Source organism: Cololabis saira, chromosome 17 (genome assembly GCF_033807715.1).
Source record: "Cololabis saira isolate AMF1-May2022 chromosome 17, fColSai1.1, whole genome shotgun sequence".
Taxonomy (NCBI): domain Eukaryota; kingdom Metazoa; phylum Chordata; class Actinopteri; order Beloniformes; family Belonidae; genus Cololabis; species Cololabis saira.
In genome coordinates this window covers 5,706,845-5,827,705 of record NC_084603.1, presented here as the reverse complement: position 1 = coordinate 5,827,705, position 120,861 = coordinate 5,706,845, and the positions used below count along the sequence as shown (strand labels likewise).

The window sequence follows — 120,861 nt, the reverse complement described above, 5'->3', positions numbered from 1 at the left end:
ACACTTTTTGGATAATCCATTCTGTACTAATATAAAGTGAGCGTAAGGCCAGATCTTCAGTACAGTAATAGAATATTCAGAACACTGTAAAAGTGCAATTCTCATCGTTTCCTTTTCATATACTCCACATGACCCTTATTCAAGGAAGGCAAGTGATGCAATTCACAACCCACACACAGCATAAACTTGACACAACCTCTGAGGCAGTACGAACATATTTCCTCTTTTATTTACATTCCTTTTCAAATGTTAACATTTTTCGCTATAACTTTTGATCAGGTTGGCATTTTTTCCTCATTAAAATAAATTGGCACAAGTAAAACATATGTAGACAAAAGTTTATTTACACCATACAACATTTTGTTTTTAAATATTTTATACAGAGCTGCAGATGAGAGAGCTTGCTGGGATCCTTCAAGCAGATTCTGCAGTATTAAAGTTGTGAAATATATTATTTATATAAAAGTGAGTATTATCTTTATTGCATTTAAAGCAATGAAGAATGTAGCTTGACAAACATTCATTTTAATATGACAGAAAAATCCTCTTTGCCTCCCATGTTTTTATATTATAAAGTAAAAAGTGTAGTAATGGCCAAACAGACTGTTATAAACTTTTTAAAAACCTGCATAAATATATACATTGTGCTCCCGGGTCCAGTTTTAGGAAATCAAAACTAGACCCGATGAAGCTGGGACGACATGGCATGTCATTTGCTTTGTGAGATTTCACCTAGAGGGTTTACCTTTTTTTTTTAGCCAATTCCTCAACAGATAATTTGAAACACATGATGGTAGATATTTTACACCAGGCTGCCCCACACTAAGTACACTAGTGAGAATACAAAAAGTAACACTGATGTTTTTATCCCTTTTTTTTCTTCTCTTACCTCTCTCACCAGTCTTAATATTGTATTGGCACATAATGTCCCTGCCACACTCGTAAGATCCAGATATGTATGCCAAGGCTGTTAGAAAAGTCTGTTGCTTTTTTCAGTGCAAAATACATCCCCTTCTCCTCCTTTTTCTCCTCCTAGTTTGCATTTTCTCCTCCGTCACCTTCTAGACCTCTGTTTGGAAGTCGCCTTCCTGGACATCTAGGGGTAAGTTGATACACTTCTCCCACTCTGCAGGCGTCATCTCCAGTGAGTCCTTGGTGTCAGATTCTAGTACATTCATAGTGGCGTAGTTCTGGTACTCACAGGCTGGATTGTAGCTCTCCCATGGGTTCTGTTTTGGCATCGCTTTATCCTGTGAAGGGTTAGCGGGGTTTCACATTAGTGGCATGACATCCTATGTGGCTACAATGATACATTTTTCTTCTTGTTTTTTTTTTGTTCAATACTGATTTTTCCAGTGAGGTCAGTTCATTCACAAGATCATTATACAAAGTCCTTACACTGCTAATTGAAAATAATGGATTAATGCAGAGGGAAGTATCCAATAACAAAAGATAATGGTGATGTATTAAATGCGAACATGGTTATTACTATTAAAAAGAAGCAGAAGTGTGTTTTCGCCGCACTCAGCAGCTGGAGCGACACATGTACTGCATTAATTTGAATGTGTTCTTATTGAAAGTCTCAAAGATACTATTGCAAATCAAGAAGAGAAGCAGCTCCTCATCAGCGAAGATAAAATGGATACTAATGTCTGCTGCCAGCTCTGCAGTAGGCTCGTTTAGAAATAAAGAAAAAAAAATAGAAAAGGGGGAGTGAGAAGTTATCATTTTCTACACAAAAGAATTTGCACTGTAACTAAGCAACGGTTCTTGAACTGCACTGTACTGCAGGACTGATTGAAATCTAAGTGAAAAAGGAGCCTATTTAACCAAAAGACGACTGTGTGACACGCACAGTTTTATTGCTTAAATGTGTTTGGTCACCAGCTCAAGTCCTATTTGGAAAATGCCGCTTGTCTGAGACAGATGAATGAAGCCTGATGTTGGCATATTCTGCAGCTCCAGCCAGGTGCGGAGACAGATGGTGAGACTCTGGGTTTGCAGCAAGGTCAGGAGGAATTTGAATAACTAGCCTAACATAAAGAGTGAATACATTTCTCCCCCCACACAGTTAAGAGAACAGCCACATTAAGATATTTTTTGTATAGATGTTGATAGATTAAATAATCTGCCATGCATTAATGGTGAAAAAAAATGATGAGATTGCTAAGTAGATAAATGCGCATGTAAATAAAAGTGCATTTATGGCCTTGCATTGGAATGGATGCACTCTACTGCAACAAAATTGCCAAAGGTCCTTTTTTTTCCTTGAGACTGGCCTTGTGGAGAAAATGCTTCATTGCTTTTAAGGGCCAGCTTGTCAGCTGCTGGCAGGCTCACTATGGAAAGGTACACTTTAGCTACATAAGCACTCATTTGCACAATCACACATAATGTGTCCTGCACCTAATATTTAACTAGGGTGTTTGGATGTTACTTTCTCTATTTGGCCAACGGTCACCCCCCTGGTTTCCTGTTACTCACCATGCTGCCCATATTTGGTATGTCTCGAAATCGGTCCAGGGTTTGAAATTTCTGATTCAGTTCCTGGAACAGCTCCATGTGTCTTTTCCTGGTGTGCATGACTTTCTGCAATGGCAAGGGTTTTTTGCTTTGGTATTGACAGCCAATAATGGAAATGCATCTCTCCACCCCCCCCAACTCTGATCAATTTGTCAGTGTCATGGTAGTTTGCTTATAGGCCAGGTTTGAAACAAATCTATTGCCTCTGCATATATACCAGTGACTGCCAAAATAAAGGAAACACCAAGATGATTAAGTTAAGGTATAGGACACTCAATGTCTAAAAAATAATTCCCCGGTAATAAATACCCTCAGTTTAAGTATTTATTGTTTTGTTTTGTTTTTCATTTTGGTCTTAGGGGAACTCCTTAAGATCAAACCATGGCACAAGTCTTCCAAATTTAAGTGGTGATGTCTATTTAAACTAAAGCAAAATGCACCCTGAGCCAACATAGCTGCCAGAAGCCACATGTTTCCTGTATTTTGACAGAGTTTACAATATAAATATGCAGTAAAGCCTGATCTAACAATGCAAAGGAAATGAAAAAAAGAAGGAAGTTGCCAAAGGAGATTTGAACATGTGTTTGCAAGCCAATATATTGCTGAAACCAGTGACAAAATCAGACGTGAAATGTGCAAATGACTTTAAAAGCATACTGTCAACATATAGCTAATGGATGTAGGAGATGGAGGAGAATAAAATGTTGATGGGAACGATTGCCCTGTTTGTCAGTTGAAAGCCTTGCTTTTACCCTAGCTACACAGCATGTCAATAAATTGTGTCCAGTCAAGGCTTTGTAACTCCAATAAGCTTAAGAGGCACAACAAAGTACTCATAAATCAAATGACAAACACAATAGCAAAAAATGGCCTGTTACTGGATAAAAAAAAGCTAGAAGCATGAACTACAGAATAAAAAAAGCCAATTTTCTTTTTTTTCCACATACCTCAAAGTCCAGATCAGAATATCGTGATTTTCTTCTCTGTAAAAATAAAACAAGAAAACATTTAAAAAAAATAAGGATATAATCACATATTGAATGTATATAAGGGATTTGAAAATGTTTGTTAAAGTGTGTACTGCAGCTGTGTGTTCTGTCTTTCAGGTACTTAACAGTATGTACCTCCAGGGAGCTCATAGATATTGTCGACCCTGTCTCACTCCTAGAAAGCCCCCCAGATTCCTCCATTTCGGCGAGGAAGTTCTTAACAGCCGTGCGAGGCTCAAAGGGCAGGCTTTGCTTGGGCTCAGGAGCGCTGGGATACTGTGGCTCCAGGTTCACATTCATGTGGTCCATGCCTGATGGGTTGATATTGAAGTCGGGACTCATCTTGTAATGCATTAGCCTCTCGTGCGGCAGCGTATCCATTGTGATGTTCATCTTGTTGTCCTCTTTCAGCAGGGTGGGCACACTGCCCGACCCTGACACCACTGCAGACGCACGGGGCATGACTATGTAGTCTGTCTCCATCATCTGACCCTGCACGGGATGGCCCTCCATGTCATGGATTCCCATGCTTTGGTCACTCTGGCGCATGGCGTCGTCGGTGCACAGGTAAACAGTGCGCCGCATGTCGGCGTTGCTGTCGACCATGCACTGCTCCTTCAACTCACCCACTCCCATCTGCATGTGCAGAGCAGAAGGCTGCTGGATTATCACTTTGGAAATGATGTTGCCTGGCAGAGTGGAGTAGTTGAGGCCCTCGGGGGCCTTCTCATCCTCCTCATCATTGAGGGAAATACGGGAGAGGGTGCCCGTTATGGTGGCAGCGCGACAAGAGCCCATGTCTTTGTGGAGTGCTGTAGGGCAGGGTAGTACAAGGATTAGTTCTTCAGTAATAAAAGCAGCTTCAATATTTGCTTTAGACTTTCCAGTATGTGACCAGGAGAGTAGGAGAATTCAAATCAATATTAAAGAATTCTTAAAGGAATTTATGCTGCGGTGGGAATCCTGCAATGACAGGATGAATAATTGTAAAAATACTCTGAGTGTGACATCGTGACATTATACTAAACACAAAAAGACACTGAAGTCTCTGGAGAATGTTAGTGTAAATAAGTGAGTATGAAATCCCCCTTGTTATGGAGCGTTTGCCATCCTAACTCTAACTTAGAGATTGGTGTTGACCTTGCAAGGCACCGGATCTTCAAAAAGAAACAACAGCTGTTTGAGAAGCAGGAGAAGGAGACATTTCGTATAATATAGTCCAGTCTTTTTCTCATTGCACTATAGAAATTTAGCAGGGACATTACACTCTCTGTGAGGCTAACTAAATACTCACTATGGACATGGACGATGGGTATTTCTACACTACAATGTCTTTGTAACATATCTCTCTCTACTGATAACAACAAACCCATAACTGGAAACAACCAACTTAAACTCCATAATCACACAAAATAATCTACTGTTTTCTTTGACTGGCCCTGTACTTCAGCCCGAATCTCCTCATGATTTATGAATGACAGCTCTGCCTCTTTTTCTGTCCGTGTCAGTATGTCCACATTACCTTTACGAGACTGCACTGCCTGAAGTAAAGTGAGTTAGAAGCGCCGGACGGCCCATTTTGTCTCTTAGTAAGCGGCGTTTCTGAGAGCTCTGAATAATGGTCAGGTTGGTAATTCCCCGCAGATCTATTTAGGATGTGGTCTTCATTGGTTTAGAAAGGACTGGAGTCAGACGAGGCCCCAGGGCTTGTGCTAGTAACCACTGCTATTTACATGCAGAAAATCTCGCAAAACCCTCCTCTAATCATAAACCCTTTAAGATTTTAAAACATTCTTTTTACCTCATGTACGTTTCCCACCAACTATGACTCAAAACTACAAAAGACAAAGCATTTCCCCATCCACTGTCATATGCTAAGGAAGGATATCTTAACATAATTAAACACAGATCATCTTCGCATTTACACCACAACTGGGAAAAGATAATGTTTTGTTGGATGTATTTATCGCAATAAACCCAAAAAATATAGTAAAGATCCGATAGCTCTCTTTATAATGCATTGTTTTCAGATTAACACCACTGTTTTGGTAACTGTGAAGAAGAAAAAAACTCCTGTGGGGTTTTCTTAGCTGTTATACGAGCTGACCTTTTTTCTTTTTCTTTTTACTGCTAAACCTCTTCTGTATCTGTTTTCTTCCTTCCTTCTTCTGCTTTTTTCTTTTAAATCAATGCAAGAAAAAAAAAAATCTTTAACATGATGTCATTTGTTCTGTACCTGATCGGCAGGCGATGTCCACATCTTTTTCAAAGTCCGTCTGCAGGAGTAGAGGAAAGTCAGGTTTGGCGCAAATATCATGCTTTTCATACTGTATACATTATTTAAAAAAAGAATCTCATCTATAAGTGAGAGCTGCAAAATCAATACAGGTTTCTACTATTTTCTAGATTAAGAAAATTGATAAGAAGTTATTTTGTTCCCCGCTTCATCCAGAAAATGTATCAACAAAAGCTTTTGTGGAAAGAATAGATGCTGGTGCAGCAGCTGGGAAGCTTTTTTGTGCTCACTGCTAATGACTGTATTGAACCAGGGGCCTTGACACAGTTTTGCTATTGTGAAAACTGTTTCACTCAAAGGGTTATTAGAATACTAATGGAAGATCACTGCTATGATGTGCCAGTGGCGGCGGCGTGCAAGATAAAGAGACTGGTGTCCCATTTCAAAGGTCAGGCTGGGAAGAGCCCTCTATTACCCCACGAGAGGATAGGAGAGAGATGCAAAGCAAACATGAGGAGTAGGTTCAATCAAACAGAAATAAAAGATTCAGGCTTGGGGCCTCAGAAAACCTCAGAAAATGAAACTAATAAAGTTCATCAGCAGCCTGATTCTCAACTGCATACTTTTAAAAAAAGGGACTGTGTGGAAAATGAGAAACATAAGGCACACAATGCTTCACATCTGAGAAGCAATATAAAACTGAAAAGATAAAGAATGACAAAGAGCACAAGTTAAATCAAGGTCAATTCAAAACAAGGGTGTTCATGAGTAATATAAATTACCGGGGAACATTGGGACTGGTTAGATTACAGCTTCTAATGTGCCTACCATTATCTGAGCATGCCCGTTAGGGAAGGTTCCCGTTGCATCACCACTGATGGGATCTTGGCAGTTTCTGAGCCGACATCTAAAAGCATCTTGGACCTGAACACAAGAGGAAACATTTTTAGTATATCCACAGTATAGTAGTATATCCATATTCTGTTAAATAGAACATAGAGATGAATGACAGACGCCTTGTACTTCCAGGTAACTACAAAGCATCCCCTACCTCTCTCCTTAGGATACAGTGCACCATCACTATGACAAATCCCTGCAGTGAGTCAAACACAGCAAATAGGATCTGAAAGAGGATGGAGCGCTTGTCCGTCATAGCAAGAACTGCTGACATCCAGGTCAAAGCCAGCAGAGGTAGGACGACGCAGGAGCTCCACAAGGATGCCCTGAGAAAAAAGAGAACTGCTCGTCTGAAGGAAGTAAACAACATGAGGCCTGATTCCTCCTGGGAGATAGCTGGGCATTAATCTGCAGACTACTACTAGTGGAACCCATTTAAATACCTCTATACTTTTTTTTCTGATGTGTTGTGGATGTAACTGGAACTGACTTTACTGGGATTTGCAGTGGATTGTGATGTGCAACTATAAGGGTGGGCACACTGCGTCGGGGGTGGGCACGCAGGCATCGTTTCATTGATTCACAGACTCTTGATAGGCACTTACATTGCATTGCTCGCTGTAGTTGCTGATAAAGCAGTTGTTGATACAACACCACATTTGGCACACTTGAGAGTTAATCCTGTATGCGGCTCACTCATCTGTCTGTGGGACACACACGGATAGACGACTTCATGACAAACACTGCGGACAGACAGCTCACTTTAAATCTCTTCATCATAGTGGCAACAGCAGAAGACGCCTATGTGTGGGCATTTTAATGATTTTCATCGTGGACCAATTCTGCCAAAGAAATACAGTTACATCCTTCCCAAGAGAGACCTAACCTCTTTATGTATATGCGCCTAATATGTTTTCAACAGAAAGAAAAGGAGGTCTAAATCTCTTCATGTACATAAAGGAAATTCAAGCATATAATATGTATATTTTGTATGATATTATGATTGAAAAAATGTAGAAGAATAAAACGGGTACTAACAAGGATGTGCTGTCATACCCTGCACGATGCTTCAGCTTCTTGTCCAGTATTCCATCTCTGGACACTAATTTATTAAACACCAAGATACCAATCACCATGTTGACCTGTCAACAGAGGAAGAACACGAATATTAAGTTACATTTCCCAGCCTGGCATTTAACATATTGCACAGGACCGCTGACTGATGTCATCATTCTACAGCATTTTCTTCCATCTGCAGTGAGTTTTGACCTCTAGCTTCTGTTGTTTTTATCTTCCACGTGGCATTTCAGCCAATGGATGAGACATGGCCTGCACACTCAGTTCAACACAACACCCTTAAGAAAAGATCTGCCTGTCAAGAAGCGCTCGTCTTTTCAAAGGCACCTTCTCCTATTATTAGCCAAATAACTGGGCGAGCTTCACGATAGCTGCGGAGAAATCATTTGTCATCACATTTGAATACAATCGGCCAGTAGCTATAGTTAAAATAATAATAATACAATCTTAGTAAGACTTTATGTAACATGTTTTTGTTATTGTGATATATTTGATTGTTATTTAAGCATCAATACTACAATAACAGCAGAATGGTGCAGGAGAAAGCCACAATACCGCAAGAAGTCAAGTCTTTTTCTATGTGATGCTCGGACTGAATTACATTTAGATGCTATCACATTTCTCTGCAGAACAAAACCAGAGAGAATAACGTTACATATCCAGATCAATTTATTTAGATGATGACAGTATTTGTGTAATGGTCTCGGTACAAGTGTGCATAGACAGATGATCAAAATACCCTACTATGTTTGCTATATTAGATGTCGGACAAACGTGAAGCATAAATACTAAATGAGCTCGTAGCTACGTGGAGCCCCATTATGGTAAATGAAAGGAACTGAGCCCAGTGACTGATGGGACACTCATTACTTTGACTTTGAAAACAGACTGTGTTCCTCCTGTTCGATCATTACACATTATATCATTACCAAAACAGTTGCTTAAAAATGTCATTTTATTATATTGCACTATAAATATCTACAGTTGTTATTATTCTTCAATTTCTGGCTAATTTTTCATGTGTATTTTTGTCCATTCTGCAAAGTTGAATTATCACTTATAGTATTAGAATATTAAAGCCTGCAAAAGGCAGTAGCTACTGGTAACCGAGACGTACCAGAACAACAGCTGCCGCGGGTCCAACGAAGGCGTACAGGAGCCCACCCTCCAAAGAGAGCCAACAGCTGCAGGAGAAACAAGAAAAAGAAGAACAACAAAAAAAAACGATTAACTCCAGCTAGGCCATTAACATCCACGTTAATGGTGCACACCAGCATACCATTGTATTTTCCTCAATTGTCAAGGGAGAGTCGCCATATGCTGTAACTCCATACCCAAAGTTTCAGTGGGTAATAAAATGCTAAAGAGGCTTTAAGCAGTGTTTATGCATTTGGTATCCAGCAGGGATACAGCTCACATGAAATTGGGTTCTTGCTGTGCAACTCTGAAATTTGATTGGGTTCATGGGATTTTGTTTATGGCTCTATTTAGGATAAGTAATCCACAGCAGAAGAGTTTGATCATTACTGCTACGTGTTACCATGAATCAATTGTATGTGTATAGTATGCGTGTGTATGGCGAGTATTTAATGGGGGTAAAAATAAAAAAAACAAAGGAGAAAACTTACTATAAGGGTGTCCCGTAGCCTTTTGTTTTGGTGAATCCCATTGAAACAGCAACAACTAAAGCTGGTAATCCTTTAAAAGAAAAACACATTAAATTATTAGAGCAAGCAGTTGTAGTTGAAATAAATAAATAAAACTAACACTTGAATGCAGGGGAAGCTGACAACTTTGCCTTTCAGTTATTAAACAAAATGGAAACTGAATGTTTCCATTCAGGACGACAGTATGAGACTATACAGACATCTGAGATATACAGGGTATGTCAGCATTTTAATCTGCGGATTTTGTAGAATTACATTAAGAGAAGAACAGACTGTATGATGCTTTGACAAAATGACAGCAGTGCATCGAATACAGAAGGCCGCGTAATGAGATTTTACCCCTTTTCTGTGAGATATTTCACCCTCCAGTCTTTTACACCAACTGTTTTTTGCTGTGTGGCTCCTCATTATAGATTGGTGTAATTGATTTGGTCCTGTGTATTGTGTGCATGGAATATTAAAGCTTTTCCTCCCCAAGCAGTGCAGGCAGGTGCAATTGATGTAATCAGTTGCCTGGAGGCACGAGCCAAAGACCCCACGGCCATCCAGTACCCCTCTGCAGTGCTGAAGAGGTAAAGTGCGCTGAGTGCATGCAAGCATGCCATAAATCACAGCGCAGGCAACAGTCTGGTGGACACAGGGCGCTTCGAACAGGCTGACGTAAGACACGAGGTACCGTGTACTGAATATTGCTTTATGGATTTGAAAATGTTTCTGTCATCTATTCTCAAACAGTTCATGATCTCCAGATGATTGAAATATTTGATATTAAAATATATCATATACTGTAGCACTCATGTTTCCCCTAAGTGCATCTTCACTGTCATACCACACAGCACTGACATGTTCATTTATTTTTTTATAAAAAATAGAAAAGGATAAATCTATTTGATAGCAGAAGAGTCTTTGTCCATTTTTTGCAGCAAGTAGTGGCACTGCAATGACTAAGAGAGCCTTGTTTGTTGCTAGGTAACAAGAAGAACGAGTGTGGGCTCTTTCATAATCAAATTGATTTTTTTTTTTTCACAGAGAGATCTCCAGTAGTCTGAAGAATGAGCTGTTTGGACAAGCATTCAGACTGACATTTATCAAATAATAAGAAATCTTTACATTTTGAAAAAGATGTTTCACTCTCAGGTGTTTGTTGACATACGTATATCCTGACAATAGTATTTATGATTTCATGATCAAATGACTGAATCTGTCATAACTCAGATAATATTATGTGCTCTTTGATTTGTGACAAATGAGACTTTTTCAAGTTAATACTGCACTATGCTGATCACCAGCCTTTCAGGTGTTTCAAAATAAGTATAATCATACTAAACGGTGCTGTAAATGCCAGTTCCTACCCTCCACATCACATATAAGGTCACTTTAACCTAGTACTGGAGGGCTGCACCACTCTTTCTCCTTTGAAAGTGCTCAAGGCTGGTCTATTACCCGACCCTCAGAAAGACTGACTGAAGAACAAAAGCATCACAACAAAACAGCATGGCAGAACAAAGATCTAGCCACCCCACAGAGAAGATAAAACTCCTTCAAAACTCACACGGTGGGTTGGAAAAACACTGTTCCCGTAAAGAGTGTGAGAAAATGGCAGTTGCAAGGTATGATGGGAAATAATAGAGACGTCTTGGTTATAACAATGGTTACTTACCCCAGCCTAGACACAGAAAGCGCTTGCGGATTAGCCTCGTCCGAACCTTTCCTGTCACTGCCATGTAGGACTGCCAGGCCTCTGTGAGGACCCAGCAGAACGATGCCAGAAAGAAGAAGTGCAGAAAGGCTGTTGTCATGATGCAGACACCCTAATTATAAGAGAAAAAGGTTGAAACAAATGACTCAGGGCTCAAACATCGCTCTAACTAATACACAGGTTAAAGAGAAGAAGTTCTGAAAAATACGTATATAGCCTACAAATAAAAGGGCAACTCCGACAGTAATGCTGCCAAAAAAAAAAAGAAGCAGACTCCTTCAGATTCCTAAAGATTCCTTTAAAGTGAGAGACTCCCTGCAGATATGCATCAATTATATTGATATTTCTTCATTTCCTGAAACTGTTCTCGCCAGAGCCACTGCACTTGCCCCTCTACGCCAGCCCCTGAAGAACCACCGTGTGCAGTGGGTGAAACAAAGCAGCAGCTTGGACTGCAGCACCAGAGGTGGTGGTGGTGGCTCAGATCAGATCACAGCCAGACTGGCTGACACAGAAAGCCATGGCATTGCATTCCTCTGCACTAACCCTCATTAGTATTCTGGGGATCCCACCTGGAGGCAAGTGAGCCAAGGTCAAGTGTTTTACACAGACAGAAGGATGAAAAAAGAAAAAAAAAAAAACAACACTGCTTAATTGAGCCAGAGTGTATGCGTTGGAAGCGACAGATTGCACTCAGGCTTGACAACATAGCAGAACTTCATTAGCTTGTCCATCTTTGCTCCACAGAGAGGCATCACCAAATGGGATTGTTTAAATAGGGATTAGAAATATAGAAGTATCCCTAAGAATCTTGTCTCTCATTGACATTTGTGAGTATGAAGAGATTAAGCTTTTCATTTTCTGTTCAGTTTGCAATGCAAAGCTGTGGTAATCTGAGTAATACTGTACAAAAAGGGAACGATTGAGATGTAGCTGTTCATTCCAGGGCACCCACACCATACTGTGAGATCCCCCATACACTTAACATTCCTACTGAGAGAGGCACACTAAATCCATCCCTTCCCTGCAGTGATCATGAAGTTTTACACGAGACAATAATCCTGCATTAGTTCATTCCTGGGAAGCAGGAAATTCTGCTTAACGACACCCACGAGAGATATTAATTAGATACATGTGGATTCAGTTAGGGAAGCATTTGTCAATACTAACTCAGGTTGAATGTCGATTTCATATATCCAGTTTTATTTGATACTTAAATGTAACATGAAGTAATTTTGCTATTTCAAACTTAAAGGAAAATCTGTTTGAAAATAATAATCTTGAGAACTGCCTTGCTTGAACTGAATCAAGGAATGTCAATATTTACACATTTTAAATCATGTGGATTTGCAGCTATCATTTCAACTGCACCTTCATCATTTGTCAAAAACCTTGTCATCAAACGACCTATCTATCTACACTGCCAAAGCACGAAATTAGAAGGTTTTAGCATGTCCAAACTGTTCAATAATTGTCATTGCTAATTTATACACTCTCTGATGGCCTCATCAATGCACCTTGATCTTACATGGTTTTTCACTTTGACATTTAGCTTTGATGTGTTATATTTTATCATAGATTCTACAATAATATGGATGCAAAATCAGCACGTCAAATGAGTTAACCAATTACACACATACTGTACTGGAAACCCTTTTTAATAAGCTGCAAATAACGAATACCTTTCATATGCTACATTAAGACCACATGTGCTTTCAGTGACCTGTACAAGGGCATGCATGTTCTACTGTCTACAGTAAACATGTGAATGAGGAAAAACCCAAATCAGTGTTAAAAACTTAAACTTAGGTGCAATTTTTTTTTTAGGTAAATAAAGGAGACAAAAAAGGGAAAGGGAAACTATGTTATCTTGTGTGCAGGCTTACACATGAGCTATTCCTAATGTTGCCGTTGCTCATGTGCTGTCCAAGGTGCTGAAAATAGAGCCTGCCTTGTTTCCTAGAAACGGGTCATATGCAAATGTAACGCTTCATGGTTCACTTGGATGCCTATACCATCTACCCTCATTAGTCCTCCAAAACAAAAACTGTAGAGATGCACCATGGCGATGTCATGATGGTACTGATTGGGCTCAGACTGTCATTCAAAAAAGAGGTTGGAACCCAGAGTTCACATTGCCCTTTAGAAAAGCAAATGCTGGGAGATGTTGAGCGCACTATGTCAGTATCCATGGAAACAGAGGAACTGAGGAAGGGACCACATTAAAACATAGCCGAGCTGATAGACATGGAGGTGGGGGTAGGTGGAGATAGGGTGCAACTCAGGCCAGTTCAGTGATGTCAATTTCAGATGAGCACAGAAAATGTGAGGAATTTCCATCTGTGGCCCGACTAAACTTAAAAAGCTTCAGCCCAGACCCGTCAGTCCTTGTGATCCCTTAAATGCTGACAACTAAAAGCCAATAGCCACGGACCAAAAGATTGAGCAGTGACATGTTGGAACGTAATATGTAACAGACATTTTAATTTGCTGATAGTGCAGTAGAAATAATAAGAATAATACACCTTATTAAGTCATGGATTCAAATAATGGTGATTCTTTTTTCGCAGAGCTCCAGGTGTTCCTTTTAATTTATTGATTATTATTAATTATTTCCAGTACTTACAAATACACTCATCTTTTGTAAACAAAGACAGCAAACAGTGATTTAAAAAAAACATATTTGCACTCTCATTACTTTAAGCACTTAAGGAGATTAGCTATTGAGGGAGAAGCACATAAATTGTATCAACTCTACAAAACAGTACTGCAGAGAACTACAACTTTATTTAAAATGTTGGGGAGGGCTAACTTTTATCTTCTTATATACTGTATTTCTGAATCAATGTGAGAGGAGGCTGGGTGTTATTTTTGACTGAAGCACCCTTCCTCTAAATCAACCAACAAGTGACCCAGTGCTTTATAAAGTAGCTGTTTTGGTGGATGACATTAAAAAACAAAAAGCAAAGTGGTGGTGGTGGCAAAGTGTTGTTGAAACGCACAAAAAACCCTGAATAAAATGGATTGACTTTCCCACTATAGTACAGGAAATGGCTACTTCTACTCATTATAACCACTCAACTTATTGCTGGCTTTAACTGAACGTATAACACTCGCGAAGTTCTAAGACCACACATATATAAACATAACTAGTAAATCCTGTTGGTATAAAAGTAATACCAAAAAAGATATGAGCTGCATGGATTTAATAAAATGTAGTTTAAAAAACAAAAAAAACAACCTTCATCTGCAAGGAAGTGATACATTAAACACCCTTTCTTGCACCTCATTGCAATAGAGTATGCCAATAAATATAGGCACGCAAAAAAGTTTGATTATGTTTGGTATTTGATGTTTACAGAAGGTATGCGCATAAATGTTTCATTGGTATTTTGTAGGGGAAAAAAAGATAAAATTGCTTTTTGAACCATCAAAAGCTTTTGTCTGTGATTTGCAATTTTGACAAGGCTCATGAAGTACTACTTCATTATTAATTCAAAAGTGAAATGTTCAAGGTCCTCATAACTCCAACTCCATTTTCACTTGCTAATATCAGCTTTGATAGCTGGTTTGTCCTGATACATCATATGCACCGTTCAAAAGGGTTCTTAATGTATCCTGTCTAGATTTTGAACACTTTGATGCCCCCAACACCAACCACCTAGTATAATTTGGCTCATTACAGTATACACATTTTGCAGGAACATTGTGAATCTGCAATCCCAGAAGCCTTAGCCTCTGTTTGTCCTCCATCTATAAACCCACAAGAACAAGGACAGAGGACAAAGACAAGACACAGAGATGTGACTCCTGCTCCCAGAGGACATCTCCACAGCAAAGAGATGATTTCTATTCTATGATGAGCAACTCTAAATCCACAAACAGTGGAGCCAATTATATGTACTTCTTAAGGGAGATGGAGGAAAACAAGTGAGCCAGTGTCGGGCGGCATGGCAATTAAACCCACACAGGGACTGTCTTTTCTCCACTTGCCAGCCGGCCGCTCAAACACTGGCCTCTACTGTACGTCTGATCAAACATATGAAGTATTTCTCAAGTATTATTACAACTCAACATTTGAAACAGAGCACAGAGATAATATTGATACTACTATTTTCCTGGAGGTGTCGTCCACAGTACCATTAAGATTACTGTTTTATTTCACTAGTGGGTGGTCAAAATGTATATTTTGTCTCTTCCAGACAATCACTCGTTTACCAGGCCATTTGAATTGATAACAAGCTTGCCAACAAGTATATTGTTGGCATATTAAATAACCAAAACACTGTGAAACATTGTTTGGTGTTGTGTTTCATGAGCTTCTGTTCAAACTACACTTTCCCAGTTATGTGCTAACTCATTTTCTCTTTTAAAACAGAAAACAGTCTCAAATTTACAAAAAAAAAACAAGAGTAACTGAATTGCAAAAGGTTAACTTTTCACTGTCATTTCGATCAAAATGTGTAGAAAATGTTTCAAAAATGGCTAATAATGTTTAACTACTTTGGCCTTTTACAAAGAAATGTGCCTGTATCCTGTGAATTTGCTATGCTCTGAGTCTGTCAAAGTACCTTGTTGAGTCATTCCTAGCAGAAACTGAAATGACATCTTCAGTATGTCAGAGGTTTTTCTGAAAACGCATGCCGTCTCTCAGATTTCAGACAGATATTCTATCAGAGGCAAGCCAAGTGAGTATTCCATGTAAAGTGTTGGTTCTTATAATCAAGACAGGACATGACTGGGCCCCTGATTAAATCTGACAAGACTTCAAATCAGCTCAGCTTTACAAAAATGCCCTACGGCTTTGTGCATTCATAGTTGTGGCTACTACTGCGTGCCAGATATGTAAGGGCCATCAAGTAAACAGATGAAGTCATGTGTGGCTGCAGTTTTTGATATTTTATGACATTAAAAGGATCTGAATGAACAAACTCAATTTAGTTTCAAGTGAATGACTACAGTCTGCACATGATGTCAACATTTAATGCGTAGGGTTACAGGTACCAGACACCGAGTGCTGCAGGATTCATCAGGTGATTTCTAGTTGTTCATTTCTTATTTCTGAATCGATTTTCTATGAACACATCAGGAGGAAGTGCTTTGATTGATATGAACCTCAAATGCTGGTCAATCCATTTGATATGAGAACACTGTAAATAACATCTGTGACCATGAGTTATGTCACTGTGTGATGCAGCTTACGCTCAGGCATTCACAGAAAAACTTTGGCCTGTTAAAGATTTTTGGCTCTTACTTGTATAAAATACAACTGCTGCAATGTAATAACCTCAAACAGTAAAAGAAAAGATGTAAAAACCTAAAGCGAAAGGTAAGTGGTATGAACCTGGAAGCTAAATTCGTAAATGAAAAAAAAAAAAGTAAATAAAGATGCCTCTGGCAAAAGCTAAAAGACATGCCGGGAAAATGGTTACACAATACAATGACTGTAATCGGACAATGTGTCGTTCTGCAGTGCTGCCAAATGACTGAGAATGGCATCCGTGTGGGCATCTTGTAAATCCAAACTACTCTTTGCCAAACAATATTTTACAATAGCAACTTGTTAACAGGCAGGTTACACAGCTAGAGAGAGGAAGTGTTACGGTTTACCAGAAGCAGTCTTCCTGCACTTACAACACAGCAGTAGTTCTCTTGAACCCTGCAATTGCTTAGTCTGAAATTCATTACTGTCTGAGGATAAAGTGCAGTACCTCCCCAGGAGAGCTCTGGGACATTGCAGTACAGCACACTGCCCCATAAAACCTGGCTGGACAGCTGATGACTGCTCATTTCAATAGTCTAAAATTGACTGGTCCCCAGGTATACTTGTGCACTTCCTGTCTGACTATTTGCTCCAACATATCTTCTTACACGAACTGCCAAGTTACTCTTACTTGACCGCACTGCCTCACAGCAATTACACTACCTTCTGTATTTCACCTTAGAGTGATCGAAGTCTTTATCTACTTCAGCTGAAGTTTTCTTTATGGGCCCTAATTTTTAATTCCACTTAGATATCGTCCACTTTTTCAGTGCCAACAGATTAGAGTTGTCAAATTTACAGCAATGTCAATGGACATTATAAAACCTGAGTTAGAAGCAACATCTCTGAGTCAATGTCCATCTTATATGGGACTTAGCAACACTTTATTTTCAATTCAAATTAAACACAAAAGGCTTCTTTATGCAAGCACCCAATGAAAATAAACAATTTTAATGAAATTTGCAATAATTTAGCAGTCATATTAAAAAAAGGGAGGGGAAAAACTTACGTTTCATAAAATGCCTGAAAACAGGTAATTAAAACTGAACTACATTACAATTTACTAACTCTCTAAAAGAGAAATCGACAGTACAAAATGCCTAGAATGTTCCTACTTTGCAATAAAAACCCAAAGATCCCAAAGTCCTGAGCTGCAGTAAATCTGAGTGACATTGCTGTGAGGTGGCCCTTAAATCTTCCCAATGCACCATTATCCTCAGCTGAACTCTCAAACTTTCGAAACTGTGCCGATTTAATACCTGAGTGACACTTACCACGTTGTGGGTCTGTGTTTGTCCAACGAGGATCAATATGTTCGAGCAGATTATAGAAAAGCAGAAGTTGAGCAGGATAATCGATCGCTCTGAACGAATGTATCTACAGAAAGTGTAGAGAGTGGCAAAATCCGCCGTATCAGTGTTTTGCTGTGACTTGGCCTCTGATATTCTTACAGAAAGCTGTTATTAACACATAAATGCATCAGTCTTGTGGTTGAAAATATGCTCCTTGAGTGTTACAATTACCTCCATAACACAGCATAGATCACTGCCAGTGTGATCAAGGCAAGGCAGGACAAACCACAGCCAACTATCAGTGTCACAGATGGGACCCCTGAGTACTCCATGGTCTGTAGAGAAGACAGAGCGAAACAAGCCAGTCAGAGCGAGGCTGGAGGTGGTTCATGCAGGACAGTAAATCTTTACTATTGCCCAGAGAGAGAGGCAATCAAAACAACCACCACCAATCTGAATAGTCCACAGTGGGCTCCTTAATTTACTGTGAGCTTTGGGGTGGATGCGTGGGCAAGGTGGCTGTTAGGCTGGATGCACAAAACTTTCCATCTGTTGTAGCTGGTGATTACACTACAAAACAATAAAACCCAAGAGGGACATTGGTGTGCGTTTGTGTGCATTTATTCCCATATATTAGATACACAAAGCAGTTTCACAGGCCAAAAATATTTGCCATTCTGCTGATGAAACCTTCAGGCCTAAAGGATGGGAATGCAATACGTTTGTTTTGCTCTTTTGTTCCTGCTGAGCCTCAACAGCACCTGCTCCATGTTCTCACTGTTAATGATTTTTTTCTTCACAAAATGACACCGTTGTGCTTCGTGTACAGCACTCTAATGTCAGGAGTCACTGGTGTCATCGACATCTTACCAACACAGTTGATTAAGTTTGTTTCAATTGTATCTTCATCAAATGTGCACATGATTGATGGGGATAAACGGACACACAGGAGTGCACACACCCTCCTGCCTGTATGCCCCCACAATAAGCTATTAAAATCCATGTACCAACTAGAAAGATACTCCCAGTAGCCCCATTTGCCTCTGAGTTACTATTTGAAGGGATTAGCACGCCAAAGATTTAATTTGCATTATCACCCCCCACCCCCCCTCCCTCCCCAACACACTCACGCATACACTTAAGCACACACACACAAACACACACACAGACACACACGCACAGCGTTTCTCCTTTACATTAGCCTATCAAAGCCACACTGAAAAGCAAATCAATATATCCTACTTACTATTTCTCTTGGTTGCTGAGCCAAAATGGCGAAGGTAGATACACGATCACACAAGCATTTTGTATGGGATGCATCTGTGAGCACCGTTTTGCATCCTTTTGTGGACCAGGCTCCCCAAGAATCGTTCCTGCAAAAGGAGGAGGCAGAGGAGGCGGTTAGAGGTATAAATCCAGCGGCGACGGACGGGCACGTACGACCACTTCACAGCACTTCTTGCACGTCGCCTCGATGCGCTTATTTATTCAGTTACTCGGAAAAAAAGATGTCGAGTCGCGGACGTTGCTGTGATGAAGAAAAAAAAAAAAAAAAAAAAAAGGGAGAAAAAAAAAAAAAAAGAAGCCAGCAAATCGACACGGCTCCTGAGAGGCTACAAGCGGCATTTCAGCCGGAGCAGATAGAGGCAGAGACGCGGAGGATGGAGAGGAGGAGGAGGAGGAGGAGGATGGAGAGGAGGAGGAGGAGGACGCGGAGCTGTCCGGGCACACCGGTGCTGATTGAAGGTTGATTTATGGTACCGCGTTACACCAACGCAGAGCCCTACGGCGTAGGGAACTCGGCGACGCGCGCCGTACGGTGCGCGTCGCCGCGTTCGCTACGCCGTAGTCTACGGCGTAGGCTCTGCGTCGATTTAACGCGGAACCATAATTCAGGCTTGATTCGCAACACGCAGAGAAATACCAAGCAGCCTCCCGGTATCAAAACACCGCCATCCCGCTATCCAGCTGTACCTGCCATCAAAGCGGTTTTTAATTACCTGCACGTCTATTCCTGTAGATTTTTTTCTTTTTTTTTTTTAATTAAGCGTCTGTTTTCCTGCTCTTCCTTCCAAAGCCCCTGTTATCCACCCTTTTCCAGTCGCTTGATTTTCCCTCATTCCCTTCCTGTTTAAATTAGCAGCTTGTGGATGCTTCCTTAGGGGGATTTTCACCCTGGAAACGGCGGACAGCATCAGATTGATACTCTGTTCCTCTCCGCCGGTGTGTGTGCGTGCTTGTGTGTGTGTGCGTGCTTGTGTGTGTGTGTGTGTGTGTGTGCGTGTGTGTGGGGAGGCTGATCCAATAGAAAACATAAGCGCGCTGTCGCAGGATCTGCTCATTCGGCTTCGGCTCAAACCTCGTGCCAGGAATAAGGGATGCTTTTTTTTGAACATTCTTGAAAACCATTCTGCACGAAAGTTGCTGCTCCTCGGAGCCAAGCGTTCCACAAAGAGAACACTGCAGAAGTCATCTCACCCCGTGGAGACGCTGCGAATGGTTGCAACCAGTCCCCACTTCACACCAGTAGTGGGGATAAATGAAAAGAAAAGGAGCGTTTTTCTTTCTCTTTTTTTAATTGTAAAAAAAAACTAGTTACCTACATTCAAAGTAAAAATAAATAAATATAATGTATATATATCCTGAGTGACTAAGTATCTGTGTGAAAGGTTTGCTGACTAAGGTGGCATCTAGATTGGAGTCACAAACAAAAACACCTGTTGTGGGTTTTAGAGTGTGACTCTCATTTCTCTCCCTGGCATCCCAATCCTTTCATGACAAAGGCAAAACAAGATGCATGTCACTGATTTAGGACAATATAGAGTATACTGCCTGTTGATTTGTGAGAGCAGTGCTGTGCAAGGCAATCCTGCTGTGTCATTTGATCAATATGGCAGCAATATTTATTCTTCCTGGAAGGGACCTTGAAGTCAGTTGCACATTTTCAAGCAGGGTCAACTTTGAGCCGTCCGTGCACAGTGAAACCATAAATTAACACACACACACTTACACGCACACACACACACACACACACACGCACGCACACACGCACACACGCACACACACACACACACACACACACACACACACACACACACACACACACACACACACACACGCACACACACACACACACGCACACACGCACACACACGCACACACGCACACACACACGCACGCACGTACGCACGCACGCACGCACGCACGCACGCACGCACGCACGCACACACTATATTTCCCATATCATGTGTTTTCGAACTAAGTTGTGAGTGCATCACTAACTTAAGAGTCAACATACAGTATGTGCCTTTAAACCAGATGTAAAAAAAAAAAATCAGTGGCTCACTTTCACTCATAAAACTACTTCAAGGAGAAGTTTGTTTAATTACACATTAGTCAGAAGCAATGCATAATACACTAAGCAAACTAAATGTTGTAAAAGCTGTTCTGTTTAAAATGCACTTTAATGTACTTTCTATAATTAATATATAATATTTCGTGTTCTAATAAAGTGGAAAAAGCATTCACAAAAGAAATAATGCAGGAGCCATGAAAAGTCTTACTAAATATTCCCTGGCAGTATGAATACAAGAACAACACAGACAGAACAGAGATGTCTTGACAAATGGGAAATATGTTAAACATAATGCTCTGCATACTTAATGAGAATTTCCTTTGCTCCCTTTACTCCTTACCATGTTGCTGGAATGTATAAAGGACTTTAAATGGTTACACACAAGGAAACAGTTTTGAACTGTTTTGGGAGTACGCTGTTGTCTTACTGTTTTACAGTTAAGCTTAATGGGGGTTTAATCCATCACAGACAAGTTCAGCTGCATGAACCAGCAATAACTTAGAGAGTAGTACAATTTTCACAGTATAAGCCCTTGGTGATGTTTGGTCATACAATATTTAATAAGCTTGAGATCAAAAGCCAAAAGGAAAGAAAAAAATGCCTTTTAACTTCAAATTATGTCAAATGAGTCACTTGACATAATATTTTATGTAGGATGCTATTCGATACTCAAAATTGTCAAGTTAGATGCAAACCCACTCTCCAGGGAAATATGGCAAGATAGGCACGTGTGATGCATCTATTCTGATCACTTGAATCTACTACGTACACCTCTGGTAAGGCTCCAATCCTCAACATGATGTGCCCCTAACTTTTGACCTGTTAGATGATTGCCTCCCCTTTGTGCCTTGGGGAGAAGCCGACGGGAGAGCAGTAGCTGACTATGGATTTTTTTACGCCGCACTATGCGACCTTATCAGAGCTTAGTGGCCCTAAAATACAAAACACCCCCAGGAAGTGTCAGTTTTGATGTTCACCACAGTGAGACTGATGTGACATTCATCATAAAGCTCTTGCTGGCTACTTCCCGTGTGGTGATGTATAGACAGCTTCTTTTCTTTTTCTAATCAAACTTGTAAGAAATTTTAATTCATGACCAATCTCAATCATGCTCTAATTTTTACATTTAGATATCAAGGTGGAAGTCAAGCCACAGTCCAGTGATTAACAGCAGGAAAAAAACATTGAGTATTCAAATGGAATGGAGTCATTTTGGCATGGTGTCCACTTGCAGAAGTATAACCACACGACTAATCTCTCTCCCCTTACAGACAGTTTGTCTAACTGGACTGATGGATGTCCAAACACTGAAAATACTGTGTGTCCCTTTCCAGCCTTATGCAGCTCACTTATTCTTGATTGTATCTCTTAGTAAATCTTCTTTTGTGAGGCACGGTTCACATCACCAGACACTTCATATGAAGAGCAAACTTAAATTTTTTTTTTTAAATCAATCAATAGAGCTCTTAACCACACTTTAAAATATTTGTATCTAAATTACTTTAGATGTGCAAAGTTTGCACTGCAAACTATTGATTCCACTTAGCTTTCATTGAAGTAGTGTGTGGGTTCACTTACTTTTTCCCCAGCAAATGCAACTATGAGAAATTATGATAAATGATTACACTAAGTTGCAGTTCTTCAGTCTGCACTGTGCTCACGTGTCAGACAGAACTGACAAGCATTACTCACCTCATAAGGCATATCTTTAAGCTTCTAAAAACCTCTTTAAATTCCCTGGATGCCCACAACAGATTATCATTACTCTGTGATGGGGGCTTGAGGAGTACTGTACCTCTGGCTATGAGGCACTGAAGGCATAATTTAAGAAAAAAGAAAATCTTGAAAGACTGACACACAACAACAGACAAAGAGGGAGAGGGAGGTGCTGGGAAATGATTCCCTCTGTCCTGGATTTCTTGATGATGGGTAATTCACATCAGCCTATGGGCTGCAATTATGTTGGTAACTAATTTAAGAAAATTGCAAGTAAACTCCACAATAGAAGGAATTGTCTTGTAATTTTGATTCAGACAGTCTGCCAAACAATTACGAAAATTAAGAAAACCTAGAAGTCTGGTTTGTTTATTGTTACTTTGGTTAACTGTCTGAGTGCTTTAAACAATATTTGCATGGAGCTGCATCTTGATTTCACATCCAAATGGGTGGTGTGTGGTGTGAATTGTACAACACTGAAAAATGGCAATGCTTGAAAAATCCTCATCCTTTTTTGTCAGGTATGTCACTGGCACCGGTACAGGGGGGGCCAGGGGGCCCCACACCTTACAGCCCCTGCCACCACTAAGTCCCACAGTGTGGGACCCACACCACCATATGGCATTAGGCCAGGACTTGACTGTACCAACAGGCTGGGACTGGGGCATGTTCTGACTACAGGCAAAAGTGGCCCAAATCAGATTTTTGGGAGGGTCAAATTACCAGGTCAGACAGGAGTAGTGTGAACACGCAAATCTATATCTGGTCCTGAATCAGACCCAGGCCTGATTTTTTTCAATGGAGCTGCCGTGTGAACAGCCAAGGTGAATTTGATGCAACTTTTACGTCAATCTAAGTTGACATTTGTCACTGTTTATCCCTGCCGTAGTTCCAATCCGTTGCCTTTGACCTCTTTGTTATTGTTCTTCTGTGCATGCGAGTCAGAAATAAACTGCAAACAGTTCACACTGGAATGTGATATAGGCCACCTTTTAAAAGGTAATGTGAACAGCCAAACAAAAAAATCGGATCTGAGGAAAATATCCAAATTGAGCATTAAGACTTGCAGTGTGAACAGGGCCTGAGGGCTCTCGCTCGCCGATTGCTCCCCAATCCTGCCATAAACTCGATCCTGTTTCAATTATTCCTGCCCTTTGGCAATAAATGACACATAAACCAATCAAAAATGACAACTCTCATATTTTGAATCACACCAATCAAATGTATGAATCGCTTTCTTGTCACACTATCCACGGAATACAGAGAGGAGTCATTTATTTCTCTAATAACCAGTGGTGTTTTCTTGCGGTGGTCAAGGGAAGCCAGGTTTCCCCACTTTTCTCAGTTTTTCAGAATGTAACAATTATTTAATAAAATACACTTTTATAATGGTTTATGTGTAATCCTTCTGTTTTGTGGCTGTGTCGTCTCCTCTTCGTCTTTCTTCATTAATTATTGAGGGTTTTGTGATGTATAAAACAGCGCCCCCATAAATGCTACTTGGTGAAAACATGGTACAGCACCTTTTAATTTGTAAAGAGGCCAAATTGAGTTGGAAAAAAAAGAATGATTAACCAACCAGTTGAGCCTATTGTCACAACCCTGCTCCCCTGTGATTGGTCAGGACAGCGTCAAGAGAAACCACGAACTATCTCAGTATCCACGTTAGTATCTATGTCATGAATTACTAAAAAACAAAATTTGTTTTGATACCAGTGGCGGCTGGTGCTAAACATTTTCAGGCGCAATTTACCTTGGCAGAGGCCTACATAGGGGTGTAACGGTACACAGAAGTCATGGTTAGGTACAAGCTTGGTACAATTTTTAAAATTTAAACAAGGCAGCTGGTGCTAAAAATAAATTCTTTTTTTTTTGGGGGGGGGGGCGCAATTTACTTTGGCAAACATAGGGATGTAACGGTACACAGAAGTCACTGTTAGGTACAAGCTTGGTACAATGGGTAAAAAAGACAGGTAGAAAAGAATATTTTGCTCCTTTCATTTTGAAAAATGTAAACATCCAACAATGTTAGTTGTATTGTGTTCATTATGTCTTCAGATTGATATCCTATCGTTTTTTTTCAGACATCCTCAGAGTGACACTATGAGGAAGGCGGGAGAACCACCAAAACTGTCAGACGGAAGGTAAGAAGTCGGAACTTTGTCTGAAAAAAAGAAACCATAGGATATCCAACAATGTTTAAATTGGTCATAAGTTTTAGTGAAGCAGTTCAGTTATGCTGCAGTGGAAAAAGAAAACTAAACATAAAGTAGGGGTTTATCATTTCAACAAGTCCACTGTTATTTTGCATTGTTCTTTTCTTCCTGTGTTGGGTTTAGTTTATTTTACACATTAGGAAGAAGAAAAACATTAACATTTCCATTGTTCTGTCTGGAATTTATATTATTTGAAAAGATAATGTTCGTTTCATTTAGATATTTGATCAACAAATATTATTTCAAAAGCAAGTGTTATTTAACCTATTTAAAACAAACATAAAAATCTGGTTTGTGTAGCTCAGTTTGATTTTCTAAAAAAGACAAAAAAAACATACGAGTACGTCACGATACTGATCGCTGATTCGTTGCTGATAACTGACGGTGCGTCCGAAATGCCACACTAAACAGTATATACTAAAAAGTATACTTAAGTTCGGCGCACTTTTTTAGTAAATATCAGTAGTATGCATTAGTTTGGACGTACTACTCAGAGCGCACACGTCACTTCCTGCCGTTGCGAGGAAGTGACATGTCACAGCAGCAGTAGCAGCACCGCTCCGCTATTTCCCGTTTATCCTGGCCGAAACAAGATGACATTATATAATATTATTATATACAAATATTATAATATTAATATAATATAATAGTATATGTCATAAGTATATTATTATACTTAATAATATACTTAGGACATATACGTATCACTTATCAACCAAACACTGCTGCATTGCATTGTGGGAATTTTCTGCTTAGCTAGTGTCCATCAATCCACACTAATACATTTCTCCGGAATGAGTATGGATAGCGCACACTATTGAGTACGTACTAATGTTTCGGACGCACTAAAAAATCTCACCTACTGTTTTAGCATACTCATTAGGGTGGAAGTATGCAATTTCGGACGCAGCCTTAGTTTCAGGGAGGCACGCAACTGCGTCTCTTTACGAATCTAATTCAAACCAATTAAAAGAGATCCTCAGGTCACGTGCTTATCAAATGTTCAAGAGCTTACACTGGATTCTGTTTGACCGGCGCCCCTTACTTCTGGAAGTAAATAAAATAAAATAAAAAACATTTTGTAACCAAATAAATATTTAAACAACATTGAATTACTATTGACAGTCACCCACAGACTGAAATAAAACCTTCTTTTGGATCTTACAGAATATTTTCTATTTTCTTTTTCTTTTATTCTTCTTTTCTTGATTTGATGGGGGCGGCGCCCTAACGCCCTCTACTGACCAGCCGCCACTGTTTGATACCTTGGTACCTTGGCATTGCTCTGGTATACCATTTATTTATAATGCTCAGGTATAATATTTATAATGCTCAGGTATATTTATATTTATAATGCTCAGGTATAACATTTAGAATGCTCTGGTATAATATTGCAATGAAGTGCTTTAATAGTTTTATAATGTAATAACAGGTATATTTTTTTGAGAAAATAAAGCTTGCTGTTATATTTATTTTGCATTCAAGCTAAATTGAAAAAGAAACAAAGAAACAACATACGTTTTTTACTTCCTCCTACTCCTTTTCGGGTTTATTTCCCTTTAATTTGTTTAATTACTGTTTATTTGTATTCTTTTCTGATGTCTTGTGTAATTGTTTTTCTTTTTTATTTAATATGCTCGAAATAAAGATTTCAATCAATCAAACATTTTGTGAAAATTATACGATAAAGAGAAAAACAACAACAATTCTATCGCTTTATTTTATATTAATTCAGTCATTCGCCTTTATTTAATCAGGCAGAACCGGGATATGTTAATGAGACTCGGTTGCAGCCTTGTACCTTGAGCGCCAGGAGCAGCATATATCAGGCTGATTTATGGTTCCGCGTTACATCAACGCAGAGCATACGGCGTAGGGTACGCGGCGACACGCACCGTAGCGAGAGCGTCGCCGCAGAACCTACGCCGTAGACTACGCCGTACCCTACGGCGTGTTGTTCTGCGTCGATTTAACGCGGAACCATAATTCAGGCTTTAAGGGCCACAATGAGGCCGCTTCGTGGAGTTGGTGCATGATTTGCGGAAACTGACAACACTTGCAGAGACTTGGGCTGTTCAAGAGTCTTCAGCTGTAAACACCCTTCAAAACCCACCCACTGTGTTGTCGAGGCCAGTGGGGGGTCTCTCTACAACATGGTCATGGACCACTTACTTCGCCACCATAAAAGACAGGAGGATGGACTTCCTCTTCAAATAGGGTGAGCAAAACGCTTTTCTTCCTGTGCGAAGCTTAATAGTCACTGAACTAGGGTTGCCACCCGCCCCGTAAAATACGGAATTATCCTTTATTTGAGAAAAAAATGTTGCGTCCCTTATTGAACTAATACGGGACGCGATTTGTCCCGTATTTTCATTAACACCCCATACACACGTCTGTCACACACACATCAACACGAAATTTATCAGAAATTAACAAAATAAAACACAGATTAGAGAATATTTTATGAAATCAATAAACATTTCCATCATCAAAATTATAACAAATAAAGGTTTAACATATCTTGCTTTGCATGTAATAAGACTAGGTAATATATTAGTTTCACCTTTTAAGTTGAATTATTGAAATAAATTAACTTTTACACCATATTCTAGTTGAATTATTGAAATAAATTAACTTTTACACCATATTCTAGTTGAATTATTGAAATAAATTAACTTTTACACCATATTCTAGTTGAATTATTGAAATAAATTAACTTTTACACCATATTCTAGTTGACTTATTGAAATAAATTAACTTTTAAACCATATTCTACTTGAATTATTGAAATAAATTAACTTTTACACCATATTCTACTTGAATTATTGAAATAAATTAACTTTTACACCATATTCTTCACCTGTAGGCTATATTATACATATGGGTTGATGTGGACATACGTAGCATAGGAGGATATTTCAGTTGCTAGTATGGTTGGCTGTCTCTACAGTCATGATGAAAGTTCAATGCTATTAAAGCACTTTAAACTTTAAATCAAAGCATTTTGTTTTTTCATATAAAATAAACACATTTTTATTCAGTTTAGAAGTTTTGGGGCTTTTTTTGGCTCCTGCGCTGCTGAAATCAGGGTGTCCCTTATTTCTATTTCTGAAAGGTGGCAACCCTACACTGAACTGCCCATTTAGCAACACGTGTTATTGTTGATGTGTTTATAGTCCTCACTGCGTCTTGCGGGCTTATTAAGCAGTAAGTCCACTGAAGCTGTTGCTTACTGTTGTTGATGTGGAAACAATGAACACGACGGGCTGCTGTGTTGCTGTATAATGATCATTTACATGTATTATTATTATCATAAGTTAATAAGATGTTTTAAGATGTGTGTGTGTGTGTGCATGCGTGCGTCGGTTGGTAAAAGGCCTGTTGTAAGTCCCAGTAAAATGATGCTGGGCGCTAATAGTTCATCCGACTACATGAAATAACACATGAATTGTTAGGTATGATTTTCTGCCTCCACTCCCGTAAACACACAGCGTAGAAGTCGTGTCCACACGCCGCTGTTAATAACACACTTTGCTGCAGTTCATTACATAAATTATTTCCAAAAGACCAACTCATGTTGAAAATCATAGCCAATTTCCCACTTGGTCTGACGATTGACATTAAAAAATACACACCTACATAAGTGTGTGACAAAAATAAGGTGCGCCTGACAGTCATTCAAGTTTAGGGCCTCAAGACAACACGGGGAAGAGCTCTCTCTCTGTCTGGCTAATGTACTTCTACTCCAGAAATATCAGATGAGGGTAAACCAAAATAAATCAGATCAATCTGTTAATACTGAGACACTAAATCAGAATGCACAAATGGTCCTCAAAAGCTCCATAACCATTGTCACAACACCTGTACCTTTTATTGACGATTGGTGCATTGTTGCACCTTCTTGTTTAAATCTTTGCGTCTATAATGACATAAATTCACCTTTATTTTCTGTAACAGAATTTACCTTTTTATGAAGCATTAAACACATAATTTAATTCACATACAAAGAAATATGCTTTTATTCCATCCGCATTGTATACATGCTCTATCCTGCGGGGTGGTGGAACCTAACCCAGCTCGGCTGGCATCAGGTGAGAGACGGGGTACACCCTGCAGAGCTGTGATGCTCTGCAGGGACGTGGAGCCACAGACGATGACATGGAGCCACAGAGAGACCATGCAGGATCACAATGCTACAATCAGTTTAGAATCACCAATCAATCCAGTGTTTTTGGAGAGTGGGAGGAAGCCGGAGACAACCCACACACCAAACCACCATGCTGCCCATGGAAATAAATGAAAATGCCAAAACAGACCAAAAAGGAAACTGTCCAAAAGGCTAATTAAAAATAAATACACAAATACACATTTAAAAAAGAGAACTAAGAAAGTAAAATTATGAGTGGATGCATTTAAAATCTGTGACATTGATTGAATTAAATCAAAGGCAATCTCTGATCAAATGTATCAGGCCATGTGTTGTAATAAGAATTTGCCTGTATTTTAAAAGTTACCAATGGTACTGCTAGGGATGATTTTATATCTTTTTAAAATTAAACCAAAATAAAAGCTTACTATACTTTCACCAGAAATGTTTGTGCTGCATTTCTATTACAAGCCGACTCCAATGTGTACACATATTTCACCCCAGTTCACATGATGTGCTCTGACACTCGTAAACACAATGATATAAACACAGTAATGCCTCCCAGTAAAAACCATTGCACTGTTCATCTGATGGGTCAATCATAGGTCCCTGCTATAGTGAAGCTTAGAATTATTGCAAACATCACCTAAATTATAACCTGTCCTGGATATGTCCTTTTTTCGCTGTATACAGAGATCATTGCAAGGTGTGAAACCAGACTTACCAAGTTAAAAACATGAGTGGTTTAATCAGATATAAAGAGGCGATCAGGATTTTTGTGCACACTGGAGCAGATTCACCGTGAGTACACATCTGCACTTTGGATAATTAGGGGCTACCAACAGTACTACCACCACTACCACAAAAAAGGGGTATATGTGTTCCAAAAGCCTGAAACTGCTGATTTCAGGAAGGAAAATGTCAAAAAAAAAAAAAATGACATGAAAGTACACCTTCAAAGTGTACTGCACAAGTGGATGCACAAGTTCTACATCTTATCCTTGACATATAAAGTAAAATTATTTCTACCAGAGAGCTAAGAAATACATTTGTTGATGACAGATTTCTCTTTGTAACTAAATAGCTGCAAAGAATATTCATGTTTATCAAGTCTGAGGGACTCGTTTCTTCTTGTGCCGCAGCAGAGGCTTCCTGTGGTTCCTCTGCTTTGCAGCAGTTGGCAGTGTTCGTTGTGGCCTGTTTGGCTCAGATCCTGAATCTCCAGATGTTTATGGAACCTGAAGCTGTGACAGCTGCTCTCACACCTTCACATATAAATGATTAATAGGCTCTAGTTCTTCGGGAAGTACAGTTATCATGGTAAAAAATGAAGTCATACCTGTTTTGCACACACTAATCTGAGAGGAATTTTTTTAGTAAAAGCTAAAATGCAGGTTTATAAGGGCTTTTAGTATTTGTAGGTAAGATATCTTGTAATATACAATTTCAGTGGCAGGTAACACATTGTGTGACCTGTTGTTATTATTTGCATTATTCTGTTAGATATGGCTTTGCATGATTAGTGGAGTATATGAGACCATGAGTAGAAAATTAACTCTTGTGACCCTTCAGTTTCCCACTGGAGTTGCAGCAATTATGTTTGGTCAGAGAGGCTGAAATCTGCTCCACCATTAGATACAACTACAAACTATTATAACATAAGCACTGCAAAATAGAATGCAATTCATACTTTCAGAGACAGGAAAGAATAATATTTAACTGGAACTTTTTTCGCTGTGTTTTTTTAATCAAGTCTATCTTCTTCTATTTGATATTTTCAAATATCAAATGCGTCCCTCTCACATTGAGGGAAGATGAGAGCTAACATTTGGTGGAAAGGATTTCCAGTGGCTTTCTTTTCCAAAGGTTGAGTAAAATGAAAATAACTGAGCCGTATGTTGTACTAAAAATGGGATTTAAATATCTTCATCACCAACATTAAAGTTATCCACATTGCTAGAAATCCGATTTTAAACTGTCTGACATGTAACACAGAAAATTTCCAAAAGGGTGTCATTTTACTGAAAATGATTATTGTTTTTCTTATTTGAAGAAAATCGTCAGAATTAGTAAAATAGTAGTTAAATTAAGACAATAGTGATGACAATCGGTTGGTTTGACAGCAATAAATATGTATGTCTTGTGCTAAATGTTTCAAACAATCATTGGTGGAGGACTAAGATACTACAGTTCTGTTTTCATTTATCAAAAAGAAAAAATCAAACAAACAAAAACAAAAAGTTAACAAGTACTTAGACACTGTTTTGAGAGAACTTATTCCTGCAGTACTTAGTAATTTCCCACTTGTGCAAATGATCAGTCTGAGTTTAAAAAAAACTATTTACAATGATGTGAGTCTTCTATTCTCAACAAATGATACAAATGGAAAAGCTCAGCAGTCACATATTCAGTATCTGCACCCCGGCACTCCACTTGTGAGCACTCTGCTAATTGTTAAAGTGAGCACTCTCATTTGGTTGGGGACCACCGTGTCTGACAGATGGTGCAATGCCCCCTGAATGAGTCCTGAGAGCAGCTGCTATCGGGGTATAGGAAGAGCCAAATGTTTGAAATGAAGGCTATTATAATCCCGAGTCATTCAGTAGCTCTCTGATTAAAATGACTTAGCGTAGATTAAAAAAGACCCAAAAACTGATATTAGACACATGGCTTGTGAAAGTCAGAGACAGAGAATGGAGCTGTTGTCCTAGTTGTATCGTTGCTGTTCAAAAATAGACCAGTTGCCCTCCAACACAGCGGCACATGAACAACACATGCTGTCGCAAAGTTAGCAGCCTCACAAGCTGCTGATTGAGCGTGTTCACCCATGATTTCTGTTCATTTTTGTGATAAAGTGAAACTAAAATCAATATGATTTTCTTGTAATTGTTGATATATCCCAGTAAAACTGAAATACCAATCTTTTTTCTTTCAGTAACTTTGGTCCTTCACAGCTCTGTGCCTTGTTTCCTGTACTGTATTGTACGCATGTATAAGTAAGCAAGTATCCTCTGGATGAGGTATGAGATTCTTCCCACATTAAGAGTCTAGAGTCATCATGAGCTGCCTCTAATCATTCATCTGAGCAGCTCCACCCAACTGTCCTGCCTTCTGCCCTCCACCCAATCTGTAGCTGTAGCTTCGTTCAACAGCAACACTCCCAGCCCAGCTCATCGGCCGTGTTGCAGATAACCACCTTAACTCCTCAGCCTTGCGCATTTCTGATGCACACACCGCCCACCTGACTACTTCTGCCCTGACACACCGCGAGAAACGTCCCGCCTCTCTGCTGAGCAAGTCCCCACTCCATCTCCCAGAGATGTGCTGCTCTGCCATTTTGGATGAAACGTGTCACAATCAGGTTATAATCCCTTGCGGAGTAACGAACAGGGTGTTGTGAACAGGTACTGCGGTAAAAGTGTGAGCAAAAACGCTTCAAATACTTTAATGTTAAGAGAATTAACAGCAAGCAAGGTGACATCAAAACATCACCACAATGCTTAACAGACAAAATCACATACAGTACATCAGAAAATTAAAGAGCATGCTTATTAAACACAACACATCTAAGGTACAGTGCCCTTTTATATGAAAAAAAAACCTTGCAAAACTCAGCAACACATGATTGATTCTCCAACAAAACAGGATATGACTTTCATTGAATGTGTTTGCATTTTATTTAAGCCCGCTTGTAAAACTTCCATTTTGCCAATTGGCTTTTAATATAATAGTCCATATAGTAAATGTTCTCGGCGTTGGTGAAGTGTATAAACCTAACGAATGTCTCTAGGACTGTGATTTTACGAGGGCACCTGTGACTCATATTCAGGTCTTGATGGAGTCGTGACGGCATTTGCTACACAGAAACACAGCAGGTGTAAAATCACACCAACATCTCATCCAACCAGTAGGAAAAATTCGACAATCCTGTGTACAGCCTTAAATCAGGATGTGTGAGAGTTTTATTCACAGCTGTTCTCATGTCATGCTGGGTAGATCGTATTATAAAGCTAAACTATGAGTCCGTCTGCTCCGGTGGATGGTTTAATGCAGAGTAATTAAAAACATAGAGCAAAAGGAAGAATCAAAAGGAGAAAAACTTCAGGAGCAACCCTGAAGGTCCATGCCCACTTACATTATAGTGGTGTCCCACAGTGCACAGTAGGGGTTCATCGTTCCCTGTAGTCCAGGAAAAAAACAAACAAAAGGCTTTGTAAATGACAGCAAAAAAAAAGAACATTGTCATCATTACACCAATATCATTTTGAATTAATTAGATATTTGTTCTTTCTATGAACATCTTTTGGAAATATCCTTTGAATAGTACCATCATTGAGAGTATGGACTACATTAACACTGAAGCACAAAGTCAGGCTCACTTGCTGACAGGCTCAGATTTATATGCGCTTTATCTCTAACATGAATAAAAGGTCTGGATCATAAAATGGGATTGTCCTTGTAATTATCTGAATGCAGCTCCTGACATGGGGTGCTTACAAATTAATTATCGAGCCAATTAACCACCATTGTGTCTCTCCTACAGGGAGGTGATGCTGAAGTCTGTGCAGAACATTCAAATCAACGCACATAATAATCTGATGCGAGCAATGTGAAACTTATGCATTCAAACAATGTAAGACATTTATTGTTGCTCTACTGCGTATTAAAACGTTAGTTACTGGAATTCTAAGGGAAGTGGGTGCTTACATTTGCCAGGTGAGCCAGTTCGATCTCCAAGTGGGAGTCAGTTGCTTTCGGCTCTGGCCTCACAGTCACAGCAATAACCTTGGAGTTTACAACCGTGTGGTTCCTGCAACCAATGACCATGCACAAAAGTTAGAAAATAATCGAGCTTTGTAACATTTTTGAGGAAATCAATGCCTACAGTCATGGGGGAAAAGTAAGGCGGAAAAAAATAGGCCCACACCCTATTTCAATTCAAAGGTTTTTGTTTGTTGGAACATAATAAGAATTAATAGAGAAACAAATCATGTTTCTGACAATGTCCTAAAATTAAGAACACGAACATGTTTTGTATTACAGTGTATCATCAATTTAACAAAAACTAACCCAGAATGCATCGTTGAAGAGTGTAGTGAGTTTCCATTAGCACTATTTTGCTCAATTTCAATATACCAAAGAAAAACCTGTAACCTTTTTTTTTTGGTTTGTCTTCGGCATCACTGGATGTCACGTGATCATATTTGACCACCAGACCATATAACCATCTGAATGGTCTTCTGTTGCCTTCACAACAACGGGAGCAGCAGTTTTTTGTTGTTGTTGTCCAAAACTAAAGATGTTTCCAGTCCATCTTTTACGAATTCAAAATCTTCCTCTTTGTGTTAAAGACAAGTCGACGAGATACGGAGAGTAATGCTCGTAAAAAAAATTCTTGTGGGATAAAGTTTTACAAAAATTACAGTAACAGCAAAACACAGCAACACACCATTCAGTGGAAACGCCATCTTGACAAGCATCTTGACTTTGACGTGTCTGGTCAAAGGACAGACAGCAGTGCTCCCAGGTTTGTTTTACAGAGACAAGGTATTCTCCTGGAAGCCCTCCGAACAAGAAATAAGTTCTAATCGTACCGACATTAACTTTAATCAGTCAGTGAGTCTAAAATGCACCTTTTATTTTCATTGTCAATTCTCCCTTTTTTTCCGGGCATCAGATGGTCTGACCTTGGAGTTAATGAGCTTGGAGCTTCACTCCTGGGAAAATTGTCAAAAGTCTTGAATATTTCTTCCTCTTGTTTGGAATTACCTTGTAACCCTAAAGCTGGGCATACACTGTGTGATATTTTAAATCGTTTGATTCAGCCCCATCTCAAACTGCACAACTAGATTGCTAAGTTCAAAAGTTCGCAGCCCACGATTTATGGTCTCACACTGTACGTCCCGATGCTCGGATGCGATCTGTCTGCTCACACTATACGTTCATAATACTCACGTCGGACTTCTGTGTACTGGAACTGCAACGTCAAAAAGAAGTGGAAGAGGAGGAACCCCGAAGTGGGAGACACCAAAGATGCTCAGCAAAAACAAACGCACTGCCTTAGAAATTTGTGCCATTCTGTGTGGCGATAAATGAAAAAAGATTACACAACGTCGTGATTGGACAAGGAATTGGCTGGGCAGACGTGGGAAATGCAGTCTTTTTTTCTGCTATTAAAACATGATTTGTAATGTGAATTTGCAACACCTAAACTAAACTAAACTACAAATAATAGTTTTTGACGTGACATCAGAGATTGCGCATGCTTTCTGCGAAAGGATGAGGCCAATCGGGTCGTAACTGCTTCAACTGTGCGATTCCTTCACGAGGAGCGACCAGGATTTCAAACACGTTTGATTTTCTTGCGAGCACACGATTTGTGATCGGAAGCTCGTCGTGAGGTGTTACTCTCTCGTCGTTACCCCACGTAAACTGCACGAGCACGACCAACGATTGGGTCGAAATCTGGCCCGATCCACAAAATAGTCGCACGAGTGGAAAATCGGTTCAAAACGAGCCGACAATCGCACAGTGTATGCCCGGCTTTAGGTAAAGATCAGGTGGACGTCTAGAGTCAGTGTGCTTCCACGGACAGAAATACACTGAATACATTAAAAAAATAGTGATCTCAAGGTCATATTAGAATTGTGGAGTGTTCAGATAACTTTAATTGCAGTAGTTTCTATTGGCCACATATGGCACAAAAAATAAAGACCTGTACTTGAAGCTTTTGCCAAATCATAATCAAAAGACTGATGGTATATTGTGTCATAATGCAGACTAATCTGCATTTGCAGCATTAAAGTGTGTAGGAAATACTGGATATGAATCATAAATATGAAATGTATTTTCTAAAACAACACATGCAAATATCTAAAAACTGTATTTCAGATCAGGGATTAGTTTATTGGTGTCATGTAAACTTAGAGGATGAGTCTTAAGTTTTAAAAAACAACGCCTGATTTGGTGGTTAGAGAAGAAAGTGTATAATTTTATTTTTAATTTCAAAGATGATCTCTGCCTGCTACTAAAAATGTAAAATGTGAAACATTTTTAATTCACAAATTCAATGCTAAGTTAATTTCTCTGGTTTCTCTGGCATTGAATGAACCCTATCACACACATATTTATGTGTTATTTTTTGCCAGTTATGCCATTTAAAAAGGCCAGAAAGAAGAGTACAAATATAGGAAATAAACTAAGTATTTATTTTGATCTTTATCTTTTAGTCCTTTTTATTTTTTGGGTCAGTCATATCTTTGAAAAAGAGCCAAAATGCCATGAGCTTTGTCAATCCAGACAAAACGTGTCTCCTGTAAAAAGAAGAACACAGTAGCTTCTCCCCTTTACTTTACTTCAGGACTCTTTATCTGACCCTTTGCTGTGGTGAAAATCAGTTTTTTATTGTTTAGTTTTTTTTTACATATTTCAAAATGGGAATCAATAGGCCGAATTGTTCTACTTTGAACACACTTAAAGACTTCTGACATTTCCAGGAAAGCAAGTATTTTTTTCTTTTGAAGTTTCACAAGCTTGAAGTGTAGCGTATTGAAAATCTTCCACAGCGTCTGAATCAGTGTGGAGGAGGCAGCTCGTGTCCACACGCAGGCGAAGGAGGCTGCTGCTCCAGCTGTGACAGCTGGCCTGGCCTGTCCCGTAATAACCGCTCTGTCCTTGTAAGTCGGTGCCAGGGACTTGTTGACTCGGAGCTGACACCAGGTGTTTCCTTGGGCCATCCCACATCTTTTTCAGACACTGATGTCATTCTTAATTAACTACACGCTCCATGCTTCAGTGAGCATGTTTCATTTTCAAGCTCTGGCTCAACAAAAACCACAACGTTGAAGTTGCCTTCCGATTCGCATCTTCCGAATCGCCAGAAGATTAAAGGAACATTCCACTGCATTTAAGACCAGGTCCCGGTCAAAACCCACACTACCTAGACTGCTCAAACCCGGATTAAATGGTTCCTTTTCCTATCTAATACACAATTTGAAACAATTCTGTGCTGTCTAAATATTTGTTTGTGTTTTTGATTAGGACCTGGTCTAAAGTGGACTGTTAGAAAGCTTGGAACAGACTCTTTTTTTTTTGTTTCACAAATTAAATAAAGGTTTCACAAATCCTAAACTGTGTTTGACATATTCTTTACTTTGTAATACCCAATTTAATGCAGATTTGATAAGTCTAGCTTCAGTGGTTTTTGACTGGGACTTGGTCTAACGTGAGCTGACTGTCCAAAAAGAAGAGAAATGGCCTCATTTTACTTTTTTACTAATTGGAAAAAGGTTGTACAAATCAGAAACTCAGTAAGATATGTTATTTAATATCTAAAACATAATTTAATCCAGGTTTGAGCAGTCTAGGTATCCTGGTTTTTGATTGGGACCTAGTCTAAGGTGGCCTAAGGTTGCTCTAAAATGTGGTGGAATGTTCCTTTATCCTTCTGGCGAATCAGAAGTCAATTTCAGCATCTTAAAGGACCCAACAAGTTGAATAAGAATAATTTAAAACTCGATTTCATGTCGCTGCAGTGGAACATTTCAGGGTCACCTAAGAAGAAGAACAGCCTGTGTGTTTAAACTTGATCAACTACCGGGAATAAAAATGGACGTCTTTGCAGCTTGGAAAGCATTAAATCAGTTTCTTATGTTGTCTTGCCAGCTGATTGGAAAACTGAGACTAGGAGAAATGTCGCCCTTACTTTGGTGAAGGTAACATGAGTCCAAGAGTCTTGTAGAGAACGGTTCCCAAAATGAAGACAGGTGATCCCTCTATATCTAAAGAAGGAAAACAAGCAATCAATACCAGTTTAAACATGTGTACATGGTTAAGCTTCCTTTTGAGAAGAATCTCAAAACATCAAACAAGTGAACCTTACTGCCCTGATAAAAAGTAAATATGCAAACTATCCAAACGGCATTCATAGTTTAATGCAGGAAGTTTTTATATTTCAGCACAAATAGATTTGTATAATGTAAACAAAAGGTCTAAATGAGAGTAAATCCTGGCTTGACTGAACCTACTTTTTTTGCAGTAATTTATGCCAAAATCACTCCAGAAATTTACTTTTTTAAAGGGAAAGTTTCGTTTTTTACAACCTGGACCTTATTTCTGGCATTTTTTATGGTCGTATACTCACCCAGAAAAGTTTGGTGTCATTTGGAGTCCTTCGGAAGATATTAGGAGTTTTGTGCGAGCCGCTTATCCATATAATAGTAGAGAATGGGGGCACAGCGGGACACAGACGATGCAGCGTCTAAATAACACATTATTGCTGCGAAACTCGTTCATTTCTTTTATGAATCACTAGATCTGCTTCTGGGCATCTTCCAGGACCTGTTGTCTACATCCGGGGCTGTGTGCGTAACAAGGAAATCAGTTTGTAAACAAGACCTCTGACCTGCATGACGTCATCCCTGTGCGTGCATCCTAGACACAGCTCCGTGTACAGCTGGAGTTCGTTACTGTTAGTTTACTGTTAGTTATTTGAAACATGTCTGAATATTTGTCAAATTCTGAGGTTGTGGACGACGACTTTGAATATGATGGACGTCCTTACCGTTTTGAGCCAGAGTATACGGCTGAAGAGCTCACTGAACCTGTCCGGGATGCGCGCACAGAGATGACGTCATGCAGGTCAGAGGTCTTGTTTACAAACTGATTTCCTTGTTACACACACAGCCCCGGATGTAGACAACAGGTCCTGGAAGATGCCCAGAAGCAGATCTAGTGATTCATAAAAGAAATGAACGAGTTTCGCGGCAATAATGTGTTATTTAGACGCTGCATCGTCTGTGTCCCGCTGTGCCCCCATTTGCTACCATTATATGGATAAGCGGCTCGCACAAAACTCCTAATATCTTCCGAAGGACTCCAAATGACACCAAACTTTTCTGGGTGAGTATACGACCATAAAGAATGCCAGAAATAAGGTCCAGGTTGTAAAAAACGAAACTTTCCCTTTAACTCTTTTTTTAATCGACTTAAACAAAGTAGAAAAGAAAAAAGTATACGTGTTGCAGCTGTGATTAAAGGAGCATGAGGCAGGATTTATGAAAAAAATGCGTATACGTTTTAAGTTTTCTAATAATTATGTCAGATGAAGCGTTCCAAACCAAAAAGAATGAGCCCTCTAGCGTATCTCTCCATTGCCTTGAACAGGCTGTGTGCTTCAAAATGTGCTGCAATTCTGGGCCCGAATTTCCCGCGCTGTCCTGCGGATGTGATGTCAAATGACGCTGCATGCGCGTTCTCGACTGCGCTCGGCTTGGATACAGGAAGAAGACGAGCGCGGTGGATCCAAACTTCTGTTTGGGTAGACATGGATTCTTCCACAGCCGGCAAATGACCCGGTAAACAACTCAGTCATATCACCTGCAGTGCTGTGAGGAGTCCGTGCGCGCTCCCGTGCCGGCTTCGCTGTTGGCTGCAGTAACCCCGACGGGCGTCGTGGCGCTAATGAGTCTCATTTCTTATTCTTGCCTCATGCTCCTTTAAGCACATGGCAAAAATTCTTACAAAATCCCTTGTTTTGTTCTCATTGATATAGTATATTCCAGATAAGACTGATCACACACATTAAGAAGTTGTCTGGCTCTCGATTGAGATATCAAATGGAGACTGCAGTGTTTGAAAGGATTACACAAATGCTGAATTGATAGGAAACCTGGGGACAGAACAAATGGAGGCAAACATTTATTATTTTCTTTTATCTTTCTTTTAATGCCGTTTCACTTTCTCAAAACAAAGGGGGAGATGTGGAATTACGGAACATTCCTCCTCAGAAAACTGATGCATCGGCGAAAAAAGTCTCAAGTAAGCGCGCACAAATCAGTTCAAGTGGATTCATTTAACTTCAGCTGAAATGTTAAGATATTCATGTGCTCTGTTCTCGCAGAGCACATGAATATCTGTTTTCAGCAATAGTGCAGAATAATTACTGCTTTGATATAGAGGTTTGTCACGCATACTCTTAATCAGGTAGGTTCACACATCGAAGCTGTTCAAACAGCTCTGGTTCCTCCAGAACTATAATCTGGACTGGAGGTTGCATGGCTGAGTGATAAATTGTGTATGTCCAGCTGCATACCTGCTGACTGGGAAACAAAGAGTCCCTTTGGGATGACCACTTTATCTTCAGAGTTCCTGGCCCAGTCCACCATGCCTTTACGACCTTTCATAGGGAAGTTGATGTCAGTCATCACGGACACAGCTGGAAGCCGCTGGATGCTGGCCACTGCAGCACAAACACACATCCACAGAAAAATACTGATTACTGATCTCCGCTCTTCAAGGCCGTCTCATAGACGAGTGCAAAATCTGGTTGCATAAAGGACTATTTTGACAGCTATGGAAGAAAACATTTTTTTTTTATGTCAGGATGGGAGAGGATTGAAAAGACTTGTGCACACTTTTCTTTCACAAAAACTTGAGTATGTAAGACTGGAAACAGGGAGAGACAGTGAGTCTGACTTTTTGTTAGGCTGCAAAAACAAAAACAAAGAAAGGAAAAGCCTGCCAGCACCACAGTAACGGAGATGCTGCTTGTTTGTTTTATCGAAACCGAAAAAAAAAGAAAAAAAAGTCAAAATGAATATTCAGCAGCAGTGATGGTGGGAGAAGTGGTGGGGGTGGAGGAGCCTGTTCTAAATGTTTTCTTTTTTTATTGTTGTTGCTGTTACCAGTTTTAAATGGCTTCCTATACTTTGACAGTATAGGGTAGATAAAAAATAAAGCTGAAAAGTGTAAATAGAAAATAAACACTTCAGCTTTACATTTTAACAAGCAATAATAATAATGGTGATAAGTATTGTACAAACAAAAGAAACAAAGGAGCCATCTCTCAAATGAGGTAGAAACACAGAGTTTAAGCCTACTGTCTCTACAACACTAAGAAGCAGATCATACAGTTAATTCTCTACCTAACACTGCAAGCAAGTAAAACGTAATCGTCAAGTTATTGGCTATAAAGCAATGATTAACAGTAGGGGTGGGCAAAAATATCGATATGGCAATATATCGCGATACTTTTCCAGCCGATTCAATATCGATATTCAAAATTTGAATATCGATTTTTTTTTTTTTTTTTATATTTTTTATCCCCGATTTTTTTCCCATTATATCACCCAGTGCTCCTACCTAAGTGACAGTGAAAAATGAAAAATAATGGACAGAGGTTTATTTATTTATGGATTTATATCTATACTGACTGATCACTTTGCCTGTCCTTGGTTTTAGTACCCATCTTTCTTGTGTTTATTATCATTTGCCACATAATTAAAGCAACCTCATACTAAATTTAATGTTCATTTCATATGATGTAAATAATATGAAAAACATATACAAATATATAATATATAATAACTTTAGCTTGTATAGTTATAATAAAACATTGTTTTGACTCAGTTTGTCCCATGAATTGTCACTATAATCTGATGAACGTGCAACTCGGATTTTAAGATCCATCACTATCATCTGATGTGCATATATACAACTTGGATTTTAAGATGTGTAATGCATTTTAAAATTTTTCGGTGAACTATGTAGAATATAATAATCGGGATATCGCATAATCGGGATATCGCAATGTGTATCGTATCGTGGCTCAAGTATCGTGATGCGTATCGTATCGTGAGGTCCTTCCCAATACCCACCCCTAATTAACAGTGACAGACACAGAAACGTGATTTAATTTCTTGCAGGAACTGTCACAATCATTGTGTTCAGCCTCATCCGTCAAATAAATAAATGGATAGATCTTTTATCCCATCGATGTTGGTGTTATTACTCACATAAGCTCCACCGCTGCTCTGTTAACAGTTTCGATGTATTAGGACGCTGTATTTCACCACAAGGAAATGTGCATGTACCATAAGTAACCGTACCTTTATGACTGCAAGGAAGTCTCTGTGCTTGTGTTTTCTACTGCGAAGGACTACTGTGTTTAGACAGAAATTTATGAGCCTTTGGTTTGGAGATATTATAATGAACTTCTCCGTGTCAGCATAGTGTGTTGATAGAAGCCAGAGCTCACTTTGGCTCACTGTAATGGACAACCACGGCACGGACTTAGACAATTCAGAGGTGATTTAGAACAACTTAGAGGCCGTTAATCAAGGGACAGTGTGCAGTGTGCTGCTTAAGATGCAACAATGCTGGCAGACTGGTTTTCTTGTTGAAATTGTTACTGTGATTGGTTTTGAAGGTGGGTTTTTGAAGAGGCAACTGCTCTCTTTTCTTACAGGAAAATAAACTTTTACTGGAATATCATTTCTGGGCCGTTCAGGCTGACTTTCTACTCTGGATATGTAGGCAATTTACATGTCAAAGAAACGAAGCCATTTATGTTTTTGTTCATCAATCTACACGTTTACTGCAAAGCCCGACATCAAAGGTGCAACTAACACCTGACAACTGGTAGACGTGTAATCTGGCTAATCACTCTTTCCACTTCCCTTCTCCCAGCTGACATGCCATAAAAGGCCGGTTCTTGCACTAAGACAATGACAAGGAAAATGCCCAGGATCAATGAAAAAGGGCCTTAGCTATACAGGGAGAGGATAAAGCTACTCTGTTCTCTACCTGGTATCTCATCCAGTCCAAGTCAGGTGGTGCTTCAACAAGGGGAAACCGAGGCTAATCCTACCATTGATGCAAAAGCGCCATTGTTCCTTCCACTGTGCCAAGAGTACAATTTAAATCCTGTCACAACTCCATGATTGTGTGAAATCTGCGATGGCAGAGGTGTGCTTCTGTATTCAGGATGATCCTGGAGAGACCATGAAATCACGAGGCACCACAAGACCCGCCATTTGCAAAGAGGCTTGTTCATGGCACCAGATGTTGGGTGCAGCAGTGGTAAGTGCGTGTTTATTTGTGTTTGAGGTTTTAGTCACAGGGCACACCATGAAAAACAACAGGGTGCTGGAAGGCTGTCTTTCAGAGTTCTGGGTAATTCTGCAGGTAAATGGGGCTTTGCATCTGCCTGATGGGGCTTGACAGCACAAATAAAGCACTCATCTAGGACGGCAATGCCTCTGAACACTGATTCAGTGTTCTCAGAGCGTTCCACAAAGCTCATTTTCATAAAGGGGAATTACAGCACCACTCATTACATCTAAATATGCTCATAAGAGGTTCAGCTTTAAGTAAACTGTGGAGTAGGAAAATATAAACATTTGCATGGGAAAAGTTAATGAGCATTTGAATCCATTCTACGCCGACAATTAAAGTTAATCACTATTAATGTCACAATATTATTTCAACTATGAAGCACATTCTCACAAGAAACGAGCAAACATGAGAAGTGTGCACAACACGCTCTGCTCTCAAAGGACCGTCTCATTATTCTAACATGTCCCAAGCTTTGTCCTCCAAGTGTTAGCTTGTAAAGAGAAAGAACAAGCTGCCAAAGTGGAGAACCTTTCGCAATTAAGGTTATTTGACTAAAAGTAGGAAGACAGAGGACAAAACAGTGGTGACAGCCACTATTTATCTAGGTGTCAAGAGGCTGCCATAAATTAGTGACAAAATGATGCAGCAATATCTTACTCAGCCAGATGCTCTCCACTTGGCTCCCTCCGATGAATCTGCAAAAACCTCCTTCCTTTAATCGACAGACCCATGTGATCAACAGGCACCAGGGTGTGAGATGGAGCTACCAGAGCCTGTGCAGTGATCAGTGATGGAACCATTATCCCTAAAATGCTGCGTTCTGTTTTTGTTTTGTCATCAACTATGTGATTTTTAAAAAAAAATTTTCCCCCCACCGACATATAAAACAAATATGATAAAAATATGGAGCAATTCCTGCTCAAAAATATACATTAAAAATACTTTTATATTTTGTGGGGGATTCTATCCAGAGTGAGTTTACTGCCACATCTGCAACATTTTGATTTTATTCATTATTATTTTTATTTTTTTATTATCTATATTGCATTCAGCACATACATGTATCCTGTATTGCTCTTGAAAAGCATCCTCATTCACGTGTTGGTTGGTGTGTGAGCACTGCATGGGCTCAGTAGAAATAATCTGTGTAGATCTTGCAATAATAATATAGATCATTTACCACGAAGAACTTACAAAGCTGATGGGAAAACATGTATCAGTATGAATGCTGCAGCTTGCGAAACAAATAGTGGTAAAATATAAGTGACATAAGTTTAAAAAAAACAACAAAGAACCTCCAGCACGTTCCTTCAAGAGCGGGAGAGCGGGCTCTGATTTCACTGGTCAGTGTGTTCAGAGTCACGAGTTCCATCATTCCCACATGTTTGACAACATGTTTTCTGTGATGTCACATCTGATGCATTGGCATGGTTCATATTCCCACCGAAACAAGCCACTTACTAATATAACTGACTAAAACAGACTTAAAAAGAATTATTACAAGTTTAACCAAGCATTCTCATTAAGAGTCAGGGAGCCTGTATGGATAAATCACTGTCAAGTTAGAGCCACTTCCACAAAATAGTTTTCGTTTAGTGGGTAAAACAGAGGTGGTGTGTTAATGGTTTTCGGGCATAAAGGTAGCGACAAATGAATTCAGATGACTATAATTAAAATGAATTGACAGACCGATGAAATAGGAGCAGGGCATAGATCTGGAAAAAGACATCATTATTACTTTGAATTTATTTCAAAGATCATCTCTAAGTCAAAATTCAGTTAACTTGAGCTTGATGGGTGTTGTCATGGAGGCATGTTTGTTATTCTAGTCTTTGGGGCTACCTATTCATCATTATGGAAATCACACACCATAAGGAGCTACTGAAAGTCAGCATTTGCTGGAAGTGGGTCAAATGTTAGCTACTGTAATGAATACAGTGAAACCACCCTTAAAAAGGCAAATTTGGTAAATGCATGTTTTGACTTGCATGAATTAAAAAAAAACAAAAAAACAACAAAGCAAGGTCTGAGGAAGAGGGGTGCTCAGAGGAGCTATAATCTAGACTAAAGTCCTTATTGCAGAAAAGTTCATTAGAGCTGTGAATATTAGTGTCATTGATTTCACTCCAAATTGTATAGCCTTTTATCAGATGTTGCTTTCATCAGTTTTCCACGAATTTTGCTGGGAATCGACAAAATATTTTTTTCTATGTTGAGGCACTACTGCAAAACAAGTCTTTCTCAGAGAGCTGCTACGCAGTGTCAGACACAACTATTTTGCCTTCAAATACACCATTAATATTTCATTTAATTGTTTAAAAAGTATGAATAAACAGAATTTTTATGATTAATATAAGACATGTCTGTCTGAAAACAATAGTGAACGATAACAGACAGAAAAAAGTTAGAATTTCCCACTTCTCTACTTGCACATGTAAAATAATATCTTGTAAATTCCCTTGATGTTATTAAGTTATTTTATTTCATTATTTATTTCTGTGAGAGTGGGAGGTGGGGCATAGCAGTAATATTGAACTGGTTGTTAAATGTTTTCATAGGAGTTCATCAGTGCGTGCCTTCATAGGAGCACATCAAGACCACAAAATCAGTTTTAATTAACATTATTGATTTGGAGCAATTTATCTCTCTTCAACCTAACCATGCACCATTTATCCTAAATTAATGATGGTAGGGAAATTGACACAGAGAGTCAGCGGAGCAAAGGGACTGTGTGTCTATGTCAGCTGAAATGAATGGCTGACTTGAGCTCCGTGGCTTGCGGGTGAGTGGGCCGATTCTTACCCAAGTTGCCAGTCATCAGATAGGCGTTATGGAAATCCTTCATCCCCAGTCCAACAATGTGGATGAATTCCTCTATGACCTGCATGAGCTCCACTGCTCCGGGGTAGATCTGGACAAGATAAAAAGGAGAAGAGGACAGGAACAATGCTCCCATTATTTCACAAATGTGGCAGTGGAAGGTGTTACCCTGGAGATTAAAGAGTGGAAAATAAGAAAAGAAAGAAGCCTGAATGTAAAAGAAGCATAACCATATATTAAAGATAAATTTGAAACCTTAAGCTAAATATAGATACAGCAACAAAAACATATTAATAACTCAAGCAAATGGGTGAAGAAGGGGGGAATATATAAAAATGTCAATGCTATGCAGATGCACACACTTTAGACAATGTTCATGCAACACACTCCTCAAACAATTTATCGATGAATATATTTGTTAAAAAATATGAAACTAATCATCTGTTTATAATTGTGAGTGGCCGTGTTGTTTATGTTCTGATATTTAATAGTTCGACCAGTTTGTGGTGTACAGATCATCTGACGGGAAAGAAAACCAACAAAACAATGATTTGCTGCTCAGACGGAAGCGTCTATGTGACCTCAGAATCAGCGCTGTAATCACCAGCTTTGCCAGCACAGTTGCTGGTTGGCTTCTCCTCTAAAATGCCCTGCCATGTTCAGGGTGATTGCTTCGGTTCACGAGCTGCCTCGTGGGCATCGGCAGTGAGAGACTGCAGAGGCAGGAATTCAGTCGCACGGACAGCTTGACCAGTGGCTCTGCGGGGCCAGTCAGCTCTTTCCCACAAGTGAATGCATTACAGACATGTTAATCCAATTAACAGACCCGGAAATACCGGACCACCATCCTGATTGATGGTCTGGTGGGTTAGGAATCTGTGAACATTGACAGTGTAGTTGTGTATGGCCACAATTTAGAAAGACATTACACTTTTACACAATACCAGCAGTACAAAATGTGTGATATCATTTCAATCTGTCTCATGGTACAAGAGTCATTGCAAGACGTCAGAGGTGTAAGTGCTCAGATATGATGCTGTGCAATTAGAAAAGCCTTTGAGTGGCGTTTAGCAATTAACACCCCAGTCAGAGTTGATGTTCAACAAACACCGGGGGCAGGTATTTCCCCCCGCTGCAGCAGCATGTGCACTGTTGTGTTTGCACATGCCCCCACATGTGCTCCTGCCCAGCCAGCAAGTGGGCCTGAGATGTTGAAGTTGAGAGCCTGTGACACAGCAGAGTGAAACCCATAGTGGGGGAGAAGAGCACATCCCGTCGCCCCTTCCGGCATGTCTGACGCAGAGTGCAGTCATGCTCATTCTGCTGGTCTCCATGGCAACATAAGATGTGAAGGCAGCGCAGGGAAATGGCTGCAGTGGAGGCTGTGTAGACAGAGCTCTTCCTTTCCTTGCCATGGTAACAGTGACAGGGGGTGAATTTATAGTGATCTCTGCACAAAACTGACTCTACAGCCAGAAAAACCTCATAGTGAGGTGTTTCATGTGAGTGTTTGAATGTCCGCAGCATGCAGCGTGTGGGTGCTGTGGAAACTGGGCTCATTAATGCAAGCAAACCCAGCAAGTGAGAACAAAATTTCAACTGTGAAAACCAAGCATCGTCTGTTAAATTCAGACGACATTGCCTAACTAATGTCCAAATGGTGAGGTGAAGAGACTAGACATCCATATTAATGACTACAGATCTCTATTCTGGGTGTTCAATCAGAGGTAACGTTTTTTACTGACTACATTTCCTCTGATCTGTCTGCTCCCACCTCTGACGCGTTCATACTGACGGAAGCTGCTTGTTTGTGAGCTCTTCTCGCAGACAACATACCATTGGGGGCTGCCAAACTGAAGCTCCAGAAAGTAAACAGCTAATTACGGCCTTTAAAGTCAGCCAAGACTGGCACTCCAAGCTAAGCTTGAACCATCTATGCTTGCCTACCCAGGTGTAGTCAGGTGTGGAGATACTGAGCCAAAAAAGAAAATGAAAGAAAAGAAAAGGAAAAGAAGGGGTTGTGGAAGGATACGAGTCTGACTCATTTTAAGGCACCACTTCAGTCATGTGTCAGTGCAGGTGACATCCAATTTAAGTCAATTTGCCAGCGAAGGTGACAAGCAAGCAGATGCCCTTTGCAGACTTGCGGTCATCACAGATGGTATTTCTGTCAGAGGCTGGATGTATGTGATTTCAAGGTTCAGGTTGCCTCAGACACCAGTGGCAGTTTTGAAAAGGAGCCTCGTCACTTCTCAAGCTGACACATGTGATCAACAGAGGACACAGCCATAAGCGTATCTAACCACCGAGTCCAGATCAAAATGTTTTACACACAACATCACTGTAATATTGTCTTATGTTATCTTATATTTGTTGTGCATATCGTTTGTCCGTTTGATGGAGCTGGCTCATAATGAATATAAAACAGGAATTGTTACCTACTTTTGATCAAATTTAAAAAGATTTGTCAACAAATACTAAAACATAACTTACTACCGGTCTGATCTCACCGGTTGCCAGCGTCTGTATGTGCTGGAGGAAACGGTGTGCATGCAGGAGGAGCGAGTCCTGCAGCGTTAATGGCTGGACCACTTCTATGACAGTGCTGCTGCCACCAAGTGGATGTCTGGGGAACTAGTTTTCTGAATGAGGCCAGACGTCACACCTGCTCCAAAACCTCACAATCACATGGGCGAAGTGTAACATTACCCTAAAACCGAGCTGACGTCCTTATATCTGCTATTCAGATGGAGTTAGTGCAAACAAGCTTTTTGAGGCAAACAACATCCATGCAGAAATCTGAATTATTGAATGTACTGCCACATGCTCACCCTCTGCGCATCTTCCCACTTCTCTTTATTTTCCTCCTCCAAGAGGTTGCTGATGATTTGAAAAAAGTTCTGTGGAAATGATGAAAGGGGAAAAGACATAAAACACCCACACACACGTATTACAGTCGGAGCAGCAAGATGCTTTTAAGAGTCATGACATTAGCACCATGTGCTCAAAAAGGAACTATTATGGATGATAAACTGATGTTTGTGAATGCAGGAAAACACTTGTTTCTGCAAGGCGATAATGACGTGACGTCCCTGCATGACTCAGTAGCCACTGAAGTAGGAACTGTGATGGCAAATGAATTGTTTTCTAGCTTTGATAAAAGTACACCTGAAAATCTCCTGGAACCTGCAGCGAACACTACATTATAGTTTTGCTGCGGGAGACAGGCACAAGCTGGAGCCCAGACCAAAAATAAAAAACAGATGCAAGTGAATGTTTGAGCAGCTGCGTGGATTGTCCTCCTCAGTTGTGCAAAGCAGGGCCTGCTTTGAGGGGGTGCCTACAGTAGTAACAGGACCCTTGTCTGATCTTTCGCCTTGTTATTTTGTCTGGTCCCCAATGTGCCTGAGGGAGTGGCTCTCTCTCTTGACATGGGCTATCTTGTTTTCTACTTGAATGCTTATGCTCCCTCTGGTGGTAATGTGCCCACTTTAACACTGCATTAGCGCACAGGCACACAGAGGGGTTGGGCTGTCTGACTGCTCTCCCGCCTGCCCACACACACTAGAGAGCTCGCCTAATAACCAAGACAGGATGCTCTCCTCATCTCATAGATTTTCTATGGCAGGGAAAATGGCTGAATGGGGCCAGATTCCCCATCCATGGCCAGCACACTTCAGTTTCATTTCCACGGATTATTAGAAGGACGATACGCCTTACAGCCAGAGAAAAACTGTTGATGAATGTGCATAAAAAAGCCAACAGAAAACTAAGTAAAAAGTATCCCTGACAGTCTGCATTCTCAGTACCACTGTGCTTTGGAAGTGTGTAATTAGGAGGACTCCAAACTTTCATGAGTTAATAGCTGTATCACAGTTAAATCCCAGATTTAAAAGCTCAAATAGTGTTATCTTGTATCACTGGTGGTAAAATGTACTGCATTTTTTATGTTGATGCTTTCATCCATTAAAACTTGAAAAACATTCTCAACAATACGGGTATATTTTCATATATAATACACTGAAAGAGCTCATTACTCAGCAGATACTGCACTGTGTGATATGCAACTAACTAAGTCAACTTTTCAATTATTAAAGCAGGAATTATTCCCACTTTTAAGCAGATAATAGCTTTTGGACTTGATTTTCTGGTACGATTCCTCACATCTCTGTGGGTAAGAATGACAAGAAAACATGCCTGATACTGTAACAGAGCAAGATAAGAACCTCACCAAGAAATGATAAAGGAGAATTAAATTAATTATGAATACACACAGTCACACACGAGTCGGCAGTGTTCAAAGTTGCTTTACTGTAGAGATGAACAATTACCAATGTCCCGTTTATCTCTATCTGTATCGAAAAATTAAAAAGTGCCGTTGCATAAAACATTTGCAAACTGAAACGTGTGCAGCCGGACAGCAGAAAGGCTACAAAAAGGGGGGATTGAAAATGGCTCAGCTTTGAGGTCATATATTGTCTTATTGGAGATGGAGGCGGAGCTTTAATTATAATCTCTCTCCATCATCCTATTGACATAAAGAGGATCAGACTGCAGTTAACCCCAACATGATGAGAGGAAACAGCTTAGGATGTATCAAGATCTCCTGATGTGATAAAGCCATTGGCCGTGTTCATCAGCCTTTGTGTTATTTCAGATAGTTTAAAAAAAAACGGATTTATTGCCATTTTAGCGGTCAAATGTATTACTGTTTGTTATCCAATTACTTATTTGATTAAAGCTACAACAACAGTGTTGGATATGTACAGTACGTACTACATTTGGGACAAATCAGACAAATAAAACGTCCACCTACTTGAACGTCATCTGACGACGGCTCATAGCTCGCTCTCTTGAAGGTCTCCGTCACGTTTCGAAGGATCTCAACTGAAGACAGCAGGTCGCCGGCGTAGAAGTTCCTCCTCTGGGTGAGGTCCAGCAGGTTTTTAGTGACCTGCGACATCCCATCTCCTGCCAGCATCCGCTGGCCTTTGGCAAGGTGCCCCTGAACCTCCAAGAACAGGAGAAGACAGAACTTGGGGCATCGGTGTCCTCTGTCATTTTGTAAGGTACATGCAAAGGCGTACATTTAACGTAAATGGAGTGAGAAAATCGGGAGGGAAGACTGCTCTCTAAGGCCCTTTAAGTGACGCACATCTAGGCAAGGCTGAAATCTATTCTGGCATGTGGACGTTTTGAAATGAACTGATGTAAATAAGAGTTAAGTGGAGCAGAAGATGCACATTCAGACAGGAATCGCACTGTTAAAGGACATTTCACATCATTGCACAAGGTCTGTGTCCATAACAGCGCATCCACGGCTGCAGCACTGTATGTGCCACTTTACCCTCTTTAAATGTTATTTTTTAAAAGAGATGTAATGAAAGTTGTGCTGAAAATTTTAGCTCTGGCTCTACTGTGCTTCTAGATTATGTAAAGATAGTCACGATTAAGCAGCAATGCATATTAAATAGTACAATATAATGTGCTGAGACTTCAGCAAAAATTGTTTTTTGCTGTGATAAAAGTGCCTCATAATTCACAAAATGATTTAAGGAGTGAAACAGAGTTCACACGAGGTCCTGCCGGTTAAAAATGTTTTTTCCATTTTCCTTGAACTTTTATGATCTAGTTTCATAATTTATCAAAACTTGTTTCAGCTTTTTGTGTATTTTTCTATTTATTAAAGCATTTATTCAACAATAAAGGGGCTCTTGCACAAGAGCATAGACGAAGATGAGAACATGCCCAAAACCATAACTCAAAGACTTTAAGGATTTGATGATTTTCATTCATTTAAAAGAGGAAAATTGGTCAAATCTGTGTTTTAATTTGCTCCTCTATTGAAAGTGGTTAATCTGTGACTACAGTATGATGAGAACTGGGGGTGTGGGGGCGGGGTGAAAACACTTGGGAGGTAATTTATGATACATTGGAAACAGAGGCCGTGAGAGGAAGCTGACTTTGCACCTACTGATTGCTGCAAGTATCTGAATTCATTTGTTATGCATCGAGCATAGCTGGGCTGCTCCCAGAAGGCCATGCCGCGATGATCCAAGGAGCAGCGTCGACTAGTGGTGCCTGTGAGAGGGGAGGGAGACAGCCACAGATTTGGATAGAGAAGCAGTGAGCGAGGCATGAGAGAGAGGAGATGAGCAGGCGCAGGGAACATAAAAAGAGGCGGGGGTGGGGTGAGGGGGTGTTAAGACCAAAGGATAAGCAAAAGAAAGGCAGATGGAAGCAGTACAGTGGAGAAAGGGGAGAAATAAAGAAGAGAGAGACAGTTATTTTCATGAGTAAATTTCCTTTTCTCCTGCCGCATCATTCAACATCAAAACTGGCCTGAACTCAATAATAATTGTTCATATTAGAAGCATGTTTCCACACAAAGGGGGAGAGAAAAAGGAATCTGGAAATGAACATCCTCTAACATGTCTGTCTTAATATTATGACATGCCACGCAGTCCCAAGGTTGTAAATATGTGCACTGTGTGTTGGTACAACTTTCAGCTGCTTATTCAAACATGCAACAGCTCAGCTGTGATAGCTGTCAGACATTCAAACGGTGATCTTGAAATAGAAAAACCGCCCCATATCCTCCCGCATCGCCGTGTAAAGCCAACACCAGGGTCCGACATCACACCTTCTCAGCTGTCGACCGGGTAAAGTGCACTTCACACGTCACCCAACCGCTCCGGCACAGGTGCTTAATATCCCGAGGAAAAACTCCCACAGCACAAAGCATTTCCCCCGGCATCCGTGCTTCACATAAAGTCTTTGCTATCTCTTGTTCTCTCTCTGTCTCTTACACACTAACACATAGAGACAGAAGGAGATCAAAGACACTCCTCCTACGCCCACCTTCTCCACGGCTACGACTTGGAGATATGCACTGAAGCCGTGAGCGCACACAGAGCATGGCTGTGCGGTGGGAGCAGCCATGCAGCACCGCGAGACAGCCCACAAGGCAGCAGCAGAAGCCCACTGCTTTCCACGGCGCTGAGCATCTGTCTCCCTCAGAACTGAATCCACTCGGACGGCTAATGTTAAGGTGCCGACTATCAAAATAATAATTTCAGGTCCCCTGGCTCGAAAAAAAAAAATCGACAAAACCTGTACGAACATCTTGATGCCAAGAAATTCAGTATTCAGTCAGTGTTTTGGCACTGACACTCCTAAATGTCATCTTTGACGAAGAGAAAAAGCGTGCTTTATTTCAAGTGAAAATTGACAGACACAAAGCCTGAAGACCAGCATCATGAAACGATTTTTAAAATGATCAGAAACGCAATCAAATAAATCACATAAAATCAGTTCATATATTTATCAGTTAATATACATCAATTCCTATTTTTCAGGCTTAGAAAACATGTGCCTGAAACATTAACACTGAAGTACTTTCTAGCGTAGATTATGAGTTAAATGTAAAGTTCACTGCATTTATTTTCATTTTTCCTCTCATCCCAGATTTTTTTTCCTGGCTTGAGGGTGGATTTGACACTCAGATGAGCAACATTGTGCTATTATAAGTACTCGTATGATTTTGCAAGTTTAATGTGAGATCAGCAGTGCTCGAAGGCACTCGTGACATTAGGCCAAAGCCATTTTAATGAAAAAGCCTGGACTGGAGCAAATGTTTGTTTACAATTCTGCAGAAGAAAAGTTCTTTCAATCATACAGGAGGTATACGAACTACACAATAAAAACTTGTCACTTATCATCTTTTACTGCAGTGAACCTCTGAGGTTGTGACCCTAAGATGTATGAAAGAGGAAGGAAAATAAGGAATGTATGTATTTCCCCAAATTTTCACCCTGCATCTTCCTTGGCTTTGAACTGTGTTGATGGTGGGATCAAATGGGGTCAGATATGAAAACTCATGGCCTTCACTGGGATCTCTTACCAATCTATCATCTGTACTTGCGTCATGCTGAAGTATGTAGAGTAGTGTGAAATATAGGTCAGTGCAGAAGTGTTTGATCAAATCCAAGGTTTCACTCCGCCAAGACTTCACTGCTCTGCATCTACCCAAACAAAGTTCAACTGGAGGAGAATTTGTGTTTCAAACATCCCTTCACAAGCCATATTATTATATTATATTATATTATATTATATTATATTATATTATATTATATTATATTATATTATATTATATTATATTATATTTCACTACTGGTATTTAGTGAGACATTCATTTCCTTTCTTTAGTATTTGTACACCAAAATAATCTTATTAAAGAGATTAACCATATTTTATTAAGTGTTCTGCTTTACGTCGCAGAACTTCAGGAATCCTGTTTCATATCTTTTACATTTTAACACCTTAATGCCTCGGATATGAAATAATACACAGAAAATTCTAGATATTTTTAAGTTTTTATTATATATTGAAAATAAGGTTTTCTGATTCTGGTAATTATTTTTTGTATCTCTATGAATACATTGGGTGATTATATTAATGTATTAATTCTATTTTGTTTATTTTCTTAGATTTCTTGTATTTTATAAAACTACTTTTGTCTATTGTTTTGATTATCAGAGTGATAGAAAGGTTGGAGGTATGTATCAAGTATTATACATCAGGCATATTCCATGTATTTTACCTATTTATTTACTTTTATTTCACACACCAATGTTGTCCCAATCAGTAAATGTGATATATTCTCTTATTTGTGGTCTATTATTTGACTAGTACTGTGTAAACATATTCATCTGGGATGTGTATGTACTCTCATCTCTTCCTCCTCTCTTGCGTCTAATGCCAGTTGTTGGCTGTGATGATCAATACGGTGCTGAAAGCCCTGCATTGTTCCTTTGATGACCTTGATGATGACAGAGAGAATGGCCGGGTAGCTGCTTAAGCTCCTTAACACAAGCGGAGGCTTTGTCCAGACTATATTCATGTTTTCCATTTTGCTGCTGCCTTTGTCTGACACATGAAACCGTTTCCTTATTCAAGGTTTGAGTTTGATATCTTTGCAGGACAACAGCTGGAGATTTTGTTTTCATTTTTAGCTTCAAAATGTAGTCTTTGCAAAATCTGCTGACAGTGGAGGTGTGATTAATGGCTTTATAAAATAAACCCAGCCTGACCTAAACTACTGCTTATCATGACCCTTTTCCTTGTGTCCAGTGCCAGTGTGGACAAAGAGAAAGCCTGTGTTTAAGCATAAAATATGGCCCCTTGCTATTATTTAACAGTTTCCTCGGGATACTGCACGGAGACTGCATGGTTTCCTGGCAGAGTGAAATAGCACCCCGATATTATTGTGTGGGGGAAACTGCATACTGTATGCAGTTTCAGATATAAACGCATAGAGGAGCATAGAAGAGACTTTGACTGTTCAGATTCTATATATATATATATATATATATATATATATATATATATATATATATATATATATATATATATATTAGGGCTGAGTTAAAGAAATCGATTTGAATCGATTTTCCTTTGAATGATCCAATATCAATTCATAAAATCCCCAAATCGATCATTTAATGTCTTTTCTACCCTGTGTAATGCAGCCTGCAGTTTAATGCGTGGTAGTCTCTAGTGACCAGCGATCTCATGAGAGTTTTGTTCGACATCATGACGGGATCACTGAAGCAGATCATTGGATGCATTTTGGATTCAAAAAACACGAAGCCAGCAATGAACTGGACAACCCTAACCCTAACTTCTTTGGGGTCAATTCTTAATCTAAACATTAATATTTATGATAAAGTACCAAGTTAGTTAGTTTCTACAATTTACAGCATTAGTTCTGTGAGAATCTCACCCTTACCCCAATCGAAAATCGAATCAAATCGAATAAAGTTGCGAATCCAATTGAATTGAATTGGGCCTTGTGAATCGAATCGAATTGATTTTGGAAATCTGATTCGATACCCATATATATATTTATATAGACTGTTGTGCTCATAAATGAACAACAAAGAATCAGGTTCCTCACTTTCTTTCTTGGCCCATAAAGACATTTCAAATCATTAAAAGTCTTATAGTTGTTTCCAGCAACATCGCACAAGACATAAAAAGAAGCACACGTACACACAAATGCAGTCCCTCAACGCAAGCTGGAAATAGCTTTGTAGTTTCAGTTATTAGCCATAAAACTAATGTCAGGCCAGAAAGCAAATGTCATGCTAGTAAATCTTCCTCAGCCTAACGTTGCCGCAGGTAAGCCTTCTGTGAACAAGAGTGGCTTAGCTATGAGTTTGCAAGTTTGCCATTTTATGCTTGTTGAAGAAATATTATAATGTTATGCAAGAACAACAGACTGTTTCACAAGAGTTAACTGTGCCGAACCAAGACATGACCCCGGTGTCAACACGGCCCTTCTTTGTCCCTTTGTGCTGTTGTGTGTTCATTAGCAAACTGACCTTCAACAAGAACAAAAGTAACCTGTATCACAGCAGATTTATCAGAAACTGCTTTATTTCTTATCTGCTTCTTACCCCCTCCCCTCCTTCCTGTTCTTTTTAAAAGCCGAGCATTAGTCTCGCCCTGTTGGAGAGCGTGCGTCTTCTGTTCTTATGCTCTTCTCTCAGTCCACATACTAAAGCCTCTGCTTCATGTCTTAAAACAGACCTCAGAGCAGCTTTCCTCCTTCAGTTTCAGGATTACCCACTTTTCCTATCCACCACGCCAGCCGTGGTTTGACAGGTGTGGCCTCACTGCATGTGGAAGCGGACGAAAGATATTCCAGACGCCTTTTATAGTCAGATAATCATGAAAATTTCCTGATTTTAATCACTTTGCAAGAGCCACATTAGTCTGGCATCATTCTAGCGTTACTGTTCATGCAGTAGCTAAATCACACGTCTATTCAAACAGGCAGAATAACAAGAAGAGTAAAATTGCCGGGCAACTCTACTAATGTGCAGTAGTTTTATAGCAAATCAGACTGAAAGGACCATTTCTTGAAAACGATGCTCCATAAATGAATGTAACACATGAATGCATCACAGAGAGCCATAATGTATCGAATGCATTTCTCTGTTGGCCTTGTCTTTTTCTTCTGCTTCTATTTGTCCTCAGATTGATGCAATTCCTTCTTCTTAATTTTCTTTTTTTTTTACAAAAAGAGATAATAAATCTGTGTATTATTAGCTCGTCATAGTAGAAAAACAATCAATAAAAGAAATGCCCTTTGTCCTCACCTGTGGCATTTGATGGGCACCTGTTAAAGGCCATTTCCCCCGAAGGGGTCCGTCTCCACACCATCGACACCGCGTAGTCCTCTGGACATATCTCATACGGTGCTGCAGAGTAAAGAGATACAAGTGATTTTACCACAACGTAAACAGATTTTTGCTATTTCAGATATGATGCAACAATTTCCTTACATTTCATACAAGGAATTATGGAAACATAAAAGATCCCTGCTGGATTGTATAAAATGTGATCTCTTCTTAAATCACAGTTTCTGTGAGTTTAGGTGCTAGAAAAAAGTTTTCATCCTTTCTTGTCTTCATTTCTTTTTTTTTATTATAAAGATATTATTTTTAAATTTGTACATACGGTTTGATGGTTATAACATTTCTTGGTATGCTATTAATAAAAGTCATTAGTCCTTTTTTTACAGCGTTTCCTCCTCAGACAGTATATTAGCTGATCTTATGTAAAAAGACACGTCATTCACTTTGCGCAGATAATTATCTCCCCATTTTCCCTCAGCTTTGCTGGGGTCACTCACACTTAAGTCTTATTATCCTCTGACTCACCTGGACAGCGCTGTTCGCTGCACTTTCGGACTTCCTCTCCGTTTCCGTCACACTGCTGCCCGGTCACGGCGACCCCCTGACACACCCGAGCTCGCCTCTGCCAGCCGCCGTCGCAGGATTTAGAGCAGCCGCTCCACGGACCCCACGGGTTCCACTGGCCATTCGCTGAAACAGAATCATTGCCGGTGAGATGCTGACACTGTCTGAACCACAGCATGTGCCAAAAAAAAAAGGCAGAATGTCAAAAAAATCATTCATAAAATTTTATCTTATCCCATTAAAGCTTTTATTATGTGTCAGGATGGAAATATATTATTGATTGCTTTCACTTAATTTAGTTTTTAGATGCAGTTTATTGGACATTTTCCAAAAATGATCAAGATTACATTGACTGATGAGTAGTATGTGTATTTTATGGCTAAAGGAAATGCTCTGAGAATGGGGATTAGTCTCATCAATTTGCCAACATTAAAATGCATTTATGCCGAAGTTTCCAAATCCAGCAGCGTGCTTTATGCCCTTGTAATGAACACTGTTAACCTGTGCATTAGACCAAAAAAAAAAAAAAAAGCTCCCCTTCAGCAATGTAGTAAATCACATGCCCTTGTCTGAACGGAAAGGTACAACACACCGTGAGCAGGAAACACGCTCCGCTCTCATTTTAACCTCCACTTATCCCCCTCCATCACATATATAGCCATATTTCATGTCCAGCAACTAACTTCTGACAGGACTGCTTCTGGTAGAAAAGAAGAAGCAGAAGCCATCGTGACCTGTTGGCTAAAACTGTCCGCGAGACATTGATCAAATCCCAGTAGATACTGATGCATCTGCCCACACCAGAGCAGCTGATTCCTCAAACAGATGCATGCTCATGTGCTTCAAAGAGCTCATTGTACCAGCAGTCCGAGAGAAATTCTCTCAGATTTTAAACACATAACTATGAACCGAAATCCTGCTCAGGACTTTATCGTACGGATATGGCATTTCTTTGATTTCAATCTATTTTGTGTTGTTGTTTCTTTTCTTCTTCAAATAATGGTAGTTGCCTTGAATTAAATTATTCAAAATATTATTTATGTATTTCCAAAAATGGAAAATTGTACTGACTTTGCATTGAACTCTTCATCAGTGCAACATTTCTAGCTGTCATGGCCGTTGTGCCGAACTGTTTAATGATGTCTGAGGCTGTGTTGTCTAACTACTATTTGATCTCCCCTTTGGAAGCACATAAGAATTGCTAAATAGGTAGGCCTCATTAAATGAATAAATTGTATAATGTATTGTTTCACTCCAAGGCAAACAGAAGCATCTGCTTCTTCATTACATTAGGCACAAATTAAAATTATGCATTCACGAGCACTTACTGCGGTTTTAGGGGTCAAAGGAGCACATGGCCTACTGACAACCATTGGACTGACTTTTTAAAATAGAAAAGAAAATGATATGTTCACGGACTATCTCTCTCTCTTTTTCACTCTCACACACACACACACACACACACACACACACACACACACACACACACACACACATACACACACACCAGAATAACAGCATAAATCCTTGCTGTTTTATGCTACTGGAGTGAAAATTGCATCAGGAGATTATAAGAGTGCTCAGACCCTTCACTTGATCACACAATTCCAAGCCTGATCGAGACCATTAAGCTGAAATCTTCGACTGTCTAATACATCTATGATGTTGACAGACAGTTTGGGTTAGCGAACACTGGATAATAATGCGAAAGGCATACAGTATATCTAACCGGATTTTTGAAATCCAATTGATAGGACATGGTTTTAAACATAACTCCTGATACTCACAACGCAGCTCGGATTCTTGAAACAGGGCTTTTCACTAAGCAATAGAGAGTGTGCAATCTCGATAAAATCAGGCTCAGTGTTCAATCCGAACTTGGTGGCGACGTTCATGGTTAATGATTGCAGCGATGATTACGAAAATGTGAGATGGCCTGTGTTTTCTTTCTCTGTCCCTGCTTCAAATCATGATTTCCAATTTGGAAGTGAAAGCGGATACATGAATTAAGAGGCTCAGGATTTTTACCTGTACAGTCAGGATTATGGCACTCTCTGCTTTCTGCCCAGTGACCACGACACTCAGATCCCCCATGGGCGGCCGCTGAGCACTGCCTGGTCCTCTGCTGAGTGCCATTGGCACAGGTCACCGAGCAATCGCTCCAAGAGCTCCACTCCTGCCACTGTCCGTCCACTGAGGCACCAACCACAACCCAACAAGCATGTCCCAAGTGAAGGGAAAAAGAGGGCAGACAGAAATGGGTGGACATATTCAGATTGCTATTCTCTCAGATTGAAAGCTGACTGAAACAGATATGAAGTGGAGAGCAAAATATTACAAGGGTACTTGCCGATGTTGGTTATTTGTGCAGCGGCTGGCTTTTTGCAGGGTTTTTAGTAAAGTATTCTAATATTATAAATTGTTTTATGAAAAGATTCAACAGTTTCACTGCAGATACTACTTATTTAGTTGCCTCCTTGACTGATTAAGGGTGAGCGTATCTGCAAATGACTGGTTTCCCCAGAGTCTGCTACCAAAGTACAGTTAACATTTATTGTGAGGAAAAACTCATCATCCCTAATCTTCTTACCATTCACAGACAATTCGGGTAAGAGAGTTTGATGTCAGTATTACAGTATTCACTTTTAACGGGATTCCCTAAACCTCATTATTGCACAAGCACAATCGATTTAAATGCACTACATAGCCTACATCCAATCAAATTTGACTTACCTTTGCAGTATTACACTAATTATTATTGAAGGTATAGCTCTATGTAAGGTAAACTGCAAGCACCCTGAAGTACTGGTCTCTCGAAATGTGAACCTTTTAGGATTTTTGCATTTACAGTCTTATGGCCTTCATGCATCCACAGATAAATGCTGATATTGTCATTTGAAATAGGTTTAGACAGCAGACAGATGATACCTGGGCATAGGGCTATGTTGCAAAGCTTAGTCTGGGTCTCGGGTCCATCACAGGCCCTGCCTCCATGCTGGGGAGGCGCACACATCCTAGTCCTAGTGCGGTGACCTCGGCCACACGTGAATGAGCACAGGCTCCACGGTGACCACTCCTCCCATACACCGTGTACTGCGGGCACAGAAAAGGCGTCAGGCCTAATCAAAGTCTCCGTCTCTGTTATAGCATAAGCAGACACCTCACAGACTGCACTGAGCCATAAATGAAATGAAATCAAATAATAACAATAAACAAGTCAGCAGCATGTTAGTAAAAAACACTGAAGACAAAGACAGTGTGGGGCTTAGTCACCGGTAAAGGCCTCAGTCTCCTCTGTATGCTCATCATGTGCACAATCATAACAAGTGCTACTCCACAAGCGGTGCAGCACAGCAGCAACGAGATATGACTGAAAAATATATCATTCCCTCATAGACGTTTCAAACACATACAGTAGTTTCAGTGAGGAGCAGCAGGTCTGCACAATGTTACAGCTTGTTGAGTCTTCTTGGTTGACTGGGAATCTCGTAGCAGCGGACCTTCAGATTAACGTTGGCTAACGGTGGCTGTGGAAACCCGTCTGTATCTTTCAGTGTTTGTCATTTTTATAGAGACTGAAGACAGTCCATAACGTGTCCCTACACCTCTGAATACGTTGCATCAATTTAAACTTCACAAAAAGGCCATGAAGACTACTTATCAAACTAGACAGATAACAAAGGAACCAATTGTTTCACTTCCTGTTTCCTCTAAGTAATTACAGAAATAATTTAAATACAGCTAGTTGAAACTGCCAGTACATTTGTCTAACCAAGATGTCAAAATCTAAATTTGGAAATTACACAAGAAAACATATATTTAACTAAGAGCATTAAGAAGCCTTATTTTCAGTCTTTTGATCTTGAACCAGAACTTGACAGACTTTAATTTTAAGAACATCACTGGTGCACTCTGTTCTTCAACAATTTTGCTCTCTTCTTTGCATCATAATTCTCCAGCACATTTATTATTCATATACAGTTTAAAGCTAGTGAAATTAGCCTCTGCTTCTCCAAGAAAATATTTCAGAACAGATTTTGAAATAGTGCAAAATGCCTCCCAAATATATCAAGGCTTTGCCTGGCAGAAGGAAATTTTGAAACTAGCATATTTTATTTTCCTCTCGATTTTGAACAGCAGCAGTCGGGTGGCATCAGTCCTGTTTGATCTGGGTTTGTGTCTAAGCTGAGTCGGGTTCTGGGTGACAGATGGTGAGTTCTCATAAAACACAAATAAAGTTTTCGGCGGATTCTAAGTTGCTGTTTAGGGAAAGTATTATGGACGTGAGAGCCAGGCATAGATTCTAATGAAATATTCCTGATATTCCTGATTGCCAGTTGAAGAAACTTCTTTCAAATTGTAAACTTTGAAACACTAATTACATCTCAGAAGCAACAGCTGATTTCTGGTGAAAGCAGTAAAGTGTGTCTTCTGACGATTAAAACAAAGTCGAAGAACAATAATGATGTTTTCGTTGAACATATGTACCTTGCATAAAGCACATTGCTGCATGAGGGAGATTAAATATCACTTTGCAGCCAGTGCAACTTCTGTTGTGGTGTCAAAACACGACTGTCAGTGCTTTCAAAGACGAGCAGTTCAAAGTTAGCAACTAAAATGTGTGTGCACACGGCTGCCATTGCACCTGCCTCCGAGAGAAACATTTGGAGAGGAAGGTTTCTAAATAAACTCCTGCAGAGTTATCTGCTAAGCTTTGGGCTCAAAATGGACAGACGATTGCAAGTGCCAATTTTTGCTCTTTTTTGGGGGGGGGGGGGGTGCAAACCTGGTCATATTTTTTGATAGCTACCTTAACTCATGAGTCACAGAAAATGGGGCTGCTGTGGAAACACATCTCCAACTGTTTAAACACTGGGGAGCAAAGAAGGAAAATAGGAAATTCTTATGGGCTTTAATCAAATTTTAATTGGAAATAGGACTTAAGACTTTGTAATTCTGTGTGAATACTTTGCCCACAAGAAACTGGTGAATTCCTCTAAGATTTGTCATCACACACAGTTTGTGTGAAGCTTTAAGGTTCATGAAACGCAATGTTTGGCTGTAGTAGGGTCTTGGGATGGGGCCTATGTTCACCATGGGGCAAACTATGGTCTGCTGCGTCCCCTGCCTCTAGGCGCTGCTTTGATGCTGTTATCGAAGTATCCCCCTAGTGGATGAAGCGTTTACTTTGAAAATGTAAGGTTCAAAGCAGGCTGTCACCGCAGCTAGCTGATGGAAGGGGATTGTGCTTCTTTGTGTGTTATCTCTCTGAAGTGCAGCCATGATTGTAGCCACGAGTAACCATATTGTGCTACTAGAGGAGGAGGAGAAGATCATGGACAAAGAAATAGTATTTGCCAAAAACGCTGGCATGGATTTGTGGTAAACTGGGATAGTGCGGCCTTCTTTCTAAATCTTGCCGTGAGGGTCAACCTCTTTAACTTGTCAGCTTTGCCTAGCTGTGTGCAGTCTACAGTAGCATTATAATTACATTGCAGCGAGCCCGCTCCTTTAAAATAGAAGTGGGTTCCTCCAACAACGCTGCAGCTCAGTCGATTGGCTTCGCTTCAGTCGCAGAATTATCATACTGTAGATTTATAGCACTTTATTTAAAGTAAGAGGTGTTTTCGATTAATGTACTGTAATTGCCCTTTGTTGAAGTTATGAGATTGGATAACATCCCAAAATGGTCAACAGTATAGTCTTTTTGTATTGAAAGTGTTATTTTCCTCCATTTTTGATTTGCTTTTTTCTAATTCTAGTATAGATTTTCCACGTCTGCTGGTAACGTTTATCACATTATGCATGAAAACCAAACATCAAGTTTAGTTTAGTACCAGCAGCAGTTTAGTTTGGTTCCGAAACTTCCTTAGAACCAATATCTCTCTGAATACAACTATTCTCCACATCTGCATTAGCTAGTTAAATTCTCATCACATTATTCAGCAGACAATACGCAAAGATGGCAACACACATTCTGGACGGTGGTCGCCATATTGTCTCGGTCAGCAAACCAAAACGAAGACAAATCAACAGCAAATTTGGCCACAAACAGCGAGAGAGAAAGAGAGCGATACGTAATCAGTTAAACTGACTTTTATTAAAAAAGCGGGAAATCAACGGAACCCTGAAAAAACACAGGAAATTCATGCTGTTGATCCCTATGAGAACGAGGAGTGGTCGAGCGATACTGACATGCTACTGATTTAACCTTTTCAGATGTGTTTTCTTATTTTCTGTGAGGAGTGAGGGCTTCAACAGCCAACAGTTCAATAACAAGCTGCCTGAAGACCACATTCAGCAGATTTTCCATCCGGAACGAGAGAAAACCATTGTGCACAAGTATCGGAGATTTAAATATTTAAACAAATCAAAATGTATATTTATATAATTCACTTTTTTATCTATTATGCTGTAAATATAAAATGTTAAAATGTACAAAACGAGCAATATCCGACTCTTCAACTACATGTTCTTTGTTCTTGTATAGGCTCACAATAGCTAAGCTTTATTGTAACCAAGCAGCTATTATAAACCTTTATTCCTGACAACATCCAGTGGGGACAGACTCAGGTGAATATAATCATCTTGTGTATGAGCTAGTATTAAATGGAGCCTGGTTCTGGCCTATTTGAACTGGTACAAGCGACGTATTCAGGGCCATCTCTGCGCCGTCTCCAGAGCTGACATACAACGCTCAGGGAGATGATCAGCTCAGCGGAGTGTCTACGGCACTGTATGACCCCACACAACACTTTTAGCACAATTTCTCAGCTTTGTCATCTTCACATTATTAATATTATCAAGGGAAAGATTGAATTTCCAGCCATTTTCTTCCCCCGAATGGCTTCTTGCTTTATCTGAGAATTCTGGTCACATTTTGTGCAGTTTCAGGATACACAAGCACAGCAAACACATGTTTATCTCCCATTTTCCTGTTAACTGGGTGTCTGCCTATATAAATGGCTGTCTGAACAATAGGACCACGTTGACACCAAGACATTTCTGAAAAGACATTTTCAACCGCTAGCATTCAGAGTGGCCGCACAAAAAGGCAGAGTGCTCTGATAAAAGACGCTGATTGAAGCGCATTACCTCTGTGCATGCTCTCCTTTTTGCTTTGGGGGTGGAAAAGTGCTTCCGCTCAGTTTTTCATAAAAGAGAAAAAGTGGTACCGAACCTTCTCAAGTGCATTAGTCAGGTAGGTTTCATTTGGGGAGACATACCTATGCATGCAGTTAAGTGATTTGGCATTTTGTTTTTCAAACTAAAGCTGAAATGTACAAACCTAGCTGCTCTCCACCTTGATTTTCCAATTCGATGTTGAGTCTCATGCACATTTACAGAGTAGCATTCACACCCCGTCCTCCCCAAACATCAAGCTAGTAAATCCCTATCATGCTATATAAGGCAAGATCCGACTTTTGCAAGTTTAGCGCCGTTTGACAAACTCTTAGACATGATGGCCATGATGATGGCGCAGCACGTGAATCCTACAAATGTCAGATATGATCAGAATTTTGCTGTTGCTCAGCAGGATAAAGCGAATACAATTCAAAGCAAGAAAAGCAAGGACTCTTGTGAAAGGGATTCAAAGGGGATATTTCATGAAACAGAAATGTATTATGGCAGCTGCATTGTTTGAAGGTGGTGTCACAACTTGTGTCGAGGACTAGCAATTCTGAGAGTTTCACCTGAGCCTGCAGTTCACGGATGGGGTTGCTGTTTTGAGTGATTGCACCTATAAATAATGTTCCCTCTAGAATGAAACTTAAGTGCATTTTAGGTATATTGAATTTTGGAGAAATCTCTCCATCCTGGCATTCTACAGACACTAAAGAAAGCCGATCAATCAGTCTGCCCTAACAGAATACATACACTGTTATTTTTGTGTGGCAGCATGCCAAGGTGGATTTATTTGGACCAGTCTGCTGCTGTGACTAAGTAATGTTAGTGCTATGTCAGCTGTATTTTACGGATAAAAAGATGAGGACACTCATCTTTCCAGTATACGCGGTGATGTGACTTAACAATGAGGCAACACTACGTTTGATATGATCAGACTTAAAAATCCATGAAACACTTGGATTAACTGTGAATTAAATTAAGTTGGAGACTATCTAACTTTAATTGTTTTACATTTTTCTTTTTATTAGCATTGATTTACAGTCTTTGCTGTGTGACATAGTCTAATTATGACATGTTTTCTGCATTAACATGCAAATTAAGGATTTACAGTTAGCCATGAGAAAATGCCTGGCTACAGATCTCAGGATGCATCAAGAACAATTATTGGCTAATAACTATAATTACGGCATGTGCATGTCTTAGTCTTCTGGCTTTTATTTTCTTGAAGAAATTGAGATGTTAAGCTATCTGAGCTAAACTGCACCAAACGGAGTCTACACTGAGTAAGAGAATTAACCTTTTGAAAAGTGATAACTTCCCGAATAAATGTGCCAAAATCAAATACAACACGTCAGAGATCAAGATGTCAGAGGATGCAATTTGCACTATTTTGTAAATTAATTTTTCTAGTTTTCTGTTTATATTTTGCCATGCTTACTTACTTTTGGCTCTGCGATGCGGAAGTGCTTCACTTTTCAGAAAAGCTGAATATCGTGCGGAATGTCGTTAACAAATACACTTATTTGTCTGTGCAAACAACTCCGAACAAATGTTTACTAGTGACAGGGGACCTGCTTTGCTGTTTCTGATGCAGACTAACAAACATTAGCATGCTGCCATCACCAGTCAGAAGAGCTGCTGTTGCTGATACCTGACTACCAGTGAATCATCTGCCATGCCATCATGGGTTTAGGGAGAAATGCCTTCCAGCGCGTTGGAAGAAACATTGCCAAGCTATTTTAAAATGCACAGTTGACCTTCAAGGAAATGACGCTGGCGATATCAGTGTCTATGGTTCCCAAAGCGTCATGCAGATCCACATGTCACGACACCACTTCAGTGCTGATGAATTGTTTTACAGTTATATGAAATGGAAAACACAAAAGTGACAATGAAAAAAAAAAAATCACAGTGTAACCTCAAAGGAAAATAACAACATTGGATTCCTTATAATAGCTGCGAAAATAATGACAAGATATTCTTTAATAGAAACATTTGTTAAATTAGAACAACACATTTCCTCCCATATAAACACAAATGAGCAACACATTAATATTCAAGAATCTGCGGCTAACACTACCTGGACAAGGGGCAGTGTTATTGCAAACCCTTGATTCTCTTAAAGGGCCGATGCAGTGTGTTCCGTATGGTGAGACACATGTTCTTGTTCGCACCTGCGACCCTTGACCACATGTTACAGAGCATGAGCTCCACTGGGACCACTCCTCTGCACCTGATTCACCTGTGTGGGAAAAGGGTGACACTAGTTAAATGCAGCACTCCGGTCCTGCGTCACGGCTTATAGGACGGGATGGGGCAAGGTGGGCGGGGTTGAGTCAAGTGGGGAGGGGCCAACATGAATCACGCTGGAGTGAGGTGGGATCCTAAAGATTTAAAAGAACACTATTAAGCAGTCTATGCTACCTTAATGTGATCTTTGATAAATACTCAGTTCAGCCGGCAACTTGATTCATCTGACATGTGGTTTGATTTGTATTCACCACAAAGGCGTTTTATGACTCCAGTCACTGAGAGTGATGGCATTTACAGTAATGTTGACATTGCTGGAGAAATGTGTAAATGAATCAGGGTTTTCACCAGATATTTAATATGTGTAATTATGCAAAGATCACAGAGAAGGCACAACAGTAGACATCAAGGTTAAATCTAACTGTTTCAATTCATTGAAAGAATGCATGCATTTCAATTAAACCCAAAAAGTGAGGAAAACCATTAAACAAAATTTCACAAGAGCATGGTGACATGCAAGAAGGAAGAAAGACAACATCTGCAAAAAATAAAATGGATTTCAATGGGTGTTAGTTCAGAAAGTGGTCGTAGATGAGGATTCCCTTGCACTGCTGTGAAACATCTAGTTTTTGTTTTTAACTCTATCTTTACCAAATAGCTCCACCAATGATAATAAATGGGATGGAGGGAAATGGGAAAGTTGATTGAATTTCTTCTGTAAATTACAGCCATTTTCATGTGAGCGAATGTGGGTGAAAGCAAATTGTTTTAAGCAGATCGGAATTTCAATTGCGAGTGTCCAAAAGGAAATGAAACAGTTGATGTTTAAGCCACAATTTAAAGATAACTCCTGTTTTCATGGACCAGACCGTTAAGTCTGGTCCATGGTACACTATGCAGTTTTATAACTCTCCATGAAGACCAATCACCATTAGATAATTGAGCAGAAAAGGTGGCTGCAGATTAGGGAGGTAAGGGAACAACGTTTTTCTTCTCTATTAAAATTTGGCGTAAAATAATATATAAATAACAGGAAACATTCAGCCTTCCAATATTCATGGTTCAAAAGGCACAAAAAACTATGAAGGTTTAAAAAAAGAAATAAAAAAAAGAGCCATATATTATGATGAGGAAGCGGGATGATTTTCAAAGCTGTGATATCCTAAATGCAATAAGAGTGAGTGGACAATCAAATTTCTTTATGAGAGCAGTCACCGAATAATTGATATTTAATCATGTTAAACCCTCAGGTGAGACATTCATTTAGATTTTTTTTTCTAGACTTAAGGTATTAGAAAAAATAATGTAACACAGAGGTGAATATTTTTTCAACTGCAGCTCTGAATACATTTATGTCATTGTAAGTCCTTGAATTATATCAGAATTTTAAGCACAAAATGCTTGTAAGGGTTTTCACAGGACACACAGATTCAGCCAAATAGGGATCTTAACCCCGCTTTTAATTTTGAAGATCATAAAACAGACTGAAAGGTGGATCAATTTGTTTAATGAGGCAGTACAGGGAGAGTAAATTGTGTGAGAATGAGTAACAGAAAAGCACAGCAATGCGACTCAACAGGCAAACACCATACCAACGGCGGATGGACAGGCGAGATGTTAATGGGTCAATATTAGCAACTGGATGCGTTATGAGTCCATGTTAGTATTTGGCATGTATGCATGTACAGTATGTCATAAATCAAAATGATAATGAAAGGAAATGAGGATTTTAAACAATGGAAGCAATAAAAATGGAACAACATACTAAAAAGAAGAGTCAAAATAAATAATTGAAAAGAAAATCTCAATAACCGCTAGATGTAAACCCACCCACTGGAAAAAACATCAACCGACTAAAAGCACCCCAAAAAAAGAAGAAAAAATAAATTTTCTAATGTCTGGCTTTAGTAGAAATGCCAGGGTGCATGTTGTAAAAGTGATTCTGAATTGAAATCATTTCATTTTTCAATGATGTCTTGGATGCTACACATATTAAAGCCCAAAAACCTAATTTTATTTCTAAGGGCAGCATCTATCAATTTAACTTTTACAAAAGTATGTGTTTTATATTTGGGGTGAGGTTTTCCTTCAATGACATCTAATTTATCACGCCTTGGAGGAAATTATTAATCACATCACCCCCTTAGTTTTGAACTAATGTTTAATTAATGTTCTATGAATATGCTGGATGAGTAATCCACTTGCCAGCACCATGTGATAGGAAAACAAGCAGACCCCAAAAAAACCCAATTAAATTTTAAGTTGAAAGTAAATACTCGAGAGAATTTAACCTCATTGTTCATATGTGGCAATAGAGCATGAATAGGAAAAATAATAAGGCAAAACATTTCCACTTGAAAAGTGCAGTACAAGAGAGAGCATGCATGATGAAACTGATTTTAGTTAACAAATAAAGTAAGAAACATAACTATTGTATTACCAGTTTGTGCCATAAATTTAGCAGATTCAGCTTGCTCCTGCAGGGCCTTTGTGTCATGAACTGATCTTGGCCGCTGACTTTTTACTGTATGCTCTCCGATCATTCCATATTCTATGGGACAAAATAGAGGTTCAAATGAAAGCTAGGCTTAAACATGATCTTATTAGAACAAGAGCTTATTACATTATTTCTTCAGGATGTTCGAAGGAGCTGCACATGGCTAGAAACAAAGACCACACAAGTTCCTTTTTAACTTGTCCTTCTGTTTATGGCATAGAACAATGCAACGAATTTGTAAGGGTGAGTTGGAAGTATTAATTGAGCTTGAAAGCACAGCGTAAACACATAGCAAACATGCAGATAATTTCACATTGGTTTTTAGGACTCTAACACTTCATGAGGCTGGCTCCCTCCCTCCCACCCTCCTGCACACCCATAAAAGAAAACAGAAATAAATGAAAATAAAAATGTGTAAGCCATCAGAAAGCCACAGAGGAGGGGGGTCATGGACATAACATGCTATTGATCCACTATTTCCTCAGTAAATTGTCATCTTTGCGTCGATACGTTTTGGTTGACCAAACCCAAATTGCTGTCAGCCTTGTACAAATGTATTCTGAGCTGTAAACATTACAATGCATGTCCTCTTTGTTTCCAAAAAGGAACAAAGAACCAATGAGTACAGCGCGCTGACACTGAGAAAAGTGATGCTAGAAATAATGCTTTTAGAATTTGCATCAGCTGTTTAAAGTAAATCTGAATCTGTAGTCAATATTTTACTTAAATAGCTTATGCAAATTAGTTTTGATCTCTTGTTTTGATTTAAAACTAGCATTACTTTTGGCAGTGTGAGGCCTAATGAGGTGATTTTACCGCTTTCAAATTGGCAATACAGGTGATGCATCAACAACAGATCCACACATAACTTATGTTAGTACATTAGACAATACAATGCATCAGCCAATGATAAGGATGTTTCAATCATCACTTCAAATTCAATTTGTAGCCTCAATCTGCTGTGTTTTCCACAGTACGCTGAGAGTTTAGAGAGCCCGGCCTCACTTACGCTGATGCAGAGGGAAATCTATCATCTTATCTCATCTCATCATGATACACAGGAAGCTAAAGATTTATGAATAATTATCTAATCCTTACAAAAAGAAAGTTGTCTGATCCGCACATCAGACCGTATCAACAAACATTTTCAATTGTAAGATTAAAAGAAACAAACCGACAAATATGCATACGACTGAGTGCTCAGCTACATTTATACATCATTTCCCAGTTAAGCATCAGCAAAGCTGTGTTTGTGTTTGCATAAAAATTACTAAATCAAGAGGGTGTAATGAGAGGAGGGGATGTCACCAGGTAGAAACAAACACTGCAGCCCTTTTGTGCTGATCACGATCTTCAGGGTTGTAGTAACACGCTTCCAAAGTGTGTTCAAAGGTCTTTTATTCTGAATTGATCGTTTTCCACACCTGCCTTGCTAAAATTAAACAGAAAGCACTGTGTGAGCTCTGTGCTGGACAAAGAATGTGAAGGTACACTGATGGCTGGACAAACAGCAGGAAGTTAATCTAATACTCTGTCCTGGCAGGCTAACTGCAATAGATGGTGGCACCTTATCTCTTACTGCTCACGCTGTACCCTGTGGTTTCTGGAGCCATGAACCCATCCTTTTGTCAGTAAAATAAGTCATCTTGAATGTTTCCACCCACTTGGGAAATCATTGGAAAAAACTAAACGAATACATGAATGAATTAAACTAAACACTTAGTCAGCTTTTGACTAAATGAGACTGGATTAATAGAAACAGCCACTACAGGTGAACGCGTAACTCTCATGATTTTCGCCATTTAAGTGTGAAGAATCAACACATTCACACTCCCAACTCGTTTTATTCTGACGCTTAGACAAGATCTCCCGGGCTTCACGTGTTAACAGTCTGGGTATCTCTTGAGCATGGTTCTATTTATGACTACTGATGTACATATACTGTTAGCTTGTGAAGACAATTAAGAACCATCAAAGCCCACTTTTGCAGCTCGGAGAGATAGTGAAGCATTTATACAGTAAACCCAAGTTTGGGCTCTGGTTTAGGCAATTATACTACTCGCTAGAGTTTGGAAAAACATCACTGTTTGGAATCAGGGATGAGGTACCAAGTAGACTATTTGTAATTGTCTGTACCTAATTGGGTACAGATAAGCTATAGGGGAAAAAAAGAAATACCCTATTAGTATTTAGAGCCTTTTTACATCGTTTGACTGAGAGACGTTACTTAATTTTTTCTAAAGCCACGCACTGTACTTAATCAATTTTATGTGTTCGTCGCAGGCTCTCGGCTCTGACTCGGTTAGCTCAGCCCCGTCAAGTGAAAGTACACATCAGTCATCTTCACCTGCAGTGATGGATGCCAAAGAGCTGCGCACTTGCCGTTGATAACAGGGAAGATGATGCCGGAAAACAACAGTAGAATATGACAGCGCTGTCCCCAAATTTAATTGTGCGCTATTTACAGCCCTTCACTTCAGTGGGCTCCAGTAGGTTTACGTACAGTAGGCAATACTCAGCACTGCATATTTTGTCATCCTCTGTGCTATACTAAATCTTAGAGCAGATGTATTTCGACTTTGTGTGTACAAGACATATGACACAGGCTGATTTTATTCTCTGTAAGGACAGTATAAATAATTAAGTTGTTTATTTTCTTGCATAAAAACTAAATGATTCGGGTAGTTTGGGTGGGCCAAACTACTCTTTATGCACTAGACTAATTTTACCTGGGAATCTGCGTTCATTTGTAATTATTACTGACGATGTTTCTCATATTAATCCAGTGTACAAAAACAATGTGTACAATGTGTGATTTGTAATCAAAACATTCCCCCAAAACATTTTCAGCAAACTCAATGGTCATTGGATCCTTTTAACCCTGCAGATTTCAGTAACTCTGTGAATTGCAGCCAGGAGTCATTTGAAAAAGATTCCTCTATTTGCTTTTTCTTTCCCAGTGTCGTCATGACAACTACAGGCAGATGTAGTGCTGTTATAAAACTATCTGAGCCAAAATTCACCACTTTTGATGATATCATAATGATATGATAGGTTAGAGGGATGAAAATAAAGAAATTAGTGTGCATTAAAAGTCACATGGAGACCTGCAGTAAGCCAGAAGCCTTGAGCCAGCAGAGGATTGACAATGAGATGGATGACATGCGTAACCACATGCTGTAAGAAACGCTTTATCTTCCATCAAGCTCAAAGTCTGGTGTGACAGCACAAAGTCTTTTGGTTACAACAAAAGCTCTAGTTACATATATCATTCAGTTTACTGTTACCATGGCAACTTAAGCATATAGACTTGTCAGTTTTAGGTTTTGTCACTTTGTCACTCCAAAGCATGAACAGACACCTCCAGTTCAATATCCACAATTGGTAATTATTTATCAAAACACAAGGCCTTGATGGCACATCTGGTGATAAACATCTACTAATTTTAGTAAAACACAGACTTTGATAATCCTATGCGAATGCACTGTGCAAAACTCAGGTGTTGGAGCAAAATTGTTGGATGATTGCAGGTCCTTAGGTAATACCGGTCCTATGTGAATAGGGTAAAACACGATTAAAGTGAGGTACCAGAATTACATTCTGATCACATATATTAAATCCCATTCACATGCTTTTATTAATGGTCATCCCCTGCGGAAGTATATTTTCCTCTCTCTTTGCATTTTTAATCTATTCTGTTAGCATACAGGAACTGTATTGGCAGGAGCGCTCAAGCCTCTGTATGCAGGGCACCTGCTCATCACGCTGAGCTTAACGGAGCCCCGTACCTTTGACTTTTGTTCAAAATGATGGAGACAGGTACTAATAGTAGTATCGATAACAATCAGTATCGATAAGTAGCATCAATACCGATCAAAAATAAGTTCTGTCTTAATTGTGGAGAGGCGGAGTTAAGCATCCACAAAAGTGATGTGCTTTGCAGCAACATTTGTCAATAACCAAAACAGGGTTCTTAACACAGTGTAGGGCTGAACAAATAACTGCAATCTGCGATTTCATGAATGCATGACCGTATATGTTGAAAACCGCGGATGGAAAACAGACACCAAAGTCAATGTATTGGGAAAATAAAAACTTAAACATGAAACCATATGAGTGGCCATGTTCAGGACTAGAGGGTTGGACCTCACTCAGGAAGCAGTTCCAGTGCTGTGTGGAACTGTTGTCTTGGTAACACTTAAAAAAAAAAGGACCACAATATTTAATTGTATTTATTTAATTATTTATTTATTATTAGACACAAAAAGGTTTACCAATGAAGTAATAATTAAGTGTTATTTTAAGAAAATGAAAGTAATGACTCAATGCTACTTCGCCACATCAGCGTTGTATGTTAGTGAGTTTAGAAGCATTTGTGGAAAGAATTCATTAGCAGTTATTTCCAGATGCTCAGTAACGAGTCGTTACCTAATTATCCAGTATTATGGGGTGTTCATTTCTTAGTCATTCATATTATCTGACCTTTAAATAATTACTAAGTGATCACTAGCTGTTTGATAAATATTGATCATGTTCATCATTGTGGAAGGATTAATTAGTCAAATCTTGTGGCCCTTATTCTAAGTGTCACGGCTGCTTTTAGTCCTTATTTTATTATCAAATGGGACGTGTACACAGAAGTCCAAAACATCTCTGTAGGTTTTAGGAAAAGTTCACGGTTAGTGTTAAAGTGACCTGCAAAGATGTCACCGGGAGCCTTTTTCACTGCCTTTCTCTGGGGAACTCATTCAGCTGCATGTAAATTTAATCAGCACAGGCTTTCTTTTGGTCCCTAAAGTTTTTAAAAGTACAATGGCAGCCAGAGCCTGATCTTTTGTGCATCTCTTGTGGAGGCAGATCCCAGTCAGTGGTCAGGATGCAGACTCTACTTTTCAGATTAGATTTAAAACGTTCCTTTTTGATAGGTTACAGTTAAGGCTGGTTCCAGCGCGCTGAACCCATCCAGCTTAGTTTTGCTGCTACAGATCCGGACTGCTGGGGGACCTCCCATGATGCACTTTCCTCACTTTTTCTCTTTACTCTTCTTATATGTACAGTATATGTCATTATTACTTTTTTATATTTATCAATTTTCTCTTTTGTGTTTCATAGACATATGTCTGTGGACTAATCTCTCTGTGTTTGTTGGCCTCTCTTTCTGATCATCTTAGACCCCCAACTAGCCGAGGCAGATGGCCAGACGGCCTGTGTTTGGCTCTGCTGGACTTTTTTTTTTCTTTTTTTATAACTCCATAATAATTTGATTTCAATTTTTTTTTCTTCTCCACTGACATCTCCTGCAAGTGTCAGACTGCACCGAAGGGAAGATTGAACATTTAGGCTCTCTTAGGTTCCCTTTTTTTTTTTTTTTTTTTTTAATCTTTTGGTTAAAAAAGATAAACCACTAGAAGGAATTGGATACATGACAATAAATTGGATTTAATTTGAGTTCACTAAAAGTGAATTGGATTGTTATTAACTGGACTGTATTGAACATGTTTTCAGAGAAAAGTGCCTTGAGATGGCTTTTGTTGTGAATTGGCGGTGTACAAATAAAGTGATTTTCCTAACAGTAATAGCTGATGTTGACGATGTTAAGGGCACACCATGGTCAGCGGCTTTCACCTTCTGTATTATGCTGTTTAAACAACATGACTTTCTTCAGAAAGTATTGGTTAATATGCCTTTTTTTATCAAAACTATGCCAAATATTGATTACCTCTGCCAATTAAAAGTTGTATTAGCCCTTCAGTCCGTTTCTACTAATCTTTCTCTCAGCAGCTCATGAAACAAACAGAAGCATACGGTAACTTTAAATATTTAGATGGCAAACAGTTATTACAATGTGTTTTTAACTGTGTATCATTGTTGTAGTTTATGCCTCTGTGGCATTTGTTTGAGAAATTGATTTAAACCCTTAATTTTTAACTCTAAGAGACTGGAATCTTGTTTAATGCCACAAATGCTCCACCTAACATTTTCCTCCAGAAAGCCTGAAGGACAACGTGAAAGAGCAAGATGTCAACACAACACCAGAAAAGAGCAGATGGAATAAGGCGTAATTGAACTCCAAGCATTTAGTGAAATATAGGCAAGCATGAGAGACAAACTGGCATTCTAACAAATGGAGAGGGAAGCTGTTGTCATTTGTTAAAACAACTCAAAACAATGTATCTTGAGTGAATGACAAAGCAGAAAGATATGATGCATTTTGTTTGTCGAGATACATTTGTCCTTCATTTGGGCAGATTTCTAAACTTTTACAGTGAAAATAAAGTAAAAAATGTATGAAGCGTCTTTCATCCACCGAGGGCTAAAAAGAAATCTTATTATTGATATTCATTAACCATCATGCTTCAGCAACAAATCAGAGACAATGCCATTCAGAAAATTCATCACTGAAAACTTTCCACAGCCAGCCACGCACCACTAGCTCAGCATCTGTATTTGGACCAAGGATTAAAAATTATATGCTCGCAGTTTAAGTGTCCATTAGCTCTTTCATGATTGATCAAACTAGGGAATAGCGGGGTTGTTTTCCAGATTTATGGAGGATTTGTGGAATACATTTGCTTAAAACAGCAAAACCATTTGCTTCAGCTGTACATAGTTTGGATAATAAAATTAGGAATAATTGCGAGAACATTTGGCATTCAAACAAAGCGTCTTGCAGAATGTGCAGCTATTATAATGGAAAGGCATTCGGTGTAAAACACTTACTGAAAAACGTCCTGCTGAAGCCACCATTAACAGTATAATTTGTTGTTATTTTTAAATATATAATTTTAAAAAATACACAGAAATGTGGGATTACTAGTAAATTATATATTTGTGCTTAATGGATATTTTGGAAACCTCTCAGTACTTTAAATGCCAATACAGCCATTAGAGTGCAGCCATTTACATTATTTCTCCTTAAAATGGCATCCCTATCAAACATTATCGGAGGGGCACTCAGATATTTTTGGAGCTTGCTTCTCTGCCAAAGCCGATGTTTTATCTCACAGTTTCACACTTTTAAAGGAAATGATCTGGATCACCACAAAAATCGAATCTGCTTTGGGGTTTTTTTTAGCATGAAATTCTGTTTGTTTTGGGTTTGTGTTATCTCGCTGACCAAAAAACAGCACTGAAAATGTTTGTGCCAGAAAGCCTCAGTAGGGGACTAAACATCCTCAGATCATCACAAAATCTCTCTGAGACAACAACAGTATCATTTCTCCGATGTATGCTGGTCAACAGTTGATTATTTTTGGACTTGTAATAGATGATATTCTTTCTGTGTCAGCTCAAATCTCTCTCTGTGTTAATGGTAACATCAATTGGGCCTAAATTGGTTTCACATTAAATTCAGGAAGAACATAAATACTAGAAAATAGTTAAGGAAAAAAATAATAAATGTCTTTTTTAATACAAACATGCACTCATCCAAAAGCACCCAAAAAAATTATTAAACCCGCCCTCTTCCCACCCCCCACTTTTCACATTTTTAGTAGATCCTAATTTGCAAAATCAGAATTAACAATCCATTCAGCGCTCAACACTCAAACCTGCAATCAACTCTGGTCCATATGAGAAAAAGATGTTATAAAAAGTGCAAGTAAGGACGACTGTCTGCCTGCTCCATCAGTTTAAAACAGCAGCCATTTTTGCCAGTTTGCCGGAGATTATCTACAAATCAGGTCCATAATAAAGAGATTGAGGATTGAGATTGGACCACTACGAACAAAAATCCTTTTGTTTGAGCTTTTAAAAAGCTCAAACAAAAGGAATAAAGTGAATAAGTGACTTGTTTCCTGAAACAATCTGCTTTGTAACTTGATCTACTGTGAGATATAACAAATAGCTATTTTATTCTAATAAGCTTTGGGAACTGATCTACACAAATGCATTTGTTAGCAAAACTCATCTTTCAAGACGTAGCAATTAGAGCCAGCTAGAAGGCAAAAAAACAGAGAGAGAGAGAGAATTTGCTTTCATGCAGCCTTGACAGATGAGATTACAGGTGCAGTGTTGACGGCCCATGCAGGTCATCATCATATGTCAGAGGCAGGCTAACATGCATAACGCTGGACATCATTTTCCTGACCCATCACCACACGTGGAAGTGCTCCGCTAATTACTGGCAATATTTCCTCGGATATTCATGCTTGATTTAATTAATTTCCAAGCGATAAGAGTATCAAGTACAATCAGACTCAACAAAGGTTTCCTGGGTCTGTGATCATTGCCATTGCTGAGGCCCTAAACCCCTTGTATACTTTGAATGTAATGCTCAGCCAGTGATCACGCCCTCCTCAGGGAATTCTATAGAAGACATTTAATTTCCAGGTTCCTTTTCACCGTAGCTGACACGTTCCATGTATAATTTTACTGAGAGGCAGTAAAAGCCAACCCCTCGTCCAATGACTGATGTGTCTAACCTTGCATGAAATGAGCCTTTACTCAGAAGCCTCTGTGAGTAGCTCTGATCAGGGGCGTTTCGGTTACTGTTCGCCACGCGTTCCCGACTGTCCGGCCAAGGAAAAATGCAGTTTGTGAGGGATAGCACTCTCACATTGTCACTGCATTCTGAAAAGTACCAGAAATCCCAGATAACAGTCCAAACAGAAGATAAGAGGAAGACCTTTCTACCTTACATTTGTCTTTATTCAATGCCCAGAGCTCACCTGCTGAGACTGGGAAAGTTTGATCTGTTGTTACGTCCCATTTTAGATATATTTCTTCTATTCATAATCTATACACGTATCTATTTTAAAAACACATGACTATGATTGACACGAAGATCATGATGTGATGAAGACTGATCCTACTCTGGCACATGAATTCACCTCCACTTCCAAAGTGAGTCTTAAATGTTTGTTGGACCCAGCTGTTCACAGAAATGCTCTTCAAGCGTCTGCACTGATGTCCTCAGCATATCTCCTTACCGCCGTTACACGAACCCCTCTCTATTGGTGGGACCATATGCTTGAGCCACTGTAAAAAACTCAATTAGTCCCTCATTAAGAAAATGAGGGGGTTGCAAGGAATCGGATACAAATTACGAATTGTCCTCTGAGACACACAATTATCTGTCATATTCCTTCAGCCATCTGCTTGCTTCCTGTTGACTCTCTTAATGACAGATATTCAAGCCAAATTAGAATTCTGTGCAACTGCTACTGCACCCCGTCAAAGAGTCATGTGAACTTGCCTAAAAACGCTGGGAGTGTGGAGAGACGAGCGCTCCGAGTGCAGTCTGTTCTAAACAGACAAGATGCATTTTGTTTTACTAATGCGGAACAAATCAGCAGCTATGGGAGACTGCATTGATCATTTACAGCACAATGTTAAATCACAAGGTTATTGAGCAGTACCTCACCAAGCAACCTAGATGGAGCTCTGACGTTATCAAAGCACTGCATCAAAAAGCCCTGTTGCTGGCTGCTGCGGGCAGATCATTCCCCCTCTTTTTCCTCACGCTTCAGGGATCAGGCCTCAGCAGTCTGTTCTCAAATCATTTTGACTCCTCCAAAAAAATGTATACTTTTAAAAGCCACACAGTTTTAAGTGCAGGCTTCACAGTTAGAACATTACACCGAATTATGCCACCGTTACATGCATCCCAGAAAAAAGTAGGTCAACATAACTGTGGTTCAAAGCAAATGCAAATTGCTTATCAACCTTTGGAAAGTAGACCTTTTTTTTTTTGTTTGAATAAGGGGGAAGAAAATGAGAGAAAACTACAACAAAGAAAGATACTAATTTCTTTGTCATCTTCCTTTTGTTGGACAATGTGTGGTGCTTTCATTTCAGCTGTATGATGCTATCAGAAAAGGGATCCGCCTATGGAGCATTTTAAAGCAATACCGAGATTGCAGCTTTCAGAATCACCCGTCTTTTCAAAAGTGCGATCCTGCTGAACCAGCCGTGACTAAAAGTGGGGCTGCTGCAGGGACACAAGTGAAAGGACTACTGTGCGCTGACAGAAACAAGGATGGAAGCGGGTTACTAATGAAACCATTTCAGAGACAGCAGTTGCGTTATATAAATGTATAGAAACGATTCCGGGATGATCTAAAATCTGGAAAACCAGCTTTCAACATTTGATGTACTGCTCCTTTGTAAATCATGCCCAACCGCTTCAGAATATATATTTCATTAGCAGGATTTAATGTTAATATGCTCTAGAAGATTTTGCAGGATCATCTACTGCAACATGCTTCGCTACAATGCTTCTGCTGTGGGATATTGGGAAATTATGGCAGCCACTCTTGGCACTGGTATAGAAAAGCACAACCCCAGTAGATAACCTGGCAGTCACATGCACTGCCAAGCCCAACGCCACCATGCCAAGCAATGCATCTGTCAAGTGAGAAACATGACACATTTTTTATCACCTTTGTGACTGCAGCCAATTTTCAAAGAGCATACCTTGTACTTTTCTGAGCCATTTTGCTTGGCATTCCAAAGACTGACCTTCCATTTAATAGAGTCATGGTCTGAAGTCCATGGAAATCCCTCACTTTTAAATTGGAAATGATACACCTAAGAAATTAAATGAGCAAAACACACAATGGACTCCGTATCCATGGAGACAAACGTAGTTATGACCATATTTTGTAGCGAGATAAATCATTTTCTACAGCCCCTAATGAGACTTCCATAATTCATGCTGTCAGCTTTTCCACAGCACCAATCATGTCTGATCCTTTTACAGTGGCAAAAAAAGAAGAAGAAAAAAGCCCACTGCCACCCTGCATCTATCAGCACAAGGAACATTGTGTCATGTGCAAGTTAGTCATGAGGAAGATGCCTGCAACATGCCCTGTCTTTGCTCATTGGCTAACCCCTTGTTAAACCAAATACGCTCTCCAAAATAATCACAGACTGAAATGTCTTCAGACAAGTTGGAGCACAGACGCAGCCCAACAGGATTGTTCTTTAATGGATTCTGATTCCAACTAAAGGAGCATGCGCCTGATCATAGTAGTTACAAGCTTCAGAGTTATGCACCGCACTGTGATAATATATGTATACGGGTATTGATTTTCATCAAATGACTGGCACCTTTGATGGCGAGCTCCGATTATGATTTAGTGCTAAATGATAATTTTCTTGTTTTCACTTCATTTAACATGTGTTGTATTAAGTAAAAAATTAATCCTCAAAGGAAGAGAACATAGATTTTACTTTACCTTCATACATTGGGGCCTTCTTTTTCTTAAATTGTATTTCTACTAACCCTACATTGATCAAATCTTTTTTTTTTAATTCCAAGCAAGTAAAGAGGTGAACTCTGACAAACTCTGATTGATTTCTTTTTCAGGTAAGGTTTGCAGTCTTTTATAGTATTTTCCTTTCTTTATTTAAACCGTTGAGTGCTGAGAGGAAACGGGAGTTAACAGCATAGGAGAGAAAACTCTGCAGGGACTCAGTCCCAAGACAAGGGGTGCATTTAGTTCAGAAGACATGGGATTTAATCACTTGATGACCTCAGAAAACATCATGACAATCCACATAAAAGCATTCTCATGAATCATGCACAATTACTATGTTTATTACTGGCCTCTCTCAGCTGCGAAATGCGGGATTCGTCTTTCCTGGAGCAAGTCTGTCAGTGAGAGGTAACGCTGACTGACCTTAGCCTTTTTAAGTGAAATACTGTCCGAAGGCAAAGTACAAGCATGGAATCAGATATTGACTGACGTTTTTGTATTCTAAAAGAATGTCTGATTGGGACCTTTAGAAAAAAAATTAATACGCAGTACTAGGATAACAGAAATTTCCAGATGAGGATATTGTTGACATTACAGCACATTTTCTCTTTGACCAGGCAATGTAAGTATGTGTGTGAATGAGCAGCTGTACTGTCAAAGATATTGGGCAGAGACAAAAAACATCAATATCATGGAGGCAACATTACAAAAAAAGACAAAAATTGTATTTTTTAGTATATCACTTAAACTGCATGCAGATAAGGAAAGGAAGGTTATTCGATTTTTTTTCTTTCTTTTTTTTCTTCCTAATGCCATGCCAGGATTTGGTTTAGACTTAACAACAGTGCACTATAACCACACTAAAGGAAATATGTATGCAAAGCCATAAAAAGTACCTACTGGATGTGGTAAATCAAACTGTATGAAAGGAAACTTTCCTTACATGCATCCAGAAAACACTCCACAACCAGACAGTGATATATCCCTCAGCAGTCAACACTGGCTCAGTAGCTACAAAGCAAAAAAGAAAATCAGTATATAACCGAACCGCTATCACCAGGTGCCCCTGGAAAGGAAACACTGAAATCTACCAAAATCCAACAAAAAAAATGCATTTAGCTTTGTCTAGCCTGTATCAAATTGCACTGTAGATGGAGTATGAAATGACTTATCACTGACAGCTCCTTGTTATAAGCAGCAGCAGAGGCATCCGAGAGTGACATTAGTATTGGAAATTAATTGTTTCTTAATGTGCATGTCTCCATCGTCCACCACCACACAGCTATGCACCATTACTGTGGTCAATTACCCATTCAACATCTTAACGTCGGCCAATGTATGGAATTGATTACCACACCGCAAGTTTTTCCTGCAGCCTACCATGTCTGGAATATTAAGTGTTATGTAGATTAAAAAATAATATAAAGTAAATCTAATCATCTTTAACCTAAACACAATTGCTTAATTGTTTTCCCACCCAGAGGTAGTGAACAAACATGCACCAAAAACAGCTAAAGGACAGTTTCACATTACCATCCTCACACACACACACAACTCAGCCTGCAGTACAGCCGGTAAGTATAATTAGTGTGCAAAACAATCACAGCCTTTAATCTTATTATTAAAGCTCCTTTTTTTGTCCTTGGATATGTGAGGAAATGAAGCCCCCCTCCCCACCCCTCTCAGCTTCTGAGCCCTTTTTGGCTATGATGACATTAAGGATGACTGAAGTGCATTATCTGGGTGCACAATGGTGGCTGTCCATTCAGCTACGCTCTGCAGAGCCTTGAAATGGGAAGCTGGTGACATGCTCACTGCAGAGGAACGTGGAGTTTTAAAGGCCTGTGACACCCAGGCCCCGATAGCCTTAGCTGAATAGCCTGACTGACCTATTGTCAGCGAGTTCACGTTATTGGTGATGCACCTGTCTGATATGCAGACCAAGCTCTCAGGTCTAATGCCTCTCAACCGAACTGCTGTGAAGAGGGGATTTGCTGTAGGACATGTCCTTTTCTTCAAATCGTTGATGAGGCAGCTAATTTACAGGAAACAATGTGGCTTCTATAGCCAAGGCATAAATAAATATGATAAGATGTTTTACAGCGCTGAGAGACCTTGCAGTTGCTTCAAATTCAGAGACATAGTCGTTACAAATAGATGTGACTGAGTTTATGTGTTCAATAATCAATACATGATTACTATTTACAGCTATTACACTCAAAAGTGCAATTTTTTTTCATGTAGAAGGCAAGAATTTATTCTCTGGATTTCTCATGAACTAAAAAAAAAGTGATCTTTTTGCGAGCCTGAGTGACAAAAGCATTTTTGTTCTATTTCTCTGAGACTATCTTTAATGAGCTTCTCTATGCACAAATTGTTGCCACATGCACATATTTTGTTTTTCAGCTCTAATAAGCAAAGGGAAATGCTGCTTCTTCTCCTTTTTTTCTACCACTGCCTTGTTCTTATATAATTTGAATTTATTAAATCAGGCAAAAGAACAAGGGCTTCATATTTTTCATGGACATATGGAGTTACATCGTTGGAGAGTAAAAGGTGATGGCATGCCAAATGGTTTGTTACAGTCCTTTTACCTCATTATGGCGTTTCGAGGCATTGATGGATGCATAAATCTGTATTTCCTCATGATTTTAAATCATGTAGCAGTGAACGGTCAGATAAATCACCTATGTTAAGCCAGTAATTGAATCCCCATGGACATGAGATGACATTAAAAATAGAGGGTAATCAGAGGGCACACTCCACGCTGGACTTGCAAACAGATATGGAACCCCAAGATTAAAGCTTAGTGATTTTCTCCCTATTTCATGGAAAATCCGCACATGAATATGATGATTGCATGCAAATATTCCAATACAAAGCATTAAATGTACTGTAAGTACTGTGCAACGAATGTGAACCGTGTTTTGAATCTTTAGGAAATTATAAATACAAACATAGTTTAAGTTTTTTAAATTTAAATTAAATTTGATTAGTTTTACATCTACTAAAATAAGTTAAAACAACTCTTTTTGTTTTTCTAAATCCTGATTTTTACAGCAAACCAAAATGTATAAATTACAGATGACATTTTCACTTTTTATTATAAAATGTTCTTTAAAATCACAGATATGTAAAATGATCATAAATTCTGATTAGAAATAATAAAATAGTAATAATAAAGAGTTTGTAAGAGTTCTGGTGTATGATTGGACCTGACACAGTTCTGAGAGCGATAGCAGCTTCAGATTGTTTTCATCATCACTTCCACTATCCACTCACGCACCCCTAGAGCCATTATACACCCTTCTCCTCCCTTATCCACAGCCTCAGAGGAGAACATCATGACTGTTTAACCGAATATTCAATAATTAAAAAAAAGGAAATAAAATATCTAAGGTTGTCTCATCTGTGCCATTTTTTAGTAAAAAAAAAAAAAGGAAATAAGCATTTTGTTGCCATAATCATATAATCTTTGCTTCAAAGCCTGTTCTTAGTGCACATGTCATTTGTCTCAAAAAATGACAGGCAGAATAAAAACTACTGGGGATGGTGATGTTCCCTTTGGATGTTTGCAACGTATAGAGCTAGAATGTCAAAATCAAAGATTCATCCTCTGCAGAATCGACGTCAACATCCAGTACCCCTAGAGGTCAACAAAGTGTGCAAGTAAATCAAGACTGGTGTGGTTTTACCATTTGATAAACGTCAAAAAGGGTTGCAGGAGGACATTAAATTAAGTAAAAAAAAATACACTGATGCCACCATTTATAAACTATACGGATATCCTTGGTGCATATAACAGTGGCAAAGCTTCAGTAAGCATATTTATTTGTCGTCTTTTATTCAACTTTACACTACTTGTTTCATCTTGCTCTTTGTGAAGTGTGCAGTCAGAACAGGCCATTAGTATAAATGACTGCCTCTCTGGAATTATTAGAATAATGGGTCTCCTACTGTGAAGATTAGATTTGCATTATGACTAAAGAATTATGCTGCGAGCTGATTTTTGGATTGACAAAAAAAAAATGTACTTGCTACATTCGCACTTTTGTTAGTTCCCGATTTGCAGATCTGAGAAAACTGATTGTATCATCAAAAATACTATCTTGAGGAGTGAGACTGTGGATTGAAAAAAGAACACATCTAATGAAACCCCTTTTAGTTTGTACTTTTATACAAAATAGGTTTGTGCTCTTGATACTACAAGTACATTTAAATGTATTCAGTACAGCAGTACACGCATAAGCCTACCGCAAACAAGATACACTACATGTTCAAACTGCACTAGTGATGGCTGTCGTCTACCCCAAAATAGAGAAATATCATGCTAGCCTGTCTCACTGGCTCTTTTTTCTCTATGAACTAGTCCAACGGCTCCCACACAGCTCCTGTTCTCCGAGCTTATTTTCAGAGCAGCTCACACCGTAGGTCCTAGTCAGCTTCCCACAGGGTTCATGTGATCACACACACATTATGTCCTCTCATTTGGTCTCTTGGAGATAACTGACAGGCATATCTCTGTTGAGAGCTGATAAAAACCGTCATGAAAATGCAGCGGCAACACTTTCACTTCCATGTTTTATATCATACAACCAAAATGCTGGGGTATGTCCTTGTGCATCATTGTTTAAAGATTTACAATACTATGACCTGCCTCGCAAATTAAGACATAATTGCCTTAACGATCTTAACTGCCGTAACAAGATACTGTATATCATCTTTTTCCATGCATTTCTGTGCAGGTAAAATTTAGAAGAGATCTGGAGGCTGTGAGCGGTGACATTTAGATGCACATTCATCTACTGATGAGATTTCCTTTATCTTTCCACTGATCAGTGATGTACAAAGTTTAGTTTGTTCTTCGCACATAAAACACTCTTTGATAATGAAAGATGCACATTCCTTTTAAGGCGGACATTCTTCGTCAACAGCAGTCGAGCATAAAATGAGTATGATTAGAAATAGCAGGACACTCAGCAGGAGTCATATTAAGTGAAGGTTAGTTTCTGTTTATACACAAATAAGGATGTGATTGAAAAGAACACAATTTTCCAACTAATCCGTACTACTATTATAGAGAACAACTTATGCCAGAATATAACCAATAAAAGCACATATATTCATGACTAATAGTGCTCCTTTCTGGGGTGATCATATATATTTGTAAAGTTTCTGTATTCATGACTAGCATTACAAACTACCCATCTATATAGCTAATACTAATGGGCCAGATAACATTCTCCATGGACTTATATATAATGTAATTGAAAATGTAGTACATTCATTTGAAGCTATACAGCAATCAGCTATTCCAGTGTCTCCAGGCACCCTGCAGAGACGGGAGACAGAATTCAATATATGACATTCTCAATAATTCATTATGAATGAGGCGTTCTGGGTTCTCCTTGTTTTAATATCTCGGTCAGCTAGAAGCTCAGCGGAGTGACCTCCTCCATGATGAAGTCATGATTAGCTGAGAAAGATCCGTTGCTCCGTGAAAAGAGCTTTCTTTACCACCCATCAGAAACGCCTGGTTTTATTTTTTCTTTTCCTCATTTCAAGCAAATGACACATGCAGCAGCAGAATTAACTTCCAAGGGGAATTTCACAAGATCACAAATCCATTGGAGATTTTCTCTCATTATCTTTTCTACCCAGTAGCAGACTGCAAAGTTATTTGTGGAAACTTTTATCCCTTACTTTCCTCTATTTTTTTCCCTTCTTCCTTCTGCAGCTTTGGGGATCTAGTCAATTAAGGACACCCGAAACCCCCATGCAAACAGCAGAGTATGAGATTTGATGTATTTTCACCACCCGGGATCTTCCATAAACCTCCAAGATCTTGCTTCAGTCCAATATGGCCACATCTACAAAGCGCACATGTTGAGGTTCAGCCAATCCTTACGTCCACAAACATTAATAAAGCAGAGAGCTTTTCAGACAACATTTCCGGCTCACTTCCTTGAGCTGATAAAACTCTTTGTTATTCAGAAAGTCAACTATCATTTCAGCTAATAATGCAATAATCTCTATTGTAATTAGCATGTACAATATGATGGCAGATACTTGTTAGTGGACTGTGCAACGTTTCACAATAATAAACAAGTCATGACTGAATTTACTCAATATGACATTGATCATCTCTTCAGGGACCACCTCGTGCAAGAAGTAATTAATCACCAAATGAGTTTGTAGATAATACAGGCTGCATTTATAGCTTCATCCAGTAGCCATGTTGTATGTTTTGAAGGATATATATTTATATGAAAGCAAGTTCAAATAAAAGTGGGAAAAAAAGAAGTTCAAAACTGGAAGAAGGATTTAAAGTTTAAGGCCACTGAGCTATCTCTTTATTCTGGAACAAGACAGAAACTCCAAGTAAGCAGCCAGAATCATAAAGACATATCTTGGGTGACATAAAGAACAAGACCTAAAGCAGCTTAACTATTGGAGTAGCTTAAAAAGGGGGGGGCGGCGAGGCTTCTGTCAAAGGGGGGTCACCTTTGGATCTTATTTGATGATCTTCTTTTTCTCCTGTTGACAACAAGATAAATACAAAATACCAGTCTAACATAATTACTATTGGCCTTTGGGATGATTAAGATAAATGAATTAATTTTCCTGAAATCAAAGGAATCTCCGGTATTTTTTGGTTGATGCCTTGTATTGAATTTGTTACAGGCAGTATGTAAAATATCTCGACATCCCAGACTTTTTCTCTGAGGCAACAATATGGTCTCACACGGGCCATTTTCCTGCTCCAATAGTTCTGATCTAACACAAACCCAAGTCCATAGTCTGTGTAAGACTGAGGGTCAAATGAACAGAACCAGACAAATGAGTATGAGACGGCTGATCAGAAACAGCATGGGTGGAAGCGCTCCATCCTGTACGTGAGGTTGCTTAATTATGCAGAAAAAAAAAAAGGTCTCTGAGATCACATCTAAATGTGACCACCCTAACATGACAGAAACATTCCTCCTTGGTAGGAGACTAATTATCATTGTGAAAAATGTATTTATTTTTGAGAGTAAGACCAACAGCACTCTAGTTTAAATACATTCAAATATATGATTATATTTGTTTTCTGGAATTAAATGGCACACTTTAGTGGGGAAGAGTCAATAAAAGCCTAACACAAACCTAAATAACAGCTAAGAGGAAAACATTTTAGACCTAACCCATCTGATAGCCACGTATAACCAAAGTCAGCTCTGGGACATCTGTAAACAGCTCCAGTTCTATAAAATTAAGGTATGTAAATATAAACCTGCCATCCCTCCCTTTCAGGTCCCAATGTACCACCAGAACTCCTTGATTGTGAATGCAAACAACTTTTTACAACAAAAACAAGGTGGGGGTTTGTGTTAGTACCTGTCAAAAGTCTAATTTGCTTGCAGTAGCATCCTCATCAGAATCAGCTATATGTTGTATTTAGTGCTGATGAATTCATATGCCAACAAAGTAAGATGGCAAACACAATCATCTTTTTTTAGTATTCACACCTACGTGCTAACATTATTCTTAAGTTCAAAGTAGCTACTGCTGTGCATAAGTACAGCCTTAGCAAAGGAGAAGCAATGCCTCTGAAAGCACAGAGTGCAGCTTCTGGAGTTAGAACAAGGAGACTTTTGTTTGCGACTCACAAGGGTTCGATGCTCTGACGTCTGTTCCATTGACCTTCAGGGCCATAAAACTATCATATTTGTTAACGCCAGCTACCAAACACGCAATATTATTTCTAGTTTAATTATAGTTGAAATTACAGGGACTTTCACAAAGGATTAAGAAGAAGAAAAAGAAAAGGGTGATATATTCGCACGCAGATCAATTCAGTGGGGTAGATTTCTACTTTATTGGTTTAATATTGAACCGAGTCATCTCAGAATGAGCTTATATCCAAAATGTGTTGACCCGACTTTCTCTTCAAAAGCACAATTAAATTCACAAAAGACAGAGAACGGAATTGCATGCCAATTTCTTGTTACCAAGCAACCAAGTTAGGCAATGTGCATACCACTCTGTCCCTGTAAGTCAGGGTAAGAAAGAATTGGGGCACCATGTCTATCTCCAAGGCTTCTTTCTGTATGTTCCCAGTTAATGGAAGCAGCAAGTATGATGGCGGACAACAGATAAAGCACAAACAGAGTGTTTGAAATTCCTTTAATGAAAACTTGGCTCATTTAGAGGCATTATCGAGACTCCTAAGTTGATGTGAGTCGAATCCAAAGCAGTTCGCTGGCGGTGATGGTCTGGGTGCTAAATTCTCAGCGATAATCCGGGGTTTTAAAACGACTGAAAAGGAGAAGAGGGTGATGCGGCAGATGTGGCCTGTGTTAACAAAGTCACATTAAAAGGGGAGGACACAAGACATTTCAAAGAGGATTTTGGTATTTAGGCTCAGTTTCATAATGTCTTTATTTCTAAACTCGGGGCACAAGATCGTCCTTAGACCTGAAAAGGCCAATGGTCATCATGTGCATATGGCAAAACAGCTGAGATCTTTGACTGAGTAATACTGACTGCACTTCTGTCAAGTGACTTAAATAGATACAATATGTAGAATGAAAGTTTTACATATAACAAAAAAAGCTGCTAAAAACAACTATAATATTTTCATTTATGCTTTCTACATCTCCAATGGACACATTTTGCACTGTTTGCTGCACCCCAGACCTTAAAAAACAACCCTCCCAGTATAATGAGCAATATCATGAGTATTATAAGCACACAGCCATCCCATCATGTATCTGAAAGCGCGAACGAGAGGATGTAAACGCCCTGAATGCATCCGCCCATGCACAGCCATCCACACCGACAACAAATATCCCTCCTGTACTTATGTGCTCCTGTCTGTGTGTCAAGTTCATTTCAGCTCCGCAGCAGGAGGGATACACATGACAGGACCACCCACCTTTTTAAGGCACTTGACATCCCGCTGCATGACATATGACAGATACACAAAATGCATTTGAATAATGCAGGCAACGTCCCTGCATCGTGGTGCTAAAACTGAGGTGATGGTCAAAACGCCCCGAGTCCGCGCGGTCCTCCAACACCTACCTCAGTAAATGTCAAAACCCCAGGCTGTTATCACTTTTTGTAGCCCTACAGCTGTCATTAATACTTTAATAATGAAACAAAAATGAAGGGAGCCTCTTTTTTTTTCTCTCTTTTGATAAATGATTAATTTTTCAAAATTAGTTGGAGGTCACTGCCGCTGTTTGAGGTTCGCTCTTCATACAAATGTATCTATTTTTTAAATCTTCCTCTCCACAGAATATTTTATTTCATTTATTTATTTGATCTGAGCATCTTGATCCTCTGTATTATTTACAGATGCATAGAGTAAATAAAAAAATGGTAGACTGATTATTTGTTAACAAAACAAGCACACGCAGAATCTGTAGCATTCAACAAACTTGAGCTCTTTGTTTTTCTGGCTTCGTGCATTTTACGGTACAGACCACCTTTACTCGGGCCATCTGACTCCACGAGCTGAGCTGTCGAGAGCTCACCCCAAATTCTCCCTTTGCCATTAATCTAAATTAATGCCCTGACAAATATGTCATAATATTGGGTGTGAAATATGATAAATGCTCACTTCAGCTCATCCATAATTAAATCTCTTTAGCAAAATGGCAAAATCTCAAATTGCAGAGCTGGCGTGGCCTCTGGGAGCAACAAAAGCGACCTTGTGCGTTTGCTCAAAACAACCAACAAATAATGAGGTTTGCCTCATAAAAGGACTTGACAGGTGGGTGCAGCTCACGACTGTACAGTGACTGTCAACCATATGCAAATTTAACCCAAAGCTTTGCATTTACTCCTGTAAGTCCTACTATCCTACAGCACTATCACCTTTATTATTATTAGAAGTAGTAGTAATAGTAGTAATATTAGTAGTATTGCAACACATTGGGGTTAAAAATAAAGTTAATGCATTATGTCTTGTTTTGTGTTAAGAATTTTAGCACTTTGACTATGCTCAGTGTACATAGATCATACTCACAAAACAAAACAAAATATTACTACAGATTAAACCACGGTCTGTGTGAATACTCGATTCTGATTGGCTGGGAGGTGTAGGTTATAACTTATAACCTACACCTAGAAAACAAGTTCGGTCAAATTGCCTGATATCTTTAATATCAGTGCGCTTGATCAACTGCCAGGTGGTAACCACGGCAACGGAGATTCAGAGAAGAAGAGCCGGCTACCGCAGGACGGCGACATGAGTGATTTTGTAGTTTCTTTTAATTTATTTGGTGAATTTAACAATTTTGATGTCTGGGATGCAGAAGAGGAGAGAAAAGAAAATAGCCGAGGGAAACTGAGTTATGGCTTTACAATGGCTTTTAAAAAACTTTGTAAGTTACCAGGTTACAATGGCTGCAGACGAGAGATTAAATAGTCCGCTCAGCCGCTCAGCTGTGGCTTGTTATAAAACTAATGATTTCAACTGAAAACACATTAAAGCATGAATAACTTATTTAATATTTATGTTTTTTGGTAAGTGACCATGGTATAAGCAGGATAATGCCCTTCGAGGTGTACATTATCAGAAATAGATGGACTTCCCGGAGGCAAACGCCCCCGCATCCTCCATATATTTCTGATAATGTACACCTTGTCGGGCATTATCCGTTACATAAATGATTATCTCATTAAAGTACTATTTTAATGGTACAAGCATTCCAGAGCTACAGCCACAGAGAATAGATGGGGAGCGTGAATATTGTTATAATCAAGTCAACATTGAAAATGTGTAGAATTATAATTTGTGAGCAGAGAAAATGTCAGATTTTTCAGAGGGCAAGTCATGGGGTTAAATATTCTTTATCTAAGCACATTGGGCCAGATTCGTTTATATGGGAAATCAGTATTGAGAAAATAAAAATGCTTGCAGCCTGTATTTGCATCTTGTATGAGAAACTGTGAAAGCTCAACGGCAGCCTAACTGCTTCATCGCTGCATCTGCTTTCACAGTTGTCTTCTGAGGTAAGGGATTGTACAGCCGCAGGTGTCAGCCTCTAACTAGACTGGGAGGTGCATTCACTTCATTCAGCGGCCTTCCTGGTAATGAGGTGGAGGAGAGTGTCAGCCCATGGCCAGCTGGGAGGCACAGTCCACTAGTGAGTCAGATAAAGTGTATAAGCCAAGCCAAGACATGAGAGGGAGGCTGCCACAGCCGAACTGATGTCACAAACGCTTGAGGAAAAGCTAATAATAGAGCATGTTTATAAAACAGGTAAAATGTATATTTGCCATGAGGTGTCCTGTCCCCATGCTTGCCTCTCTTCTGTGACTTCTAAGAGAATGTTGTCATAATATTTATATTCTAGACGGTATTAAGTGTATCATAGGCTATGCAAATGTTTCATGTCACTGTTAACCTGTTTCTGGAGATGCTGAATTCCAACTTTTTAAAATAGGGCCGATCATAGCTTCTCTGATCAAACACCTAAGGATGCTAAAAGGATGGATGATTACAGTTTCCCCATGAAATAACAGATATCGTCGTAGACTGCAGGAGAAAAATGACCATTCGCAGGCATCAGCTGTGACAGGCCTGAGTAGTTGTATTGTATTCTGTGCTTCTTTAGAGACTGAACAGTTACTCAAAGAGGAAAAGTCTGAAATTTGAAATACATTTTTAATTTGACCCTTGGTGCTTGTTATTTTTCATTATGAATTTTCTTTCCGGAACGAGTTTTAAAATATATGTCTTGATAATGTAGATCTTTGATCTATTTTTCTCTCCTGCACCCACAGCGTAGCTGTGAAGATTTCCAAAAAGGGGAAAACTGGCCTCTGCTCTTGTTTAGCCGGGCTCATACTCAGCTGAGCCCAGGGATTATCCAATGTATTACGCTGCTCGTGCAACCAAAATCCAGCTGCAGTGGTGTGCATATTAAGACCTAAGAGGGCCATTATTCTAACCCACGAACTGATCTATGTTAAGTTTACCATTTAAGGCACCGTGTGCTGATGATCTGCTCGGTGTCTGTCAGATGTTTAATTTGTAGGATTTCTGCGATCAATACCAACAGTCTTACCCAAGTTTTTCTCCATCTATAATGAGTTTGCATATTTAAAAAAAATACATAATAGATGAAGCAGTTGCCCACAGACATTAAATTTGCATTTTAGAATCTCATGAGAAAATGCAGCGGCAACATACACGGAGGTGACAGATTTGTGTGGGTGTTTACTGACATTATCCAATGACGTATATTCATTTTATTTTTTTTTATTCTTCTTGTTGGGGTCTTGAATAATTAAATGAGATCAAAACGCTCCTTTTTTGTATTTTGTTAAAGACAGGAGGCATCCTGACAGTTCGTGTTTGACAGGCTTTGACCTACCTCCGTGCGTGAGGGGCCTTCTAAACAAAGCCTCTGCTTTGAGCATTAAAAGCAGGGAGAAACTGTCTAGACCAAATACCTCTTTCGCACTAAGTTCACCTATGCCATTCCATCCTGAAAGGCAGACTCAGGCAGAAATCTCATTGCTTGCTTTAGGTTCGTCTGTCTGGCCAGCACTGATGGCTTCAGTCCATCTGGGAATTCAGTCAGGCTTGGAGTTGCACACCTGACACGCTGCAAAAATGAACACAAACCAACACTCTTTCTGAGATCAAATTTGTTTTCTCACTGTTAATGTCCTAAAAAGCTGCGTGGCCAATAAATCAGTGCCTTTTCAGAGTCCCTCGTAAAGACATCGATGGATGGCATTTGTAGGACAGACACATATAAAGTAGTGGCCAAACATCCAAATATGTTCTCCTCCCCCAAGGACAAAAAAATAAATAAAAAATTCCACAATGTTCTTTGTGAACAAGTGTGGCCTCAGGGCACAAATCATGCACAGACATTTGTTACTAGTTTGGTGCCCATTTAGAATAAATCACATGAGGCCCCCCTTAGCAGTTTCTTGACTGAGAGATAAAGATTGAAACAAAGACACCCAAAGACACAGGGATTCCCACTTGGCCCTAATGAGAACGATATACTAAATCAGTACAGTTACTCAGAGAGAGTTAAGATTTGGAAAACTCCAGCAAATCAGAGGGCTATCACAAAGCAACGAAAGGTATGTGCACAAGTATTTCCCCAAGGTGGTCAAGAGCAAATTCAACAGTGTTAACACGAGGCTTTATGCCACGCAGATATTTGTAGCAGCCCCAGGTTTCTGTCACAGTACTTCAATATTCAAACAAATGCACAAGTTTGCACATTGATACATAATTACATGTACTTAAGGGAGCAAAACCATTGTGCTCCAGTACATTCAGCTTACCGCAGTGCCTGCACCTCTCTTGACATGACGTCTTTCAGCTTTTGTGTTTTAGGCTATCACCTCTTTCATAGTGATTCAACCGGTATCGTTCGCTTTTCTGCTTGCCCGCTTTGTCAAAATAACTCCTGGCTCAATACTTGAATTATCAAATACATTTTACAGCAATCCACTGAGCTCAGTGAGACCCCAGAGAAAAATTCTGATGTAATTTAATCACAGTATTACCTCAACAAGGGTAAGCAACAGTAAGAAAAGAGAGGGAGGGATATATTTGCTTATTGCATTTGTTTCTATTTAGTATAAAACCGTTTGTACGTATAAAACAGCATATAATTTCAATGTAATTTCCATTTATCACTTGCAATCTCTGTATTCACAAGTATCCAGATGGTTGTTGTTAAAACTGGCTCCTGCAATGTCTGATTTAGTGCTGCATTTGCAACTAAATTTAACCTGCATGGAGCACATAATTCCAACTTCAGCCATATTTCTCTCTGGCTTTACTTTTCATTGTAATTCTGCATCAGTTCTCGGTGACCTTGGATGTTTGGTCAGATCTCGCCAGGCACAGTCTGCTCTCAGTCATTCTGTGCTTGCCACTTTGTTGCCACAGGCGTGTGCGCAGGGCTCTGAGGACATGCGATGAATAATGCACTCCTCTGAGACCTTTCACTTTATCTATCATACAATGTACATATGACTGCAGTGAACAGCTTGCATCAGTTATGCTTTTTCATAACTTGCTGATCCTCAAAATAACTTAATGTTTGATTGTTTTAGATTGAGAACATTTTCACAAGATCCAACGTTATTCTATTTGCACTAATATAAAGCGCATAAATGAAATTTTAATTAAACTCCTGTCTTTATACTCAGTTCAAATACTGTCAAATCTAGTTAAATCCACAAGAATATCACTTTTTTTCCTGTGAAGTTCACCCACTTGCAGCTGATGACACATCCCAGACAAATTAAAAAACAAATATCTGACAGTAAACAGGCAAAACTTTTTCACCTTTCACTTGAAGTCTCATGCTGCACAAGACTCATACTTAGAAAAGTAGAGAAAAAATTGGTTCTCATGGTCTTTAAACATCGTATTGATTGGCTTGACTTTGTTTCTTTGTTTAAGCTGCAGTGGTTCTGCAACCACCAGTATTCTGACCCTTTAACATTTCTCCTCCACTCTCAACCATATATTGCAGTAGCAGCAACAAGCAGAAATGTACGTCAAAGCCCATCCAGCTCTGAGAAAGACACTTCCATCTGTTAGCTGGGCAACTTCAAAGTAATGCACAGCAGACTGGAGAGCAGACACTGATGTCAAATAGAGGGTTAATTTCACCTTAGGGAATAAACAGAAAAGACCTTATGGATATAGACTTATTATAGTGTCATGCAGACACTTTGTAACAAGCTGTTGTGATAAGAGCTGACATTAGGATGAGCAATCTATTCATTAACCAACTGCCCCTGACCTCTGAGACGTATTGTAATGTCCCAGTCTGCTCGGAACACAGATAACAAAATCATTATCTTCATCCGTGATATTTCATTTGTCTCTTGCTTTAAAAGATAGCAGGTAACACTGACCTTAAAGATTTTGATTACACTTAACAGTTAGCGCTCTGTTATTTAAAAAAAAAAACAAAAAAAACTGCATAATAAGCTCCAATGTATGAAAATATATTCATATCTTTCAACCGTGGGCAAGACTAATAAAAAAAGAAAAAACAAATCTAGATTCTACGATATTTCTCACAATTCAGCATGTGACTGTTCACATTGCCAAATGGCAAAGTATTCTCTCACTTTCACAGTTAATGTTCTACTTTCACCCTTTCCTCTATAATTGTCATCTCACATCAGAGAAGAAAACTGCAATTATTACACTTCTAGTAACTGTTGACACAACATCACAACAGTGGAGCTGTGGACACTGCTAAGCTGGTTGTTCAGCAAGATGGTCTGAGGAGTAGCGCTCTTTAGCTGGAGCATCTCCAAGTTCCAGAGCACGCGCTAAACGATCGCTTTAGATCACTGCATGAGAGTGCGGTGGGGTATGGACATTTTCATGTAAATGTGCACTACCGGGTGTTTGGTGCCCACAGGAACCTGAAACGCCCTGAGTAATGGATAGTTGCTTTGTAGTAGTACATAATCTAAAGACTTATATTTCTCAGCTGAAGTATATATATATATATATATATATACATATACACATACATACAGATATATTAAGGATGAATGCACACTTTGTTCAGTTGCTGAATTTCAAATTACTTCTTGCAATAGACAGAACTCTGAAAGGCTTTTCTCCCCGTGTGCTCTGGCTTCCTCTCCCGATCCAAAAAACAGCTGATAGGCACATTACTGATTCTATATTGACCATGACAATCAATGCCTTGTTGTTTGTCTCTGCACGAACCTGTGATGGACCCTGTGATTACTGGTGACCTGTTCAGGTTGTACCCAACTGCTCGCCCACTGGCAGCTGGGAGTTGTTCAGCCCCTTGAACAAAAAGAAGGGTCCACAAAATATAGATGCATAGAAGGAATTGCTATTTTCAAGCGCTACAAAGGTTCTTTTGACCTAAAATCAATAAATACCATCAAATTCAACTGAAAATGAAATATTAAAATGACCAAAAAAAAACTCATTTGTGTCCCCTGACAATTGTATTGCAAAGTCAAACAGTTTGGTTACTGGTGTATATAGGGACTTTCAATATCTTATTAACAATAAAGTAGAGATCCAGCTGCCCGCTACTAACAGAAACTCATTTTATTTGTATGCCAGCAGATGAAACACAGCATTTTTTTTCAATTGTTTATTCTTCAAAATATGCATATTATTGCAGAAACCATAAGCTTACATTTAGTTTAAAACATGACTAAATTATACTCTAAATCATGAAGCTATAATTTGCCATAGGGGATGGAGCCACATGCGTTTTTCTTTGAATATTGTCATCATTTTAAATCCTCTGCTCTCCTTGATCATAACTAAGGACGTGCCGTTATACAGTACGTATAGATACTGTGGGTCCTTCAGTTTGAACAGTGATTACAGTAAATGCACCTCATGGAACAATGGGGAATGAATTGCACGATTCATTTGCAAAGGTTTCCATGGATACCATTGTCTTGTTGAAATTTTTAAAGCACACAGTCATGGTTTGCTTAATAATGCTAGTTCAACACAGGGTGCTGTGCTTTCATAGGAATTACATTCCTTGTATGAAAATAAAAATCAAACTTCTGCTTGAAAGACGTTTGCTTTCTGTTATAAGTGTTTGCTCTATACCACCTTTACAAAGTCCAGTGATTTAAATTTCATGAGCTACATATCTCAACCAGGCAGTTTAAAAGAACGGCCAGTTTTTAAAAAAAAAAAAGGACTTTCAGTCTTCAATGACGTTATAGAAATCTTTTTAACAATGTAAAAGGGAAAAAAGGCTTATACAATAAGGGAAATCACATTATTCTCTGCAGTGGCAGTGACTCAAAACTAGACGCTTTAATAAAGCGAGGAATCAAATGTCTTGTTTGCTTCTATATAGTTTCTTCTTTTTCCTCTTTGGGTATTTTAAAAGTACACACAAGAAGAAAATAAGGGTTTTCATATACTGTATGATGTATGAGGGACCACATGAGAAACTGATGACCACCTCCAGGCATCGTCTGCTCATTGATCCCTTTTAGAGCAAAGCAGGGACACAGCCTTTGAACAAAGAATACTAATGTTGAAGCCGTCACCATTCAATACGCGCTTGTGAAGCTGCGTTGGCTTTTACTTTTCATTATGTCTTATTTCCTGGAAACGAAGTGGATTCAGAGCTCAGCAGTTAAACCCTCAGCATAAGTGAAAGTCAGGCGTTACTTAGGAATGATCTTTCACAATAAGGGTTTTTATTAATATTTTTAAAACAGATAAGCAAGAACTTAAATTTACCAAATACAACTCAACAATTTAAGAAAATAATGCTAACCTTCAAGGCACGAGTAAAAATGAACAAGCTGCTTCCTCAAGCTGTTTTTCAATGTAATTTTATCCTATGTTTAGATCCTGAAGTCCCTTAGCTCTTTTTTTTAAGCTGATGTAATTGGATACTGAAAATAAATAAATACATTTCCATGCACTGAGTCAGTACAAAGCCAGAGTTTAAATAATCTGTATTAATATGACCAAAATCCAGGGCAGCTCAAAGAAGGCAGAGCATCACAGGCTGATTATTTTCTACATCACTACATAGTACCATTTACTCTATATTCATTAGAGTAACACACACACACACACACACACACACACACACACACACACACACACACACACACACACACACACACACACACACACACATACACACACACACACACACACACACACACACACACACACACACACACACACACACACACACACACACACAATGCAGCTGCGTTATCATGTGACCTCTTTCCATAGATTTGTTTTTCAAAGAGACAAAATCAAAGGCTTGTAAAAGTGCTTTGCACATAGAAATGGTCTATTAATGTTTCCTTTGGAAACAAAGGTGTCTTTGAATGCACAAAATCAAAGACTAAACAGATTACATAAGTGAACATTGAATATACATACTGTAGCAGCCATATTTGATTTGCATCGTACTCGGTGTACCTGTGGACTGTGCTTGAGCAGACAGCAAATCTAGAGGATATTATATAATAATATATTTCAAAATCACTAACCACCTAAACAAAACTAACTTCCACTAGTTGTCCCTACTAGTTAACATAACAGGGATGATTTCAAGGGTGCTCATATATTTGTCACTGCAGTGCAGATGCAACGAGTTAAGAAGGCAGGTAGGAAGGTACTGAAAGTAAATGTTGTGAAGCCGCTAAATCGATGCTCAACACCTTCAACTGACATTTTTTGGGGGGATTGTTTATGTTCAGTCAACTCGGATCAAATACTGAGCGGGTCGCCTCTGGTATAAACCGATCAAAGGTTGATATCGCATGGAACTAAAATAACAGATTAAGTTTGTCAGCCGCTGGTGCAGTGTTAATGTTTAACATCATAATTACTCATTTATGTTTATTTCATTTGCTGTGCCATTTATTATTTGCTCAGGTTCATACTGGAGAGTACATTTCTATTAATCCAGTCCTTGACGTTTCAACATATTATAAACTTTCTAATACAACAAAAATATGCGCTCTAGTGAGAAAAGTTGTTCAAAAGTGGAAAAAACATTCAAGACAATAAAGCAATGTCACACTTGATGCAGTCTCTGGACAATTTCATGCAACATCATTGCAGCAAGGTGAGATTATTAACCAGTCTGCAGCATGAAAGATTTTAATGCAGGATGCATATTTTTGAAAGCTTGTGAACGTACGATGTGTGAGCAATTTTTTAGATCTGCGAAATATGTGCTATAGCCTCTGAGGTTTAAGTTGTGTAAATACATCCTTTTTCGTAACTAAGAACATGCACCTTTCGTCTCTGTGATGCTGTGTTTGAGTCAGAGGATAAATAATCACTAACTTGACTCAGGGCTTTTCCTTGAGGCTAGTAAATCAGAGTGGGTTTGGGAAGTCTGGACTAGCTACGCTGGTATAGTATTGATTCAGTAATCCAAAGCCATCTCCCAAGTGCTTCTGATTTATCCGTCACATTTCATTATAGCTCCTGTGCCTTGAAACTCTTTCTCTTTAATACAATACTGCAGAGAGCATTTAACCATTTAATGTGTCATCTTTCTCGGCAGAACAGATAAGAATCTCCTGTACTAGACTTTGACTAATTTGTTGGGCAAGGGCAAAGTCCTGGGTGGAAAGTATAATGATTGTTGAATAAAACACTGCTTTTTAATTTGACAAAGTCTACTGTATCATAATCTCATCTGGCACCTTTAATGAATAAAATCTTAGAATAAAAAAAAAGTAAAACCTGCCAGCTCAATTATAGTTAAATATCCGGTCTAAACATGAAGCTTTTGTTGTAAAAATGCTGTATCCCTCAATCTGTGGAGAATAACAGAGTGGCCAAAATGAACTGAAATTAAAAATGACATTCTTTGAAAATGTATACTTCTACTATGTCTATTTATTCTAAGCCATCTCTGTGAAGTGGCTGCTTATTCGATGTCAGCTACCTCTTACACACTTCTGCAGAGACACTCGTGCCCAGGAGCGGTGAGTGGGGATGATACGTTGAGACAGACCACTCCACCGCTAACACGCTGCCACACACAACTCAAGGAGACTGAATCATCAATTCTTATCATTTATGTAAATAGGATCTATATTACATTAGCAGAAGGTATGATGTTTGTTGGGCTTGACAAATTTGTAAGTTTCTGCTAATTTAATCTTTTAAAAAAAGAGAGAGAGCAGTTGTGAGAGAGAGAGGGAGTGACGCTGGTTTACAAGGAGGCCCAAGCCAAATATCACAATGGCGGAAACGCAAAAGCTCTTATCTGAAAAAAATGCACTCTCCTGAGACAACAACAAACAAAAAACATGTGTACTCAAACAATGATATTTGTCAATGGATATCCAATAAAAGATGCCTTATTTTTGGACAAGATTACTATACTATGTGTTGACAAGTTTGATAAGGTCCACGAGTTGCAAAATGGAGATTTTCCCTACATTTTTTTTTAATTATTTTGCAGATAGGAGCTTTTGCATTTTGGCCATCGATTAGCTACATGTGAACTGTTCAAAAACACAGGAAAAGTCTAACTAGTTTATGATACAGCAAAATGAATGTCTTTCATGCCAGCAGTCAAGGGTTTGTAAAGCTCTGATTACTGTGCAGGTTCCTTTTAGCAAATATACAAAACTTTAACATACTGTATAGGTATAGTAACTTGGTGAGTGTTTGATTTTATTAGTTTTTTTTATTTTTTGTGGAAGATTAAAATGAAGTCATTCCTCTTATGGTTGCTAAATATTTTCTCATTACTTCATGAACATTGCAGCATACTACCTGCTTGGTCATTTACAAATAGTAGCATTCTCACCGAATTGCAGCACCAGCAAAGGCTGTAAAATGTATGTATTTATTTGTGTGTTACCCTATATGTGTTATATATTCGATATGCTTGTTCTGGCCTAAAGGTAGGGGTCCAGATAATATTGGAACTATGTCACCTGGCTATTTTATGCTTAACACACTACTAAGCTTCCTCATAAAGTGCATTGCCTGTTCAAAGTTCTCTTCCATAGTAACAATAGCTCATAGTAACACTGAAGTGTTACTGCAGGCTTTTTGATTTTTTGCATTTATTGTGGGCACCACTGTTTGGGAGTGAGTGGGTGTACTGAGTTGGTTGGAATTCAACCTAGGAAATTCATTTTTATGTCTTTCTCAGCCATTGCTTTTTTTCCCTTTTTCTTAAGGCATGAAAACATCGTTTAGCAACTTTGTGAATAATATAAAACTGGACTCATCATAGCATTGACTGACAATAAGCGACTGTACTTGCTAGTTCACAATTTAGAAAATAATGTAATATTGGTTGAATTGATTTTGACATGGGGAACAAAGACGACCAGAGCCTTAAAGGTACAGGTTACTGAATGCGTAGTCAGTGTGAATAGTCAGGAAAGTAAACTACTAAGTGTTAGGATGGCTTTAACCCTAAAAAGCTTGAATAAAACTTGGGACTTCTTTTCCTTCTTTTCTTGGTTCTTGGAGAGAGTTGACCTATCTTCAGCACTACCTTATATAATGCACTAAGATATTTATGAATCAATGGTTCTCTGGGAGGTGATCCCTCCAGATTAAAATAGAACCACTGCAGGAGTTTGTGGATGACCAGGAAACAAAAGTGGCAGTGCATTATGCCGACCATTTCACTGAAATTCAGCTAGCATCTCTCATCATTCTCAAATAGTTAAAGTTCTACAAACAACAAGAGCACAATCGCCTCTTCACCTTTTATATCCTCACACAATTTCCGGTAAAAAAAATTACATTTGTGACTCATAGTTTCAAAACTGTCCACTCTACTGTTTTAGAAGAAATTGATTAGGAATTATATGTTCAGGCATTTTGAAGCCTTCCACACTGATTGCCGTAATAAGGGCTTTGGAAAAGCAAACTACAGGCGACATGCTGTACCCTCATCTTTCTCTTCACGCCATAACGATATTTAATTGTGGCGCAGAAGTCTGCCACTGCACCAGACAGCTCCAGAGACAGATGAGTTTAAGATGTGCAGCAGTGCTGGCAGGCCCTTGGTGCACTGAACGTGACATCAGGGTTGTGTGTTGGCTCACTAGCAGAATGGACAGTTTGAAATCTGATTTAAACAGTCAGACTGTGACATGCATAGGATCCCAAAAATTTTACTCCGATCTGATAATGGCACAGCAGTGAATCTAGCTGAGATCTGACTCCTAAATTAAGTTGCTATGTGGAATGTAATCAGCTCTTTTGGCTACAATCTTAGTTTGTCAGTGTAAGTATGTTTCGGCCCAGACTGAGGAACAACCATCCATTACTTCTGCCCAAGCTCCATACTCATTATTATTGTTGTTGTTCTTTTAGTATGATTGTTGTTTTTATTATCATTATTATTATTATTATTATTATTATTATTATTATTATTATTATTATTATTATTATTATTATTATTATTATTATTATTATTATTATTATTATTATTTTATTATTATTATTATTTAATACATTTATTTGCTACGGTTCATTATATTCAGATCAGAGATCTATAGGAGCATAAACCACATTTTAGAGGGATTGTTCTCATTTTTTTTTTTAATATTCAATTATCTTTAATACAAATTATATGTTAAATGATATATTTGTTAAATATAAGTTGATGAATTGGAAAAATAAAAGAATGTATTTTTGAATGATAATGTACATCCATCAATCCATCCATCCATCCATTTTCTATACCCTCCTAATACTGTATGGGGGGGGTGGGGGGAGTCGTCCATCCCAGGGCCACATATATAGACAAACAACCATGCACGCTCACGCACACACCTACAAGCAATTCAGAAACATCAATCAACCTAACTGTTTTTGGACTGTGGGAGGAAGCCGGAGCACCTGGAGGAAACCCACGCAAGGACAGGGAGAACATGTGAACTACAGTCTTGTCAAAAGTTTGAAATACTGTAAATATAGCTCTCAGAAATATTTACTTACTTCACTTAAGAGAGTTGTTGCTGGCTTACATACAAATTTGCTCTTGCTTCTTCCCCATTAAAGACAGAAAGCTGTGGACAAGCTGTTGATTTGGCACGAAAAAGTTGCAATGTGATGATTTCTGAGTCCCGTACAACATGACAAGACTTCCCCTTACAGTGACAGGAGATGAATAACCAGGACGCCATGTAAAACACGCGAGCTGTGCAAACACAAGTGAGCTGTCTTGGTTAGTGATGGTCATTGCCAAAATATCCCATCTTGCATCTGTCAGGCACTCTGCTGTAGCGTTGCCATTTGAAAGACTGTCCCAATAAAATGTTGAATTTACAATTAATATTTACAAGTACTATAACCATAATACAAGAGAAGCAAACCAATTTTGCTCTTGATGGGAACAAAACCCCAATTTCACCAGAACTGCAACTGCAACAGAACAAAAGGATGCCTGTATTTAAGTTTTTGCATAGTAATTATTTCTGTCAAGATCAATAGCCTCAGTGAAAATAATTATTATTCATTCAAGCTGTTGTAAGCTGTGCATATTCTGATGTTAGAGCATTTTGTTACTTAAAATCAACTTGCATTAAAAATAATGCCCCCTTACAAACATTGTACCATTTTATTGTACTAGTTTGTTAAACAGTGCACTATGAATTGCATGTCCTCTTGCTTATTTATGTTATACATCTACAGCACAACCTATCCTTTTAATCATCACTACTTCCTGCAGCTCTCTTGCCTTCTATTATAAAGGCACAATGTTTCAGAAAAACAAAATAATGACATACAGAATGAAAATTGCAAAAAGAAAACTTATGTAGAAAAGATGGGAGCTGTTGTGTAGTATCAATAGACAGGTGCAGGGTCTTCCCCACCATGATACATTTCCTTAGATTTCCTTATTTTCAGAATTTATTTGGGAAAGGAATGATGATGAGCCCTCGCCCTTGACAGTAAGGCTGCATCTTGCCCTAACTGCTTCAAAAAAACATGTGTCAGCACTTCAGGTGCATTAGATGTTACATCATGTTTAAAAATCTGCTGCTGCACTTGGTTGGTATGGAACAACTTTGTAAGTAATATCACAATTAGTCATTCACATATCATGATATATTTTTACTGCAACAGAATGATTATCTTTTACAGGTGAATGAACAGATTACCTGCTTCATGCATGATTATGCGTGCTGCTCTGGATAACAGTATGCCATGCAAGTTTAAAGCAGCATCCATTACAGCTGCATGAAGACATTTGCCACCTCCTGCAGAGAATCCCAGTGAGAGCAGCTATAGAAGCCCCTTGGGGAAAATAGAATGGATTTTTGCCCCCTCTTTACCACACAGACCGTGTTTTTGACTGACAGGCTCATTTGCCAGGTTTTGTGGGTGGATGTTTATGCAAAAGCTTCTCCTCTGTGGGCTGAAATAGCCATCCAGTGACAGGCCAAAACTAACTAAGTTGAAATGTAAAAGCCATGCAACTGAGAGGCTGAAAGTGCTGCATAATTTACAATAAAATCTGTGGCTCCACACAAGGACTTGATAAAATATGTCATATTAATCCCCCCCCGCACACAATTTAGAACATAACTTATCTTATTTTATGTTTTCTTTTTTTTCTTTTTTGCGTGTTTTATAAGATGCTGATGTACAGTTGACTATTTATTAGCTTCAAAGACTTGTCTTTCCTTTAGAGCTGTGGGGCAAAGCCACAACAGGCTCACATGAATCTTGGTCATGCTTTCTTCAAACGGATGAATAGTGCATTAGCTGCAGCTCACTTGGAACAATTTTGCATTGTAAATGAATATGTCATATGAGAATCCCAATTGTTGTTGTCCAAATGTGTGTTTTTTGATGAATTGCTGCTTCCTGCCGTGGAGCAAAGATACTAAACTTTAATTTCACACCGCGTTCTGGTTGGATGTAATTAAATCAAGTTCACAGTATTCCCTCTTCTCTCCTGAGAAAAACTAATGGCGTAGATTTTGTTTTTATATGGCAGGAAATAAGGAATAATGGCAATGAACCAAGCACATGGCTGCAATAAACCAACCTAATTATATGACCCAAAAATATGAGCCAGTTTTCTTCATATACAGGGATTCGATTTTTTTTTTTGCTGTGTTTCTATTCATAAAGAAATCTTTTTGAAGTCACAGGAAACAAGATCAAGTGTAGTGACTATTCCTTTGATACTTAAGGTTCCCTATTCATTAACTCATAAATGAGGACGCTGGATGTGCTGTGGTGTCAACGTAAGACGTGCAATAACATGTGGGAATCCTTCCATGACAAGCATGTGTTGTGGTGGTGCTGATGAAACATGGGGTTGCATAATGTTCACGCCGTTCTGAGAAAATGCAGCATCACATTCTCCCTTGCACACACCACACTAAGGGATACAAAACCAGCGTGCTTCGGTATTTTATGTAAAATTAGCTGCAGCAAACCGTTAAAGAAAAGTCTGTAACAGTGTTTCAATGGTGACCTGAGTCATTCAAATGTATGAAACAGCAAATAACAGCTTTTTTTTCACCTTTCCTTACGTTTAACATGATAAAGTAATTGCACCTGCATCTATTTCAAGATTTTCATGTCACAGCTAAATCGGTGTCATTTTGTGTTTGTGTATTTACAGAATAAGCAAAAGTAGGAGACATGAAATGAAGATTGGATGCTGAACAGACAATTCTCTGGTATATCAACAGTAATTCATAAACAGTTGTGGGAGTTGGTACCGTTTTCATATACAGGATCAGGAATCTACCACTGCTGGGATTTCATCACATGAAAGACGCATAGAGGTGGATTGCAAACACACAGTAAATCAGGCATGCACATTTCCTCATTGCTTATGCAGGATTTTATATATTAAATGCTGACGTTTTCAGGACAGGAGGTGTAGCATCCCCATATTACAGGATTAAATACATTACATAACAAATTAGTCTGAATACAAATCCTGCTGTAATATGACACTTTTATTGGGAAGCAACTGTTACTCTCATTTTTATAAGATGCATATTCCCTGTAGGTTACAAAGTTAAAATGCATACTTGTCACGTATGTGATGAAACAAAGGAATGGGAGATTAACACTGACGTGATACACTAATTCAAGAAATGCACATTTCAAGCTATATGGGAGGTTTCATTTGCTATTAATGTGCCATCGCCAGTGAATTGTAAATTGGTAAAAACTGCATCTAAACAACTCACTCCTCTTCTACGGATAAAATATGGCCAATAGCTCGGATTAAGACAACATGAGATGTTGTACACGAACAAGAGCAGGATGGACTTCAACTTGGCTTTTTTATCTACGCAAAACATATTATCAGAAAAAGGTTGACGAAAAATAAAATAATTTCTAAAATATTGGTGTATCCATTCAAAAAAAAACTATTCTTCATACAGTGTCTGCCAGACTCAGGCACCTTTAACCAGCTCCCCAGCACTCTGAAGATGTAAATAACTGATGTTCACAAAGCAGTAAAAGATTAAAAGATCATAGCACCGCATCCAATGTAGCTCTTTCTTCCATTTGTAATGTAAATAAGAAATGACAGTAAACAGGAATTGTAGCAGTCAAGCTGAGGTCTGGGAGACCGAGGAAACTTTCCAAGAGATACTTTTAGGGTTTCTAGAAGGGAAAAGAAACTCCACCACTTGACTTTGAAATCCTTTCAGAAAAGACGCAGTATTCCAGAGTGGTAGCGCACTGATCTACAGTGCAGCAACGCTCACACAAATGCGGTTTCCATGAGGGAGTCGTGTGAGGAGAACCTTCCCTTCATCGTCACTGCAAAATTCAACGCCTGAACTTGAAGCAGGCCTGCTGCATTTTGAAAACATATCTTGTGAACTGATGAAGTGAATGAAAGAACGTCGTGGCTGCTGGATGTTTGGAGAACAATGAGTGCAGAATTTTAACTCTCCAACTGATAAAATAATAAGAGGAGGATGAAATATGATTTCTATGCAGCCAGTGGCACAGAGAATACTTCACTGGCAGAACAGTGAACAGATTCAATTAAATACAAGCAAATGGTGAAAAAAAATAGGATGGTGGCTTTTACAGCAAATGCCTTAACACTTCATGCCAAGCATTTATCCTGATTTACAAAATTCTAGGAAATTCGCCCCGCAGCTCACATTTTTAACTGTTTAGGGAACTATTGTAGACTGTCCTTTTTTTCCTGTTTGGAACTGGTTTTGAACTGGCATTTTAACATAAAACAATATATCCTGTTGTTTTTGGCGGGAAGGGCTGCAGTCACCAACTCCTTCATGCTGACTTTCACTTAGCATGCCTCTGAAATACATCCCCAAGACCGAGATCAAGAAGCCAGGGTATAATAATCAACAAAGTTCCCAGCTGGTCTGCATCCACCACACTGTCAGAAGCACAGCTAGGCCCAGCGAGTGGGGAAAAAAATAAGAGCAGCTCAAACACCGGAACTAAATGGTCAGGAAATCATGGTTAATGCTTTTTAACTAGAATTGAAAATGATCTATTACACCTGAAATGTGCTCCATAACTGGAGATCCTGGGGGGGGGACTGATATCAGCTTAACAAATTGAAGACTGTGAAATAACGTCACAATTAAATAAGTGTGAAACATTTTTTTTTAGGACCTTCAATTATTCATCAGTTTAATTTTTACAATATCAGGCTTGACGTCAATAGCGTGATGCTTTATAGGTGTTTAATAGTATATTTACATCTTATCAAATACTACTAAAAAAATCTACAAAACAAATCATGCACATGTTTACGTGCTTCCAAAGAATGCTTTTCCATTCGTGATTGACAGTGTCAGACCTTTAAAGGGGGCATATTGTCAGTTCTTTCTTTACTTCCATCCTGTCTGAGATGACTACCAAACCTAAACGCAGGTGGGAGTTGATTTAGGGCACTGTAACCTCACAGACCAATCTCATAGCAGAATGATCCAGTTTACCCAACTTTATCTCCACTCAACTGCACATCATGCTGCTCTCGCTGCTCCTGCTGCACCTTGTGATTGCACACATTTTAAAGGACGCCCCTCTGGCATAAATGATGGAAGTAGGCTACCGTAGGGTGGACCGTCTGACTCCACCCCCTAAAACCAGCTGCAAGGAACATTGGTGCAAAGCATTATTTAGAAAGGGTACTTTTGTGCCAATATCCCCGAGGGTGTTTTGACCAAATCTTGTCACATACATTATTTTAATGACCCAGGAAATTGCGTCAACTATTGAAGAAAGGGCATGATTGACAGTCACTGCATTTTATGCTTGTGTTTATTTATGTACACGTATCTTATCGCGATAATTGCAAATCCCCTGTACCTGAATGCTGTGGTCATGAAAGTGCAGCCAAGAAGTGGTCTGGGCAGGTGGGCAGTATGAAGTTTAAGGCTCAGGAAGGAGAAGGAGCTGCCTCAAGTGGAGGACTTCAGATATGTTGGGGTCATGTTCACAGGTTGAGGGAGAATAGAGCAGACACTACTAGTCTGGTAAAGCTGGGCATACACTGTGCAATATTTTAAATCGTTTGAGACAGCCCCATCTCAGACTGCACAACTAGATCGCTGAGTTCAAAAGTTCACAGCCCACGATTTATGGTCTCACACTGTACGACCTGATGCTCGGATGCGACCCGTCAGCTCACACTAGACGATCATAATCCTCAGGTCGGACCTCTGTGTACTGGAACTCGAGGCCGGTTTTGGGGCAGGGGTGGGCTGTGCCCACCCAAATGTGCATCCTGCCCACCCAAATGTTATGGGGATCCTTTATTTTATTATAATTTTATTTTTTTATATATATATAAAAAAAATACACAAAATATCTGTACCGTTTCTGATTGGGTGGGCACTGCGCATCATTTTTAGACACAACAATGAACGCATAACGCAAAAGTTGTGTCTCGGCAGAGGGACCCGGCGTCCCAGCAAAATGAGCACAAGTGTTCAGAACAGCGCGCAGAGCACGCACTAAAGGCTGATTTATGGTTCTGCGTTACACCAACGCAGAGTCTACGGCGTAGGTTACGCGGCGACGCGCCCCGAACGGTGCGGGTCGCCGCGTACCCTACGCCTACGCGGAACCATAAATCAGGCTTTAGCAATTTGTGCCATTCTGTGTGGCGATAAATGAAAAAAGATTAGACAACGCCGTGATTGGACAAGGAATTGGCTGGGCAGATGTGGGAAATGCGGTCTTTTTTTTCTGCTATTAAAACATGATTTTTTAATGTGAATTTGCAACACTTTAAACTACAAATAATAGTTTTTGACGTGACATAATAGATTGCGCATGCTCTCTGCGAAAGGATGAGGCAAATCGGGTCGTAGCACGACCAGGATTTCAAACACGTTTGATTTTCTTGCAATCACACGGTTCGTGATCGGGAGCTCGTCGGGAGGTGTTAATCTCTCGTCATTAACCCACGTATACTGCACGAGGCACGACCAACGATTGGGTCGAAATCTGGCCCGATCCAAAAAATAGTCGCACGACTGGAAAATCGGCTCAAAACGAGCCGATAATCGCACAGTGTATGCCCGGCTTTAGGTAAAGAGGGAGCTTAGTAAAGTGATATGGCTTTCTGTTTACAGGTCAGTTTATGTTCCTACCCTCAACTCTGATCAATAACTGTGGATAGTGACTGAAATGTACAAGTAACTGAAATTACACTCCCTAAGAGATGGGATGAGAAGTTCAGTCATTCGTTAGGGGACACGGAGCAGAGTCGCTGCTCCTTCACATCAAGAGGAGCCAGTTTTGGTGGTTTGCGCGTGTCCAACTGGGAAGACCTCATGTCAGACCAAGGAAACACGCTGTTGAGAATATGTGTTATCAGCTGGCCTGAGAACTCCTCCGTATCCCCCCTAGAAGAGGTGAAGGAAAGGGCTAAGGAGAGGGGGGGCTGGGCCTCTCCACTGAACCTGCTGCCTCTGCTACCCGAACCATGATAGGCTGAGGGACACGTGAACGCCTGCTTACCGTAGTTGTATATTATGCTGCCACCACTCTTTAAACTGGACCCACATTTAAAAAGAACCATATTAAAAACTGATAAGAAAACTGTAAGAATGACAATTCACAAGATTTTGCAAATATTTTAGGCTGACAATGATACCATTCGACATTTAAAATAACTACAAATAGGCTTTTTTTTCTAATTTAGGCGATGAGGTGCATTCAATGCTAATTCTGTTCATTTCAGTTTACATAGAAACTGTGGATTTAACGCACTTTATAAATGCAGTGTTCAGAGATATTTTATACTTCTGTACTTGAATTAATACTTAATTTAATTATTAAAGAAATAATCTGATAATAATATTGAATGTATTATTTATATGTTTCTGCTGATAGTTCTAACATTGATCCTGATATTGAAATAAACCAGGATTAAACAAAGAGCTTGTCCTCCTGGTTACTGGTGGGAGTGGTACATCCTCACTTTAAACATATCACTGTGTTTTATCATTCTTTATCGCTGTGTAGAATGACTAAATAATACTGATAGTCTTATTGTACCCAAAAGTAGTGGTCTGAGTCATTTGAATAGTAAAGTAACTTTCTTTATACAGTAGATGTATTTTCTGTGTGGGCCTCACACCAAAAGGACCTGCTCCCACATCTCCAGACTCAGTTTTCTTTGCTGAGGAATCGGATCCTGAAGTAATTTGGTGTGTGATGTTTGACTTCATTTTAGCAGTTTACGATATATTTACCAAATCCCACTGGAATTGGCTCAATGCTCTGTAACTGATCGGAGCATGGCATGTACTTATTCCACACGCTGTACCGTTTCCTTGCCCAACAACTTTCAGCAGCAACACAGTAGGGGCCTCCAGAAAGTCTAGACACGAACTGAAACATTAAACGAAACTATACGTTTGGAATAACAATTAAATGTAATTTTTAAGAATGTTTAGCCACATGGCATGTATCGGTGTTTGAATCCATTCTGCTGCTGCTGCTGCTGCTGCTGCTGCTGCTGTCTTCGACCAGGATGTTCTTCAAAAACATCTCAATGAGTCACTTTTAGGCTCAAATAAGGTTTACAAAATTAAACCAAATAATACAAGAATGGAACACAGGGACAACATTTACAGTGGACTCTGAAATTCTTGAAAGAAAGCACTAATGGAAGATTTCCAGGACAACCGGGAGATGGGGTTTTCAAGCTGTTTACCGTTACTAATGACAATAATGCATATTTAAAACAAAACAGATTCTATGCTGTTGATCTGAGCCCTCTCCTTCAGTGAATTGGAACTAAAATGGCCTCCAAGTGTACCGAACAATGGGGCTGAGCATAATGCAGTGTGACTACTGAGTGACTTGACTGAGATCCAAAGTGAATAAAAGGCCTCACTATGTGAAGCAGCGAGGCTGAGCTGCTGCAGAGCTCAGGACTTTGCCGGGTGATGGAGCTTCATAACGCTTCACGCAAATTTCATTTGCCAACAAACCCTATTGTCATTTTCCACATGGCACGCTGCCTGTGGCTTCAGAAAGTGTAATGATCAAATAAGCACCTGCACATAGTCTGGGTGTTTTCCCTGAAATGGGACATTTTTGTCCCTCTTTGGATTTGGTAGTGCTTTATTTATGTTTTCCTTCTAAAAGAAATGCTGGAGATTCCACAAAAAGACTTGTTTGTTTTTTTGTTGTTAATTTAGTTTAAAAGAGTGAATAAAACCAGTTTTCTCTCAGATTAAATAGAATATTTGGATTCAAATCTTTGAGGTCAGAGTCATTTCTACCCTACTTTTTATACAAACACTGAATTGAGACCTATTTTGTGGACTCATAAAATATTCATACAGTCATTTTGTGTATTTCACTTTCTTTTGCATCTTGCAGAAGCTAAACTAAACCCTTACCTCAACAGAATAGCTTACTGTCACTGTTCATTTGTCATTTTCTTTGACTTTCACCAGTAATACAATCTCACCACGGAAATGGGACGTGAAGGGTAAAGGTGGACATGGTTATATCCGACTGAGTCGAAATATTATTTTGATAAAAAATGACTCCTTTCCATTACAATCGTTTCTTGTTGTTGTTTTTTTTACCTTACGACAGTTGTTCAATGACAATATTTCCAGGGACAAAATCTGTCACAGTTCTTTGTACCAGAAGGTTTACTTTCTGCAATGGGGACTTTTGAATGATCTTGACTGTCGCACTTCCAATCTTTTTTAAAAGTGAACGGTATTTTCTTTAAAGTCAACACCCTGGAGGACATGCAAGAAAAAGCTAGTTCCCTCCAACAGTGGCACTCCTTGACCCTGATCGTTGAAAACAAGATTCTTCCAACTAAATGAGACAGAGTCAGACATTGGTCCATAGCTGAGGGCAGCAAAGCAAGACAAATCTGAAAGATGCCGTCTAGTTCAAACTCAAGCCCAGTCTAAAAAGCCTGTCCACTGGATATACTTTAATGGTCTTACTTTCAATTCTTCTTGTGTTTTGTGTTGTGTCATTGCTTGAAAATTCAGTCGGAATCACTTGAGTGAAACAGGGCATTCACTGGATTTGTGGCAGGAAAAAAAAGAAAGAAAAGAAAGCAAAACATCAAAGAGCGAATGCAACCAGTCACTCGTTCACCTCTGAGCAGCTAAGAGTCATCGGCCGGCTGGATATTGCTTGATTGTGATTGTGAGATATGTGGGAGGAAACCCACACAAACGGAGAACACCAAGGGAGAAAAAAAAAAGAAGAGGAGAATTGAATTTGCCTGGCTGTGAGTGCAACTGTGCCACGGATCTGCATTCTCTTACAACTTTTTATTCATGAAATGGGAGCGCGTGGTAAAAATAAAGCTGCATAAATGAGTCATTAGACGAGTACATCTGGATTTCAGTGTGTCACCGTGGCTTTTCAACTGCCACAATATCAAGGACCGGGATCTGTCTCTTGTCTGATTAATTGCCTTAAAAGCAGTAGTTAAGAGCTTTAACCCCGTGTGTTATCTGTACCCTGCCGTGGTGTTTCAGTGGCACGCCTGGAGTACATGACCTCCAGCCCCGCTTTTTCTTTGATACCCTCCGAAGTCACGCTCTACCAGGAACCGAGGAGATCAAACACACACAAGTTTATCAAACGGGGCTCTTGCAGAGCGATTGCGTTGCTTTGCTCTTCATCGGTAGCATCCGCCCTGTCGCTGCGATGGCATGGGACACACGGCATTCTGTTAAACCCAGTGGTGATCTCCCTGGTATCCAGATGAAAACGGATTTATTAAAACCTCCCATCAACCAGCCCCTATAAATAGAGGCTTGTGCAAAATCTTCTGAGAGGAAAAAAAAATTTAAGCTGTGCTCTTAAGCTGTTATTAACATGGTGATAGAAAACCACGAGTCAAATGTTATTTTGGAGCAAAGACTTTTTTTTTCTTTTTGGGCCAAAATAAGTATGATGCTTTGTAGTGAAATTTTTGACACGAACATGGGATTCACTAAATGAAATTAACTGACAAAACACACAGCTGAGTCATATTTGCTGTTATTACTACACATGCTACTTGACTGCAGGCTGAACGGTAATTTGCATCAGATACTGAATGTATTACTGCTTAAGGGGCTCAAGGAGAGATGTGGATGAATGGTACTTGGGATTGGGTTATTATCCTACTGAATACAACGTTTGGATATTTGAAGCAAGAGCAACACATGCTAATGTCACAGTTTTTTAGATTTCTCCACAAAATCCCAGTTTTTCAAGGGGATGCCTTAAAATATGGTGCAGCTTGTGGCAGAAACAGCTGGACCACTGCAACCATTATTACCATTATCACAGTATTTTTGCTCTTTTTCGTTTAAGCAGAAAAGTGCCACCTGCTATGCAGGGTGGTATTACATTTCCATAACAACATTTATGATCCAAATCTAAAATTGAACTCCTATTTTTGGGGGGTTTGGTGTACCATGATGAATGCCCCTCCTTTCTGTGTATACAAGCCACACCTCGGTCAAGAATGAAGCAGTCATCTGTGTGTAGAAGAGCTTTCTCCATAATACAGAAAAGAAAAGTCCACATATGTGTATTGACTAAAACTCCACATGCTGACTGCCAGCCATAATGGACAGACCCATTATGAAGCTTATCATAACTAGTCACTGCTAAGTGTTCATTCAGTCATCTACAATGTGTGTGGATGTACAGTATATGTGCTCTGTGTGTGCTTTCAAGCACACGTGTTGATTTCAGCAGTCGACAGGTCCCGCGGTTGCACTGTAATCTCCTATAACGTTTGACTACGAGTTATTATTGCTCATTTCCAACATACAGTAAAAAGACGTTGCATTGCTCTATGGCAACACTGAACAGATAAGAAAGCTCAGCTCTGAAAATGCTCATATTGGGCTTTTATCAAATCCAATCTTCCAATGTAGATTTTTCACAGACTTGACAACCTTTTAAAGTCTCAAATCTTATCCACCAGTTTGAAATGTTGCTTTTCTTGAACAACAAGAGACAATTTGACAGTGTTGCATCCATGTTGCCAATCATTTTGTCTGGAATATTTGCCAATAGAAATGCAAAATGGAAGGATGTGTCCACGTAACCACTGTTGGTCTTTGCATGGATAACATTGACATAAATGTATTTAAAACACACACAGCAAAAGAGACACCTATGGATTTTCAGCCATTTTAACTCAGTGCTGATGTGCACAAAAACAGCCATTTTAAATTCCCAGCAATGATAGTGCATTTTCAGTTCAACCCAACCAAATGAAAGACCCCATTTAGGTGGTTTGTTTTTGTCTTGGTGTGGTCTTTATACATCCAACTCCTCTGGCAGCTTTGGTCATAAAGTTGACTCATTTCTGAGCCAACTGCAGTCCACATATCTATGTGTGCTCTTTGTTTCATGGGCCATCACACTTCAAACATGCATTTAGGGCAGAGGAAGGAGTGACAGACGTGCACATTTCATATATATGTTTACTATCTTATCTATGCAGACAGTAGAGTCCATTAAAGCTACGGCTAGTTCAGCAAAAGGAGGAAGATGACAGGATACTCACCTTCTTTAGGAGGTCGTTTGACTTCTGCGCTCAGATTGCAGACCTGTCCAGCTTGTAGCTGAGGTGACAAGCAACCCTCCGTTTGTGGATTTAAAGGTAAAACCACGTTGTTGAGCATGAGCATGCTCTCTGATTCTCCATCGCCTAAGTGCTGAGGACATGTGCATTTTGAGAACACGATCCCACACGTCTCCACTGTCCCTTTCTCCGCTTTCAAGCAGTTTTCCAGCCACGTGCAAAGCACTTGGCACCCGAACTGGCTAGGGCTCGCCTTATTGAACACCAAGAACTCCACGATGGACTTTTCCTCCTCATCCAGCTTCTGTGGCGTCAATCCATTGTAGTCATATGGGAAAACTCTCCTCAACTGCGCAAAATTTTTGTCATACAGCAAAAATATGTAATTATTCTTTGAATCACAGAGATATACTATGGACTCGTTCACTTTCAGCAATTCATTGATCTTTTCGTGTGAGTAATGGTCAAACTGATAAGCAAGCAAAGAATATTCAGAGCAGCTCAAGTCTCGCTTGTATAGCTTAAGGTAGATGCTGTATTTGGTAGGGTCTGGGTTTTCCAGCGTCCATGTACAGTTTGTGTAGTTCTTGGGAAACATTTCAGTCACCGAATATGATCCATAAATGACCCCCTTGACCAAAGTGGAACACCAATAATCTTGGGCACCAGTTAATCCAAACATAACCAGAAGATAGGTGGAAAATATATAAATCAACAGGTTTCGAACAGCCTTCATCCTATGTCATTTGGCCTGCAGGAAGAGATGGAGAGGATTACGCAAAGGTATGTTAAAGCAGAGCACATGAGTGACATCATAGATCATAAAGTCTGAACAAAGGGCCATCACATAGTGCTTAAAAAGGGTCCTGCCTTGGAAACGTGGGGAATAAAAAAAAAAAAAAAACACATTAACCTGAGCAACATATCTTTTGCAGCCCATTCCTGCCTGATACCCCCCACCCCCCAACACTATAGGCTACTTTGTGCAAACATTGCCACCTTGTGGCTGTTTCCTCCCTTATTTATTTATTCATTTGTTTTATTGAGGGAGGTGGGCGCAATAATCTGAGTCATTTAGACATTATTAATTGGGTTATATCTGCTATGGCACAGTCCCAAGAGACAATAAATGTTGCTGTTTAGAATATCTGTCATGGCAAAGACAAAGAGTCGGTCTGATGTGCAAGTCAGCCCCTCGCAAGTTGTGGGACGCGAGCAGCTTCATCCTATGCAGCAAGCTGGGCTCTCTTTTTGTTCCAAATCCTTCTGCATCCTTGCGATTTAGTCTGTTTCCTTACAGGGCACTTTGAAGGTTTAAACACTTAACCAAAATAATGCATAAATAAATGCATTTTCTACTTTAACTTCTCCTATGGTTCCTATTTGCGCGCCCTCGCTCCCCACGCGACTGTGCGCCTCGCAAATTCAGAGCTTGACATATTTGATAAAGCAATTTGATAAAGAGCCAGTGTTTGTGAGTGCGCGCCTGTGTGTGCGTTTATGTGCGTGTATACGCTGGCACACGTGTGTGTGTGTGTGTGTGTGTGTGTGTGTGTGTGTGTGTGTGTGTGTGTGTGTGTGTGTGTGTGTGTGTGTGTGTGTGTGTGTGTGTGTGTGTGTGTGTGTGTGTGTGTGTGTGTGTGTGAGAGAGAGAGGAGGAGATGGAGAGGGAGAGAATGCAATGCGATGTCCTGATTGCTTTAATCCTACAGGCAATGCAGCTGTGAGCAGAGTCACAGCAGAGCGCGCGCGCGTGCGTGTGTGTGCATGTGTGTGTGTGTGTGTGTGTGTGTGTGTGTGTGTGTGTGTGTGTGTGTGTGTGTGTGTGTGTGTGTGTGTGTGTGTGTGTGTGTGTGTGTGTGTGTGTCTGTGTCTGTGTAGGCGTCCAAATCCGAAGTAGGCTGCAGCCTACATGGCAGTTTTTCACAGGATAAACACGTTTTGCCTCAAACTTGGTCCCGAATGATCGAAATAAACATTAAAAAAAAAAAGATAAACAGAATCAAAACCAACTGTCCGTCACGCCGCGTCGGAATAAAAATGTGTCATGTTGGGATTTGTGGAAGCTGCGCGGAGTTAGGTCAGCTTCCACCCGCGACATGTAAATCCATATGATCCCACATCCTTCCGCAGGATTCGGCTACACCAAAAAAACAAAAAAAAAATCTGTATTCTGGCGGCGAGAAATCGCTCGTCGAGAGACCCTGATTTTATTGCCGGGCTTCCGAGAGCAATTTCTTCTCGAGAGGAAATGTGAATATAGAAAGCACGCAGGGGCCACATCTCATGCAGTGTCAGTTCGAGCCTCGGCACTTTAAAGTGGTTTTCGCCTCTAAAGAGGGGTCGGCTATTAAGAAAATCATCCCGTTATGCGTTTAAAAGCTCCTAAGTCGCACATTTTAAGCAGACGGTGCACATCTTTAACAGGGGGAGGTTAAACTTTAACTGAGAGATGACAAATGAGAATTGGCTCCAGGAGCCTCATGCATCATGATAATGATCATATTTATGATGATAATAACAAATACTATCAATCTTACCTTACACTGCGGAATCTATGGCTATTTTTCCAACGTTGACCACATCCTTTATAAATAAATTCTGCAGCCTTCCAGTGAATCAATACTCCCCATTCCCGACCATAGAAGTCCGGCGCAACAAGATGGTTCAATGGATGGAAATCAAATGCGTTACACTCCGGTCTGTCCGCTCATATCTCCCCCGTCCTCCTCCTCTTCTTCTTCTTCTTCTTTCTTCTAGGTTTTTCCCATCAAGACAGAGCGCAAAAACACACGACAGCCACCGAGCGAGGGAAAGACGCCGAGAGAGAAAGAGCATGGGAGACAGAAAGAGGGGAGAAATTCTTGGAGTGACGAGAAAGAAAAAGCGAGCAATTCTTACAGTATTGCCCTATAGGAATGAAAATCAGCGCACTCCCGCGTCCCTGGTTCCCCCACTATAATTTCTCCGGGAAGTCGTGTTGAAACACCCCCCCTTTTCTCCTCGTCTGGAAATAGGGGGGTGAAGAAAGGAAGAAAAAAAAAAGATCCGTAGTGGGTGGATGGGATGCTGGGGGCTTGTGAGTTACAACACAGAGGAATAGACGCTGTGCTCGCTGCTCGGAGCTCCAGCAGGCTGCAATATCACGTCACACTCCGCCGCTCATAAAGCACGTACGTACGCTGCTTACTGCCGCTGCGTCTGGCACCACCAACACTTTCTTCCCAGCCACCCCCCACCCCCCCCCCCCTTTTTTTTCTTTTTCCTTTTTTTTTTTTGCACTTCTTTCTAATACAGCCTCCCCTTAAATCGAGTCAAAAAGGGGGTTCCCCCCCTGAACTGGACCCTCTCACTTGTGCTCAGACAACGCTGCGCTTTGCAGCCGCAGTCTTCTCCAGGCAGGAATAGCCTATTACATTGGACTTTTTTTGGTGGTTATCTTTTTTTTTTCGGGACACGGGGGGAATGCATGGTGGGCATGACGCGAGAGCTCCATCAGTGGGACTAAAACCTGGCTTTTTCCCCCTTCCTCCTCCTCCTCCTGCCCTGCTCTCCTGATGGGTGACAGCCGCTGTTTTGATTCCTCCACTGGTTGTCGGTGCGTCTCGCTGCATGCCCTCCTGTTTCGTTGCCTTCCCCGCTGCTGGGAGAGAAACAAATGCTTGTGGGGCAACTTTGCGCGTTTGTAAAGTTGCTCCAAGTTCCCCTTCACAGGTGAAGGAGAGCCTGCAGTTTTTTTTTTCTTCTTTCACCATCTCCTCGGACGTGCGCTCACATGGGTGGAGGAGGTGGCTGGGTTTTTCTGTAAAAGTGAAAGGCGTGTTCTTCCTTTTTATATTTTCAAAAGCTTCGCTCCCATTTTCTGAGGGCCATTTATTCAACAATCAACAGTCAATTAAATCCAGTGTGTGGGTTGTCTGTCTGTGACAATGCTGCGTCTGGCGCCCTGAAATAACCTGCTCTGCCTACTGGGAAGAATGGCACAATAATGGACACGGGGATGGGAAGTTTCAGTCAACTCCGTCTTCAGATTGGCTTTTCATAGAGGATGGAGGAAAGGTTTATTCTCAGAGGTGGGTATTCTTAAACACACCCGGTAGGCAGTTATAAACAACATTTTCAAACAGAATAAAACATTGAGTTGGATTTTTTTTTGTCATGAGTGATGGGCACGGTGGAACTCTGCCAATCAACATATCTTGAATTATTTGCACGTTGTTTATTTTTCTTCATTTTTTTCCCCAAAGTCGCATCTTATTGCCAATAGTTCAGCAGAGCATTGGAGGGTTGGGTCAGCTGCACTTGTCATTTTGCTGTGGAAGTTTCTCTTATTAGCCTGGCTGTCTCTTTGAGGCGTTGACTGAATTGGTTCCATTTGAGCAGCTGCTGCATGAAGAGCCTATTTGTTTATTTATTTCCAGGAAGTTTCAGCCTGAAGTGTTTGTGTGCCGGCCTTGCCAAAGAATATCCCAGAACTGCTCAGAGAAAATCGGCCAAAGCGCAGGGAGAATTTGAAAGAACTTGTTTATATCCCCAACATCCTGTAGCACGCCGCGTTTACAACATTGTTAATCTGTTGCCAAACTTATAAAGGAGATTGGAGTCATTGGAGTCATTTTTTTCCCGTGTCCTGTGACTGGCAGCTTTCTAATTCCAGGCTTTCCCAAGTAGCCGGTGGAGCATCGGGGGTGACCTCCAGCCAGCCCACTTTTCACAACCATAATGAAGACTTTGGTATTTAAGGGGCCTTTTGGCTGAGGAAGTGGAAGAAATTCATGCAAAGCCTTTCTGAACAATAAAAACACAATAAGTATTTCTCTGCTGACTCACAGGAAGGCCAACTGCCAAGCTTCAAAACGCTGCCATCAATCTCCTCTGCAAGGACATTTTTCTGGTGCAAACATCACCCTGCATGTGCAATCACTTTGCAACCAGGAGGAAGGTGAGAATTCACCAGCAACTATGCTCCATGTAGTCGAAGATCAAGAGAGATATTGACACTTATTGTAGCTGCCTTAACAGGCAGCTACAATGACAATGTGATATTTTGATATTCTTTGCAAGGGCTTGACTGTTCAAAATGAGCAAAAGGGAAAAAAAGCATCGTAAATGTATGTCAAGGTTGCAACAGACTGAAAAGCTGCATATTAGTAAAAATGTAGATGTTCATACAATTTTTCAAAACTTCATGAAATTGCCTTCAGTTGGAGCTCTAACGGCATGTGCAACAGATCAGTTTATCTTCTGCTAAAATCTCCAAAACATTTGCACTATTTCTCATCAGTTGCAGAATCTGCCATATTACTCTGTCAACTCAAGAATCGGTTTGAGCGTGGATTTTGAATTATTCATGGCCCAGCATAAAGGATAGCCCCATTATCACCTGCTCCCGTTTGTGTGACTGAGCCTGCTCTAAAGCATGTATATGTGACTGCTGGGTACAAGCTACGTCTGTTTGATATAATAGCTGCTGTACGGCTTCCGTGTTCATAACAAAATTCAAAGTGATGAATGTCTGTCCACCGGCCATGTGATAAATGTCACTTTATTGATGTAAACCAGCTATTATCTCACAATAAAGTATGAGTGATTTAAGAATACATAAACTGGATTACCCCATTGAAAAGAATAGCATTAGGATTGGTTTTCTGTGTACTCAGAAGTGTATGCAATT

The 120,861-nt window shown here is 39.5% G+C and overlaps 1 protein-coding gene across 6 annotated transcripts; it reads right to left on the bottom strand.

Annotated features, from left to right (window-relative positions):
• Positions 1–208: 208 nt before the first annotated feature.
• On the bottom strand, positions 209–118,334 carry adgrb3 (adhesion G protein-coupled receptor B3). Of its 6 annotated transcripts, none has more exons than XM_061745828.1 (31): positions 117,728–118,334; positions 115,170–115,938; positions 69,380–69,490; positions 66,770–66,931; positions 60,490–60,654; positions 59,590–59,754; positions 57,523–57,687; positions 56,959–57,060; positions 51,768–51,874; positions 50,610–50,804; positions 48,625–48,693; positions 45,776–45,884; positions 40,170–40,316; positions 37,782–37,857; positions 33,785–33,887; positions 33,213–33,256; positions 18,890–19,016; positions 17,875–17,978; positions 17,626–17,728; positions 11,050–11,200; positions 9,351–9,420; positions 8,840–8,906; positions 7,684–7,787; positions 7,251–7,388; positions 6,800–6,971; positions 6,577–6,672; positions 5,749–5,788; positions 3,648–4,324; positions 3,471–3,506; positions 2,485–2,589; positions 209–1,250 (listed from the first exon to the last, which is right to left on the bottom strand). In XM_061745828.1, exons 2-31 carry the CDS (start codon positions 115,921–115,923, stop codon positions 1,062–1,064), a joined length of 4,653 nt encoding a protein of 1,550 aa, XP_061601812.1. In that variant the 5' UTR covers positions 115,924–115,938; positions 117,728–118,334; the 3' UTR covers positions 209–1,061. The 6 variants fall into 6 exon arrangements, with proteins under 6 accessions (XP_061601812.1, XP_061601814.1, XP_061601815.1 ...); XM_061745830.1 differs by having other exon boundaries at positions 7,251–7,349; XM_061745831.1 differs by having other exon boundaries at positions 7,251–7,349; positions 7,702–7,787.
• Between the last annotated feature and the right edge of the window lie 2,527 nt (positions 118,335–120,861).

What these genes read in the sequence shown, in the direction of transcription:
- adgrb3 (XM_061745828.1), bottom strand. Translation starts at nt 115,923, where the DNA reads ATGAAGGCTGTTCGAAACCTGTTGATTTATATATTTTCCACCTATCTT. An exon ending in GTGCCCATCAAATGCCACAG is followed by an intron (nt 51,875 to 56,958) that starts GTGAGGACAAAG and finishes CCCCTCTCACAG; the next exon opens with GCACCACTAGTCGACGCTGC. An exon ending in ACTACAGCGAGCAATGCAAT is followed by an intron (nt 6,972 to 7,250) that starts GTAAGTGCCTAT and finishes CTTTTTTCTCAG; the next exon opens with GGCATCCTTGTGGAGCTCCT.